Genomic DNA, 119,146 nt, shown 5'->3' with positions numbered 1-119,146 from the left:
AAAATTAAAACTAGAACTACCCTATGATCCAGCAATTGCACTACCAGGTATTTATCCAAAGGATACAAAAATGCTGATTTGAAGGGGCACATGCACCCCAATGTTTATAGCAGCACTATCAACAATAGCCAAATTATGGAAAGAGCCCAAATGTCCATTGACTGATGAATGGATAAAGAAAATGTGGGGTGTGTGTGTGTGTGTGTGTGTGTGTGTGTGTGTGTGTAATGGAATACTACTCGGCAATCAAAAAGTATGAAATCTTGCAGTGCCTGGGTGGCTCAGTTGCTTAAGTGTCCAACTTCAGCTCAGGTCATGATCTCACAGCTCATGAGTTAGAGCCCTGCGTTAGGCTCAGTGCTGACAGCGCAGAGCCTCGAGCCTGCTTCGAATTCTGTGTCCCCCTCTCTCTCTGCCCCTCCCCTCCTCATGCTGTCTCTCAAAAATAAATAAACATTAAAAAATTTTTTTTGAAAAAAGTATGAATTCTTGCCATTTGTAACAACGTGGATGGAACTAGAGTGCATTATGCTAAGCGAAATAAGTCAGGCAGGGAAAAACAAATATGTTATTTCACTCATGTGGAATTTAAGAACCACAACAGATAAACATATGGGAAGGGAAGGAAAAATAAGATAAAATCAAAGAAGGAGGCAAACCGTTGGAGACTCTTAAATACAGAGAATGGACTGGAGTTTGCTGGAAGGGAGAGGGGTGGGGGGATGGGTGAGGTGAGTGGTGGGTATTAGGAAGGGCACTTGTTGGGATGAGCACTGGGTGTTGTGTGTACGTGATGAATCACTGAGTTCTCCTCCTGGAACCAACACTACACTGTATGTTGACCAACTTGAATTTAAATTAAAAACAAACAAGCGAACATGCTAAGTGAAAGAGGCAGTCACAAAGGATCACATTGTATCACTCTGTTATATGAAATATCAGCTTAGGCAAATTCACAGAGAGCAAATTGAATAGTAGTTGTCTTGAACTGGTGAAGGAGAAACCGAAGGATGGTGGCTCAGGGGAGGTGCTTTCTTTGGGGATAATAAAAACGTTATAAAATTGATTGTACTAATAGTTACACAACTCTGTGAATATTCCAAAAGCCACTGAATGATACATTTTAAATGTGTGAATTATATGGTATATGAGTTAGATCTCAATAAAGCTACTTAAAAAATGAACAGTAACACTTAAAAAACAACAACAAAGCAAACTACTTCCTTGGGGGAAATGCTAATACTATTCCCGGTACTGAGGTCAAAGAGATGTTTCTTCTACAGATGTTTATAAAGAGGATCCTGTGAAATGTAGTAAGACAGTCCCGTGGATATCCTTCAATAAATGCAGCAACAACTGAAATGAAGATATTCGTAGAATACTCTTTAACACAGGTTAGGGCACCAAAGTAAATGCAACCCACCTCTGGCTTCAACAAAGAATGCACTCTGGACTCTAGGGAAATGGACAGACTGCACATTTTACAGAACTTCCGTAACTGTTTCTCTCAGCCTATTTCTTTTTCTTTCCTCCTCCTCTTATTTACAAATATAAAGCATGCTTGTTGAGGGAAGGAAATGAAAATCACCCATAATCTCATCACCTAGTAATGATCACTGTTAGCATTCTGATCCTTGAAGTTGGAGATAAGTAGTATTGGAAAAAAGTTGTTGAGGGGTGCCTGGGCAGCTCAGTCAGTTAAGCATCCGACTTCGGCTCAGGCCATGATATTGTGGTTCACGAGTTCAAGCCCCACGTCCAGCTCTGTGCTGACAGCTCAGAGCCTGGAGCCTGCTTCAGATTCTGTATCTCCCTCTCTCTGCCTTCCCCCTGCTCATGCTCTATCTCTGTCTCTTTCAAAAATAAATAAACATTAAAAGAAAAATTACAGAAAAAAGTTGTTGAAAAGAAATCCACTTAAAACAAGAATCAATATTACATAGTGAATAGTGTTTGGGGTAGGGAGGAGAAGGTTTGATTTGGATTCTATCTGGAAAAATAAAACTAAAATTTATGAAAATGTACACAATTTAGGGGCGCCTGGGTGGCTCAGTCGGTTAAGCGTCCGACTTCAGCTCAGGCCACGATCTCGCGGTCCGCGAGTTCGAGCCCCACATCGGTCTCTGGGCTGATGGCTCAGAGCCTGGAGCCTGCTTCCGATTCTGTGTCTCCCTCTCTCTCTGCCCCTCCCCAGTTCATGCTCTGTCTCTCTCTGTCCCAAAAATAAAATAAATAAACGTTAAAAAAAATTAAAAAAAAAAAGAAAATGTACACAATTTATATTGTTTTTGCAAGTGTGAGTGAATCAAACTTTTAAGAAATGTGAGATTTTATGACTATATTTGTTTAATAGCCTGGTTGGATAGCCTTCATTTCATTGTTTGACCTTTGCAGTACAATTCCATAAACAATGTTGTTTTTACAAATATATTTGAGAATTATGTCCATTTTCCAAGGGCCTGGCTTATCTTTGCTAAATACAGAGTGACAGTGAGTTCAAGATTACACTCACTGGTATATCCATACAATGGAATATTATTCAGCCATAAAGAGGAGTAAAGTATTGGGGCACATGGGTGGCTCAGTCAGTTAGGTGCCCGACTCTTGATTTCAGCTCAGGTCTTTTTTTTTTAATGTTTTTTTTTAATGTTTATTTATTTTTGAGAGAGAGAGAGACAGACAGACAGAACATGAGCAGGGGAGGGGCAGAGAGAGAGAGGGAGACACCGAATCTGAAGCAGGTTCCAGGCTCTGAGCTGTTAGCACAGAGCCCGATGCGGGACTCAAACTCACAAACCCGCAAGATCATGACCTAAGCTGAAGTCAGACATTTAACTGATCGAGCCACCCATGCTACCCTAATGTTTTTTCATTTATTTTCAGGGAGACAGAAAGCCGAAGTGGGGGAGGGACAGAGAGAGAGAGAGAAAGAAGTCTAGAGAAAATGCCAAGCAGGCTCTGTGCTGTCAGCACATGAACCATGAGATCATGACCTGAGCCAAAACCAAGAGTCAGACATTTAACTGACTGATCCACCCAAGCAGCCCTCAGCTCAGGTCTTGATCTCACAGTGGTGAGTTCAACCCCCCACGCTGGGTTCTGTGCAGGCTGTGAAACCTACTTGGGGAAAAAAAAAAAAAAAAAAAAAGGAGTAAAGTACTGACACATGCTACAACACGGATGAACCTTGAAAACATTATGCTAAGTGAAAGACCAAACACCAAAGACCACATACTGTATCACTCCACATATGTGAAATTTCCCAAATAAGCAAATCCATAGAGACAGGAGTAGATTAGTCCAAGAAATAGAGAATGAGCAGTGACTGTTGATGAGTACGGGATTTCTTCTTGGGTAATTCAATTGTTCTGGAACCAGATGGTGGTGACAGTTTCAAAACTCTGTGAATATACTAAAACCATCAATTGTATACCTTGAAAGGGTGAATTTTATGGTATATGAATGACATCTCAATAAAGATTATACTCCCTGATAAGTTCATGGAGAACAGCCATTCTCTGCCACTAGTAAATGATCTTTCTGTACAAACTGAGGACCCTGAGGATGACTAGGGCTAGAAAGTAGCCCTTATCACATTCTCTGGAGGTGACAAGGAGCCACAGACCATAGCTTGAGGAGCCCCGCTTGGGGAGTTGTATCTTACTCCTATCCATTATGCACCCCTCCCATCCAGAGAAACTACCAATAAGTTTCTCTGGCAAAAGACTCTAAATATACTGTTCTTCTATATAAGAAGTTGATAATTAATGATCTACCTTATTGAATTAAAATTCCACAAAGTAATATAGTCCTAAAATTATGCCTGCACTCTTTCCTGACGATTCCAGAAGCATATAGGCAAGGACTGAAGGAGATCACGGAAGAATGAAAGCAGCGGTTTCTTGACAGGGCTATTTTCCCCTTTTCCTTCTCTCTCTCTCTCTCCTCTTCCATTTCCTCCTCCTCCGCTCCCTTCTTCTGTTCCTTTATTGTTCTTAAGTTCGCACAATAATAATTATATAACTTTGTCCTCTAATACATTTTCCAATTTTATAATTACATCTTTTGTCTGGGTTAAAACCTCGATAGACATCATTTGAAATCATTATTTTTACTTTTATTTATTTTTTTGAAAGTTTATTTACTTATTTTGAGAATGAGAGAGAGTGAGGGAGGGGCAGAGAGACAGGGAGAGAGAGTCCCAAACAGGCTTCTCAATGTCAACACAGAGCCCCACACAGGGCTCAACTTTGAACTGTGAGATCATGACCTGAGCCAAAATCAAGAGTTGGATGCTCAACCAACTGAACCACCCAGGTGCAACATTTTTTAATGGACAGATATATTATTACTTTTAATGGACAGATATAGGGACACCTGGGTGGCTCAGTTGGTTGAGTGTCTGACTTTGGCTCAGGTCATGAACTTGCGGTTTGCGAGTTCGAGCCCCATGTTGGGCTCTGTGCTGACAGCTCAGAGCCTGGAGCCTGCTTTGGATTCTGTGTTGCCTTCTCTCTCTGCCCCTCCCCAACTTGTGCTCTGTCTCTCTCCATCTCTCAAAAATAAATCAACGTTAAAAAAGTTAAAAATAAGTGGACAGATGTAGTTAAATGCTAAAGAATCCCCCTCATGTTTATTATTAACATGTGCTCACACTTCCTATACACCAACCACAGAAGATGTCATTTGACTGAAGGAAGACAACACATCCTTCCTTTCCCAGGCTTTCAGGGCACACTTGAATGTTTTCTAACGGTCTATTGTTAAACCCAGACTTAGTAAGAAAAAGAAATATTTCTTCTATCAGTGGCCTTACGAAGTAGTGCAAATTACTGCAGTTGGTTTATAAGCTAGATTTCTATTTGCTCTATAATTCACGTTGAGGGACCAAAGTCACAAGTTTAGTTTCAGGTCCTTCTAGTCGTAGTTGTTATTCACATTAGTAGGAAATGTGGTTTTTAAAAAAGAAAAAAACTGAGGCGCCTGGATGGCTTAGTTGGTTAAGTGTCCGACTTCAGCTCAGGTTATGATCTCGTGGTCAGTGAGTTTGAGCCCCACATCGGGCTCTGTGCAGACAGCTCAGAGCCTGGAGCCTGCTTTGAATTCTGTGTCTCCCTCTCTGTCCGCCCCTTCCCCACTTATGCTCCGTCTCTCTCAGTCTCTCAAAAATGAATAAACTTCAAAAAATTTTTTAAAAATAAAACAGAAAAAAGAGAGAAAGCAAAACCTCAATAGCAACAAAAAAGAACTTAGAACTTGGTCATTTTCCTATCCCTGCATGTCCCACTATTAAAAGGTTGGACTAAACCAAAACTTGTCTCCATCTAACTTCCAAACTCGAAGGTCATATTTATGACTCTGACATTTCCCAGAACAAGTGTAATCCCTTTTCTTCCTGATTACTTTTCAGGTACCTGGAGATAACTATTACACCCCTAATTCATCCATCTTTCATTTCACAAACACTTTGCACCAGAAGTTCCCAGTTCCTGGAATGCGCACCCCCAAATCTCCATACACTGCTTCCTTCTCAACTCAGAACTCAGTTCAACTCCTGTGTCACCTTTACAGAGAGATCTTTCCTTGTCATTCTAGTTAAAGTAGACCCTTCTTAGTCATTCTTCACCTATTTTGCATTATTGTCCTTTTATCACTTACCATTTTCTAAACTTATCCTATTTGTTCATGTGTTTTACTGCCTCCTTCCCTCAACTAGAATGTGAGCTTCATGGCATCTGGGAGCTTCTCTGTCATTCACTCAGTTTCTAATGGAACTGTATGTGCAAAATAACCCAACCATCTCACTCCTAGGTATTTAACCAAAAGAAATGAAAACATCTATCAACAGAAACTTGTAACATCTGTGTTCATAGCAGCTTTTTTCATAATAGCCCCAAACTGGAAACCTACATGTTCCCAAACAGATGAATGAGAAGCAAATCAGGTGGTACATCCATACAAGGGAATGCTACTCAACAATGAACTACTGATAGATGCAGCGAGATGTGTGAACCTCAAAATCTTCATGCTGAGTTAAAGAAGCCAGTCACAGGAGATGTCCTTTTCTATTCCATTTACTATATGCAATTCTAGAATATCTTCATTAATCTGTAGTGACAGGAAGTAGATCAGTGATTGCCTGGCCTTGGGATAAAGGGATAATGGACTACAAAGAAGGGTGAAAAATCTTTCTGGGGTAATGAAAATGTTCCTGTCTTTAACATGCCAGTGCTTTCGTGGATATATACAAACATCAAAACTCACCAAATTATATACTTTAAATGGATGCACTTTATTATACAGGGGTGCCTGGGTGGCTCAGTTGGTTGAGTGTCTGACTCCTGGTTTCAGCTCAGGTCATGATCTCATGGTTCATGGGTTCAAGTCCTGCATCAGGCCCTGCACTGACAGCATGGAACCTGCTTGGAATTCTCTCTCTCTCTCCCTCTCTGCCCCTCAAAATAAATTTAAAAAAATAAATGGATGTACCCTTTTATAAATAAATTATATTCCAACTAAGCTTATAAAAACAAATTTTGTTCAGTGAATGCCTTTTTCCCCTGGGAAATTATTTCGGCCTCATCTGGCAAGGTTTGGAGATTCTCATTGCCCTCATCATCATCTTCTGAACACACTCCAGGTAGCTCAAGTTCCTCCAAAGGTGGTCCCCAGAACTGGAACCAATACTGTAGATGTGGTTTGGGCAAATTAGAGACACTGGGTCTCTGTTGCCTCTACCTTTTTACTATATATTCATATCAGCCAGTGCTATTTTCAGACTTGCTTTTCTATCTCATGTATACTATTTCAGTCAGCCTGAATGTTCTACTTCTGTCAATGCAACTTACATTTTTGTGGAACTTTCTGGAAGTCTACTTAACACTGATGACTGACAATGGGTTTGTTTCCTGGGTTGTTTCTCAACTATAGAACCACATCTCCCTTATGTTTTTTCATTTTTTTTTAATTTTTTTTTTTAACGTTTATTTATTTTTGAGACAGAGAGAGACAGAGCATGAACAGGGGAGGGTCAGAGAGAGAGGGAGACACAGAATCTGAAACAGGCTCCAGGCTCTGAGCGGTCAGCACAGAGCCCGACGCGGGGCTCGAACTCACGGGCCGCGAGATCATGACCTGAGCCGAAGTCGGACGCTTAACCGACTGAGCCACCCAGGCGCCCCTCATTTATTTTTTTTTAACTTAAGTAATCTCTATGCCCAACATGGGATTGGAACTCATGACCCCAAGATCAGGAGTTGATGGGGACCCTGGATGGCTCAGTCAGTTAAGTGTCCAACTTCCACTCAGATCATGATCTCTCGCAGTTCATGAGTTCTAGCCCCACATCAGTTGGGCTCTGCACTTCGGATTCTTTCTCTCTTTGCCCCTCCCTTGCTGGCACAGGCCCTCTCTCTCTCAAAAACAAATAAATAAAACATTTTTAAAAGTTAAAAAAAAAGTTGTATGCTCTACCAACCAAGCCAGCCAGGCACCCCTATCCTAACTATATTTATATTTTCCCCCCTTGGTATGGAATTTCTCACTTATCTTACTAAATTTCTCCTTTTGGCTTCAGTCAAAATATATTTTTTAGCCAATATATTTTCTAGCCCAAGATACTTTACAATTATGTCATCTAATATTCTCCTTGCTTTATGTCATCCACAAATTTAGTAAGTGTGTCACTTTGTCATCATTCAAATGGAAAGTAAAACTGTTTAGTAGACAAAGGCCAAGGACAGAGCCTGTGGCTTGCCAATAAAGATTTCCTTTGCAGATGCCACAGATTTATTCATCATTCATCAATATTTTTTGTGTACAGTAGCCCTTCAAATTGCTATGAAGCAGCCTAAATGTGTTAGTTATATCACATTTCACCATTTGATTCACAAGAATACTTGGAGAGATTTAAATGTTTTGTTGAGGATCCACTAGACTAGAAATTAGAAGACAGCTTTCTCTTTGGTAATTAGAAAAATGACTTGGTTTTTCTTTTTTATAATTAGGGAAAAAAATCACACCTGTATTTTAAGAAAAATGCTTTTTAAATTCTAACTATATATAATGAAGGCAGCTGCAAAATAATCATACTTGGTACATGTGGAGTGAATGATTACTCCCCTATCAACCATGCAAGGTCAGTTGACCCTTGAACATCACAGTTCTGAACTGCTCGGGTCCACTTATGCATGGATTTTTAAAAAAAATTTTTTAACGTTTATTCATCTTTGAGAGACAGAGAGAGACAGAGCATGAGCAGGGAAGGGGTAGAGAGAGGGAGACACAGAATCTGAAGCAGGCTCCTGGCTCCCAGCTGTCAGCACAGAGCTTGACGCGGGGCTCAAACTCACAAACTGTGAGATCACGACCTGAGCCAAAGTCGGACGCTCAACCGACTGAGCCATCCAGGCGCCCCACACATGGATTTTTTTTTTTATAAACACAGGACAGTGTTATAAATGTATTTTCTCTTATGATTTTCTTAATAATGTTTTCTTTTTCCTTTACTTTATTATAAGAACATGGCATTTAATACATATAACATACAAAATATGTGTTAATTGTTACCAGTAAGCCTTCTGGTCAACAGTAGCTATCAGTAGCTAAGGTTTGGGGAGCTCAAATATTAGACATGGATTTCTTACTGCACAGGAGGGGGATTCCCCTAACCCCTGTGTTGTTCAAGACTCAACTCTTTTCCAAAAATAAAGGGGATTGGGCCCCAGGGTGGCTCAGTCGGTTGAGTTTCTGACTTCAGCTCAGGTCATAATCTTGCATTTGGTGACTTTGAGCCCCACGTTGGGCTCGTTGCTGTCAGTACAGATCCCGCTTCAAGATCCTCTGTCTCCCTCTCTCTGCCCCTCCCCTGCTTGCACTCTCAAAAATAAATAAACATTTTTAAAAAGGTTGGGGAGAACGGTTGACACTCTTAGTCCCCACGGAACCCAGGCTGGCTCCCAGCATTGACTATCTCCATTTCTGCATAAGAGCTCATAAGCCACCTACATGATTCTTCCCCAAATGTTACCAAGGCCAGTTCTAGAAGATAACTACCTCTACCCAATGCCACAACTCCCCACAATTCCTCTGAGATTAACTGATTGTCCCTGTCTGGGATTGAGATTCCAAATCATTTCAATCAGCCAAGAGCTTTCCATACCCATGCTTAACCCCCCTTGATGTCACAAGGATTACTCTCTGGAACTCTGCCTCTCAACCATGATGGCTTTACTCCTCTCATATTCAAGCATGGAAATAACGTAAGAATTCTGTCAGCTAGTATCATACCACCTGCCTTATTAGGCACTTAAAAATTCTTTCATACTACCACCACAACAAAACAAAACCTCATTTGTTTCCTTTGTATTTCTGGGGAAAATGCTGGGAACTAACCACTCCAACATTACTCTTAGAAAACCATACTACTAAATGGTGCTGCCCATCATTTTATGCTCTCTTTAACTGGATCCTTGTCCTTTTCATTTTTTAAAGTTTATTTATTTTGGGAGCAAGAGAGAGAATGAGCAGGGGAGGGGCAGAGAGAGGAGAGTGAGAATACCAAGCAGGCTCTGCATTGTCAGCACAGAGCCCAACACAGGGCTCAAACTCACAAACCATGAGGTTGCGACCTGAACAGAAATCAAGAGTCAGACGCTTGACTGAGGCACCCAGGCACCCCAGATTCCTGACCTTTTAAATCTCAGCTGAGCTCTCAGCATCAGGAGTCAGTTTCTTTTAATGCCACAACTTTCCCCAAACCCCACACTGCACTGCCTCCCTCCCATGTATTCTAGTCAGAATTCTTTTAAGGAGCTCCCATGCCATTTGGGCTTTATTGATTTTTCAAGATTCCATCTAATCCTTCCCTAAGGTCCCCTTATATGGAGAAAGGTGCTGGGGGTAAAACTCAAAACACATTTGTGACCTGGGCTAGCTTTAAGTGATGAGCTAAATGGATGGAAATGGGGCCTAATGGGGACAATGAATTCTCATGCTCTTTCCTCCAGGGTCATAAACCTGAAAGCTGCCTCTGAGAGGCTGAACCAGACATGCTGTCACAGGTTTCCATCTAAAGTGAGGTCTGTTTAGGTCCCCTTGCCATCTGCTCTGTCAGAGGACTCTGGGGAACTAGCTAAGGGACTGAGGTAGTAATTTCCTCAAGTTGATGAATGTGAATCTTCCAATCTATTTCAAATGCACCTACTAGTTTGCACTTTGCTTCCAAGAACCCCTGCGCTCACTTCCAGCATTCTGAGATGGACAGAGGGGTTACCTGAACAAGGCCTGGCTTCAAGCCCCTTACCCTGATCAGGCATCCAGACGTGGTGCCTCTGCAGCTGAATGGGAGGGTGTGCCTCCCAGAGCCAACACCCGCCACTCTGCTTCTTGCTGAGCCCTCAGAACCCTGGCTTTCAGTTTGAAGAACCAATCCAAACCCAGTAAAGTTCAGGGGCTTTCATCTTTGCTCGGCAAAAATGCTAACTGCTGAGTTCTACAAGCTTTGTCATTTCCCCATGATCTGCCATCTTTCATACAAGCCCCAACCCTGCTCAGCAGGAGCTTGTGGTGCCAGCCATTTCTCCCGTATTTGGAACCCATTTTCTGATGCCCTAGAGTGGGTGTGAAGGTGGAGGTGGGCGGGAAATGGATTTGGGGAGGGAGGAGGGAAAGTTCTTTAAAAGAACAAAAATTGATTTAAAATGCATATGTTATCTAAAAAGAAAGGCTTACCTTATATTTTCCCCTTATTTTAAAACTCTTTCCCAAAGAGCTTTCAAATGGAAAAAGTGCAAATGGCTCCAATTCAACCTAAGCACAGTTAAATCCTAACATGGGCCACTCTGGGTGATACAGGAAACATAGTGACAGTTTTGCTATTTTTAAACTTGAATTCAAGTTGTTGGTTTAAGAGAAAAACAATATACATTTATTTTTTTTTTTATTTTTTAATATATGAAATTTACTGTCAAATTGGTTTCCATACAACACCCAGTGCTCATCCCAAAAGGTGCCCTCCTCAATACCCATCACCCACCCTGCCCTCCCTCCCACCCTGCCCTCCCTCCCACCCCCCATCAACCCTCAGTTTGTTCTCAGTTTTTAACAGTCTCTAATGCTTTGGCTCTCTCCCACTCTAACCTCTTTTTTTTTTTTTTTTTTTTTTTCCTTCCCCTCCCCCATGGGTTTCTGTTATGTTTCTCAGGATCCACATAAGAGTGAAACCATATGGTATCTGTCTTTCTCTGTATGGCTTATTTCACTTAGCATCACACTCTCCAGTTCCATCCATGTTGCTACAAAAGGCCATATTTCATTTTTTCTCATTGCCACGTAGTATTCCATTGTGTATATAAACCACAATTTCTTTATCCATTCATCAGTTGATGGACATTTAGGCTCTTTCCATAATTTGGCTAGTGTTGAGAGTGCCGCTATAAACATTGGGGTACAGGTGCCCCTATGCATCAGTACTCCTGTATCCCTTGGATAAATTCCTAGCAGTGCTATTGCTGGGTCATAGGGTAGGTCTATTTTTAATTTTCTGAGGAACCTCCACACTGCTTTCCAGAGCGGCTGCACCAATTTGCATTCCCACCAACAGTGCAAGAGGGTTCCTGTTTCTCCACATCCTCTCCAGCATCTATAGTCTCCTGATTTCTTCATTTTGGCCACTCTGACTGGCGTGAGGTGGTATCTGAGTGTGGTTTTGATTTGTATTTCCCTGATAAGGAGCGACGTTGAACATCTTTTCATGTGCCTGTTGGCCATCCGGATGTCTTCTTTAGAGAAGTGTCTATTCATGTTTTCTGCCCATTTCTTCACTGGGTTATTTGTTTTTTGGGTGTGGAGTTTGATGAGCTCTTTATAGATTTTGGATACTAGCCCTTTGTCCGATGTGTCATTTGCAAATATCTTTTCCCATTCCGTTGGTTGCCTTTTAGTTTTGTTGGTTGTTTCCTTTGCTGTGCAGAAGCTTTTTATCTTCATAAGGTCCCAGTAATTCACTTTTGCTTTTAATTCCCTTGCCTTTGGGGATGTGCCGAGTAAGAGATTGCTACGGCTGAGGTCAGAGAGGTCTTTTCCTGCTTTCTCCTCTAAGGTTTTGATGGTTTCCTGTCTCACATTCAGGTCCTTTATCCATTTTGAGTTTATTTTTGTGAATGGTGTGAGAAAGTGGTCTAGTTTCAACCTTCTGCATGTTGCTGTCCAGTTCTCCCAGCACCATTTGTTAAAGAGACTGTCTTTTTTCCATTGGATGTTCTTTCCTGCTTTGTCAAAGATGAGTTGGCCATACGTTTGTGGGTCTAGTTCTGGGGTTTCTATTCTATTCCATTGGTCTATGTGTCTGTTTTTATGCCAATACCATGCTGTCTTGATGATGTCAGCTTTGTAGTAGAGGCTAAAGTCTGGGATTGTGATGCCTCCTGCTTTGGTCTTCTTCTTCAAAATTACTTTGGCTATTCGGGGCCTTTTGTGGTTCCATATGAATTTTAGGATTGCTTGTTCTAGTTTCGAGAAGAATGCTGGTGCAATTTTGATTGGGATTGCATTGAATGTGTAGATAGCTTTGGGTAGTATGGACATTTTGACAATATTTATTCTTCCAATCCATGAGCAGGGAATGTCTTTCCATTTCTTTATATCTTCTTCAATTACCTGCATAAGCTTTCGATAGTTTTCAGCATACAGATCTTTTACATCTTTGGTTAGATTTATTCCTAGGTATTTTATGCTTCTTGGTGCAATTGTGAATGGGATCAGTTTCTTCATTTGTCTTTCTGTTGCTTCATTGTTAGTGTATAAGAATGCAACTGATTTCTGCACATTGATTTTGTATCCTGCAACTTTGCTGAATTCATGTATCAGTTCTAGCAGACTTTTGGTGGAGTCTATCGGATTTTCCATGTATAATATCATGTCATCTGCAAAAAGCGAAAGCTTGACTTCATCTTTGCCAATTTTGATGCCTTTGATTTCCTTTTGTTGTCTGATTGCTGATGCTAGAACTTCCAGCACTATATTAAACAACAGCGGTGACAGTGGGCATCCCTGTCGTGTTCCTGATCTCAGGGAAAAAGCTCTCAGTTTTTCCCCGTTGAGGATGATGTTAGCTGTGGGCTTTTCATAAATGGCCTTTATGATCTTTAAGTATGTTCCTTCTATCCCGACTTTCTCAAGGGTTTTTATTAAGAAAGGGTGCTGGATTTTGTCAAAGGCCTTTTCTGCATCAATTGACAGGATCATATGGTTCTTCTCTTTTTTTTTGTTAATGTGATGTATCATGTTGATCGATTTGTGAATGTTGAACCAGCCCTGCATCCCAGGAATGAATCCCACTTGATCATGGTGAATAATTCTTTTTATATGCTGTTGAATTCGATTTGCTAGTATCTTATTAAGAATTTTTGCATCCATATTCATCAGGGATATTGGCCTGTAGTTCTCTTTTTTTACTGGGTCTCTGTCTGGTTTAGGAATCAAAGTAATACTGGCTTCATAGAATGAGTCTGGAAGTTTTCCTTCCCTTTCTATTTCTTGGAATAGCTTGAGAAGGATAGGTATTATCTCTGCTTTAAATGTCTGGTAGAACTCCCCTGGGAAGCCATCTGGTCCTGGACTCTTATTTGTTGGGAGATTTTTGATAACCGATTCAATTTCTTCGCTGGTTATGGGTCTGTTCAAGCTTTCTATTTCCTCCTGATTGAGTTTTGGAAGAGTGTGGGTGTTTAGAAATTTGTCCATTTCTTCCAGGTTGTCCAATTTGCTGGCATATAATTTTTCATAGTATTCCCTGATAATTGTTTGTATCTCTGAGGGATTGGTTGTAATCATTCCATTTTCATTCATGATTTTATCTATTTGGGTCATCTCCCTTTTCTTTTTGAGAAGCCTGGCTAGAGGTCTGTCAATTTTGTTTATTTTTTCAAAAAACCAACTCTTGGTTTCGTTGATCTGCTCTACAGTTTTTTTAGATTCTAAAAACAATATACATTTAAAAGCAAGTTGACTTTGTCACAGCTAGTATAAACCTCAAGCCAGTGAGCCCATTTTACCTCCTGGTCCATAGTAACTTATTTCAATGAATGTGTAGAGTATTATTCATATATATTTCATTATATACATAATGAAATTGTGTAAAACATTATTCAATTGTGTAGAATATATGGTAGGATACATTTGCCTTTAATGCGGCTTGGGGATATTTTGACCATGTTGACGATCTTAAAAATACTGTTGATATAATGAAGACCCTGTATATTTATTTGCAGGCGCTGAATTTTATGATGGACAAAGCACCAATAACTGAAATTCAGTTTATTATTATTTTTAGGAATTTTTAATGTTTATTTTTCAGAGAGACAGAGAGCAAGCAGGGGAGGGGCAGAGGGAGAGACACACACGCAATCCAAAGCAGGCTCCATCCAGGCTCTGAGCCGTCAGCACAGAGCCCGACGCAGAGCTTGATCCATGAACCACATGATCATGACCTGAGCCTAAGTCTGACATTCAACCGAATGAGCCACCCAGGTGCCCCTGAAATTCGGTTTAAAAACAAGCCTTTCCTTGGTCAAATGTTAGCAATAGTTTTAACTTCTTCCATTATAAATAAAGCTTTTCTCCCGGCCCCACATGGGGGTTCAGAAGAAGCTAGGTAATCAGATAACTGAAAACTGACTTGGGGTGAATTATTTTCTTTCTTTCCTGAGTAATAACATCTCTACTTTGGATTATGTTCAATACCAAGAAAACAAATAGAAGCATTTAGGTTATAAAAAGGAACCAAATTTCATGAAATTATATATAGCTTGGTATCAGTATTAACAACCTAGAAAAAAGAATTTGGTATTAAAAAAAAAATTCTTCATCTACCAAAATCCAAAGTGTTAAGTAAAACTTGGTTAAGTAAAAACGAAGTAAGACAGGCAGTTTACCACCTCTCCAATTTATGTATGCTGTGTCCTACGTTCAAGGACAAGTGGAAATTAAAGTGTACTTTCCACAGAAATGGTGATATAAATGGTGGATCAAGGGTTCCAGATGGCTCAACAACTACGACAAAGATTCCTAAAAAAAAAAAGAGAAAGAGAAAAAAAGGCTTCCAACTACATTTCAGTAATACTATATACTTCTCTTACTGAACAGGATGCAAATACTTACTAGACACTCTATAATCTGAGATAAAAATTACATAAGAGAGGCACCTGGATGGCTAAGTCATTAAGCATCCATCTTTTGCTCAGGTCATGATCTTGCAGTCCATGGGTTCAAGCCCCACATTGGGCTCTGTGCTGACAGCTCAGAGCCTGGAGCCTGCTTCATATTCTGTGACTCCCCCTCTCTCTGTCCTTCCCCTGCTCATGCTCTCTCTCAAAAATAAAACATTAAAAAAAAATTACATAGGAAACAAAAGGATGCATTACCAAATCTCGAAAATTTTTTAAACACTCCAAGATAATGACCCACATACCAAAAATGTGGCCATCTGTACATTAAAATCAGTTGAATTGCTGGGATAGAGGTCAACGTATGACAGGATCCTTCCTGTAGGTGGCTAATATGACCCATTGCTTTGCTGCATCACAATTACCCAAAGTGTCAGTAGCTGGAAGTTGGGGGTCAGGCACTGGGGAAGAACTCTGCATTCACTATTTCTGATGCCCCTTTCATGACTCCCCTTCTCCCCACCTATTATCCATTTACTTATAGATGGCTGGATATGAATTATTGTAACTTTTTCTCCCCATTCAGACGTAAAATATAAAATGTAAACATCTGCTTCAGATCTAAAACTCTATGGTCTTTGGTTAAATGTATAATCAAGCAATAAGTGTAAATGAATAATAACAGCTCCTTTCTTATGAGAGGTATCAGCCATCTGGAAAGGGAAGGGGAGAGGGAAGGCCAAGGAATAGGTTTACAAGGGAAAATATATGGAAGGTAAAACTGAGGCTCTAGCTTTGGCTTAGTATCAGCAAACTCCCATAAATGTACACACAGGCCCCTGACATGGAATCAAAAACAAAACATTTCCACTTCCTAGAACAATGATAGTTTATAGAGGTTTGTGTTTTTACAACATGGTAGGTTTGCACTTGCATGAAGGAGCTTCTTTACCAGGAACCTAAATTCGACATTTAAGGAAAACAAGTATGCAACACTAGGAGGAGGAAGTGGACAGTTTCTTCCCATTTCCTAGGCACAAGACCCATCTTGAAGAAAATTTCAAAACAAGCTGTTTGGCTTTGGCTTATTCCCACTTGCTGGGCAAACACCCAGGGCCTTTATGTGACCCTTAGCTACCCAGGGCTACTCAGTACCTAAAGTGCTCTCTGTCTCAAAACTTACCCATTCTCGGGGCGCCTGGGTGGCGCTGTCGGTTAAGCGTCCGACTTCAGCCAGGTCACGATCTCGCGGTCTGTGAGTTCGAGCCCCGCGTCAGGCTCTGGGCTGATGGCTCGGAGCCTGGAGCCTGTTTCCGATTCTGTGTCTCCCTCTTTCTCTGCCCCTCCCCCGTTCATGCTCTGTCTCTCTCTGTCCCAAAAATAAATAAAAAACGTTGAAAAAAAAAAAAAAAAACAAAAAAAAACCTTACCCATTCTCTCCTCTCTCACTTCTAGCCCTACTAACACTGCCTTTCTTTCACAGGAGTGGGGATAGGGCTTAGTGGCAGAATCTCTTCAGATAACCAATAGTACAACCTAAAATTAGTATTATACTGTATGTATGTAAATGAACTGGAATTTAAATAAAAACTTGAAACAAAAAAACCCAATAGTATGGTAATATGTCAATGATCAGGTACCGGACATGCTCTTAGAGAAATGTTTTAAGACGCAAAGTTAAAAATCTCAAATGAATCTCAAACAGGCAAAATAAAATAACAGAAAGGTAAAAAAACAAAAGTCAGACTGTAGGTCTGTGCTGGAAGATGGGGTTAACTTTCCAGGTAGTTCATACTGAGCGTGTATACAGTTCCTTTGGGCCAATTCTACTTTCCATGGCTTCCTCCCTTTATTGAAAGCTTAATCCAGAAATTCTTTAAAATACCAATCCTTGTTCTGGAGATCCCTCCTCACCTACCAATCCAATGAGACAGGAGACTTTGCAGGAGGGGGGGTGGGTAGAGGGCAAAGGGAATACCATAACATTCAAAGAAAATGCCCACTAGGATAAGTCTCAAGTAAGAGGCTTGGGATGCTTGGGTGGCTCAGTTGGTTGCGCATCTGATTCTTATTTCAGTTTGGGTCATGATCTCGCAGTTCATGGGTTTGAGCACCACATGGGGTTCTGTGTTGGCAGTGCAGGGCCTGCTTGGGATTGTTCTTCCCGCCCTTTATGCCCCTCCCCCACGCACATGCTTTCTCTCTCCCTCTCAAAACTAAACGAACATTAAAAAAAATATTTAAAAGGGGGCAGCTGGGTGGCTCAGTTGGTTGAGCATCTGACTCTTGATTTTGGCTCAGGTCATGATCTCACGGTTTGTGGGTTCGAGCCCTGCATCAGGCTCCGCACTGACAGTGCACAGTCTGCTTGGAATTCTCTCTCTCTTCCTCTCTCTCTCTCTGCCCCTTCTCCACTTGTGCTCTTTCAAAATAAATTTTAAAAAATTAAAAAAAAAAAAAAAATATATATATATATATATATATATAAAGAGGCTTACTTTCAACCTAATTCATAATATTTTTAAGTTTAGGTAAATTTATATATAGTTTAGGTAAATTACCATGTTATAAAAATATACAATAAAATCTTGCAAGAAACTCTGAAATGACTGATGCTTGATAACTCTATTAGGTAAACAGACTACAATAACACTGCAGTTATTGGCTAGTTCCATCAATTTTTTTTAATTCTCTTTGATTTTTTCTCCTGGTCTTCTGTTATCCTTTCTGCAGGTCGCTTCTTCAACCCCTTCATTTTCCTGGTTTGTAGTTTGCTTAGGTCTTGCTTCTGCATATGAATCCTTCCATAAGTTGTGCCAAAAGTGTCATGGGAGACATTTTTCTTCTTCTTTGGCTATGAAACAAGAATATACATATATATATACATATATACATATATATATAGGTAATGGTCTCTACTACCATAAACTGGTAAAAATCTAGTGTACAACAAAGGTCTTACTAACAATTTCCATTCGTGAGCTCCTACTCAATAATATAGTCTATAAGCCTACAGACTTTTCTTCCCAAACTTAAGTACATACAAATCACTTAAGGATCTTGTTAAAATGCATATTATAATTCAAAAGGCCTAGGGACCTGAGACTCGGCATTTCTAACAACTCCCAGGTAAACTGTCAGACAACACTTGAAAAGCAATACTATAGACTACACTAACCATTGTCATCCAGTGAGAGAATTTCCTGTGTTTAGCTTAAGGAATTGTGACTATCTAGTCAATCTTTATTGGCATTCCAGAGAAGCCATTTCTACTTGTTTTTCAAAACCATTCAAAAGTCAAAACACATTTTAAACAATATGAGTTACACATCCTGTGCTCTAAATCCTCCATCTCCACAACGCCCCACACAATTCTTTCTTGCTGAAAACTGGCAGTCTTGGCTACCAGAAAGCTCTCAGCCATAGTTGATGCATGGTTTCTACGGCTCTTTTATTATCCTTTATGGTTGGCTTATGTGCTTCTTCCTCCTTTTCTTTGTTCTGAGAGTCTAATTTTATCTATTTTATCGATCTCTTTCTGTATGTTCTTTAATGTACTATGCTGCTAATCTCTTTTGGAAAGAAGAGTGGAATATACAAATAAATATGGCACCAATCTGCAAGTTATAAACCTTGAGGGCTTTTGGCATTTTCATAGATAATTTGTAAAGATCATCTGACGCCAGATGTGTCCTCCTCAGAACCAGATCCAATGAGGGCCCCATCTCTTCCAATTCAATCCTTGGTGTTTTACAACCAGACTTCTTCAACAGCAACCTTTGTGAAATAGAAAAAAAAAAAAAAAAAAAAGAAAGAAAGAAAAATGTTGCTTTGACTTTGATGGAATCCTTATCCCCTCAAATATTTTTGTTCAAGAGAACTACAGTTCCATAAAATGACACCGTCTTTAGGAGGCTAAACTTCTTTTTTTAAATGTTTTTATTTATTTTTAAGACAGAGAGAGACAGAGCATGAGCAGGGGAGGGGCAGAGAGAGAGGGAGACACAGAATCGGAAGCAAGCTCCAGGGTCTGAACTGTCAGCACAGAGCTCGATGCGGGCCTCGAACCCACGGAGTGTGAGACCATGACCTGAGCCAAAGTCAGATGCCCAGCCAACTGAGACACTCAGGTGCCTCTAGGAGCCTAAACTTCTTAAATGCTTTACACATTTAGGCCAAGTATATTCTTTGGCTTGCTGGTTTTTAAAAATCAAACACAAAAGTATACAATACTGTTGAGAAACAGCAAGTGAGACAGACAACTGTTTTAAGAAATGGAATCCTTTGATTTGACTTCTTCATCTTACTTACAGATTTACATAATTACAAAAACATTTTCAGTTGGCCCTTTGAAATGTTATGCTTACATGATTAACAATTCTTATTTCTTTAATGTTTATTTTTGAGACAGAAAGAGAGACAGGGCATGAGCGGGGGAGAGGCTGAGAGAGATGGAGACACAGAATCCAAAGCAGGCTCCAGGCTCTGAGCTGTCAGCACACAGCCTGATGTGGGGCTCGAACCTACAAACTGTGAGATCATGATCTGAGCTAAACTCAGACGCTCAACCAAATGAGCCACCCAGGTGCCCCAACAATTCTTATTTCTTTAAAGATCCATTCAGAATCCACTTTTGTCCATAGTACAGACATTTACTGATCTCCATACACTGGAATGAATTTTAAAAGCTTAAAATAACAAAACCACAACTTTCTAGATAACATATGTCCAAATAGCTATGGATGTGGAAACAGATCAGGAATGTGGAAACCGGAGGAAGGGAGACTAACAAATTCTTTTTGTGAGTCACAGAACAGTCAAGAACAGCTCAAAGACCCGGCAATTATTTGAGCTGACTCAATTTGTTATAGTGGCCAGATCTCCACATGGACTAAAAGAACTGAATGAAAACAATATTTATAAAAGGTCAAACTTTTCACACCAAAGGTGGAATGAGAGAGAGACAACAAATGACATGAGAGAAGAGAAAGAACGTTAAGAGTAGAGTACAGTAAGGAATACCCAAGAGCAAGAAAACACCAGGAAGCAGAAGTGAATGTGCATAATAAGCTCATTAACAGCCCTTTGGGCCCTAAACGCGTCACATGCAGACAGTCCACCCATGGGAGGTACATCCACTAGCTGCAAGAAGAGTCATAATGATAGATATGCTGTATCAGATAGTTATTTATACCCAATTGAACAAGACAAAAAGAAAACAAAACGAACACCAGCCTAGGATATGTCAAAAGCAGAAGTATTAAAAAAAAAAAAAAAAAAAAAAAAAAGCTCCAATAACAGTACAAGGTAACATGAATATTTTATGGGACTTGAAGGGAGCAAGCAGAGAGAAAAAAAGCCAAAACAGGAGCCTTCAGGCCACTCTCTGCATACTGGTTCCAGTAGGAGAGAGTTGAGAGAATGCCTGCCTCAGGCCCACTGTGGGGAAAATACTTTTAGAAACTAAATGGTGATATCAGGGCATCTTCCATAAAAGCTAATTCAAAGCATATGGTGGCAGTGACCATTTGACTCAGTTCTAACACACATACTTCTGCTTTTGCATCCACACTTTCAGTACCTCCAATAAAGGATATTTAAAGCTGAACTCCCATCAAAATATCTTGATTAATGTCTTGTGTTCAGCAGACTATTTAAGACATCAGGGACATTGTATATATAAAAATGTCAAACTAAAAATGTTTCTACCACTTAAAATGCTAATTTTCAGCTCAATGGAAGAGTTGTAGATCTAGAACAGCTCCTGGCATGCCTGACGGATTCACGTTACCCAAGTACCTTTTAATTTATGAAAGTGTCCTCCTAACAGAGTAACCTTTTGAGTGGTGTATATAATTAAGATTTTCTACATAACTACATGTATATATATAACTACATGTGTTGCCATTTACCAAAGAATTAAGTTACAGTGCCATACTGTCTGTATAGATGATCTTATCTGAATTACTTCACTGAGCAGGTTTACTGGCACATCAAACGGACAGAAATAGAAGAAAACTTTCTCCAGATATCAGTTTTCTATATATGGTTGCTGGTGATAGACCTTTAATCCTTTCTCTTTGTTAAACTTTTTATTTTTTAATATTTTTTATAGTTTGTTTTGAGAGAGAGGGCATGAGAGAGAGAGAATCTCAAGCAGGCTCCACGCAGCATGGAGCCCAATGTGGGGCTTGAACTCACAAACCACGAGATCAGGACGTGAGCTGAAGTCAGACACTTATTTGACTGAGCCACCCTGGCGTCCCAACTTGATTAAACTTTTAACAATGAAATCTAGAATCTAAAATGATTGAGGAAATGTATTAATAGAGAATTTATAAATGATTTTTATAATCACACTAAGCAAAAAGAAGAGACTGACACTGACCCGTTAAAAACACAACTGAAACCCTTTTCCTTCACCCCCGTTCTATTATTCATCTCACACTTTTTTTATTTTTTTAAAGATAGACATTTCAATTCTAGGCCATCATGTCTCCAGCCAAATACCTACGCCAAGAAGTGTTATACCAATATGCCTATTAACTCCATCTCAGATCCTAACCTCAAGCTTTGTTTTGTTTTGGCTCCCTGTAATCAAAAGTGATATTCAATTCCGCAAGGTTATATACTATAAGACACAAAGACAACCCAGCTCCTTTGCTTTCAGATGGGCTCAAGCTATAAGATATGTTGATGGGTAATTTCTGTATATTTTAAAATACTGTTTGCCTATTTCTTGAGAAAGACTGCCATTACCACTTTTGTTCAAGTTTAATTTCTTTACTTTTCTCCCTTCCATATCCCTCTCTTCTGCTGATATTGTTTTCTTGCCTATAATGTTGTTTGCTTTTTAAGGTATGCTAATACTTCGTTTTGCATGTTTCTCCCCATAAAACCTTACAAATGCCATCGTAAAGGCAAATGTGGCAGTTACTAAAAATTTTTATATTCAGAACTTTAACTTTCTAAGTGAATAAAATTCTCCAAGGAATACAAATGATCACTCACATATGAGGAATTAATTACTATACAATATACAGGAAGAGGCCAGTAACAATATGATTTATTCCCCCAAAAGGTCAGATCAAAGGTTATATATTTTTTTTTTAATTTATTTATTTATTTTTTTTTTATTTTTTAATATATGAAATTTACTGTCAAATTGGTTTCCATAGACCTACCCTATGACCCAGCAATAGCACTGCTAGGAATTTATCCAAGGGATACAGGAGTACTGATGCATAGGGGCACCTGTACCCCAATGTTTATAGCGGCACTCTCAACAATAGCCAAATTATGGAAAGAGCCTAAATGTCCATCAACTGATGAATGGTCAAAGGTTATATTAACACAATTTCATGTTTACACTTCCTTTCATTCAAGAAACTCTAAGCCATTTTATAAAATTAACCTTATTAATCTTCACAAGTAATGTGTGGTAATGTTAACTATTACCTTGTACCAACTGTTCCAGGTAAAAGCAAAGGCAGGACACAGAAGTGTAGCTTGCAAGAATGCCTAAGGAACCACACGAAGTCAGGCACACTTCTCTGGCATATTCCCACCTCTACCTGCAACTCTTTCCCTCTTATAAAGGAATTACTGTTGATCACAGAGGGGCTGCAGAATTACCGAAATAGCATCGCTACATTTTGCAAAGGAAAGGCCCGGAGAAGTGCTCTGCCTAAGTCATGTGGCTAATGCCTGGCCCTGAGCCAAGTCACTAGGCTCAGAGGTGATGTTCATTCCTCAGACCACTTCTTTCTTCCTCTCCCAAGTGGGGCACAGCCCCTGCAGGCTAAACTAATCTAGTGATTTTTTTTTCTCCACTAGCATCTTGCTCTCAATCACACAATACTTTTTTTTTTTTTTTTTTAAAGATCTTATTTTTAAGCAATCTCTACACCCAACATGGGACTCGAACTCACAACTCTGAGATCAAGAGCTGTATGCTCCACTGACTCAGCCAGGCAAGCACCCACAGTCTATTTTCTATTTTAAATCAACAGCTAACAGGTATTACAGGGCCTATACAAAATACCTGGGGTTAAAAGTTTACTCTAGGGTCTCTGATCTGAAAAATTCAAGCCTTTTTTTTTTTTCCACTAAGGGATGGAAATGGTTATGCCATGCTAACCTAACAGTGATTCCAGTTAATTCTTCTTAAAGTAAGTGGATGGGTAGATATGTGTAGTTACACTGCTAATTTATCCATGTTTCGAAGTCTGATTTACTAATTTTCTGACCATTTTATTATCTCTGAATTTCTTTCTTTACAAATTAATCTTTCTCTTCACTAAATATAAGTTCTGATATAAGTGAATACTTTCTTTGAAACTATTTACAATGAAAGAGTTTTAGATTACTGTTACCCATTTTTCATCCTCAAAGATTTTGATCTTTATATTTTTAGCTCCTTTATGTCCCTAGGGCCTGCTTAACACAAGTTTCCAAAAAGATTCTTTTTATTTAGTGATTTTTCATCTTTCTTGTTCTATAAATTGGAGCCATCTACTTTATAATATATTCTTCATAGCCCCAAAGTAAGTTGGGAAATTCCAACACATTTAAGGGGCTTTCAATCTCAACCAGCTAAAAATGATTATAAAATCCCTAACTACATCTTGCAATCATGTAGATATTTTACTGCATTTTCCCTATTATTATTATCTAAACAAAAGGAAAATAGAAAAACAGAAATGATGACACCAAACGTATAGTGAGAAGAATGGAGTTATCTCTGACTCAATACAATTGAGACAAAGATGTAAATTATTAACAAAAAAGGTGAATATTTACTTTCATTTGGACGTTCATTGATACAAGCTAGTCAACCAGGTATTTCATGATGAAGGAAAAAAACCAAAATGAGGGGTGCCTGGCTGGCTCATCAGTAGAGCATATGACTCTTGCTTTCAGGGTCATGAGTTCAAGCCCCACGTTGTGGGTACAGTTTACTTAAAAAAAAAAAAAAAAAAAAAAATTAAACCATGGATGAAATGCTGAAGTCCCCGAGTGGCTGCACATATAGCACAAATGCACACAAGTCACTGTCAACACTGAACTGTCAGTGGCTCTCAGGCTGCACTTCCATACCATAGCTCAAAAACGGGCATCGGTCTGACTTTCATGTACAAAGGAAGGCAGCTTGTGGAAGTCAATATATTCTCTAGGCAAGTGTGGGCTTGATCAGCCAGGGCCAACACTGTTATAAATAAGAAAAAAAATCATGCTTATCTCAAAAGACACAATTGTAGCATGTCATTAAGCTTTTTAATGAAAACAAAATCAGAGCATTAGGATTCATATTTATATTGTGGTAGGGGTAGAAGGGCTAGGCTGAAGAAGGTAAAACAGCCACTGAATGTGCTCATTCCATTCAGACTCCAGTTTTTAGGCTCAGAAGACTCAGAGTTTTGAGATTTGCTTTGGCTGGTCTAAGACTTGTGACTCGGTGTTCTAAATCCAGTCAAAAAAAAGAAGGAGATATTGCACAATGAATTAGTGTTCTAAGCTCGGAGGACTGTAGCACCAGATGCTCTGGGGCCCTGGAAAAGCAGGGTTTCAGAGGCAGACGTGAGCAGGGGGATGACACATCTGAGGATCAGCACAGAGCTGCTGTGCCTGCCACTGCTTGTCTGCCCACTCTCCAGACAAACTTTGGACCAAACGCCAATTCTAAGTTCGAACTCTATAAAAGTCACACTAAAGTGCTGTAGCCCTGGATTCAAGAGTATACTAACAAATGCACTCACTTGTAGCTTCGAAAGTAAATCTTCCCATTCAGTGCAGTGAAGTGCAGAACATACTCTAAACCAGCCAGGCGGATATTTGATACTGTGGGGCCTCTGAAGAAATCTAAAAACAAATTTTAGGTTGTTAAAAAAACAAAAAACAAAAAACTAACATGTTTTTAAATTCAGTTACAGAGAGCTGGACTGTCGATGCTCCATTTCATACCACTGCTCACAAAAAAAGATAAAAAGGTGGCACAAAAACTGGTCCCCGAACAACGTCTGAGACTCTCATCCCTTTACCATTTAAGCTCATGACTATTGTTCCGTGTTTAGCTCACTAAACCATGTAATTTTTCAGTTGTGAAGTTCTCCTTCTAAGCCAATGCTCAGTATAAGAGTCCATCACATTTATCATGCATGTTCACTTTTTTACAAATATAAATCAAAGCATAAATTTTTTTATCTATGAGACAGGTAGGTTAAGATGGCAAATTCCTATAAAAACAGCTGTTCAAACTTTGACTGTTAAATCAAACTGGCCTCTGTTTTATGGTAGAAGCCAAGACACAAGAAAATTCTAACAGGAAATCTCAATTATAGGAGCAAAGATAACAAACTAAATTGTTAAAGCCAGAAAAGAACCACTGAGATCCATGAATAGGCTGTTTCCCCACGGGTGGCACATGAAGTGATCTTGAATGATACATAAGCAGAATAATTTACTATGTATTACTTATCTTTTTATCAGATACCATTTGCCATTCACGGTAGAGACATAAAGTTTCCTTGTAAAAAGAGGAGTCAGTGTAAAGAAACCTCTTCGGAGAACACCACCATAATACTATGTGGACTTGGCTAAAGGTATGAAGGTAGCACAAGAATGAAAGTCTGAAAAACAAGTTTGGTCCCCTGATTTTACAGCCAAGAAGACTGAACCCCAAGAAGGCTAAACAAATACACAAATAATATTTAGATAAGGAAAAGTTATACATAAAAGTTTATCCAACTTAATTAGGAAGAAATGGCCCAAGGTAAGTGATGTAGTAAACAGAAAAGCTCATTGGGTCCCAATTTGTAGCCACCCAGCATTGTCCTTCTCACTTCCGATTAGCTCAGATGAGAAACATCTCCAGTGCATGGACATACACATCCTTTGTTGTTTGCTTTTTTCTTTCTCATGGTTAACTAAAAGAAAATCACTAACGTGTATAAAAGAGGAACAAGTGTGTATGCACATGTATACACTACCCTTCCCTACTCCCCCAACAAAAATCCCTCAAGGATATTTTTATAAACCAGGTATATACTTTTTCAAAGTAAACTGATCTAAATTTGCATCATAATCAATAAACAGGGCTCCCATTATTTTGTCAAAATCTAACTCTCCTTCAGTGGCCAAGTTAATAAAGTCCCCCTCATTGTGTTGGAAGCACTAGTGAAGTCAATCTTTCTGGGGAACAAGATATGTACATTTCAGTTTCCCTGAAGCAGCTTTTGTAATGCAAATCATACAGCAGGAATATGTGTTTCTTCCATAAGCTTTTAAGAATGCAAAGGAAAAAAATAATGGTAGAAAATTTTTTTTTTTAATGCTTATTTTTGAGAGAGAGAAACAGAGTGTGAGCAAGGGAGGGGCAAAGAAAGAGGGAGACACAGAATCCGAAGCAGGCTCCAGTCTCTGAGAGCTGTCAGCACAGAGTCTGATGTGGGGCTTGAAACCATGAAGCGCAAGATCACCTGAGCTGAAGTTGGATGTTTGACTGAGTCACCCAGGGGCCCTGAAGTGGAAAGTTTTAAAATCACTGGCCCTTTCCTCACACCATACACAAAAATTAACTCATGATCATAACTAAATGCAAAAACTAAAACTCTTAAGATTTCAACAAGAAAATACTAGAAAAAGTCTTTGTGATGCTGCTGAGGTAAGCAAAGGCTTCTTAAAATACAGGAAGAACATACCATTACAGAAAAAAAAATGTAAAACAGACGTCACAAAAAACAAAAACTTCTGCTCAGGACACCTGGGTGGCACAATCACTTTAATGTCTGACTTCAGCTCAGGTCATGATCTCACGGTTTGTGAGTTCGAGTCCCACGTTGGGTTGTCTGCTGTCAGCACAGAGTCTGCTTTGGATCCTCTGTCCCCCCCTCCCCCCGCTCACATATTCTCTCTCTCTCTCAAAATTAAATAAACGTTAAAAATAAAACAGGGAAAGCTTCTTTTAAAACAAAACAAAACAAAACAAAAACCTTCTGTTCTTTGAAAGACGTCACTGAAAAAAAAGGCAAGCCACAGATCGGGAGGAAACATTCAAAGACTATGTATCAGACAAAGAGACAAAGGACTTCCCTCTCCCTCTCTGCTCCCCCCCCCCCGCCACACCTTATTACACAAACAAACACCCCTACCTTATTACTCAAGAAGACAACCTCCAAAAAAAAATAATAAGGCAAAGATTTGAATAGACACTTCACCAAAAATATATGAATGGCCAATAAGCACACAAAAAGATGTTCAACATCATTAATCAGAAAATGCAAATTACAACTTCAACAATAGCACTACTTTATTTTATATAAATTTTTAAGAAATTTTATAGAAATTATTTAGAAACACATACTATCAGCATACAATATTCGTTAGAATAACTAAAATTAAAAAGAATGGTCTACCAAGTATTGGCAAGGCAGTGGAACTGGAGCTTTTCATACACCATTGGTAGGAATGTAAAATGGTACAGCCGTATTGGAGAACAGTTTCTTAAAACGTTAAACATACGCTATTCAAATGACCCTACCATTCCATTCCATTCCATTCCATTCCCAGCTAGGTATTTACCCAAAAGAAATGAAAACATATGCTTTCACAAAAATCTGTATATAAATGCTCACAGCAGCTCTACTGATCAAAAAAAATTTTCTTGAAAGCGAGCACAAGCAAGGGAGGGGGAGAGGGAGAGAGAGAATCTCAAGCAGGCTCCATGCCCAGCCCAGAACCCAACGTTAGGGCTCAATCTCACAACCCTGGGATCATGACTTGAGCTGAAATCAAGAGTTGAATGCTTAATCGATGGAGCCATCCAGGCGCCCCAAGAAATGAAATCATATGCCCTCACAAAAAATTTGTATATAGATGTTTTAATTTTTTAATGTTTATTTATTTTTGAGAGACAGAGAGACACCGCATGCGAGGGAGAGGGGCAGAGAGACAGAGGGAGACACAGAATGGGAAGCAGGCTCCAGGCTCTGAACTGTCAGTACAGAGCCTGACTCAGGGCTCGAATTCACGAACCATGAAATTATAACCTGAGCCAAAGTCACACAGTTAACCTAAGACTGAGCCACTCAGGTGCCCCCTGAATGTAAGTGTTCATAGCAGCTCTACTCACCAAAATTTTGATCTAATCAAAAGCTGGAATCAACCTAAGTGTCCACTGACAGATGACAAAATAAACAAATTGTGAAACAGCTATAAATGGAATACAGTTCGGCAATAAAAAGAAATGAACTACTGATAGATCCAACAAATCTCAAAACAAGCTGAGTGAAAGAAGCCAGACCAAAAAAAGTACATACTGTAGTGTACATACTGTGATTCTTTCAACTTTTTTTTTTTTTTTTTTTTTTTTTATTTTTGGGACAGAGAGAGACAGAGCATGAACGGGGGAGGGGCAGAGAGAGAGGGAGACACAGAATCGGAAACAGGCTCCAGGCTCTGAGCCATCAGCCCAGAGCCTGACGCGGGGCTCGAACTCACGGACCGCGAGATCGTGACCTGGCTGAAGTCGGACGCTTAACCGACTGTGCCACCCAGGCGCCCCTGTGATTCTATTCACCTAACGCTCTATAAAATGCAAACTAATCCATAATCACAGAAAGCAGATTAATGTTTGCTTACAATACAGAAATAGGATAGATTGCACAGGGACACAGGCTAATTTTTGGGTGTAATAGGTTCTATACCTTGACAGAAGTGGTGTTTTCACAGGTGTATTACAGATGTCAAAAACCATCAAATTTTAAATCTTTAAATATGCAGACTTGCTTTTATGTAAAGCAGATCTCAAAAGTTATATAATTTAAAATTTAAAAATTTAAAGTAATCCCTAAAAACTGAAAACAAATGAACCTGCATACTGAGCTGAAGGCATAATCATACAGAAAAGAACTATTTCAAGTGACTTCAAAACAGTGATTTGACCATATATTCTTAGCAGGATGTATTTTATAGACAAAAAGAACTGCAAAAAACCCCAAAAACAACACAACAAAACCTTCAACTGCACTCAATATTCACATCATCAGTAGTAACACTGTATGGTAGGTAGTACAGTATAAAAGAAATGCATACTTGTGTTGGATCATTGAGAACCTGGATTTTTTTCATGGACGAAAGAAGGTACGCATGTGAAGTCAATGAAGTTAAGATCCTTTTGTCCTAAATTTGAGTTAGAAGTTTCAGTATGAACTCAGATACATTTTATCTTAACAAACAAATCTTAATTCACAGTTCCATTCTCTAAAAAAGCCTACAGTGACCAACCACAAAACAATCCCTGGCACCCAAACTGTGGTTTCTAAAATAATTTCTCATTTTAAAAATGTTCATTCAGGGTTGGGGCACCTGGGCGGCACAGTCAGTTAAGCGTCTGACTCTTTGACTTTGGCTCAGGTCATGATCTCACAGTTTCTGAGTTTGAGCCCCGCATCGGGCTCTGCACTGACAGCCCAGAGCCTGCTTGGGATTCCCTTTTCCCTCTCTTTCTGCTCCTCTGCACATGTGTACACTGTCTCTCTAAATAAATAAATAAACATTAAAAAATAAAAGTTCAGGGCTGCTTAGAGAAAACAGCTAGTTGCAGGACTGGAGCAATGAATGTGTAAGAGGAGTCTGAAACATGGAAACCTCACCTCAAAGGGGCAATGAATTAAAATGTGTGGAAACTCAGAACACTGCCAAAAAAGCTGACCCGAAACTGGGCAGGAATGATGGCTAAGGTAACAAGAGAGATACTAATGAGTAATGATAAACATAAAAACCTGGTTAAATACAAGTAAGGGGGTGGAGAAGAGGAAGATAAATTGGCTACTGTCAGAAGGAAAGCCCCAACTTGGATCTTTTTTTCAGCGGATCAATTCCAAGTAAAAATAAGATCTCACATGTGGCTATGTCCACGAGTAAACACATTGAGAAAGGGGACAGAAGGTTACCATGTGTTGACAGGAAAGACCAGGGGATCCACAGTTAGAGAACACAGCAGATCCTGATTCTGCCACTTACTAGCTCTTCAATTGGCCTCAACTTCTTCATCCACAATATGGGACTAATATTATAATATACTGAATGTTTGCCCCTACCCCCTTGCCACTCTAAATTCATATGTTAAAAGTCCTAACCCTTAATGTGTTTGAATTTGGAGATGGGCCTCTGAGGAAGAAATTAAGATTAAATGAGGCATGCCATAAGGGTGGGGCCCTGGTCCCATAGAATTAGTGTCCTTATAAGAAGAGACCCTAGAAAGCTGACCGCCCCCCACCACCTCCACCTCTCTTCCCTTCCCTTCCTTCCTCCCTGAAGGAAAAGCCAGGAGCACAAAGCAAGAGCTGGCAAGAATCCTCATCAAAAATTGTGATTTTGCACTTTCAGCCACCAGAACTGTTTGTTTTTTAAGCCACCCAGCACATGGTATTTTTTACAGCAGCCCAAGCAGACTAACATGATTGCCTTTGTAAAGCTATAGAAAGAGTCAAACTAATAAATTACCTGACCTACATGATCCCACAGTTTTGGGATCGAGCCCCATGTCGGGCTCTGCTCTGACATCAAGGAGCCTGCTTGGGATTCTCTTTCCCCCTCTCCCTACTCCTCTCTCTCAAAATTAAAAAAAAAAAAAAAGATGCACTAAATCTAAAAATAGATATACTGATTTTCTATAAGGAAAAACAATACCACTAAGATTAAATAGAAATCTAGATAGTATTTAAGAAAGCAAAACAGAAGCAAAAAAAATTTAGTTCAGCATGAACTAAATGCGCACCTGGCATAAAAACACTGAAGTTAAGGGCGCCTGGGTGGCTCAGTCGGTTAAGCGTCCGACTTTGGCTCAGGTCACGATCTCGCGGTCCGTGAGTTCGAGCCCCGCGTCAGGCTCTGGGCTGATGGCTCAGAGCCTGGAACCTGCTTCCGATTCTGTGTCTCCCTCTCTCTCTGCCCCTCCCCCATTCATGCTCTGTCTCTCTCTGTCTCAAAAATAAATAAACGTTAAAAAAAAAACAAAACACTGAAGTTAATAACTTCACTTTTCTTTCTGGCCAATTACCAAAAAAAGAGAACTTCCTAAAAGGATGGAAGCCCTTGATAACATTCTCTTTCCCCACTGCTCTACCTTACTTCATATGAACACAAAACATACACCAAGGAGTCTGCAGCTGGCTTACTTCATATTTATATTAAAAACACAACTGCCCTTGGGACCTGACAATCTCACTTCACTCCTCTACCTTCCTTCTTTCCCCAGATTCCTTTTTTGGTTTTCAGTCCCTCTCCGTCACCACTGCATTATGTGGTTATTCTTGCCCTCTAGTGGAAGCAGAAAATAATAAAGTTTTTATAAAAACCAATTATACAAAAGCAAATGAAAGCCTTCTGTTATAACAAATATATACTGACAATTAACAATTATTACGGAACAACTGGAGGGAAAAAGGCAGAAAATCTGGGCCAATGGAGTACAAGTAATCTTAGCTAAAAACCATCCTTGATATTTTGGGGTATGTAATTTTGAAAAAAGGAAATGTTGGTCATTGTCTTTCATGTATGATTTTCTTTTTTTAACTCATCAAAAATTCAGGTAAGAACCTATAGCAAAGATTCCAATAAGCCAATTGAACAGACACTTCTCCAAGGAAGACATCCAGATGGCCAACCGACACATGAAAAAATGCTCAACATCACTCATCATCAGGGAAATACAAATCAAAACCACAATGAGATACCACCTCACACCTGTCAGAATGGCTAACATTAACAACTCAGGCAACAACAGATGTTGGAAAGAAGGCAAAGAAAGAGGATCTCTTTTGCACTGCTGGTGGGTATGCAAGCTGGTGCAGCCACTCTGGAAAACAGTATGAAGGTTCCTCAAAAAATTAAAAATAGAACTACCCTACGACCCAGCAATGGCACTACTAGGTATTTATGCAAGGGATACAGGTATGCTGCTTCGAAGAGGCACATGCACCCCAATGTTTATAGCAGCACTATGGACAATAGCCAAAGTATGGAAAGAGCCCAAATGTCCATGGACTGATGAATGGATAAAAAAGATGTGGTATGTGTATATATACATATATATATATATATATATATATATATATATATATATATATAATGGAGTATTACTCGGCAATCAAAAAGAATGAAATCTTGCCATTTGCAACTATGGGGATGGAACTAGAGGGTATTATGCGAAGCGAAATTAGAGAAAGACAAACACGATATGACTTCACTTATATGAGGACTTTAAGACACAAAACAGATGAACATAAGGGAAGCAAAAATAATATAAAAACATGGAGAGGAACAAAAGATAAGAGACTCCTAAATATGGACAACAAACAGGGTTACTGGAGGGGCTGGGAGAGGGGGGATGGGCTAAATGGATAAGAGGCATTAAGGAATCTACTCCTGAAATCATTGTTGCATTCATATGCTAACTAACTTGGATGATAAACAGATAGATAGATAATTAATTAATTAATTAATAGGGGCACCTGGGTGGCTTGCTTAAACATCCAACTTCGGCTCAAGTCGTGATATTGTGGTTCATGAGTTTGGGCCCCGCGTCAGGCTCTGTTATGACAGCTCAGAGCCTGGAGCCTGCCTCCGAATTCTGTGTCTCCCTCTCTCCCTGCCCCTTGTGCCCCCCTTAAAATTAAACATTAAAAAAAAAATGAAAAAAAATGAAGGAGTCTTGTGAACACATAGGAAAGGATGTAGTCATTACATAAGTCCTTAGGAACTAGTGTAGTTCACCAAGAATAACTCATCTATAAGACAACCTTACAAGGTTGCGAGAATAAAACAATACATATAAAGATCGATCATTAAGGATAATAAAAAAAAGGAGTTGGGAAGTCACTGAAAGTTTTCTGGGAAAGAAACTTGATCTGAAACTTGCAAGAATGGAAGAAACTAGGTAAACGAGAACAAAAATCAGAAAAGACAATAGGAATGTGTACAATGTATTTTTAATAAGCCACTTTAAATGGAAAAAAGAGGAAGGAAATTGGGAGAGATAAAAAAAAAAAAAAAGTTATAAGGGGTTAGAGTCTAAAAAACCTTCCCTATCAAGACTAAGAAAAATAGAGGTTTTTGAGTTGGAAATGGATGATGTACAACAATCTTGAAAATTTAAGTTCTCAATTTTCTAAATTTAATGATGCCAATAATGACATAAAATGGGTGGAAGCATTTTATAAAGCATAAAATGTTTCATATATAGGTTGACAATGAAGTTACTAGAGCATCAAAAAATAAAAATGATCAATGCATTATAACATCCATTAACTCTCCCTTACTGCTAGTGGGGAATAAAGAAAATAATGAAAGGGTGCCTGGGTGACTCAGTTGGTTAAACGTCCAACTTCGGCTCAGGTCATGATCTCGTGGTCCGTGAGTTCAAGACATACGTTGGGCTCTATGCTGACAGCTCAGAGCCTGGAGCCTGCTTCAGATTCTGTCTCCCTCTCTCTCTGTCCCCACCCCCACCTCAAAAAAAAATTTAAAAAAAATTTTTTTTAAAAAAGAAAATAATAGGGGCGCCTGGGTGGCGCAGTCGGTTAAGCGTCCGACTTCAGCCAGGTCACGATCTCGCGGTCCGTGAGTTCGAGCCCCGCGTCAGGCTCTGGGCTGATGGCTCGGAGCCTGGAGCCTGTTTCCGATTCTGTGTCTCCCTCTCTCTCTGCCCCTCCCCCGTTCATGCTCTGTCTCTCTCTGTCCCAAAAATAAATAAAAAACGTTGGAAAAAAAAAAAAAATTTAAAAAAGAAAATAATGAAAAGGGGGGAAGAAAGGAAAGAGATCAAAAAGAAAAAGATGTATATATACAGTGAAGTGGCAAAGTGCCACCAATGACAGTCTTAGATTGCCTACTTGAGCAAACGTGTGGAGAAGTATTAAAATACTTACCAATAAGAAGATTTTTTAGCCTTCTGTAGTCTTCTGTTACATCAAAATCATCACCAGCAAATATTAACATGGGTTTTGTTCCCTCAGGACATTTACTATTCTATGAAACAGAAAAAAAATTATAATTATAAAATTATCAATTCTAAACTATTTATAAGTTGATTTTAAAGTAGTCAATTCTTACACAGTGATTAGTTTTCATATTTTAACTGTCCTAAAACTATATTTATGAATACTGATTAAAATCTAAAGATTTAAAACTACAGTTGCAACTTTTAAGCTAAAAAATTATTTTTTGTTCCACTCCCTTCATATCACCAAATTAATAAGTGGTCAAAGAATGATGTAAGCTATTTTTTAAAGTTATTCTGTACAAAGAATAAAAAGCTAAAATTGCTGCAAAACATACACAGCCTTTTAACAACCGACATCCCAGAGTCTAAACAAATTTAATTTCTTTAAATCATTTACTACCACTATGCCTTTCCTACTGTGTCACATAAACATTATTTAAATGAAAGCTAGATTAAACTACCAACTCCACAGTAACACGGGAAACAAGAGAATTTTATACAAGCTATAGAAAGTATGGGCAATCCTTACTCAGCATGGTTGAGGCTCTCACTAAAAAAAGTATTTTGTCCAGTTCTGGATTTTCCATACAAAGAAGAATGTGATGTGAATAATAATAACCTTTAAAAGCCACCAAAATAAAAGGAAAAAATCTAATACACTCTTTAACTGAATGATTAATTTATGACAGTGAACAAGTGTTAGTCTGAGCTTCCCATTGATTCTAGCACCTCTATTTTGGTATCAATCAAGGACTGTACACATCTAGAAACAAACAAACAAACAAACAAAAAACAGGACAAGAAAACAAATATCCTCTGCCCTAGGACCAGAGGTCACCTGTTGCCTCTTCCTGTTCACTCTTATTGACAGTCTCTGCTTCCTAACTCTGAACCTTAACTGTCTCTACTTAGGAGGTGTACCTAAGATCTGTGTCCTCTAGGGCCTGAATGGACCTTCCAGACCCAATGACTCTTCCATGTTCCACCTGTGCCTCCCTGACCCTGCTGCTGCTACCCCTAGGTCTATGGAGGCTATTTAAGTATACAGAAGGTAAAGGGGCACTGGGTGGCTCAGTTGGTTAAGCGCCAGACTTCAGTTCAGGTCATGATCTAATGGTTTGTGGATTTGAGCCCCACATCAGGCTCTGTGCGGACAGCTCAGAAGCTGGAGCCTGGTTCAGATTCTGTGTCTCCTTTTCTCTCTCTCTCTCTGCCCCTCCCCTGCTAACGCTGTCTCTCCCTCTCTCAAAAAAAATAAATATTTTAAAAAAAGAAAGTACACAGAAGGTAAGAGAAAGTGAAGCAACATCCTGACCACAATGCATAATAAAAAATATCATGTTACGTCATGACCCAGTCCACACATCATAAAAATATAAATGAACAATGGGGCTCAGTCGGTTGAGCATCTGACTTCGGCTCAGGTCATGATCTCGCGGTCTGTGAGTTCGAGCGCCGCATCAGGCTCTGTGCTGACAGCTCAGAGTCTGGAGCCTGCTTCCGATTCTGTGTCTCCCTCTCTCTCTGCCCCTCCCCTGCTCATGCTCTGTCTCTCTCTCTCTGTCAAAAATAAATAAACATTAAAAAAAAAAATTTTTTTTAATATATATATATGTAACTGAACAAGTTATATGAAACAGTACTTAACACGTAGGTCACTGATATTTTTCACAATGTGTAAAGCCAGAACTAGAAGAAACTACAACAGATGAGCTTTATTTGAATTATCTAAAAGGCACTAAAAATTCAAAATATTACATAAGTACTGTTATACACTATACTAAAAACATTATAATTATGTAATGTCCTTGAACTAAATTTCTGAATTAAGTTTTTTTTAAAACAAAGGGAAAGAAAGGAAATAATTCTTTTCTTTAAGTGTATTTATTTCTGAGAGAGAGAGAAAGAGGGAGTGGGGGGAGGGGCAAAGAAAGTGAGGGACAGAGGATGTGAAGCAGGCTCTGTGCTGACCACAGAGAGCCCAATGTGGGGCTCAAACTCATGAACCGTGAGGTCATGACCTGAGCCAAAGGCAGACGCTTAACCAACTGAGCCACCCAGACACCCCAGAAATGTCTTATAAATTATAAACAAACTTTCCAAATAAAATACTCCAAGGCACCTGCAATGTATCTTTTCCTATCTAAAATAAAACCATTGGAAAAAGTAAATAAAAATTTAAAAAACAACATTGGCCTTAAATTTTAATCATTTCATCCATTAAGGCTTATTTTATGTAAAACAACCATCCCTAAAAGTCTGGCCACATCTTAGAAAATAAGCTCCCAGAATAATCATTCAATTTCCTGGTAGAACTGAATCACTTCTCACTTAAGAGTAAACAGGAGGATGAGGCTTGGCTTGGCAATAAAAGTAGGCAAGTGAGAAAAGAAACATCTGGCGAAGAGGTCTTAAAAATAAGGAGGTAGACGCAGAAAAGAAATAAATATGAAGAGAAAATATAACAGACATGCAATTCCAAAACAAACTAAAAACAAGTTGTAATGGAATAACGAGGTAAAAGTGAAGCTCTGGCTAACAGTGTAGGTAGGGACTGCCAATGTAAGCATATGGTCATCAATTAGTGATTATTATAGTTATGGATATGCTCCATGAGTGAAAATTTAGTATTCAATTTAAATGGTGCTTGTTAAGCGTGAGACCTGACAAACGATAATGGTCTTGTGACCTGGTGGTTATAGAAGCTACACAATAACGCAAGTACTTCTTTGCTTTGGAAGTAAAATGGAAAGCACCGAGGGCTAGCATGCATGCATCAACCAGTGCTCACACCCACTACCTGGTGACCAAGCCAGATATGCTGCTCCTCTCCAAGGATTCATACACTGCCCTAAAGACAAACTGTAATAAAATGATAGCCTCCACCATAACAAGGCATCACAGTTTACATACTTTACCAAACACCTTCCAAAACATTATATTCACTGATAAACATTTTCACATATATTATCTCATTTGATATTATTATACCTATTTAATACTTGATTGCAATCTGAAGGTCAGGCAAGTAATTTATCAGGTCATAAAAGTCATCTAGGGGCGCCTGGGTGGCTCAGTCGGTTAAGCATCCGACTTCAGCTCAGGTCACGATCTCGCGGTCCGTGAGTTCGAGCCCCGCGTCGGGCTCTGGGCTGATGGTTCAGAGCCTGGAGCCTGCTTCCGATTCTGTGTCTCCCTCTCTCTCTACCCCTCCCCCATTCGTGCTCTGTCTCTCTCTGTCTCAAAAATAAATAAAAAACGTTTAAAAAAAAAAAAAAAGTCATCTAAATGGCCAACACAGGCCTTCAATCCAATTGTTCTGTCTCGAAATCCAATCTCAGGCCACTGTTCTACCCTGTACCTGAAGAAGCTGGTGTAGCTAAGTAACATCTGGGAAGAGCCTGTTTGCAAACACACAACAAACTTGGAAAGCATATCCTCTTTTTAAGGGAGACTAGGAAAAGGAGTCATGACACATTTTACAATTCTTTCAACTATACCATGACCTTCAAAGACCCATAAACATGAACAATTATGTAACTTTCCACTGCAAACTTCAATATCCTTTCTTTCTAAGTTCTATATGTATGACTCCAGATCACCAATGGAATTCCCCTGGGCCTCAATCTCTAACTTTATCCAATAGGAAAAGTAATTTTAGCCTTACACAGGGTAGCAATGAAATCTAAATAAAATAATTACTTGATGGAACATTTGATGGAACAGATTCTGCTAGAGTTCTGAGGGAACAGAAGCCCAGTTTGGACCCAGGAGCTAAATTAGGATAGTTTTCTTGCCTATTTACTACTTTCTATTTAATAATCCATGCAAACAACAGAGACACAAAGATGTAAGTCCTGAAGAGAAAGACTGAACTAGCATTTTGGTGGCCAGCAGCCAAAATACTGTAGGACCAGCCAAAGTATCGTAGGTTTAGAACAAGGCTCGCTTTCAAACTCTGGTATTTAAAAAAATTTTTGCAATGTTTATTATTTTTGAGAAAGAGACAGAGTACCAGTGGGGGAGGAGCAGAGAGAGAGGAAGACAGAACCTGAAGCCAGCTCCAGGTTCCGAGCTGTCAGCACAGAGCCCGAGGCGGGGCTCAAACCCATGGACTGCGAGACCATGACCTCAGCCAAAGTCAGAAACTTAACTGACTAAGCCACCCAGATGCCCCAGAAAACTCCAGTATTTCTGAGGTTCCATAAAATAGGTGCTGTGACAATTGAGGGAGAGGATAGCATTTAAACTATGAGCCTAGACAAGAGTTAAAAACCACTCTGAATCTAACTGCTAGAAGATCCAAATATGTGTTATATGTTTATATCTCTTTTTAAAGTAAAAATAAAATGAGGGAGTTTCCACAGCATGAAAAGGAACAAAAAATTTTAAATATAGTGTATTTTCCAGCTTCCTGTCTTTACACCAAAATAGTGACACTCAGAAACATAAATAAAATGAAATTTACTTTTATCTCAGAGCACACTAGAATAAAAACAAAGTTAAGCTACAAACTGTGATAGTACTCTTCACCACAAGATGTCACTATTGCCCAAGAACAACATTACAAAATGCTTTTATTTTTATGATTAGTATCGTACCTTGATGTCTTTTAGAGAGACAAACTTCTCAATACCTAATTCGATCATATCGAGCACGTGGTAGTCATACATACGACCTAGAAGGAAAATACATTTTCTTTTAAACATTTATCTTTCCCAAAGAGACACCTTATATGTACCCACTAATTTGCATGTCCAAAATGTTATTATCTCCCTTTTTTTTTTCTCCTTATACCCCACCAAACATGTCCCCTTCTTTCTTAAACTTTCAACTCTACCTAGAATACAGTGTTGCAATCTTGGCCCTGAAAGGATCTTGGAAATCGTTTAACCAAACTCCCTTATTTTATAGAAGAGTAAATAAAGGCCCACAAGAAGTAAAAGGGGTTGCCTAAGCCAATGACGATACCAAGTTAAACGTCAATTCTTACTGGTGAAGGGTTAATTTATGTGGGTAGGTATGCTACTGTTTTTTTTCTCTAACACTGATTTAAGATACATATATTTTAGAAAAATATCGGCAACTTTTGGTAAAGTAGTATTTTTACATGCCTATTCTCTACCTGCAGTCTGACAGATTAAAAATTTCATTCAAAGGCACAAGAAAAATTTTTAAAAACTAGCTTAGAGCTTACTTGTTATTCCTGAAATCTCAACACCATCAATTAATCTGAGTCACAAAACAGACTGTAAACACAAACATTAGAAAGTAAATTATATTTACCTATTACTAGATTATTTGGCCTCTTCTTATTATGGGAGCCAAACATGAATAAAGAGCAATCTGACTTCTTTGAAAAGAATTCCTATAAAACCAAAGAAATCCCAATTAATGCATAAATATAAGAACTTTACGAACTGTATTCTGGGGGCACCTGGGTGGCTCAGTTGGTTAAATGTCCAACTCTTGCTTTTGGCTCAGGTCATGATCTCAGTTCATAGGACTGAGCCCCACATCCAGCTCAGCGCTGACGGTGAAGGAGCCTGCTTGGCATTTTCTCTCTCCCTCTCTCTCTGCCCCTCCCCTGCTCGTGCACACATGCACATGCTCTCTCCTCTCTCTCAAAATAAACTTTAAACTTTAGTCATAGTTTTAAAAGTATGAAAGTCTTACTTCAAAAAGAAACAAACAGGGGTGCCTGGATGACTCAGTTGGTTAAGCATCTGACTTTGGCTCAAGTCATGACCTCCTGATTCAGGAGTTCCAGCCCTGCATCGGGCTCTGTGCTGACAGTGGGGAGCCTGCTTGGGACTCTCTCGCTCTCCTGCTCACTCTGCCTTTCCACCCTGCCCCCCAAAATAAATAAACTTTAAAAATTAATAAATCTTACTTCACTTTCACTTTACAACAAAATTCCCTCATATAGGATGATTTCGAATTCAAAAAATCACAAATTACTAAAGGAACAGTAATTAGTCCAATCATGTATATGCTGTCTTAAATCAGAGTTTCTTGTACTCACCAATGATGTCTGATCCTCAAATGGTCTTGTAATGTTTTTCCTAAAAATATTTTTAAAAGATTACCTTAATTTTAATAATCTTAATTAGCAATTCACCCATAACAATTAAGTAATATATTAAAAAAAGATAATTTTGTAGTAGATGATCAAAAATAAAGTTAGAGGGATATTCATTCATTCAAATATGTATTTAGTGCCTATTATGTGTCACTCACTGTTGTATGAGCTAAGGATACTAGAAAACAAACAAGATCTTTGCTTTCATACAGCCTACATTCTAGTGGAAAAATAAAAATTTCAAAAAGTAATTAATTGTAGTGACAAAAATAAAATAGGGTATTGTGTTAGTTATGAACAGTGGAAAATGACTATTTGAGCTGAGATGTGATAGATAAGGAATGAGCCATTGAAAAGTTTTGAGGCTGAGGTGCCTGGGTGGCTCAGTCAGTTAAGCGTCTGACTCTTGATTTTGGCTCGGGTCATAATCTCATGGTTTGTGGGTTTGAGCCCCACTCAGCATAGAGCCTGCTTGGGATTCTCTCTCTTTCTCTTTCTGCCCCTCCCCTACTCACACTCACACTCTCTCTCTCAAAATAAATAAACATTTTTTTAAAAAAAAGTTTTGAGGCTAAGGGTATATTCTAGGAAGAAGGAACACAATAAGCAAAGATTCTGAGATGGAAACAAGCTTAGACTATTCAAGAAATGGAAAGAAGGCAAGTATCACCGAAGCTTAGCATGCAAAGGGAAAATGGTGGGGCATGAGGTCAAAGATGTAGGCATGGCCCAGATTATGTTGGTCAAGGTAAGGCCTTGTTGGTCAAGGTAAGGAATGTAGATATTAATATAGTAACAGGAAGCACTAAAGAGTTTCAGGCAGGAGAGTGACATGACTGAACACAAATTTTCTTTTTACTACTTTTTTAAAATCATAATCATTTTTAAATTTTTTTTATTTTAGAGAATCTCTACCAGGCTCCCCGCTCAGCACAGGGCCTGATGCAGGGCTCAATCCCACGACCCTGGGATCATGACCTGAGCCAAAATCAAGAGTTGGATGCTCAACTGACTGAGCCACTCAGGCACCCCTCAAATTTTCTTTTTAAAGGACTATTCTGTCCACTATGTGGAAAGGGAATGTAGTTATGGCAAGAGAGAAAAGAATTAGCAAGAAGCTATCACAGTAATCCAGGAGAGAAAGAAATAAATGGTGTATTGGACCAGGAACACTAGTAGGGGAGCTGGAGTAGAACATGCTATCTTTCATGCAAAAGGGAGAGAAATACATATATTTTTCTTTGCTTAAATATGCATAAAATCTGGTAAAACATGTAAGAAACTATATATTTTCACTTATAATCTCTGATTTCTCATCATGTAAATGAAGTTTCCATAAAATAGTTCATAATTTTTATGAAGCAAAATCAATGTACATGATCTTAATTTTGTTCAAAGAATAAAATAAACATACAGACATGAAAATATCTGTACACATGTGAAAATGGGTGAAGGGAGTGGGAGATACAGGCTTCCAGTAATGGAATCAATAAGTCATGGGAATAAAAGACACAGAATAAAGAATATAGCCAATAACATAATAATGACAGATGGTAGCTACACCTATGATGAGCACAGCATAATGGAGACACTTGTCAAATCAGTGTTTTACACCTGAAACTAATGTAACATTGTGTGTCAACCATACTCAAATAAAACCAATTAAAATATGTATATACACAGGGAAAACATGTCAGAATGTACATAGTGCTATGGGTGATTATTCTATTATCCCAATTATCTAAGAGTAGCATGTATTACTTTTATAATCAGTAAAAAGAGTATTTTTTTTTAATGTTTATTTATTTTTGAAGGAGAGAGAGACAGAGCATGAGTGGCAGAGGGGCAGAGAGAGAGGGAGACACAGAATTGGAAGCAGGCTCCAGGCTCTGAGCTGTCAGCACAGAGCCCGATGCAGGCTCGAACTCACAAACTGCGAGATCATGACCTGAGCCGAAGTTGGACACTCAACTGACTGAGCCACCCAGGCACCCCAAAAAGAGTATTATTTTTAAAGATGCAAGGCAAACAAACTAAGAAAAACTACAGCATTTACGATTAACAACCATCAGCTAACTATAAATCACAAATAAGCAAATATGACCTGTTGAAAACATGGAAAATGCAAGTTAAACAAAGTATGATTTTGACTTCTTAGCTTAAAAACATAAACAAAAAGTGGGTAATGGTCTATGAAACTTGTATATTGCACTCTGCTAAAAGGACAACCTTTCCAAAAAGCGGTAATTAATATGCTCTATTGGGCATGAAGTAATCTCATGTCTAGAAATCTCACATAGGAATTAATTCAAAAGGATAATTCACTTGTGTAAAAATGGCCATTTTAGCATAATTTATAAGAATAGCAAAAAAGAAAAACCTACATTTTTAGCAATAAAATTGCTAAAATTTATAAGAATAGCAAAAAATAAAAACCATAAAATTAAGGTAAGTTATAAATTTTAGTATAACCATTTAATAGATATTATATTGGCAATGAAAATAATACCTAGGGCACCTGAGTGGCTCAGTCCGTTAAGTGTCCAACTTTGGCTCAGGTTATGATCTTAGGGTTCATGAGTTCAAGCCCTAACATCAGGCTCTGAGCTGCCAGCACAGAACCTGCTATGAATCCTCTGTCTCCCTCTCTCTCTCTCTGTCCCTCCCCCATTTTTGCGCACGCTCTCTATCTCTCTCAAATATAAATATTAAAAAAAAAAAAGAAAAGAATACCTAAAGGATCACTTACTAACAGAAAAATTTTAGGGGCACCTGGGTGGCTCAGTGAGTTAAGCATCCGACTTCTGCTCAGGACATGATCTCACGGTTTGTGAGTTCGAGACCCATGTTGGGCTCTGTGTTGACAGCTCAGAGCCTGGAGCCTGTCGTCATAGTCTGTGTCTCCATCTCTCTCTGCCCCTCCCCTGCTCACACTCTCTCTCCATCTCTCTCAAAATCACATAAACATTAAAAAAAAATTTTTTTTTAAAGAAAAATGTTTATAATATAAATGAAAAAGGCTTGATATAAAATTTAATGTATGTTGGGGCACCTGGGTGGCTAGTCGGTTAAGCGTCTGACTTTGGCTCAGGTCATGATCTCGCGGTTTGTGGGTTCAAGCCCCACGCTGGGCTCTGTGCTGACAGCTCAGAGCCTGGAGCCTGCTTCAGATTCTGTGTCTCTCCATCTCTCAGCCCCTCCCCTGCTCATGCTCTGTGTCTGTCTCTCAATACTACATAAACGTTTTAAAAAAAAATTTTTTTTTAAATGTAACGTATGGCAAAAACACAAATAATATTTTATTATTTTGCTAAAGAAAGAAGATAGACTCTAAGGCTGTATGTTGTATGATTCCATTTATGTAACATTCTAAAAAAGGAAAAACTATAAGGATAAGAAACAGTTCACTGGTTACAGGGGGGAGGGGAAAGGGTGGCCCTCAAGAGCACTGCACAAAGAAATTTTTAGGATGATGATATGGTTTCTGTATCATGACTGTTTCCATATCATGTGGCAGACACAGCCTAATGCATTTTTAAAAACTCATAAAACTGTACACCACAAAGAGTAAATTTTACATACTTAAATTCAAACAACAACCGGGAGAAAAGTGGAGAAAAACTCAAAATAGAATACAATCTAATAAACGACCCTAACTGTAGTTTAAAGTAATAACACAATCGGGGCGCCTGGGTGGCTCAGTTGGTTAAGCGGCCGACTTCGGCTCAGGTCATGATCTTGCGGTCCGTGAGTTTGAGCCCCGCATCGGGCTCTGTGCTGACAGCTCAGAGCCTGGAGCCTGTTTCAGATTCTGTGTCTCTCTCTGACCCTCCCCTGTTCATGCTCTGTCTCTCCCTGTCTCAAAAATAAATAAAACATTAAAAAAAAATTTTTTAATAAATAAATAAAGTAATAACACAATCACATTAAATAGGCAGAAAAAAAACCCAACCTAAGTTACATTTGAAAACAGTATTTGAACTGGACACCCTAAGGCTAAAGACAAAGAACTGTACACACATTCTATACTTTAGTTAGTAATTTTGTTTCTTACAGGGTTAGACATTCTGAAAGTATGCACGTACTAGAAACCTACAAATCAATAAACATATTATCAATCATGAAAGCCAGGTTTCTTACTGTCAGAAGAAGCACAGTTACAAATAAGAAAAGAAGAAAGGCTGGAATGAAGTCTGTGGCAGTGGACTGGAATTGGGAGTAGTATTAAGACTCATGATTTTTTTAGGAAGTATCAGTATGAACTCAGAGTTTTTTTTAAATACATAAAATTAAATTAGATGTGCATGTATGCATGGGTTAACATGCATAATACTTATTTTCAAGCTCTGTCTGCTAAGAGGATCTAGAGACAATGACACTTCCGTAGCAACTAAGCATACTTTGTGCCCAGATCTCTGTTTTCTAAATTACCAGCCCCTAATATATGGAAACAGGGCTCCACAGAGAAGGGATTGATTCCAGAGCTTTTGCAAGGAAAAATACAAGATGAGCTTGGAGCATCGTGTGGCACCAAAAAGGAGGACTTAAACACAAGGGGCATGTTGAAAGAACATAGGAGCCACCCTGAAAGAGATCTTAATGGCAAAAGGTATAATAATTTGAGCAACAAAATAGTGACAGCATTGGATTATAACTCAAAGAATGTAAGTATCTGTAAGTCCACACTAATATAAATGAGTAATTCAACAGAGAAGAGAGAGATTTTCCTTACAAAATTCCAATTAATAAATGTAGAAGGAATGAGACAGAAAACCACCATTAGAACACCAAGAGTAATCCCTATGTAGACAACAGTCACTGATGGATGCTAAAATTAATAAGCAAAAGTGTGATGAGAAAGAGGATTATTTGCACAGTGTTTGCACAGTCTCCAAATATTTCCTCCAAACATTCACTAGTTACAAAGGGAAAAATAATAAATTTATAGTGGAGAAACCAAGCAGACATCACTTTAACCGAGGTTAATGCTACCAACATAAGACATCCTGTACTCCCTGGTATCATTTATTGAGAAAAGCACATCACTTTTGTGATACCCTTGCCAAAAACACATAAGGCTCAATCTATTCATGAGAAATGTAAAACAAATACAAACTGAGGTATATTTTACAAAATAATTAACAAGTACTCATCAAAAACGTCAAAGTCATCAAAAAGAGAAGGACTGAGGAACTGTCACAAATGGGAGAGTAAGGAGACATGACAACTAAATGCAATATAGGATCCTGGAAGAGAAAAAAGATATTATTGGAAAAACTGGTGAAACAAGTCAAGTCTATAGTGCAGTTAAAACATTATTGTACCAATGTTCATTTCTTACTGTTGATAATTGTACTATGGTTACATAAAACATAACACTAAGAGAAGCTGGATGAAGGGTATATGAGAACTCTACTATTTCTGCAACTTTTCTTCAAATCTATAATCACTCAAAATAATATACATATGATAAGATTACAACCATGTAAGAATATTCAATACAAATGAAAACACAAACTAGAAAGAAATAAGTTTTAAAAATACTAATGATAAAAAATAAAAAAATAGGGGCTCCAGGGTGGCTCAATTAGGTATCCAATTCTTGATTTTGGCTCAGGTCATGATCTCACAATTCGTTAGTTCAAGCCCCAAGTCAGGCCATGCTGATACTGAGGAGCCTGCTTGGGATGCACGCTCTCTCTCTCTTCCTCTCTCTGCCCGTCCCCTGCTCACATGCATGCGTGCACATGCATGCGCTCTCTCTCAAATAATAAATGTTCAAAAATTTAAATAAAAACATAAATAGATAAAATAAATAAATAATGTTAATAGCTGTATTTAAGGAACTGTCATTTTCTCTTTTTTTTTTTTTTAATGTTTATTCGTTTTGAGACAGAGAGGGAGACAGTGCCCATGAGCAGGGAGGGGCAAAGAGAGATAGAGAGAGAGAAGAAGCGGGGGAGAGAGAGAGGAGGAAGGAGGGGGGGAGAGGTGAGGGGGAGAGAGAGGGGGGAGGGGGGGAAGAGAGAGAGAGAGAGAGAGATAGAGAGAGAGAGAGAATATCCCAAGCAAGCTCAAACCGTGAGATCATGGCCTGAGCTGAAACCAAGAGTTGGTTGCTTAAACAAATGAGCCACCCAGGCGCCCCTGTCATATTTCTTAAACAAAGTACTTTTCTAAATCTCCCATAAAGTAATTATTACCTTTATAACAGAATAATAGGAGTTAAAATAAATCATTACTTACTTTTTATACAGAACGCCATATGGTTTTTTCAATGCATACTGTAAAACATAATTTAGTTTTCAAAATAAATTACATTCTGAAAAGCAGAGATAAAAATTAAATTGTATTATATCAGTCATTATACAAGATTACCTGGTCCCTGAATCCTATTCTGAGGTCTTCTGCTTGGCTCTCTTTTGATCACTTATCTAAACCTGTAACATAAGCTTAATATTCTGACTTAGACTACACTTTCCCAATTAAAAGTTTCTATGCCCTGAGCACCTGGGTGGCTCAGTCGATTAAGCATCTGACTTTGACTCAGGTCATGATCTCACAGTTCAGGAGTTCCAGTCCCACATCAGGTGAGCTCAAGCCCCCACTTGATGTGAACACAAGCCCCACTTCAGGTAAAAACATGAGCCCCACTTCTCTCTCTCTCTTTCCGTCTCTCTGCCCACCCCCCCAGATTCTCTCTCTCTCTCTACCCCCCTGCCCTTCATTCACTTGTGCCCTGTCTCTCAAAAAAAAAAAAAAAGTTTCTATGCCCTTTCAAAAATCCATCCAACTTAAATGATTTCTTTCATTTCTTTAAATTCTACCTATTCTATTCTTTCCAGGAAAACAATTTGAGAGTAGAAAGAAAAGCAAAAGAAAGCAGATAAAAACAAATCCTATTGGGGCACCTAGATGGCTCAGTCAGTTAAGCGTCTGACTTTGGCTCAGGTCATGATCTCATGGTTCGTGGGTTTGAGCCAGCCCCATGTCAGGCTTTGTGCTGACAGCTCAGAGCCTGGAGCCTGCTTCAGATTCTGTGCCTCCCTCTCTCTCTGCCCCTCCCCTGCTCGAGTTCTGTCTCTCTCTCTCTCAAAAATAAATAAACATTAAAAACATTTTTTTAATAAATAAATAAACCTATCAAGAAAAGCTGACAAAATTGAAATAATGTTATCTGGAGATGAGAGAGCTGAGAAACAGTTACAATGAGGGCAATAAGAACTAGAGTTTTTAAATTCAGCCCTTGAAAAAATTCCTGTCGAGGCACTTGGTGGCTCAGTTGGTTGAGTGTCCAACTTCAGCTCAGGTTATGATCTCACAGTTGGCGAGTTCGAGCCCCGTGTCGGGCTCTGTGCTGACAGCTCGAAGCCTGAAGCCTGTGTCAGATTCTGTGCCTCCCTCGCTGCCCCTCCCTCGCTCACGCTGTACCTCTCTCTCAAACATAAACATTAAGAAAAAATTTTTTTAAGTTCCTGTCGTTCAGCCCTCTTTTCATTTTTTTCTTATTTCTTTCCATTCATCCACTAATAATCAGTTGTTACCAGTATGATCAGTTCTGCTCTACTATAAGGAATAACAAAGATCTAAGGCATTACCTTACATTAGGGAAAGGAGTAAATGAGGGAAACAATGAAAAGGAAAATGACTGACTATCAGAGCTGATAGATAAAGGAAATCCAACAGTAAAACCTATCTTTTAAGTACTAAAACTTTTTTTTTCTTTTTTTAAGTTTATTTATTTGCTTTAGTAATCTCTACACCCACACTGGGGCTTGAATTCATGACCCTAAGATCAAGAGTCACATGTTCTTCTGACCGAGCCTGCCAGGCACCCCTTCAGTAGGAAAACTTTTTGGTAATTCTTGACCAAATATTTCCCTGCCTTGGTGTGATGCACACTAGCACAGTGACAACTCAAGAATCATCAATATGAATGTTAACTACTGTAATAACCTGTAACATTGTGCTATTCTTGGAACTTACTTAAATACAGGGCCAGAATCCTATCAACACAATGACACTGAGAAGGATGAGCATGTATTAGATTATTCAGTTATCTGAACTATTGTGTTTAACAAACGTCAACAGTTTAGTCAAGTTTAAAAATCAATTATTTAGTTGATTTAACTCAAAGAATCTATCTGCTGTATCCAAGGCCTAAATAATCAGCCACTTACTAGGTATCTCCATGGACTATGCCTTTCATTCACTGATTAAATATTTACTGAGCACCTACTGTGTGTCACACAAAGGGCTAGACATGAGGCTACAGAGGTAGGAAAACCATAAAGCTTTTAACTTCATCACTTATATTATAGGCCCTGAACTGAACATATTACTTTTCTCTTCAAACCTGCTCCACATGATATATTCTCTACTTGCCATTATCACTTATCAAGAACCCAACCCAGAAACCTGGGAAGTTCATACTTCTTACTCATGCCCAAACTCTTCTACCCTCATCATCTACTCTCTCTGATGATCTCTCATTTTCACTGGCACCACCACATTCCAGGTACTCATTACCCGGCTGAAAACAATGGTTGAATCAGTTGCTACATTTGCTCTCAGTTTTCCCTGGTCAAACTGATTAAAAGGACTGATCATACCTGCCACCTCCAATCTTTCAGCGGTTCCTCAGATCTTTTACAACAAAGCTCAATCAAACTCCGTGTTGCTACCTGATCCCTGCATGTTCTTCTAGCTCCATCAAGCCCACTTTCCTTTAGCCATCCCCAATTATTTGCAGTTCCCCAAACACATCATATGCTCCTTCACGTTCCCTTTTGCACAAGTTTTTTCCTCAACCTTGGAAGACTTTCTGCTTCTCCTCCTCTCCTCCTCCTTGTTCTGACTCCTCCTTCAAAATGAAGTGTCTCCTCTGGGAAGCCCATTCTGTGTATGGCTACCCCTATGGGATTTTAACTGCCTCCTATCCTAGCCTCTACATGCCTCCAGCACAGCAGTTAATTCAGTGTTATAATTTCTTATTTGCCTGTCTCCCTCATTAAGCTCACTGAAGGGACAGACGTGTCTTATGTAACTCTTAATCCTCAGCACCTAGCGCAGTGCTTGGCGTTGCTGACGGAATAAACAGATAGTGATATGCAGTTATTTCACTTTACAAACTAGAGATGTTCCTTAAATGTGGGTAAACCAAAGTCCAGTCATTGAAGTCAGTTCAAATTTACAAAAGGAACAACAGTAGTTGCTTGAAGGAAAACCAGTGGATAGTGTCTTGCCATGGCAAATTATCTCCAACTTGAGCTTTTTTCTAAGGCAAGGCAAACTTATCCACGTATCCAGCAGCCCAAACTTGTATGCTGAAAATTTCCTAAAATGATTCCAATACCATTTAAAAAATAAGTGTATAGGGACATCTGACTAGCTCAGTCAGTAAAGTGTGCTACTCCTGATCTCAGGGTCGTAAGTTCGAGCCCCACAATGGGTGTAGAGATTAGTTAAAAAATAAAATCTTTCAAAAATAAAAATAAAAAAATTATTATATACATACCACATCTCTAAGTACTTGTGTCACCAGTAAATTTGCATTTCCACCTTTAATCAGCATAGCATTTTTAACATTTTCACTAAGTTTCGGTTCTCTCTTCTCAAGGAATCTCTTGGCTCGTTTTGTTTTTGGCTTTCTGTTTGGAAAATCACAATTTGTAACAACTTAAAACATTTTCCTCATAGTACAAAATCATGACTTTACTAACATGCAAATTCTTAAAAATCAACAATTACATAACATTTATCAGTTAGGATTCCACCACTAAACAAAAATCTCACTTTTTAGGGAGATATTAACAAAAGGTATTCGGCTATTACTATTAAGTAAGTGTTAACTTTATTAGCTTTTGATTTTTTTTAAAGGCTTTCATTTTTTTAATATCACCAACATTCCTTTATTACTGTTTTTTCTCTAAACCTTTCATAAAAAAAAAAAAAAAGACTCAATGAAGACTGTTGCTATTTTTATTCCATCATTTTTCCTTCAGCCTTAGAGCAAACAGCACTCTTACCCTAACACAAAGCATTGCACACCAAATAGTGATCAATCTGTGGGCAGTTACCAAACACAGGGAGGCTACTCATTGTTTATCTTTCCTATAGGTCGTAGACCTACCGGGAAGTATACACTATCCCACTCCAACATCACAGCTGAAAAAGTCCAACATTATTGCCGCCAACTGGGAATAATAATGACTGACACTTTTATAGAGTTACCTTACTAAGGCTTATCTTCACCAAGACCCTACCACACAGGTAAAATTATTATCTTCATTTTACAGATGAGGCAACTGAAGCCAGAGAGGTAAATTTGGCCAAGGTCACACAACTTGCAAGTAAGCCAATCTTCAAAATGAGCAAAATTTAAAAACTCATCTCGACCACTGTGCAAAATATGAAGGGAAAACAAATTCATTATTCTGACTTTATGATGTGACAGCAGGAGTAGAATGGTTTTATACAATTCTGTTCAGAGAAATTCTGTTCTGCTTCCACTATATCTTGCTTTTCCAACAGTTCTTGGCCATCTACTGAAAGAATTCCTCCTCTCTTAAATAACTACGACCCACCATCCTCCTTTCAGTCCTGTGGACACTTTGAGCAGGAAAAGAAAAACGCAATATACACACACTTCATTTATCAAGCAGAGTTTAAAAATTCTCCTGCAGACAAAGTGTTAAGCAATATAAATAAAGCTTCCAATCACTTACTGTTTGATAAAGATACACATTATTTATTAAATCAAAAAATATTTAGTATGTCTTATGGCAAAAAACAGTGCTCTATATTTCATGTGGTTTATTACTTCTCACTAACCAACTAATGCAAATAACATCCTCTATGTTGTATCAGCTGTTTGTTCCCCCATCAGATCATAGTCTTACTCATCTTTGCAGTCCCCATACCTAGAGGAATACATAGCAGATGCACAAAATTCTCTGAATGACTAAAAGACGAATTTGTTTTGATTAGATGTTAATCCAGGCAAATCCCAAGAAATAACAGCAGGACTATTCAGAAGACCAATAAATATTTTCTGAACGCATTTAAAACAAACATCAACTCAAGGGAACAAAAAACTAATGAACATTTCTACGTGCTGTAGCAAAGGCTTTACGTACATACGTTCTCGCCAGTAATCTTCACAGTTCAATGAAGTAACGATTATTACGAACGCTATTATACAAAGTAAACTGAGGTTTAGGGGGATTAAATGGCCTAAAGTCACAAAGTTTTGTGAACGCGCCCGGACTGTCACCTACATCTGTCAGATTCCGAGGCCTTGTGCTCATAACCATTCATTCGACCACCTTCCTCACGCTTCTCGGGAAACCAGGACTTTTCTAACTGGCTAGAATAAAAGCGGCGAACACCTCCGTGCTACCGCCTGGCAGCTCCCACCAGCGGGCTTCCCGGCACTTCATCGCCCAGCGAGCTGCACTACTAGAGACCTAGGCTAGCGGATGGATCGACCCACCACAAGCCAAACAGCGGAAGGAACGAGAGGAGTAGCCCAGGTGGAGAGGAGGTTTTTTCACTCGTCCCCACCACACGAGTCCCACTCCCCAACGTCCCCCAGAGAAGGGACCCAGCGCACTTACACAACTCGATCCAAAGCGTCCATGGCTACCGCAACACGAACCCGGAGAACACACGTGCACAGCGCGGTTACGCGAGATACGCCAGTGGCCCGGAACAGGCGGAACCGGAACTTGAGCGTGGCGTCACTTCCTGGGACCGCCCCATCATGGATGCGTAGGCTTTTTTTTTCCCCCTTCTCCCTTTAATGAAATTGCGCCCCTTTCCCTTGGTAACAGATTTTTGCCTTGGCTTTTAGCCGGAAATTAACGCTTTAGGTAACATCGTCTATAGCAGCTTGATGGACGCGCCTGTGTGTATACCTGGAATAAGGTATTCAGGGACCAGATGTTATTCTTCTGGGAATCTCCCAGAATGTCAGAAAGGTTCACATGGTAGGTACTCACACAGTGAGTGAAATCAATGTGAAATATGCACTATTGACCGAACTGTAAGCTCAGTGAGGCAGAATTTATAAATACTGCAGTGCCCGACACATAAAAGGTGTGCACTGAAAGTTAACACTATGGATCTTCATTTATAGCCCCAGTTTTTAAATTGCTATATAATTCATATGCCATAAATTTTACCCCTGTAAAGTGTACATTTCACTGGTTTTTAGTATATTCACAAAGGTGCAACTATCACCACATCTAATATCAGAACATCTTTATCACCCCAAAAGGAAACACCCACCCTATCAACCCAATAGTAGTCACAACCCATTTTCCTGTGTGGTAACACACAGGCTGTCAGCTACCTAAGCTTGAGGTCAAGCATGCCATGCCCTCTTTTGCCTCCTACAGAATTGACACAAACTTGGTGGTAAGAAATCCCAAGCTCTTCAAGAGCTGGCTTGGGGTGCCTAGGGACATCAACGTCTGTGGCCTGGCCTCTGCCATCACACTGATTTGCTGACTTCCTCTGGCCAAGCCAGACCATTACCCTACACCTTCTTTTCTTCAAAGAGTTTTATAATTTCAGCTCCAACATTTAGGCCTTTGGCCCATTTTGAATTAATCTTTGTATATCGTATAAGATAGGAGATCCAACTTCATTCTTTTGTATATGGATATCCAGTTGTCCCAGCATCATTTGTTGAATAGATTATCTTTGGGGTGCCTGGGTAGCTCAGTGGGTTAAGCAATGGGACTCAACTTCAGCTCAGATGGTGGTCTCATGGTTTGTGGGTTGGAGCCCCACATCAGCATGGATCCTGCTTAGGATTCTCTCTCCCTCTATCTCTGCCCTTCCCTGCATGTGCACGCACAAACTCTCTCTCTCTCTCTCTCAAAATTAATTAATTTTTTTTTTAAAGATTATCTTTGCTCCATTTTATTGCCTTTGCTCCTTGGTCTTAAATCAGTTGACTATATTTATGTGGATTTATTTCTGGGCTCTGTATTCTGTCTATTAGGTATTATCTATTCTTTTGCCAATTCTCACTATCTCCATTATAGTAGCTTTATAACAAGTCTTGAAGTTGGGTAGTGTCAGTCTTCCTACTTTGTTTTTCAATATTGTGTTAGCCATTCTAGGCCTTCTGCCACTGCATATAAACTTTATTTTTGTTATGATTCTTTTTTACAAAAGTTTATTCTTAAATGTACAAACGGATCTAAGACAACACTTGATTCTAGCTATAGGTGGCAACAGATACTATGACAAGGAATCCAAATGTTTGAACAGGAATGGAATTTAGGATCACATTGTCTCGGGGCGCCTGGGTGGCTCAGTCGGTTAAGCAGCCGACTTCGGCTCAGGTCATGATCTCGCGGTCCATGAGTTTGAGCCCCACGTCGGCTCTGTGCTGACAGCTCGGAGCCTGGAGCCTGCTTCGGATTCTGTGTCTCCCTCTCTCTGACCCTCCCCCGTTCATGCTCTGTCTCTGTCTCAAAAATAAATAAACGTTAAAAAAAAAAAAAAAAAAAAAGGATCACATTGTCTCAGGCATAAAAAAACAGCTTACTTTTTGTCAGTTTTCTTAATTCCACCTGTGGCCAGGAGGCCCATCCCCATAGCCTTTGCTTTTAGCTCCTTGAGTTTCTTCTGCTCCCCTTTCTGTTTCTGCTTGAGTGCCTTATCTTCCTCATCTGTGTCCTTGGCCTGCTTCATGGGCTGCTTCAGGGGCTCCTTCTTGCCACATTCATGGTCAGACATGGCACCTGACACCCCTTCCCCAGACCCTGCCACCAAAAGCTCCTCCATATAAACTTTAGAATCAGTTTGCCAATATCCACACAATAACTAGCTAGGATTTTGATTGATATTGCATTGAATCTATAGAGCAAGCTGGAAAGAACTGATATCTAGACAATGTTGAGTCTTCCTTTCCATGAATATGGAACATCTTTCCATTTAGTTCTTCTTTGATTTCTTTCATCAGAGTTTTTATAGTTTTCCTCATATAGATCTTGTATGTGTTTTGTTACATTAATACCTAAACTTTTCATTTTGGGAATGCTAATATAAATAGTATTATGCTTTGTTATAATGAGCACTGGGTGTTGTATATAAGTGATGAATCACTGAATTCTACTCCTGAAACCAATATTGCACTGTATGTTAACTAACTAGAATTTGAATAAAAATTTAAAAAGAAAAAATAAAGCTTGAATTATTTAAAATAGTAATGGTATAAAAAACAAATAAAAAATAAAATATTAATAGTATTGTGTTTTAAATTTCAAATCCTATTTGTTCATTGCTGGTATATAGGAAAGCAATTGCTTTTTTGTGCATTAACTTTTACCCTGCATCCCTGCTATAATTGCTAATTAGTTCCAGGAGTTTTTGTTTGTTTGTACATGCTATTTTCCACATAGATGATCATGTTATCTGAGAACAAACAGTTTTATTTCCCTTTCTTCTTTATTTGCATTAGCTAGGACTTCCAGTGTAATGTTAAAAAGCTGTGGTGAAGGGGGACATTCTTGCCTTTTTTCTGATCTTAGCGAGAAAGCTTCAAGTTTCTTACCATAAACAAGATGTTAACAGTAGAATTTTTGTAGATAGTCTTTATCAAGTTAAGGAGGTTCCCCTCTTTCATTCCTGATATTAATAATCTGTCTCCTCTCTTTTTAATTAGTTAGCCAGGCTTGAGGCTTATCAATTTCATTGATCTTTTCAAAGAACCAGCTTTTGGTTTCATTAATTTTCTCAATTGATTTCCTATTCTCAATTTCATTAGCTTTTTTGTTCTAATTTGTATTATTTCTTTTTTTCTGCCTACTTTGAATTTAATTAGCTCTTTTTTTCTAGTTTCCTAGCATGGAAACTTAGATGATTGATTTTAAATCTTTCTTATTTTCTAACATATGCATCCCATGCTATAAATTTCCCTCTAAGCACTGCTTTCACTGTATCCCACAACTTTTGACAAATTGTTTTTTCATTTAGTTCAAAATATTTTTAAATTTCTTTTTGAGAGTTTTACTTGCCCTGTGTGATATTTAGAAGGGTGTTTTTTAGGGGCACCTGGGTGGCTCAGTTGGTTCAGTGTCTGACTTCGGCTCAGGTCATGATCTCATGGTTCAGGGGTTTGAGACCTGTGTCGGGTTCTGTGCTGACAGCTTAGAGCCTGGAGCCTGTTTTGGATTCTGTGTTCCCTCTCTCTCTGTCTCTCCCCCACTTGTGCACTCTCTCTCTCTCTCTCTCTCTCTCAGAAATAAACACCAAAAATTAAAAAAAAAAAAAAAAGAAGGGTATTCTTTAATCTCTGAGTATTTTGGAATTTTCTGTCTGTTTAATGGTTTCTAGTTTCATTGTGGTCTGAGAGCAGACATTGTATGATTTCTATTCTTTTAAATTTGATAAAGTGTTTTTTGTCCCCAAATGTGGTCTCTCTTGATGAATGTTCCATGTGAGCTTGAGAAGAATGTATGTTCTGTTGTTATATGAAGTAGTTTATAGATGTCCCTTATGTCCAGTTGACTGATAGGATTGTTGAGTTCAACCATGTCCTTACTGATTTTCTACCTGCTTGATCGCTCCATTTCTGATAGAGAGATGTTGAAGTCTTCAACTATGTTAGTGGATTCATCTATTTCTCCTTGAGGTTCTATCAGTTTTTGCCTCATGTATTTTGGTGCTCTGTTGTTAGACACATACATGTTAATGATTAGTATGTCTTCTAGGAGAATTGACCACCTTATCAATATGTAATGCTCCTCTTTATCCCTGATAAATTTCCTTGGTCTGAAGTTGGCTCTGTATGAATTAATATAGCTACTCTTATGTTGTTTTGATTAATGTTAGAATGATATATTTCTCCATCCATTTACTTTTAATCTTTATGTGTCTTTATATATAAAGTAGGTTCCAGGTAGACAGCATTTAGTTGGGTCTTGTTTCTTGATCCAGTCTGACAGTCTCTGTTTGAATTGGTGCATGTAGAGCATTGACATTCAAAATTATTGTTTATATAGTTGGATTCATATCTACCATATATATTACTGTTTTCTATTTGTTGCCCTTGTTCTTTGTTCCTATTTTTGTCTTCTATTATTTTTCTGTCTTTTGTGGGTCTGTTTTTTAAAGATTTTATTTTAATGTTTATTTTTGAGAGACAGACAGACAGAGCACAAGCAGGGGAGGGGCAGAGAGAGAGGAAGACACAGAATCCGAAGCAGGCTCTAGGCTCTGGGCTGTCAGCACAAGACCTGAGGCGGGGCTCAAACTCATGAACGTGAGATCATGACCTGAGCTGAAATTGGATGCTTAACCAACTGAGCCACCCAGGCACGCCTTAAGATTTTATTTCTAAGTATCTCTACACCCAAGGTGGGACTTGAATTTACAATCCCAAGATCAAGAGTTGCATGCTTGTCGTAGTCTCTGGGTCTGGAGTTCTCTCTTGTCCAGCAAGGGAGCGGATGCAAGATTGAAATGCAAGAGACAATAATGTCCAAGAGGAGACAAGAGTCCCAAGTAAGAGTCCTTGCTCTGTTTTTATTAGGATCAGAAGGCTTACAAGCATGATGGACGTGCACAAAGAGACAATGAAACCATGAACATTAACTTGTGGGTGTGAGGGAAAGGGGGTTTTGAAGATATGCAGTGTTAGGGGTTTGGGTCAATACAAAACTAAATCCTGGGCAGAAGGTTGTTTACAGCAGACATGAGGCACCACCTCTGTTTACCTAAACTGGTCTAGGGGACAAGAAAGACAGAGTATGCTACCTCAGGGTCAACAAGACACCTTTCTTCTGCTAATTAGCTCCTCTCCAGGCAACTTCCTCCTGCTGCAGTCTATAGCCCTGTTTACCTGTTTTTGTCCTTGCTTCCAGTGAAAGAAGCTTTCTGCTATTGTACTAAATTGGGGGGTGTTTCTGCCCTGAATACCTAATCTTGTTTACTAATCTTGGATGTTTTCATCCTGAGATTTCCTATTCCTATACCTTTGTCCTATACTGGGGGCCTTTGCCCTGTTTACCTAATCTTGTTTTACCTAATCTTGGATGTTTTCATCCTGAGATTTCCTATTCCTATACCTTTGTCCTATACTGGGGGCCTTTGCCCTGTTTACCTAATCTTGTTTGCCTAGTCTTGGATGTGTTCATCCCGTGGCTTTCTATTTCTTTATGTCTTGTTAACCCATCGGTGCAAATTCAGGGAATTCCTAACCTTATTCCCCACACACGCTCTACTGACTGAGCCACCCAGGTGCCCCTGTATTTTGTGATTTTAATTAACCATTTTCTATGATTCCATTTTCTCTCTTTTCTTAGTTTAGTTGGTTAAAATCTTTAAGATTTTAAAGTAACCTCTGCACCCAACCTATGCTCAAACTTACAACCCTGAGATTAAGAGTCACATGCTCTACCAACTGAGCCAGCCAGGAGCCCATGCACTTTTTTCCTTTAAGTTTATTTATTTTGACAGAGAGAGAGGGAGAGAGAGAATCCCAAGCAGGCTCCTTGCTGTCAACGTGGAGTATAATGCAGGGCTTGATCCCACAAACCATGAGATCATGACCTGAGCCAAGACCAAGAGTCAGAAACAACCAACTGAGCCACTCAGGCACCCCTGCACACTTCTTTACAAACACTTTTTAGTGGTTTCCCTAGAGTTTGCAATATACATTTACAATTAATCCACATCCATTTTCAAATAACAATATACTACTTCATGGGGTGTACAAGTACAAAAAAAAACTCCTAATTTCTTCTGCCAGTCCCTTATATCATTTCTGTCATTAATTTCACTTATACATAAGCACATATGTCTTAGTCCATTCAAGGGGCTATATACCAGAATACCATATACTGGGTGGCTTATAAACAACAGAAATGTATTTCCCACAGTTCCAGAAGCTTTAAAGTCTAAGATCAAGGCATCAGCAGATATGCTGTATGATGAAGACAGCATCTTTTCACTGTGTCATCACGTGGAACAAGGAACAAAGGAACACTCTAGGGTCTCTTTTATAAGGGTACTAATACCATTCAGGAGGCCTCTACCCTCATGACCTAATCACCTCCCAAAGGCCCTACCTTGTAATACCATCACATTGAGGGGTTAGGATTTCCACACATGAATTTGAGAAGGACACATTCTGTCTATAGCAATCCATATATACAAAGGCATACATAATCAAATATATTGTCATTATTTGAACAAATTTTTCTGGTATATCAATTAAAAATAAAAATAGGGCGCCTGGATGTCTCAGTTGGTTAAGTGTCCAACTCTTGACTTCAGCTCGGGTCATGATCTAACAGTTCATGAGTTTGAGCCCCATGTTGGGCTCTGTGCCTGCAGTGCAGAGCCTGCTTGGGATTTTCTCTCTCTGTCTGTCTCTCTCTCTCTCACTCCCCCACTTTATGCTCTCTCTCTCTCTCTCAAAATAAAGTTAAAAAAGTAAAAGTAGAAGTTTTTATTTTACCTTCACGTATTCCTTTTCTGATGATCATCCTCTCTTTATGCAGATTTGAGTTTCTGACTCATATCATTTTACTTCTCTCTGAAGAACTTCTAACATTTCTTGCAAGGCAGGTCTACTGGCAACAAATTCCCTCAATTTGTGTTTGTCTTTATCTTTTTGAAAGTCTTTCTTTCTCACTTTTAAGGGATAATTTTGCAAGATACTGAACTCTACTTTAGTGTGTTTTTTCTTTCCACATTTTAAATATTACATTCTAGGGCACCTGGCTGGCTCAGTCAGTTAAGCATCCAACTCTTGATTTCCGCTCAGGTACTGATCTCAGAGTTTGTGAGTTCAAGACCCTCCTTGGGCTCTGGGCTGACAGTGTGGAACCTGCTTGGGATTGTCTCTTCTCCCTCTCTCTCTCTTCCCCTCCCCCACTCATGCACTTGCTCTCTCTCCCTCAAAATAAACTTAAAAATAATAATAATTCATTCCATCTGTCTTCTTGCCTGCACAGTTATTGAAGAGAAATTAGATGTAATTTTTATCTTTGCTCCTCTATAGGTATGGTGATTTTCCCTGCTCTGGTTCCTTTCAGGATTTTAAATTAATTGTTGATTTTATGTAGTATGAAAATGATATCCTGGAGTGCCAGGGTGGCTCAGCTGGTTAATCCAGCAATAGATTCTTGATTTCGGCTCAGGTCATGGTCTCACAGTTCTTGAGTTTGAGCCCCGTGTCAGGCTCTGCACTGAGCCTACTTGGCATTCTCTCTCTCCCTGTGCCCCTCCCCAACTTGCATGTTCTCTGTCTCTCTAAATAAATAAATAAAATGATATCCCTAGATTTAGGGGGTTTTTTGGCATTTATCCACTTGGTGTTCTCTGTGGTTTAATGCCTGATATTAATTTGGGGAAATTCTCAGTCATTATTGTTTCAAATATTACTTGTTTCTTTCTCCCTTTTTTCACTTCTTGAATTTCCACTACATGTATGTTACATCTTTTGTAGTTGTGCCATATTTCCTGATATTTTTTTTTCTTTCAGCCTTTTTTCTCCTTTTCCATTTCCATTTTGGCAGTTCCTATTGAAATATCCTGAAGTTCAGAGATTCTTTGCTCAGCCATGTCCAGTCTACTAATAAACCTATCAAAGACATTCTCCATTCCTGTTATGTTTTTGGTTTCTAGCATTAGTTCTTGGTTCTTTCTTAGACTCTGCTTACATTGCCCATCTAGACTTGCATGCTGTCTACTTTATCCATGAAAGCCCTTAGCACCTTAATCATAGCTTTAAATTCCCATTCTGACAATTCCAACATCCCTGCCATACCTGAGTCTGGTTCTGATGCTTACTCTGCCTCTTCAAACTGTGCTTTTTGCCTTTTAGTATGTCTTGCAATATTTTTGGTAGCTGGACATAATGTGCTGGGCAAAAGGTACTGCTGTAAATAGGCCTTTAGTAATGTGGTGGTAAGGTGTGGGGAAGGGAAAATGTTCTATAATCCCATGAGTTGGTCTCAGTCTTCTATGTGACTCTCAGTTTTTCTTCTTCTGTTTGGTGGGACAGAATGACTAGAGTGGACTGGAGTTGGGTATCTCTTTTCCTCAGGTCAGTTACCCTCTGATAAAACCCCAGCAGGTTAGGCTCTGGTTACATAATTTCTCTTGAGGGTAGACCTTGTTAAGAAGACAGAATGCTCTGAGGTATTTCAAAACCATTCCTTTTGTCTTCTCCTTTGTGGAAGCACGAGGAGATTTTTCTCCAACACTCACTGTGAGAACCTAGTTGAGCTCTTGGAGGCAAAACTGAAAAGTGAATGAGGACTTCTGATAACTGGGTCTTCCTGGAGTTTTTAACATTCAAAGTTATCCACATTGAACCTCTAGCAATTTATCGATTACAGTTCAATTTTTCTTATCCCATAACTGGTTCTCATAGAGGTTTGTGCTCATAGGCTTCTGCTCCATTAAGTTCTGATCCTCTGTATTCATCTGTCTGTGGTTTGTCCTGTGACTTCACTTGTCTAAAGTGAAGAGTTATTGATATGTCTTTTCAGTTCAGCTTTTTATTGTTACAATGGAGTGGCAATTTCCACCTTCTCAGCATCAGACCAGAAACCAGAAGTGTCTTTGATAGTATTTTGAGTGCCAGACATTGTGAATTTTACTTTGCTGGGTGCTGGATATGTTATTCTACAGTGTTGTTCTGAGATGCAGCTACTTGGAAACCATCTGATCCTTTCAGGTCTTCCTTTTCAGTTTTGCTAGGTGTGGCAAGAGCCTTATTTAGGCTAATTATGCTCTAAGGCAAAACCCTTCGGAGTACTCTATCCATGCTCCATGAAATATGAGATTTTCTACTCTGGCTGAGAACTGCACGCTGCAGGGATTGTTCAGACAGCTCTTTTCCCTGCCTCCACTATTTTTCTGGCACATATGTGATCAGTATTCCACTGAAGACTCCGGGAGGATTCTATATAGATCATTGAAGTTTTCTCTCTCTGTACTCTCCCCTTTCTGATATTCTGCTGTGCAAACTCCAGCTCTCTTGATCTTCTTGGGCTTCCAGTCCCATCTCCTCAACTCAGAAAGCTGACTGAATTCCACCTGGACTCCTCCTCCTTACACTGTAACCTGGTAATTCTCTCTAGGCAGTATTCTAGGGAAATCATGAGGCTACCTCACTTGTTTCCTGACAAGTTATGCACCAAAGTGTAGAATGACAGTGTGGAAGACAGAACAAGTTCTCTCTAAAATGCTCAGGTCCTACTCCCCAGAACCTGGGAATGTTCTATGTAAAGGGGCTTTTGCAGACATGATTCAGTTCAGGATTTTTTTTTTTTTTTTTGTAATATCTTTTAATGTTTATTTTAGAGAGAGACAGAGACAGAGAGTGAGCAGGGAAGGGGCAGAGAGAGGGAGACGCAGAATCCAAAGTAGGCTCCAGGCTCTGAGCTGTCAGCACAGAGCCCGACATGAGGCTTGAACTAACGAACCATGAGATTGTGACTTGAGCCGAAGTCTGATGCTTAATAGACTGAGCCACCCAGCCACCCCTCAGGATCTTTAGATAGGAAGGTTATCCTGGATTTTCTGTATGAGACGAATCTAATTACAAGGGACCTTTTAAGGGGGACACAGGAGTGTAAGAATCAGAGAAAATGTGATGACAGAAGCAGGAGAGAGAGATTTAAAGATGTTACATTACTTATTTTGAATATGGAGGAAGGGGCCTCAGGCCAAGGAATGCAGGCAGCCTCTAGCAGCTGAAAAAGACAAGAAAATGGATTCTCCCGTGGTATGTCCAGAAGGAATGCAGCCCTATCAACATCTTGATTTTATCCCTGTAAGACTTATTCTTGGAATTTGACCTCCAGAACTATAAGATAATAAATTTAATCGTGTTTTAAGCCACTAAAATTGTGGTATTTTGTTACAGCAGCAGTAGCAACCTAATACAATCACCAAATGAAAGCATGGGATATGAAGAGAATACAAGAGTTTGTGAAGACACGATAGTGAAGGAAATCTTACTTGGGATCTGAAAAAAAAGTAGGACCTTTGCTATCTTGACATCCTTATTCATACGTTAAGTATGGCAACGTTAAACCCAAAACAAAGTACCAGTTGTCCCCCCCACACACACACCCAAAGAAAAAAATTTTTAAAGAAAAAAAATATATACCAGTATCTAGAAACTACATAGTCATTAACAAAGGCATATATTTACTCTGTATTGAATCAATAAAATGTACCTCTAGACAATTTTATAAACAGGATTCTCTTATTCCATAAGGAAAGAACGGTGGGGTCACCTGAGTGGCTCAGTCAACTGAGCCTCCAACTCTTGGTTTCAGCTCAGGTCATGATCTTGCAGTTTATGAGTTCGAGCCCCAGCATCGGGCTCCGTGCTGACAGTGTGGATCCTGCTTGGGATTCTTTCTTTCTCTCTCTCTCTCTCTCTCTCTCTCTCTCTCTCTCCCCCTCCCTCTCTCTCTGCCCCTCCCCTGCTTGTGCATGCACTCTCTCTCAAAATAAAAACTTAAAAAAAAAAAAAAAGTGGTGGAAGTCATAAAAGAGAGACAGCAAGTCCATTTCTAGCATCAATGACATTTCTGGAGAGAACTGTATGCAAGCCTAACACATTAGGAAGTTTTTTCAGTTTCACATAGGAACAACAAAAAAATGAAAACAGTAGATTCTGGAAAATTATTAGCTGCTGCTAAATAGCTAACCACATAATATCAGTAATTTCAGCTGACTCTGTCAACAAATTTGTTATGATCAACTATATAGTACATAATGAACAAATGTGTGGATTTCCTAACATTTCTATAATGGCCTTAACGAGTAATTCCCCATGATGAACCTTAGCCATATAAAATCCTATTAAATAGAATATCCTTGGGGCACCTGGGTGGCTCAGTCAGTTAGACGCCTGACTCTTGGTTTCAGCTCAGGCCATGATCTCATGATTTCATGGGTTCGAGCCCCACATCAGGTTCTGTCCTGACAGTTGGAGCCTGCTTGGGATTCTCTCTCCCTCTCTCTGCCTGTCCCCACTAGCACTGTCTCTCTCAAAAACAAATCAAAACAAACAAACAAACAAACAAAGCCATTTTAAATAGAATATCATTATTTGTTAAGCAAAAGCCACCTATCGCATTCAGTGTCAGAAGCAGTATTGTGACAGCTACAAAGAGACTGTAGTTCCAAGATTCGTTTGTAAGTGATAGCAGTTAAATCAGTAAGACAGACCAATGGTGGAGAAATTAATTTGTGAAGTTCTAGTCTGACAAAACATTTCGTAATTGAAAAATAAGATTCATTTTACTAAATTCCCAACATTTATCCTCATATCCTCATTTACAGGCAAGGAACTAAAAACACGTTATGTTCTTTTCAGAATATAAGACTTTATTATCCTCTTCAACTTAAGGTAGAACTACATCACACATTAGATGAGTTTCTTTGCAAGATTACAGGTCTCAAGAATTTTCCATTCTACTTCCTTACCCTTTTCTCCAGTTTTCTAAACGCATAATGTATTAAATAGGATTACATGTGGCTATTACAGCATGACTTAAACAAGAGGAAAGGTATTTCTCCCTCACACAAAAGGCCGGAGGTAGGTAGTTGCAGTGCCTTCCCTGCCTGAACAGCAGCAGTCACAGGTTAGGAATGACGTTCACACTCAGGACCCAACAGGTCTTCTGGGACTGAACCCGGCACCAGGCTCACTTCACTTCATTGGAAACAGCACAACAGCATGAGGTTTGTTTCAACAGGAGGCTTTACTCTGGCACCCAAGTGTCAGATCAGGTGTAAGGGAACAAGATCATCTGGGTGGGTGCAGAAGCCATGCTGGCTTAGAAACTTCAGGCTCCCCAAGAACCAGTATCTCTTGAAACAGCCATGAATGTAGCTTCCAGGGATCTTTGTAATAGGAACCACAGTGCTTGAAGCACCTGGCTGGCTCAGTCAGTAAAGGGCATGACTCTTGATCTCAGGGTTGTGAATTCAAGCCCCACATTGGGCATGGAGCCTATTTTTGAAAGAAAGAAAGAAAAGAAAGAAAAGAAAGAAAAGAAAGAAAGAAAGATTTAAGAAAGAAAGAAAAGAAAAGAAAAAAAGAAAAAAAAAAGAAAAAGAAACAGTGCTTCAGGAGGCCCAGTCCATATTTTCCGATGGGTATTTACAGTTGTCATATAGTCTTCCTGGTCTAGATACCATTTACCAATAAGGGGTCATTTTTAATCATAAGCAATATTGCCTGACATCACAGTTGACATTCTATTATTTCATCTTGTAGATTTCCAGGGAAAACAGTGCCAAAAGTTAAACTTGAAGTCATTCTACCATGGAGAAAAAGAAAGGGTTCTATTATTAACCTTCTTTATTCTTGGCAGTCCAGGGCAGCATATCAAGATCCAATCTTCTATCTTGTTGCTTTGCCACTCGTGGCTTCTATTTCCAAGGTTACTTTCTAGTCCCAAAAGCCTGCTGAAGCTCTGGCCACCACATCCATGTTCCAGCAGGAAGAAAGAGAAGATGAACTGGCCCACTTCCCTTTATGTCTTAAAATTTAAGGAAACTTTCCAGAAGCATCTATCACTCAACACTTATAATTCCATGTCACTGGCCAGAACTTAGTCATATGGCCACATATATGCATACACATGGGCAAATTGATAACCTGAATAATTCTGGGATTGTTACAAAATGAAAAAAGAGGGGCGCCTGGGTGGCGCAGTTGGTTAAGCGTCCGACTTCAGCCAGGTCACGATCTCACGATCCCACGATCCGTGAGTTCGAGCCCCGCATCAGGCTCTGGGCTGATGGCTCAGAGCCTGGAGCCTGTTTCCGATTCTGTGTCTCCCTCTCTCTCTGTCCCTCCCCCGTTTATGCTCTGTCTTTCTCTGTCCCAAAAATAAATAAACGTTGAAAAAAAAAATTTAAAAAATAAAAAAAAATAAAAAAAATAAAAAAAAAATGAAAAAAGAAAAAACAGATACTGGGTCAGGTAATTAGCAAGATGAGTCAGAAATAGTATGATGAAGAAGCAGGAGAGACTCAAAGAGTGAGAGGGACTTGACCATTACTGGCTTTAAAGAGAAGAGGACCATAGCCAAGCAATGTATGCACCCTCTAGAAGGTGGAAATGGCTCTCAGAGGATAGTAAGAAAATGGGACATTGATCCTTCAATTGTAAAGAACTGAAATCTGCCAATAACTGAATGAACAAGGAAATAAGAGTCCCCAACCCCAACCTCCAGTAGAGAATGAGGTCCTGCCAACACTCTGATTTTAGCCTAGCCCATGTCAGCTAGCTGACCTACACTTGTGTCATTTTAAGCCACTACATTTGGAGTCATTTGTGACAGCTGCAATAAAAAATGATACACTTACCTTAATGAAACTTCCAATTTAAAAGACTTACCAGAGAAGGGTCCCTATAGTCATTTATATCATATTTTAAAAAATTCAATTCATATCTGGTCCTTAATTACTCTGGTATATTAAACTGTACTACAATTGGAAATGTGTGTAGAGTCAACAAAACTAGTAAAATAGTGAACTGAAAAGCTACACAGTCAATTATTTTATATAAAAGCTCCAAAAAGTTTGTTACTAGTTACTATGAGAAACATTTCATCTAGGAGTGATTTCTAAGGCAGTATCTTGAGTTTCCATAAATACAGAACCTTCTGACTCAGAAGGGATATCAGTAAGAGAACCAGAATTCTCCATCTCCAAGTTCAGTGGTTTCCCCTGTTCATAACTCAGGTTTGAACTATCTTTCATTTGAATCTCTTGCTCTTCCAGCTCCAAAGGTTTCTCTGAGGCTGGAGCTACCACATCGTCATCTTCACTTTCATGCAGAAAGCTACAAATCATGTTGGGTCTATAGGAGAAATCATTGTCCTTGATCTGCAGCCATTCCACACCACCTGGTAAGGGAGGGTGAGGGATGGGAGGACAAACCAAGAAAGAAACATGAAAAAGGAATTTCAGTCACTGAAGTAGATTTCTCTTTAATTTAAATTTTCATCCTATGGATACACGTCAAAGTAAAATCCCAAGGTAAAGCAATGAACAGGGTGCCCATAACTACTGATAAATAATCATGGAATTTCCATCTTATCTGGAGATCTTAGAATGCCTATAGTGTATGCAACATCAAAATCACTAAAAACGGAATATAGTCAATAATATTTTAGTAACTTTATATGGTGACCAGTGGGAACTACACTATATGGTGAGCACTTTGTAATGTATATAATTATCAAGTCACTATGTTGTATGCCTGAAACTAATATAATATTGTATATCAACTATACTGCAATTAAAATTTTTTCTTAATTCAGACTAAAAATAAATCTCTAAAAAAAAAATCACTAAAAGTAATTAACTTTAGTTACCATTCCAACCTCCTTTTCCAGAGTCCAATTCCCAAATCATCCTGAGAGATCACTGAGCTCTCACTGCCACCTCACACCTTATAGAAAATTCTGTCACTTCCATACGATTTTCTCCTCAGTTTTCGTAATGGATGATACCACCCTATCGTCTTTCAAGTCAACAGTAACATGTCATTTTGAGTTGGAACATCCAATGATGAAGTAAGACACCTCTCCAAAAAAAAAACAAACAATAAAAAACAAAAACTTGAAAAAAATTGTTTTCCTTCTCGTACTTACAAAGCCCTAACCCATCAATGAACCCCCCATAATCAAGAACTGCTTCTGGCACAAAAACAGACACATAGACCAATGGAATAGAATAGAAACCCCAGAACTAAACCCACAAACTTATGGCCAACTAATCTTTGACAAAGCAGGAAAGAACATCCAATGGAAAAAAGACAGTCTCTTTAACAAATGGTGCTGGGAGAACTGGACAGCAACATGCAGAAGGTTGAAACTAGACCACTTTCTCACACCATTCACAAAAATAAACTCAAAATGGATAAAGGACCTGAATGTGAGGCAGGAAACCATCAAAACCCTAGAGGAGAAAGCAGGAAAAAACCTCTCTGACCTCAGCCGTAGCACTCTCTTACTCGACACATCCCCAAAGGCAAGGGAATTAAAAGCAAAAATGAACTACTGGGACCTTATGAAGATAAAAAGCTTCTGCACAGCAAAGGAAACAACCAACAAAACTAAAAGGCAACCAACAGAATGGGAAAAGATATTTGCAAATGACATATCGGACAAAGGGCTAGTATCCAAAATCTATAAAGAGCTCACCAAACTCCACACCCGAGAAACAAATAACCCAGTGAGGAAATGGGCAGAAAACATGAATAGACACTTCTCTAAAGAAGACATCCGGATGGCCAACAGGCACATGAAAAGATGCTCAACGTCACTCCTTATCAGGGAAATACAAATCAAAACCACACTCAGATATCACCTCACGCCAGTCAGAGTCGCCAAAATGAACAAATCAGGAGACTATAGATGCTGGAGAGGATGTGGAGAAACGGGAACCCTCTTGCACTGTTGGTGGGAATGCAAATTGGTGCAGCCGCTCTGGAAAGCAGTGCGGAGGTTCCTCAGAAAATTAAAAATAGACCTACCCTATGACCCAGCAATAGCACTGCTAGGAATTTACCCAAGGGATACAGGAATACTGATGCATAGGGGCACTTGTACCCCAATGTTTATAGCAGCACTCTCAACAACAGCCAAATTATGGAAAGAGCCTAAATGTCCATCAACTGATGAATGGATAAAGAAATTGTGGTTTATATACACAATGGAGTACTACAGGGCAATGAGAAAGAATGAAATATGGCATTTTGTAGCAACGTGGATGGAACTGGAGAGTGTGATGCTAAGTGAAATAAGCCATACAGAGAAAGACAGATACCATATGTTTTCACTCTTATGTGGATCCTGAGAAACTTAACAGAAACCCATGGGGGAGGGGAAGAAAAAAAAAAAAGAGAGGTTAGAGTGGGAGAGAGCCAAAGCATGAGAGACTCTTAAAATCTGAGAACAAAAAAAAAAAAAAAAAAAAAATCTGAGAACAAACTGAGGGGTGATGGGGAGTGGGAGGGAGGGGAGAGTGGGTGATGGGCATTGAGGAGGGCACCTTTTGGGATGAGCACTGGGTGTTGTATGGAAACCATTTTGACAACAAATTTCATATATTGAAAAAAAAAAAAGAACTGCTTCAATGATGCTAATCATTTCTTCTTTTATCCTTCTGACCCTTTCAGTCAAATATTTTCAGTGGTTCCTCATTAATTTCCATAGCAAGCCTTAGTTATACCTTTAAAATGCCATTAGATATCTCTAAGATACCACAACCTATCTTGCCACCCTGTTCACACTTCCATCTGCTCCTATTCACCACCAGAAGCTAAGTCTTCTGTGACTGTTTGTTGAACCATCCTTATGGCTGATGCCATGTCTTCTCATATGTTACTACTATAAAATCTCCTTCTATCAAAAGTTGATTAGTCCTTTTCCCTCCAGCCAGCTTCAACCATTCTTTCATTATTTTTTTCCTGCAATACCATCATTCGCATAGTCACCAGGTTCAAAATCTTGAAGCCATCCATCCTATTGCCTATTCTGTTATTTAGCTTAAATATTTGGCACATAACAGAAACTTAAAATAAGTTGAATGAAACGGGTATTGAGTCCCATTCACACATGTCCGTTTCAGTGTGACTGACTTTAGAGTGCAAACTCCCAGAAGGCAGGGCCCACATCTCCTTTTCTTTTGTTCTGCCTGCAGCATATTGCCATGTTTGGTAGCCTCCAAGATGGTCCCCAAAGATCTTCACCTTCCTGGTATTCATGCCCCTGTGTCGTCCCTTCCCATAATAAATAAGATATGGCAGAAATGACAGAATGTGACTTCTAAGGCTAGTTCATAAAAGATATTGTGGCTTCTATGTTGTTCTCACAGATCACTTGATCTGGAAGAAGCCATCTGCCATGTCAGGAGCGCACTTGAACAGTACTATGGGTAGGCAAGGTCCTGAGGCATCCTGCTAACAGCCAGCATAAACCAGCCAGGCATGTGAGTGAGCCAACTTATATTCAGATGTTCCACATTACTCAAGCCTTCAGATCCCTTCTTCAGTCCAGCCAACATATTGACGGTAACCTCAAGAGAGACATTGAACCAGAACCACCTGGCTAAGCTGAACCACCTGGCCAAATGCCTGATTCACAGAAACTGTGTAAAATATTTTTGTTGTTGTTTTAAAACCATTAAGTTTAGAGGGAATTTTTTATGCAGCAATGCATAACCAATATAGCCTTGAGCTAACTAACGTATTGGATTAAACAAAACACGCAAATCTTCCCACCGTCGACCTGGTGGTTTATTAAAGACTCTAGGAAAGGAAATTCTACAACTTCCTGCTTTAAAAAAATATATCAAAATAATAGCTAAGCTATCTGATATGTATCTGCCTTTCAAGTCCATTCTAGAACTTCAAGTACCTCTTTCTTCCTGTTAGTTTATTTTATTTTATTTTATTTTAATTTATATTTTGTTTTATTTTAGAGAGAGAGAGACAGAGTGTGAGTGGGGAAGGGGCAGAGAGAGAGGGAGACACAGAATGCAAAGCAGGCTCTAGGCTCCAAGCCGTCAGCACAGAACCTGACACGGGGATTGAACCCATGAACCATGAGATAATGACCCGAGCCGAAGATGGACACTTAACCGACTGAGCCACCCAGGCACCCCTCTTCCTGTTACTTTCACGAAATGCTAAAAATGGGGATAGTTTTGGGATATACATGTTAAGAACAAAGATTTTTTATGTACTTATATGTAACTGGTATAATTAATTTCTACATGATTAATGTGCCTTCATATGTTTATTCCTCAAATATAATAAATCAAGCCACAAATATTCATCACTAGGGTCATGTTTATCAGAGTTTGAAATATGTCTTTGAGCAATGAGCTTTTTTTTCATTAGCAAATTTTTTAAAATGGAAGAATAGATGACACACAATGTGACATTAGTTTCAGGTGTACAATACAGTGATTTGAAAAGTCTATATATTATGCCATGCTCACAACTGCAGCTACCATCTGTCACCATACACCATACGACACTATTACCGTACCATTGACTATATTCCCCATGCTGTGTCTTTTATTCGAGTGACTTACTCATTCCATAACTGGAAGCCTGTATCTCCCACTCCCCTTCACCCATTCTGCCCATCCCACCACCCCCACCCCTCTGGCAACCACCAGTTTGTTCTCTGTATTTATGGGCCTGTTTCTGCTTTTTGTTTATTAGTTTGTTTTATTTTTTTATATTCCATGTATAAATGAACTTACTTCACTTATGAGCAATGAACTTTTAAGCTTCCAAGTAATTGCTCATCTCCACAAATATGTGCCTACTATGGATGGGTTCAAGAAGCACTAGTTCAAAGTCTCTACTCTGGGATGACCAGCAATTGGAGAAGGCTCAGCGGATGCAAATTAAGAATGAGATTTAGGGGCACCTGGGTGGCTCTGTCATTAAGCGCCTGACTTCAGCTCAGGGCATGATCTCACCATTCCTGAGTTCAAGTTCCACATCGGGTGAGCTTGAGCCCTGATTCAGGAGAACATGAGCGCTGCATCGGGTAAAACATGAGCCCTGGATGAGCCCTGCTTCTCTCTCTCTCTGCCCCTCGCTCATTTGTGCTCCCCTCCAACTCAAAAAAAAAAAAGAGTCTTCGGTCTAAAACCTGTGAGTCCTTCCCTCACATATAGAGCCAGCTTCTTCCAGTTGCAAGCTTCTTGGGAAAGGTTGCCACCGCTGCCACAAGTTTCCAGGAGATCCTCTGGGGTTACACCTTGACGACACAGATCCTGTCGTCTCCATTTACAAAGAAGTTTTAATTAAGGGGATGGGGTGGGTAGCAGCTGCTGAATTCCCTAGGGGCTGAAAATCTATCAAGTTTCTTGACAAACTCCTCACAATTGTTTCCACGCAAAGCAGATAAAAGATTTCTCATACGTCTCTAGTGTCCTCTGCCACACCATAATTCAAATAAATTTTAAATCTATGTTTGATACTTTTCATGGAACACCCTCAATTTTCATATTACATAGCTATTACTACAAAGTACAGGAATGTCCTGGCAGCAATGTGTCATTATCAAAGCCGATACTAAATCACCTACTTTCAGAGAACTAAGTGAACTAACCTATGTTTTCTTCTCCTTCCTTCTTTTCTGTCAGAAGAGTTCTTGTCATGCTGAGCTTCTTCATTGTATGACACTTATATTTTAACACCGTTCTATTACTGCCTTCTGCATCACCTAGAACATAAAATGAACTCAATTATTTTATTGTTGATGCCATCAAATAGTCATGTTAAGCCCCAACAATTCCGGTTCAGAGTCGCCTGGGTGGCTCAGGTGGTTGAGCGTCCAACTTCAGCTCAGGTCATGATCCTGTGGTTCGCGGGTTTGAGCCCTACATCCGGCTCTGCACTGGTGGTGCTGAGCCTGGTTGGGATTCTCTCTCTCCCTCTCTGCCCCTTCCCCACTTGTGCTCTCTTCTCTCTCAAAATAATTAGTAAACTTAAAAAAAAATTTTTTAAGTAATAATTCCAGTTAAAGAATTACACTAAACTACTTCCTGTAGAAATAGTGTAGTAAGTTCAAAATTTAACTCATCCCTCCTGCTCCCAGCACAGAGAAGTAACAGATAAAATACATAACAACTGAAGGCAAAACGGGACTCAAAAACAGCAAACATCTCCAGAGGACTAAAACACAAAACTGCGAGTGAAATTAAAGCTATAGGCCTGTTAGGCTCCAGCCCTGAAGTACAGAAGTGGGGCCAGGAAGCTGGCCTTACAGGGTAATGAGGTCTCAAATTCTACCACTCAAAATGAAGCACCGAAGTCAGACCTACTACCTGCAGCCAGAGACTGGAGTGAGGACATTCCCAATCACGAAAGAAGGCTCAGAAAAAAACTTGCTGCCTGAGGGTACAGCTTTATAGGAAACTGTGGGCACGGGCAAGAGGGAGGATGAGGCTCTGAGCTACAGGTGTGAAGCACAATGAAAATTTGCACATGCTGTTACATGAGTGTAACCGATACTACCCTTTAGAAAGGATCACAGTCATATCTGTTTGGTTGAACCACATGAAACGGTCCATATTCAGTCCAAGCTGATCACTTCATATGGTTAAACCTAACACACACTCAGCAACCTAGTAATTCCATTTCTAAGCATATATGTTAGAGACATGTTTACATACATGCACAAGGAGACACACAAATACTCATGGCCGCATTTCTGCAATGAGTTAATATGTATAATTAAGATCAGAGGCTCTGGACCAGACAACCTGGGTTCAAATCCTGGCTGTCGCACTTCGTGTATGACCTTTGGAATGTTACCTACCTCTCTGTGCTTCAGTGTTTTCAAATATAAAATGAAGACAGCAATGGTACCTACCTCACAGATGTGATGAGGATTAAATGAGTTAATACATGTGGCATTTAGAACAGTGTGTAACAAATAGAAGGCATTCAATAAATGTTCAGAGGTATCAATATTTAATGGTAAAAATAAAAGTGATCAACCTGTCCAGTAACTGGAGAATAAATTGCGGTATGGTCACAAATAGAATACTAAGCAACAGGGAAAATAGAATTATACATACCGATATGTATAAATCTCAAAACCTATCTATAACTGAAAAGGGTTATAGAATGATACATGTAATTTATATCAAGTTTGAAAATATACTAAAAGAAAAGCTATTTATTGTTTGTGGATGGATGGATGTGTATATACATATACATATATATATATACATATATATACATGTATATATATATAACAAAATCAAATACAGGAAAGAAATACATCAAATTCAGAATAGTGATTATCAAGACAGAGGAAGGGACATATGTTTAGAGAGAGGTATACAAGAGGCTTCAAATGTATCTGGAATGTTTTTTAGCTATCTGGCAAAATGGTAGGATTTGATACAGCTAGACAATGGATACATGAGATGTTTAACATTCACTGTACATAAGTGTGTAATATTTCACAGTAAAAAGATCTGAGTCAGCACTGCAAGCACTTACCATGTTCAACATTTTCTTCAAAAATAACACAGGTCCCAAGAGTGTCTGCAGAAAAGTTGAAAGCAACTTGTTGAGAAATAACAATGACTTTCTGTGAGAAGCATATAAAAAACGAAGTTTCATCTATCTGACATCCTCCTACCTTCATACTCTCCAGCAAAAACATAACTGTCCACTTGCAGAATGGGCCTCTCAGTGTCAATTCCCTACAACAGAACACAGGATCATAAAAAAATCATCACTACAAAAAGCCTTGCAGGGTTGGGTGAAATAAGTGAAGGCAGTCAAAAGATATAGACTTTCAGTTATAAAATAAATAAGTCCTGGGAATGTAACTTACAGCATGGTGATTCTACTTAATAATACCATATTGTACACTTGAATGTTGCTGAGAGTAAATCTTAAAAGTTCTTGTTATGATGGGATGCCTGGCCAGCTCAGTCTGTAGAGCATGCAACTCTTCATCTCAGGGTCCTGACTTCAAGCCCCACAATGGGTACAGAACTTACTTCGACAAACAAAAACTCTATAAGAAAAAATATTGTAACTGTGTGTAGTGACGGATGTTAACTAGACTTCTTGTGGTGATTATTTCCCACCACACATGCAACTATTAAATCATTATTGTTGTACTCCTGAAATAGAATGTTATATGTCAATTTTATCTCAATTAAAGCCACAAAAGAAAGAGCACTCAATACATAACCTTGCTACCAAGGAGAGTGATCTCCACAACTGGGGAACCTCTGGAGCTTGAACTAGCAAGTACAAGATAAGCTAAAAATGCTCTGAATACAGCAGTTAAGGGCCTGAAGAACACTTAATTCATATCCAAGGAGTAACGTGTATTTCAATCAACATCCTCCTCAAGTTAAAGTAAGAGCAGTGTTGCCCACAATAGCTGAAAGATTTTAAAGTGATAAAACAGATGGTAACTTATGACACCATAGCTCAAGTCAACAGCAGAGCTTGAGGTCTTACAAGTTTAGTACGAATCTTTTCTCCCTTCTCCAAGTGGCGTCTGCGTGCACATCTGAGCTCTCTACGCTGCGTTTTTTCTCCCGCACTCACTATCTAAAACAATGTGGGTTTTTTTCAAAATGTATTGTTCCATATCAAAATGCTACGCCCTCTAAATCTTTTTTTTTTTTTTTTTTTTTTTTTATTTATTTTTGGGACAGAGAGAGACAGAGCATGAACGGGGGAGGGGCAGAGAGAGAGGGAGACACAGAATTGGAAACAGGCTCCAGGCTCCAAGCCATCAGCCCAGAGCCTGATGCGGGGCTCGAACTCACAGACCGCGAGATCGTGACCTGGCTGAAGTCGGACGCTTAACCGACTACGCCACCCAGGCGCCCCTACGCCCTCTAAATCTTAAACTCTCGCCAGCCACACATTCAGACCCTCAGGCCGAGTGTGGCATTTTCTCCCACAATCCCTTTGTACTTCTACCTAATTGTCCTTAGAATTCAATGCTTTGTAACGAGGAATAGATCTTCGGGGATACGTATTTCTTTCATTCTTGTTTAAATGTAAGAAAACCTACAAATATCCTCTAACTCTAGAAGACTCACCAAAATCTTGCATTTATTTTCACATTTTGATAGAAAGTCTGAGTCAATAATTCCGGACAATTCCACCAGAACCAACTGCTCCTGGTGGAAGAAAGAGGAGTTAACATGCTAGCACCGCAGTGTGCAGAAAGAGGCAGTTAACAAGAGAAGCCAAAACTCCCCAATGCAACGACCCCAACCTTTGTGAACACTAAGTCCTGCTTTCAACGAGAGGAAGCAAGCGACATTACCGAAAGCGACTGCCTCTACTTCCCCATTCTAACGACCGTGTGGCAGTCAGGGCAGGGGCCCGCCCTCCTGGCCTTACGCGCTGGGGACTCTGCCTCCCGCCAGCCGCATCCCGACTCCCTGCCCCACACGCCGCCTCCGCCGCACAGGCCGCCGCAATACCACTCACTGCCTCCTCTTCTTCCTCTTCTTCTTCCTCTCGGCTCCGCTCCTCCGTCGCCGCCATGATACCGCACCTTTTCGGAACCTCCGAGTCACAGGCCACGCCCTCCACGGCCGCCATCTTGAGTACGGGCGGCAGCTCCCGGTCCGGCTGCCGCTCTGACCCCGCGGACTGCTCCTGCCAGGACGCGAGATGGCCGCCTCCGTGCCCACGTGGAAGTCCGGTCCGAGCCTCCTCCTTGTTCCTTTCTGGAGAGCAGGCGCTGGGCTCTAGTGGCTGCTGGCCCGGGACGGCCTACGACCGAAGACGCCTTCGGACTCTGGGCCCCGGGTTAGGGGAGAGAACTGGGGAGGGAGAGATGATAAAGCAGGTGCTTGCAAAGAAACCACTTTGTGGGAGGGAAACGGAGAGGCCTCGCTTTGCCCCGAGCCTACATTTCTTGGAAAGAAATTCTTTAAAGCGTGTGAGCACTGCCCTTCAATTCAAGTTCTCCGTGAAACGAGTTAAGGGCACATTTCTTTTTTTTTTTCAATTTATGAAATTTATTGTCAAATTGGTTTCCATACAACAGCCAGTGCTCATCCCAAAAGAAGGGCACATTTCAATGTAATAGGTAAGGAGCACGCGCTGCGCTGCTCAAAAAAAAAAAAAAAAAAAAAAAAAACCCGCTAGAAGATGGGCTTGGGTTTCAGGCAGGCCAGATCGCCATAGGTGCTGTAAGACAAACATTGTCCTGGGAATACAGAGACCTGGGGAGGTGGAGTTTTGAACAGGATTTTCTCAAACTCATGGTTTCTCTGATTGTAAAATAAATGATCTTTGTACGTGAGACAGGATGATCTAGCGCTGAAGAGCATGAGCTTTAGGGCCTAATACTTGTCCAGTTCAGCAGCATTTTTAGCAGCAAAATCTTAGGCAAGTTGGTTATTGTGAGGATTAAATGAGACAATACATGTAAAATTTAGTCCAGTATTGGGCATATATTAAGCACTGAACTATATTTTATCTGTTAGTAGTGACATACAAAATTTTAGAGTATTGACTTTTTTTTTTTCCAAAAAATTTTTAATGTTTATTTACGTTTGATGGTGGAGAGAGGGAGACAGAATCTGAAGCAGGCTCCAGGCTCTGAGCTGTCAGCGCAGAGCCCCACATGGGGCTGGAATCCAGGAACCGGCAGATCATGACCTGAGCAGAAGTTGGATGTTTAACCGAGCCACCCAGTTGCCCCTAGAGTATTATCTTTTAAAAAACACTTTGGGGTGGGGAGTGGGGGGAGGGCTGGTAGCTCAGTGGGTTGAGCGGCTGACTCTGGACTTTGGCTCAGGTCATGATCTCAAGGTTTGTGGGTTGGAGCCCTGCATTGGGCTCTTTGCTGTAAGCATGGAGCCTGCTTAAGCTCCTCTGTTTCTCTATCTGCCCCTTCCTCATTCGCGCTCTGTCTCAAAAATTTATATTAAAATTATATATATGTACATATATATATACACACACACATATCCTTCTTTTTTTTTTTTAATTATAAACACCTTTTTTGAGGTAGTCAGTTTGTATGTTTTAAACTTGTTTTCTCACCATATGTAGTATCATGGATGTTTATTCCAAGTTTTCCATGGTAAATACTGATCTACATCATAATTTTTAGTAATGCGTAATGTTTATTGTGTAATATTGATATTACACAACGCTTGGGGCACCTGGCTGGCTCAGTGGGTGGAGCATGCTACTCTTGATCTCCTAGTGGTAAATTTGAGCCCCGTGTTGGGTTAGAGATTAACATCTTTAAAAAATATATTACATAACACTTTAGTAAACATCTTTGTACTTTTTTACCCAGTTGCCCCATTAAAGAAATAGGATATCATAGCTTTAAAAAAAAAAAGAGCACTTGGCCTGTTAGAAGTTGTAGATTTGGGGGCGCCTGGGTGGCACAGTTGGTTAAGCATCCAACTTCAGCTCAGGTCATGATCTCACGGTTTGGGGGTTTGTGGGTTCCAGCCCCATGTTGGGCTCTGTGCTGACACCTCAGCCTGGTGCCTCCTTGGGATTCTGTGTCTCCCTCTTTCTCTGCCCCTCCCCCGCTCATGCTCTGTCTCTCAAACACAAATAAACTTAAAGCAAAATCGTTTTAAATTGTAGATTTGAATTCTAGCTCTGAAATGTAATAATTGTGATCTAGGACAAACTGCTACACTTTCTAAACCTCAGTGTTCTTATTTATTAAATGAAGATTAAAATATTTTATACGTATTGTATATTTTATATTTGAAGATTAGATCATGTTGTAACTAAAAGTGCTTTGTTGGGGTGCTTGGGTGTCTCATTCAGTTAAGTGGTTAAGCGTCTGACTTTGGGTTGTGGCCCAGGTCATGATCTCACGGTTCACGGGTTCAAGCCCCGCACTGGGCTCTGTGCTGATATTCTCTGTCTCCCTCTCTTTGCCCCTCGCCAGCTAGGGCTCTCCCTCTCTCTCTTTCAAAATGCATAAATAAACTAAAAAATAAAAAAATAAAAGTGCCTTGTAAATTGAAAAAATACAGAAAGTGTCAGATTTTATTGGAGTAAAAGGGAAGATAATGAGAAGGACAATCCAAGCTGAGGGAACAGCAGCCACAAAGACTTGAGGAATGAGAAATGTGTGTTTTGCAAGGTCAGTGTAACAATTCAAGATGTCCCTTTCAAATAAATAGCTTCATATTTCTAATCAAGGTTATTCCTGTTTACTATTTATGAAGTAATTATTATTTTTATTTATTTTGAACAACTTACAAGAGGATATGGAGTGAGAAGTTACCTTTCCATCCCTGTTCCCCAACATCCTCTTTCTGTAGGCAACCATTTTTACCCATTTCTTATATGTCATTTCAGAGATATTCTATGTATTTACAAAATCATGGATACAAAATCTATATAAAGTAATTTTAATATTATAACCTAGCACACAGACTAGAAATCCATTCCCTTGGGAGGACTGGAGTCATTATAGTATTGGCTTCATAGCCTAGAGCTCAAGCTCTTTGAAAATTAGCTTAAAGTTTGAAACATCTTGGACAGTAAAACAGATATTTATTGGGCATAATAACCTGTCAGCATCAGCCTTGAAAGAGGAAGAAAAGAGAAGGCTTTTGGTGATTGGGAGGAATTTCAATGGTTTGTAATTGGAGTCCATTCTTTTTTTTTTTAAGATTTTTTTTTTTTTTTCAGTAATCTCTACATCTAACGGGGGCTTCAAATTCACAATCCCGAGATCAAGAGTCTCATGTTCTACTGATTAAGCCAGGCAGATGCCCCTGGAATCCATTCTTTTTTTCTTTTTTTTAAGCTTATTTATATATTTTGAGAGAGAAATTGTGAGAGTGGGGGTGGGGCACAGAGAGAGAGAGAGATTGAATCCCAAGTAGGCTCCGTGATGCCTTCGAGGAGCTGGACTCAGGGACTTGAACCCATGAACCATGAAATCATGACCTGAGCCGAAATCAAGAGTCGGATGCTCAACAGACTGAGCCACCCAGGTGTGTGCTCCTTACCCACCCCCCCCACCCCCCCCCGCCCCGAGTTCATTCTTAATTCATTCTATTCTCAGGGTGCCTACCTGGCTCAGTCAGTAAAGCATGCGACTCTTGATCTCTAGGTTTTGTAGTTCAATCCCTATGTTGGCCATAGAGCTTACTACAAACAAACAAACAAAAAACCATTCTATTCTCAATCCTAAAAAAGATAAACAGTCTCAGATCCCAGCTTAAAAAGACTAAATTATCTTTACTTCAATATAGAAGAGGGGCGGGGCGCCTGGGTGGCGCAGTCGGTTAGGCGTGCGACTTCAGCCAGGTCACGATCTCGCGGTCCGTGAGTTTGAGCCCCGAGTGGGGCTCTGGGCTGGAGCCTGGAGCCTGTTTCCGATTCTGTGTCTCCCTCTCTCTCTGCCTCTCCCCCGTTCATGCTATGTCTCTCTCTGTCCCAAAAATAAATAAAAAACGTTGAAAAAAAATTAAAAAAATATATATATAGAAGAGGGGCATCTGGGTGGCTCAGTGGGTTGAGCGTCCGACTTCAGCTCATGTCATGATCTCGCAGTTTGTGAGTTCAAGCCCCGCATCGGGCTCTGTGCTGACAGCTGGGAGCATGGAGCCTGCTTCAGATTCTGTGTCTCCTCTCTCTGCCCCTCCCATGCTCATGCTCTGTCTCTCTCAAAAATAAATAAACATGAAAAAAAAGAGAAAAAGAAGCCAATATCTGGCTGGCTCAGTCGATAGAGCTAGAGCATCCCTTCTGGCTCTTGATCTAGGGTGGGGAGCTCGAGTCCCACCCTGGGTGTAAAGGTTGCTTTAAAAAAAGGGAAGTGGGGTGCCTGGATGGCTCTTATCAGTTGAGTGTCTGACTCTTGGTTCCAGCTCAGGTCATGATCTCACAGTTTGTGGGATTGAGCCCCATGTCAGGCTCTACACTGTCAACCTGAAGCCTGCTTGGGATTCTTTCTCTCTCTCTCTTCCACTCACGTGGCTCTCTCTCTGTCAAAAATAAGTAAACATTTAAAAAAATGGAAGTAATAAACCAAAGGTGGCAGATCTATATATGGAATCTTATTTGCCAACAAAAAGGAATGCAGTACAGACACATGCTACAACATGGATGAACTTGAAAGCGTTACACCAAGAAGGCAGACACAAAAAGCCACATACTGAATACTTCCATTTAGTTATTTTATTTTAAGTAATCTCTACACTCAGTGTGGGGTCTGAAACTCACAACCCTGAGATAAAGAGTTGCATGCTCCTCTGAGCCAGCCGGGCGCCCCTTTAATGCTTCCATTTATAGAGATGTCCGCTAGGCAAGCCTATAGAGAGAAGTAGATTAGTGGTTGCCAAGGCCTCGGGGGAAGGGGAATGACTGCGGCTGGGTGTGTGGTTTGTTTGGTGGGTGATGAAAGATTAGTGGTGATGGGTGCACAACTCTGTGAATATACTAAAACCCACTGAGTTGTATACTTTAAAATAGTGGATTTTATGGTATGTGAATTATAACTTCATATAGCCGTTTTTAAAAACAACAACGATAATAGAAGCTGCTCATTTTAAATGGAACAGGGAAAAGAAATTGCTTAGATGATTAAGCAAAAAGCCACCTCTTTGAAAGCCACCTCAGGGCCAAATACTATGGCAGCTGCAGAGCAGAAATATAATTTGGCCCCGGATCCAAGAAGATGGCCTAAGAACCCATGCTGGAGGAGGTTGGGGGGAGTTGGTAAGGGTCAGTTGTCATTAGCTTGTTTTAACACTTTAAGCCTCATGGCAGTCTCAAGAGGTCATTATTATCAAGAATGATGTTCAAAACATGTAACTTACTTAACAGGATGACAGGAAAATTTAGTCTCTGTCCATTTGCTTTCTTTTATACTCCCAGATATTACACACTATTTGGAGAGAACTTTCCAGTCTTCAGCCCACATTGGTTACCGCTGAAATTCCCATGGTGGAAGTCACACGGGTCCTTGAAATGCAGGGACTCTGTTTCCCAGAGCCCCAGAATCCCTGCTGTGTTTGGAAACCGTGATGTTTAGAGGGCTAGCCTTTCTAAGCAGAGTACAGATCTTGGCACCTGTTCAGGGTGCTGTGAGGGGAATGAAGACACACAGGTTTACACTCCTTCCCAGACTCCAGTTTTGAATAAAGGCACCCTCTCCCCCTTCCTTTCCTTGTCAGACATCTAGCGTGATTTCTTTTTTTTTTTTTTTTTTTTTTAATTTTTAATGTTTATTTACTTTTGAAAGACAGAGAGAGACAGAGAGAGTGCGAGCAGGGGAGGGGCCGAGAGAGAGGGAGACAGAATCAGAAGCAGGCTCCGGGCTCCGAGCTGTCAGCACAGAGCTCCACGCGGGGCTTGAACCCACAAGCCGTGAGATCATGACCTGAGCTGAAGTCGGACGCTCAACCGACTGAGCCACCCAGGCGCCCTCTAGCGTGATTTCTTTAGGGAGCTCAGACTCTAACAATGGACAGGAAAAGGCATGGTCTTCAAGTAGCTTCAGCCTTACATTCATTAGATATCAAGACGATGGAATACAAAAGGCCTAGGTACCTGCTTGGAAGGGATAAAGGGGAATATGTAGGGTATTAGTATCTCCATAAACTATCCTGTCGTACCAATAAAATCTTTTTGAAAAAATCAAATCTTGTCTTGTTGGTTTTAAGAGTCAAAGAAATTTGCTCACATAATTATAACTTGTGAGCTTCACAGCTCAAAGTGCTAACTGGAAAGAGATTTGGTGGCAGTGTCTGTCCCAGTACAGTAGTTACTGGGACATTGCGAGAAAGGGGATGGTATGGGGGAGGAATAAAGGGTAATGGTCTGGTTTCCGGGGCGCCTGGGTGGCTCAGTCGGTTGAGCGTCCACTTCAACTCAGGTCACGATCTCGCGGTCTGTGAGTTCGAGCCCCGCGTCGGGCTCTGGGCTGTTGGCTCAGAGCCTGGAGCCTGCTTCCGATTCTGTGTTTCCCTCTCTCTCTGCCCCTCCCCCATTCATGCTCTGTCTCTCTCTGTCTCAAAAATAAATAAACGTTAAAAAAAAAAAATTAAAAAGGGTAATGGTCTGGTTTCCTTCAGTCCCATAAAGGAAGAAAACGCCTTTCTAAGTGTTCTAAATAATGAGGCTCTACTGCTAAGAAGTAACAAAATGAAGGAAAATTTGTAAGTTGGTTTAAAAAGAGCCATGATGGAGACAATTTACCTGATTTTCTATAGCCACAGAGCAAAGAGAGAAAAAAATCTATGGAATTTGGTGGGGAGGGCCAATTGATTTTAATTGCAGTTAATAAGAGGAATCTTATGAGAAAATCAGAAATATAATTTTTAAAAAATATAAACAGGGCGTTGTGTTCAATATTTAAAAGCCTGCCACTAGGAGGAGACAAATGAATTAAAAATTGTTTAATTGGCTCTTTTTCCTCTAGAACACATGTTCTTAATTGAGAAGAGCCTGTACAAAAAAATATATTTAGTAGCAGAATTCTAGTAAGAAAGACTTTAGCGGAGGGGTGGCTCAGTCGGTTGAGTGTCCAGCTCTTGGTCTGGGCTCGGGTGGTAATCTCACGGTTCATGAGTTTGAGCCCCACATTATGTATGCTCTACACTGATAGTGCAGAGTCTACTTGGGATTCTTTCTCTCCCCTCTCTCTCTTTGCCCCTATCCCAGTCACGCTCTCTCTCTCTCAAAATAAATTTAAAAAAAATGTTTTTTAAAAATAAAATAAAATATGGGGCGCCTGGGTGGCTCAGTCGGTTAAGCGTCCGGCTTCGGCTCAGGTCACGATCTCACGGTCTGTGAGTTCGAGCCCCGCGTCGGGCTCTGTGCTGACAGCTCAGAGCCTGGAGCCTGCTTCAGATTCTGTGTTTCCCTCTCTCTCTCCTCCTCCCCTGTTCATGCTCTGTCTCTCTCTGTCTCAAAAATAAATAAACGTTAAAAAAAAATTTTTTTTAAATAAAATAAAATTTACATCCAAATTAATTAGTATATAGTGAAGCAATGATTTCAGTAGATTCCTTAATGCCCCTTACCCATTGAGCCCATCCCGCTCCCACAACCCCTCCAGTAACCCTCAGTTTGTTCTCCATATTTATGAGTCTCTTATGTTTTGTCCCCCTCCCTGTTTTTACATTATTTTTGTTTCCCTTCCCTTATGTTCCTCTGTTTTGTCTCTTAAAGTCCTCATATGAGTGAAGTCATAGGATTTTTGTCTTTCTCTGACTAATTTCACTTAGCAGAATACTGAGGGCTTTGAATTCTAAAGAAAGCAGTTTGCACTTAATTTGGTAGCCAGGCGGCCCTTTTGGAAACTACTGAAGTGGGTTGTAGGCAGTAGTGAAATGAAACAGCCACATAGACTGAGGGCAGAGAGACTAGGTAGAGTCTGCCGAGTCCTTCTCAAACCAGGACCCAGGTCCCCTGAATGAAGCTCCTGCTAAACCGAAAATGTTCTCTAAATATCCATTTGGCTCACTGGCAAATAACTAAAAGCTTCTTTTATTTTTATTTTTATTTTTTGAGAGAGAGAGAGAGAGAGAGAGAGAGAATGAGAGAGAGAGAATCTTAAGCAGGCTCTATGCCCAGCACAGAGCCCAGTGCAGAGCCTGACATGGGGCTTGATCTCACAACCATGAAATCATGACCTGAGCCCAAATCAAGAGTCGGATGCTTAACCAACTGAGCCACAAAGATGCCCTAACCTGCCTAACTGTTTTGAAGATAACAGGAGTCTACCGAGATATGTCTCCAAAGTGAGCAGAGGAAGAGTTAAAAGCTGCTAAGGGCTATAATCCTGAAGGACACCCTCCTCCTCACCCTTTATAGTTTCTCTGCTGTCAGAGGTACTTTTTGGAAAAGTTTGAGAATACTTTCAAACTGTCAAAAATAAATGACAGTTTGGAACACCGTGATGAATTCTATGGTTGAAGAGCCAGCTTCAGCCACCCCTGTGATGGGTGGCAGAATCTGTAGAATATGGCTTCAACTTAGATGGATAGGATGAGGGGAAGGGAGAGAAGAACCAATAGAAACATCTAAATTAGTATGAGTAAGAGAAGAGCCTGGGTGACTGGGTTAAGTAGGAGTTGTTTTTTGTTTTGTTTTTGTTGTCGTTAAGACCCAAGAAAAATGTGAGGAGGAGCTTGTAGGAGGGACCTTATGTTGAGGTTGGCATTAGGCACTGAGCTCCTTGGACCAGTGAGGTGCAGCTACTGCTAATAGTTGAAATGTAGTCATGGAACTCAAGAGGGCTTGGGTTCTAGAGGTCTTTTGGGGGGGGGGGGGAGGAGGGGGTAAATTCTACAGGTATTTTTATTTGTTTATTCATTCATTCATTTTTAAAGATTTTCTTTTTTAAGTATTCTCGTCACCCAACGAGGCTCTAACTCACAACCTTGAGATCAAGAGTCACGTGCTCCACAAACTGAGCCAGCCAGGCACCCCCAGAGGTGTTTTCATTAAACAAACAATCAAAAAACCAAAAAAAAAAACCCAACGTTACAGCTTTTCCCTAAAATCTGTTCCCAAGAAATTTCAGATAGGTGGGTTCCTCAAGAGAAAGGGTAAGAGGTCATGATAGAAAGGAAATATCAGTGTGGGGAAAACAAGCATTTAAATATTATTGACTTGGGGCACCTGGGTGGCTCAGTCGGTTGAGCTTCCGACTTTGGCTCAGGTCATGATCTCACGGTCTGTGAGTTTGAGCCCCACGTCGGGCTCTGTGCTGACGGCTCAGAGCCTGGAGCCTGCTTCGGATTCTGTGTCTCCCTCTCTCTCTGCCCCTTCCCAGCTCATGCTCTGTCTCTCTGTCTCACTCTCAAAAAAAAATAAACATTAAAAATTTTTTTAAAAAAGAGACCTGAGCAGAAATCAAGAGTCAGACACTCAACCGACGGAGCCATCCGGGTTCCCCAAGAAGAAAGTTTTTTAAAATCTCCATTTATGAGTCAGAAAGTCTGTTCAGAAGACTGCTATTGTTGACACAAGGCAGAGCCCCAGCTGCTCTATCCAAACAGAGAAAAGGGTCCGTAGTAACCAGGCCAGTGGTTTTCGAGAGTGGCCCCCAGATGTAGACAGCATCACCTGGGATTCTGCTACAAATGCACATTCTCAGGCCCTACTCCAGATACTAAATCAGAAATTCGAGGAATGAAGCTCAGTACTTTGTGGTTTCACAAGCTCTCTGGGTGATCCTGATGCCCACTTAAGTTGAACACTGAGCTAATAGGCCAGGTGGATTTTTTTTTTCCTTTCAAGAATTTGAAGTGAGCTATGCAGAGAGAATCAGTCGGTTGATTGTGGGGAGAGAAGCTGAAAGTCGGTTCTAGAAAGACTATGAGTCAGCTGAAATTATGAGTAAGCAGCAGCTATAACTAAACGGGGTAGTCAGCAGGTAGTCATAGAGACAGGAGGAATGGTGTCACGCCTGTGGTTGGAGAAGACTTCATTCCTGCTGCAGCCAAGAGTGACAAGCGAGCCCAGCCGCTGCAAGTGTGTGCAGTTTGTCCAATTCCCTGTTTGTTTTCCTTCCCAGTTGAAGCCCGATCATATTGCTATTCTTAGGCTCCTTTGATATTCTTATCTCCTTCATAGTCATGTGCATCCTTAAAATAGCCAAGCTGCCCATTACTTTAGGTGACCCAAGTGAATCTGCATTCCTGAACCATCAAAAGCTGATCTAGCTTCAAAGTAGATGGAACAAAAGTTTAAATTAAAAACAAAAAAAACCCCCCAAAAAAACAAAAAACAAAAAAACTCATGAGAAAGAAAAATTATGGGGGCACTTATTTTTTTATTCTTTTTTAAAAATAAAATGATCAATCATCTTAACTATCTTCTAAGTAGACACTGCCATAGTTAAGTATATTCACATATTTGTGCTACCAATGTCCATAACTTTTCATCTTGCAAAGAAATACTTTTTATTTATTTATTTTATTTTTTAATTTTTATTTTTTAATGTTTATTTATTTTTGAGAGAGAGAGAGACAGAATGTGAGTGGGTTAGGGGCAGAGAGAGAGGAAGACACAGAATCCGAAGCAGGCTCCAGGCTCTGAGCTGTCCGCACAGAGCCCGACACGGGGCTCAAACTCACAAACCGTGAGATCGTGACCTGAGCCGAAGTCGGACGCTCAACCGACTGAGCCACCCAGGTGCCCCTCAAAGAAATACCTTTTTAAAAAAAGTTTATTTATTTTGAGAGAGAGAGGGAGAGAAGGAGAGCACAAGTGGGGAGGGGCAGAGAGAGAGGGAGAGGGAGAGAGAGAATCCCAAGCAGGCTCCACACTGTCAGTGCAGAGCCTGACACGGGGCCCAAACTCATGAAATGTGAGAACATGACCTGAGCCGAAACCAAGAGTCAAATGCTTAACCACCTGAGCCACCCAGGTGCCCCAAACTGAATAACTTCTAAACTTCACCATCAGGTCTAATGCTCAGGTTCATACTTGGAGGTGTTTGTTTCGTCTTACCTTGTTCTTCCTTTTTTTTTTTTTTTTTAAGTTTTATTTACTTAATAAATAAAGTCCCCTGACAGGGGCTCAAAAACACGACCTGCAAATTAAGAGTTGCATCGTGTCCTGACTGAGCTGGCCAGGTGCTGCTACTATTCTTATTTTTAATCTCCTTATTCAGACAGTCCCTCTGAGAAATTACTGTCAGTTTTTTAGCTGGAATGTCTTTTTTTTTTTTTTTAATTTAAAAAAAAATTTTTTTTTTCAACTTTTTTTTATTCATTTTTGGGACAGAGAGAGACAGAGCATGAACGGGGGAGGGGCAGAGAGAGAGAGAGACACAGAATCGGAAGCAGGCTCCAAGCCATCAGCCCAGAGCCTGACGCGGGGCTCGAACTCACAGACCGCAAGATCGTGACCTGGCTGAAGTCAGACGCTTAACCAACTGCGCCACCCAGGCGCCCCTAGCTGGAATGTCTTTTGACCTCTCCTCTCATTTCCCTCAGCTGTTGCCCTAATCCACATCTAAACGTCCCACCCTTAGATTTCAACATTTTCTGCGTGTGGTGTCTTTTTTCTTTGCTGTAATTAAAAAAAATTTTTTTTCATGTTTATTTATTTTTATGTTTATTTATTTTTGAGACAGAGAGAGACAGAGCATGAGTGGGGGAGGGGCAGAGAGAGGGGGAGACACAGAATCGGAAGCAGGCTCCAGGCTCTGAGCCGTCAGCCCAGAGCCTGACACAGGACTTGAATCCACAAACCACAAGATCATGACCTGAGCCGAAGTTGGATGCTTAACCCACTGAGTGACCAAGCACCCCTACATGTATTTATTTTTGAAGGAGAGAGAGAGAGAGAGATGGGGGGGGGGGGGGGGGGACAGAGCATGAGCGGGGGGAGGGGTAGAGAGAGAGGGAGACACAGAATCCCAAGCAGGCTCCAGGCTCTGAGCTGTCAGCACAGAGCCTGACGCAGGAGAGAACACGGGAGCGAACTGTAAATTAATGACCTGAGCCGAAGTCGGACAGTTAACCGACTGAGCCACCCAGGTGCCCCTCTGTAATTTTTATGTTTCATATTTTTCATATTGATCTTCTAATTGCATCATCATGCAACACAGGTAGATCTGTGAACAGTAAGGATTCCAGCAACCGTTGGTTAGTGAGGCAGCAACCTAGCCTGGCATTGTCAGTGCCTTAGGACCCCGCTCTGCCTGGATCTTTGATCTCTCTCATCTGGCAAAACAGGGGCTGAACTGCAATAGATAATCTCTAAATTTTTTCCATCCATGACATTGCCTGTACCATTATATTTTGCTTTATCATCTCGATGGCATTTCCCTTTAGCCTATTTACAACATAATACTTAAATAGCTTGGTCTTAATAGAATTAATGTTTTACTATCAATACATTTCAAGGAAGGCAGTCAAAGTTCTAAGAACAAAACTGTCATACTTAGGGTGTTACAAGTGTTTTAATTTGTTATGACAGCTGGTTTGGTATCAGAACGTACCATACCTTATCAAACCTCACACTCTTCCTTTCCACCCACCAACTAACCCTTTCGTTCCAACCAAACCAATCTGTTGAAACTCTTACATCCTGCCCTTTTTTTTTTTCTTTTTGCCACAGGGCCTTTGCTAATGCCATTTGCTCTGCCAGGCTACCCACTGCCCCTCAGTCCATGCCCATTACTCCTCTCACTCCGAGAAACTGGTCCTGACTAGCTTACTGTAATCTTACATTTATTCCTTAAACATACATTTACTGAGCACTTAATGTTTGCCAGGTCCTCCTTCCACTTTTCCTATGAGTTTCTGTATGCAACTGTTAAATTTAATTAAACAAGGAGCCCATTAGATTCAGGTGGTTGTAATGAACCCACAACAAGCAAACCAAAATCTGAGCCTGTAAATGCTTCAAGTCTACAAAGTTGAAACCTAAGGACAAGGAAGCACAAAAGCCAAATAGGCTTTAAGCTACAGTCAATCATGGGGCGCCTGGGTGGCTCAGTTAAGCATCCGACTTCGGCTCAAGTCATGATCTAGGGGTTTAGGGGTTTGAGCCCCATGTTGGGCTCTGTGCAGACAGCTCAGAGCCTGGGGCCTGTTCCGGATTTGTGTTTCCCTCTCTCTCTCTCTTCCCCTCCCCCACTCACACTCTGTCTCTCTCAGTCTCTCAATAATAAATGAATGTTACAAAAAAAAAAAAAAAATCTTAAGCTGCAGCCAACCAGTGAGTTCCTTGCGGTTCTTCCACCTTTTCTCTCTCTCTCCCCAGTCCTTGTGGAGCACTCCTAACCACTTGTGGCTTGGTGTTGTTTGATTCAAATCAATTTTTGCTCAAATAAACACCTACAAACCTTTAAATGCCTCGGTTTAATATCTTTAAGTTTATTTATTTTTGAGAGAGAGACAGAGAGAACAAGTGGGGGAGGGGTAGAGAGAGAGACAGAGAGAGAGGATCCCAAGCAGACTCTGCAGTGTCAGCAAGGAGCCCGATGTGGGGCTCGATCATGACCTGAGCCGAAACCAAGAGTCTGACGCTTAACGGACTGAGCCCCCCAGGCGCCCCCTCAGTTTAATCTTTTAACACAACTTTAAATCATGTTGTTCACATTCTGCTTTGCATTTGTTTGTGTGGGTGGATTTTTTTTCTCCCTCAACTTGATTTTAATTTTGGGGGCTTTTTTTGTACAGTATTGTGGGTTCATTAAGATTACTAAATAAATGGATAGATGAATTAAATAATGTAAGACAGCTTTAACTGAGAGGAATTTGAAAGAAATACTTAATTAGAATTTAAAAAACATTCTAAGTCCAAACAGCTTTGAGGGTTACATTGTAGATGATTCAGTTGAGTGACCTATCTTTAGACTGTGTCCTCCACCTTAAGCATTTTTTACTGGAATCACTCATTTTTGACTCTTCATCATTCACCATTTACATTATTTCTTCTCTGTCAAAGTAAGTTGAACCAGTGACTAACAAATGTTAAACATTCAGAAGATATTTTTAAAATTTCTTTTTTAATGTTTGTTTTTGAGAGAAAGAGAGAGCATGAGAGAGGGAGACACGGAATCTAAGCAGGCTCTAGGCTCTGAGCTCTCAGCACAGAGCCCAACGTGGGGCAAAATCCAGGAGCCATGAGCTCATGACCTGAGCTGAAGTTGGATGCTTAACCAACTGAGCCACCCAGGGGCCCCTGCTGTAAGGATTAAATGAGTCAATACATGTAAGGTGCTTGGGACAGAGCCTGACAGTAGGAATACTGTGTATATGTTGGCCATTATCAGAATTATAAGTATCCACTTTCCAACAAATAGTACATTTCTGTATAAAGCCTGTCTTATTTAAGAAAATCTAACCCAAAGAGTTTTTCCTTCTTTTTCCTGTTCTGTTTTAGGAAAGTAAACATTTCAGGGGCACCTTGGTGGCTCAGTCGGTTAAGCATCTGACTTCAGCTCAGGTCATGATCTCATGGTTCCTAGGTCTGAGCCCCGAGTCAGTCTGTGTGCTGACTGCTGACTGTGCGGACCCTGCCTGGGATTCTCTCTCTCTCTCTCTCTCTCTCTCTCTCTCTCTCTCTCTCTCTCCCCCTCGCCCACTCACACACACTCTTTCTCGCTCTCAAAATAAATAAACTTAAAAAAGAAAAAGAAAAGTAGATACTTCAAGCCAGAATATTGCCTTATTGCAGGGTAAACCTGGACAAAGAAAGCTTAGATCTTTTACCACAGGCTGATGAGCCAGAGATCAGTACTCAGTCTTCTGTCCAGCTTCCCCATAATTAAAATCACGTAAAAAGGGCAGGGATTCAAATGAGTCTAACATGTTTTCTCACTCACCAGAAAGCGTTTGGGTAGCTACAAAGGGCAGCAAAACACAAAGCCTGTTGTGGCAACAATCCCATGGCCAAATCACCTCCTGTCTCAGGTCTGTTTGGAGAGCACGTTGACTCCAAGGCTTCTTCTTCCTCTTGTCTCCAGGAGGTTTGCTAGCCTCTGGTAGACGGAAAACATTCCCAAGACCGAACCGGAGATTTTATAATTCCCCATTCCCCTCCTTTTACAGAGTGAGATGAGCTTTGGCAACTGATCCCTTGAGGATGGATCCTTGACAGCAGGTGTATCTGGGAAATTTAGGACTGCTTTCCACAATGGGCTCCTTGTTGGTGTATATCCAGACTGGATATGATTAATTGACTCGTTTCAAATTAGGCTTTCTTTTTCTCATGTGACTTCTGGAAAGTGAGTTAAGATTAAAATTTCTATTTTCCCATTTGTAAAAAGGAACTTTTTTTTTTTTGAGGGAACTTATATCAGAATCTTTGTGCTACAAGGAAATATTTTTAAGACAACTAGATATAATTTTTAACTGTTTCTAAAAAAGCTTGATTCAGAGGGGTTGAGGGACTTAAGGTCAAAGAGCTGATAAGTGGTTGGGTCAGGAATAAAGCCTGTAGAAGGTAGATAATTTTGCTACTAACAAAGGGCTAAAATTGAGGAACCACTGAAATCTTTGCTTGAAGTCCAAAAATTTAAATGCCATTGGTATTTTATGTCTTGGTACTAATTATTTCTGACCATTTAGCTCATGAATAAAAAAATAAAGAATTATTTTCTAATGTACCTAATGAGAATACAACAGAGGCTTTGCTGTTAAACATAAGATATAGAATTTTCAAAGTTTCTGTAGATACATATTTTTCATAATAATTTGGGATCATAATTTTAATTGATGTTTTAATGAATCAATTAAAAACATTATTTCATTATGGGGCACCTGGCTGGCTCAGTCAGTAGAGCATGCTACTCTTGCTTTCTGGTTATGAATTCAAGCCCCACGTTGTGTGTAGAGCTCACTTAAAAAAAAAGAAGAAGAAGAAGTGGGGTGTCTGGGTGGCTCAGTCGGTTGAGCGTCCAACTTAGGCTCAGGTCATGATCTCACGGTTTGTGAGTTCGAGACCTGCGTCGGGCTCTGTGCTGACAGCTCAAGCCTGGAGCCTGCTTCAGGTTCTGTGTCCCCTTCTCTCTCCGCCCCACCCCTGCTTGTGCTCTGTCTCTGTTTTTCAAAAATGAATAAACATAAAAAAAAATGTTTTTAAAGAATAAATTGCAGACATGATGCCCTTCTAACCTTAATTCTTTAGTGGAAAAAAATATACCACACCCAGTAAGTGTAGAGTCATCTCCAGTATCGGTCTTTTCAGCAACACCCACTCAGACAGATCATAATCATTGGTCATATAGCATCATTTTCAATTTGTAGCATCTTCTGACTTGAACAATGGTAGATAAAAATCTAGCTGTAAGAACAATTAATATAGTCTTCGCTCAATAGAAATTTACCAAAGAGTACATTAGCACCCTCGTGGATGAAAGAATAAAACATGTCATATTATGTTCATTTTAGAGATACTGAGCTCAACAAAGATTTCTCTTCCTTTTTGTCTCTCTGCTTTATTTTCCCCTTATACACTGAAGCATTTTCTTTCAGGGTGAGAAGACGATGTAAACTATAAAATTGCATTTGCTTATAGATGAAGGATCAAAACATCAAATCAGAAATCTAAAATGAGCAGTTCTGAACCCTCTAAGAATTAGGTGTTGTTTTCAGCAGTTTCATTATTGTATTGGCTGTTTCTATTTTTGTTGAAGTTGAAATGAAATTGAAGGGTGTCAAACAGGTCTTTAAGAAGTTTCTGTTCTTGCTTCTATTGCACTGTTTTCCAAATTACGTTAACATTCAGTGGATGCTTGTAGTGCTAAGGAAACCTTTTCACCAGTCACCTTGAACACACATTCTAGCCACTTTCCACGTGAATCCCAATTCCCCTGGCATCAACAGCCATAGGGTTTGTGAGATCATATTAAGGATACAATGGACAATACAGGTGCCCTTATGTTTAAAACTGCCATAGGAGCTCTGAGTAGCAAAAAGGGGCAGAGGGTCAATAATCATACTTGGCATTTATTTAAGCCCACTGGATTCCAGGGCTATCCTTTGTGAACAAAGCACCCTTGTATTGGGAATTAGTTATCATCACTGTATAGATCAGCATAAATAATCAGAAAGCAAACTGGTCTGCTGTAAGGCAAGCTCACCTCTACGAGCGGGAGAATTTTGTAACACTTTTATTTATGTATTTATTTTTAGCAACAACTAGGCCCTTCTTCTTGGTTTTAAGCACAAACCTTTGGAACACACTCGTTTCTCTTATGTAAGAGGACAAATCTGTGAAAGATGTCTAAGCCTTTATTATAACCTCATCATTCTGTGTACTTGATGAGAAACTAGCAGGGCACCTGGGTGGCTCAGTTGGTCAAGCATCTGTGCTGACATCTCAGAGCCTGGAGCCTGCTTCAGCTTCTATGTCTCCCTCTCTCTCTACCCCTCTCCTGCTCATTCTCTCTCTCTCTCTCTCAAAAATAAATAAACATAAAAAAAATTAAAAAATAAAATAAATAAAAAAATAAAAATAAAATAAATAAACATTAAAAAAAATTGATGTGAAACTAGCTTCTTACCACATTGTGAAGACACGATCATCTTTCTAGTGCCAATGTAGATTTTGGTGCCAATGTGGATTTTATTAATTAAGGTGTGAAGAGAAATACTTTATAACGTGAACACAAATAAAATGCACTTTGGTCTTGTTGTACTGATAGTCAAGACTACTAGTAAAAATCCCAACTAATCTCATTGCCTGCTGTGGAAATGTAGTGTCAGTAAATATTTATCAAGCACCCTTAGTATATGATACTTCTCTATGTATTCATGTGTGTGGAAATAAAAGGTTGATGATGCAATTTTGATTAGATTGCACTATGATTTATGAGGCTGTGCTTTTTCCACCAAGACAACGTATTTTTTTCCTACTTTGAGTGACACAGGATAGCAACTAGTTAAGGATAAGAGCATCCAACATCAAACAAAAATCTTTCAGGTTACTTTAAAAAAAGAACGTGATTAAGTAGTTGGCATTGGATCTTCCTCTTACTTTGTTTCACTCCATTCTTTGTTTTTGTTTTTGTTTTTTCCTTTTCATTCTTTGTTTAAATGATGTTTTTAGAAGTGCCCAGGTGGCTCAGCTGGTTAGGCATCCAACTTTGGCTTGGGTCATGATCTCATGGCTCATGATTTCAAACCCCGTGTTGGGCTCTGTGCTGACAGCTCGGATTCTGTGTCTCCCTCTCTCTCTGCCCCGCCCCTGCTCACGCTCTGTATCTCTCTGTCTTTCAAAAATAAATAAATATAAAAAAATTTTTTTAAATAAATAAATAAATGACATTTTTAGGGGCACCTGGCTGGCTCAGTTGGTAGAGCATGTGACCCTTGATCTCAGGGTCATGAGTTCAAGCCCCACATTGGGCATAGAGCTTTCTTTAAGAAAAAAAATAAATGGGGGACCTGGGTGGCTCCGTCGGTTAAGTGTCCGACTTCGGTTCAGGTCATGATCTCATGGTTTGTGAGTTTGAGCACAACGTCAGACTCTGTACTGACATCTCAGAGCCTGGAGCCTGCTTCGAATACTGTGTCTCCCTCTTTCTCTTTTCCCTCCCCCGCTAGCACTCTGTCTCTGTCTTTCTCAAAAATGAATAAACATTAAAAAAAAGTAATAAAAAATTAAAAAAATAAATAATAAACATATTTTAAAAAATAATAAAATAGGGGCACCTGGGTGGCTCAGTCGGTTAAGTGTCCGACTTTGGCTCAGGTCACGATCTCACAGTTCGTGGATTCGAGCCCCATGTCGGGCTCTGTGCTGACCGCTCGGAGCCTGGAGCCTGCTTCAGATTCTGTGTCTCCTTCTCTCTGCCCTTTCCCCTGCTAATGCTCTATCTCCCTCTGTCTCTCAAAAATAAATAAAAGTTAAAAAAAAATATGGCCATTTTATCTTCGAAACATGGGTCATGTCCTCTCTTTTGGAGTAAAAATGGTTCTCAGGATTTAAATGAAGATGCTTTATATTTTAAAATAAGGAGCAAGTAGACTTAAGTAAAAAGAACTGAATTTTAATGTTATTTAAGATTAAGTATACAGAAAGCATCCTGCTCTGAAATTGCTGTTCTTTTCTACAATGACAATTTCACAGAATTAAAAGGGGGTCATTAGCAGCCTAAGAATAGTTGTTTGAAGTTCATGGAGTAATTTTTGTGCTGATGATCATAGGTCATAACAGATCAGCTGTTTTCTCAATCCTGTCCCAAGTATCAACTTCCTGAGCTTTCCTTATATGAGTTGCAAAGGTTCATTAGAAGATAAGAGATCTGTGTTTATTGAGTTCACCACCAAATCCCTACTCTGTGACATACACAGGTACTAATAAATACCTGTTAAATACAAAAACTAAACAAAGAATTTTAAGACCATCCATAATCTTATCTAACTTCTCACTTTTCCAAAGCAATATTGACCAAGGGTTTATATGCCCTGGAAATCTGAGGGGAGTTAAAACATTTAGGAGTGACCTCATATACAATTTTACGATGTTCATGGGCTATAAACAGAAATACTTGAGCATAAGGATATGTTGCTGTCAGCAGCAAGCCCCAAACTAAAGTAGGTGCAAAACATAATCCAAGATGAATATCCAGTATCCATCTTAAAAAAATGTTAAGGAAAAATGTTCTAAGCATTTAATATGTGTATTAAATCCTCAGGAAGAACATGTCTCATGTTGAAACAGTTCAATGATTTTTTTCCCTCAAATTCCTAGTTTTTCCTCTCCCACTTAGAACTATCTAGTATCTTTGAACACTATTAAGGACTTTTAAAAACAGTCTTAGCTTTAAAGAAGGATTATGTCAAATAAAACACATGTGTAGAAAAGGCCTAGAAGGTAGACCCCACTCAGATAAAGAGGGAGGATGTGGCAAGCATTCTACAACCTCTTTCAGGTGCCCGGACACAAGCCCCTCTCTTCTAAGAAGCCACCATTATCATGGTATTTAAAGTAATCATCTCCTGCCAAAGCATAAGAGACTGTTAAAAACTGAGAACAAACTGAGGGTTGATGGGGGGTGGGAGGGAGGGCAGGGTGGGAGGGAGGGGAGGGTGGGTGATGGGTATTGAGGAGGGCACCTGTTGGGATGAGCACTGGGTGTTGTATGGAAACCAATTTGACAATAAATTTCATATATTAAAAAAATAAATAAATAAATAAAGTAATCATCTCCTTCCATTATAAAAAATAGTTTTATCACCCAAATATGCATTCCCTAGACACTTCAGTTCAGTCTTATGCATTTTAAAAACAGGAGGTCTTGTAAGTCTCGTTTTAAACTATGGGCTCTCCTCTTTTAGCCCTTCACTTCCTTATAATTTATTTGTGGAAGAATCCAGGCCATCTGACCTGTAGAGTTTCCCACAGTCTGGAACTTCTTATTGCACACTCACGGGGCAATTCCACATGCTGCTTTGTCTCTGTGTTCTCTTTCAATCTCCTTACAAGACTATGGATAGAGGCTAGCAAAATCGTAAGAGGCACATAATGTCTGGTTATTGCTCTTCTGAAGATCTTAGCAGTTATTTAATGGTGGTTGTAAAATAGTGATATTCTTTTTTCATTTAGTAGTTGGAATACTATCATAAAGAAACATTTCCCCTCATATATACATTTTGCTTATTCAGGTATACAGTTTATATAGGAAAGGTAAGACAAATAATTGTTTCTCCTTTACTAGTTTATAAAATAAATTGCTTCCCTATCAGTTTCCAAAAGTGACCATTTAAAAAATATATATTAACTCAAGTATCTGAAGAATTTTAATCCACTGTATAACTATTGTTGAAGCTAAAATTGTCACATCTTAGTGTCTTCAAGTTGGCTCCTAGATCTTTTTTTTTTAATGTTTATTTTCGAGAAAGAGCACACACACAAGCGGGGGAGGGGCAAAGTGAGAGGGGGACAGATGATCCAAAGCGGGCTCCCCACTGACAGCAGAGAACCTGATGCGGAACTTGAATGCGTGAACCGCATGATCATGACCTGAGCCGAAGTTGGATGCTTAACCAACTGAGCCCCCCAGGCACCTCAGCTCCCAAGTCTTTTTTGACACGACTCAAGTAGTTTTTGATAGTTTTTCTGCTATTTCATATATTCTAGACTCATTCTTGTACATTTCGTGTCCTAGATCTAGAATCTGCGTTTCTCCTAGAAGTCCTGCATTATTTTCATGAGCAATGATCTATCAAGAGATAGCTTTACATACACAAAGTATCTCTTGAGTTCCTATTGAGATCTCCAATTCAAATTCAGGACTACAAAGCTCCTACTTAACTGCTTTCCTGTTTTACCTGTATCTCCTTTCTTCCACACTTAAAATCCTGGCTGTCAAAGACACAGGCGCGACAATTAAAATATACCATAAATACCTGGTTTGGTTTTTTTTTACTGTACATTATACTCATAACAGTCTTTGAGTACTAACATTATTTATTATTACTAACACTAATGACCTGACTCATGAAAGCATTACAATTTTAATATATGCTCTTCCAGTTTTCCCCCTCTTTTAAAAAAGGGTTGTGCTGTATTTGCCTCATCAGAGCATATGGCTTTTACACAATGCACTCTAAGCCCTTAGTTTTAGTTCTACAGATACATTTACATTTAACATTTCCCACCAGTCCTTAAGTTGACGTCTCACCAGTCATTTCAGTTGTCAGAAGTTCATTCTCTAGGTTTCTTCAAAAGGGGTAAGAACATATTCTCCAAGTTCTTACAAGTTATTAATAGTTCCTATGTGATCTTTTTATATGAAGGCCAGTTTGGCCGTATATAAAGTTAGTATAGTCTGGGGCGCCCAGGTGGCTCAGCCAGTCAAGTGTCCAATTTCGGCTCAGGTCATGATCTCACGCTTCATGAGTTTGAGCCCCACATCGGGCTCTGTGCTGACAGCTCAGAGCCTGGAGCCTGCTTCCGATTCTGTCTCCCTCTCTCTCTGCCCCTCCCCCACTCATGTTCATTTTCTCTCTCTGTCTTAAAAATAAACATTAAAAAAAAATAAAGTTAGTATAGTCTGAAGACACGCAAGCAAGGGTATACTAAACACGTTACTCCATCCTTCCCCCTGGCACTACAACATTGCTGCCAAAAAGTCTGATGCTAATCTAATTTTTACTTCTCAGAAGCAAAAATTTCACAGAAGTGACTTTTTTTTTTTTAAAGGTGTCCCTGTCCCAAGGTTTTTTGTTGTTTTTTTTCTTTAGAAGTCAGTAATTCTACTAGGATTTTCCTTGATATTGCTCATTCTAGGACCCCGTCCTTAGAGAAGTGCTGTGGTCATGTAATATATAGTTTCAAATAATTTAATTTCAGGAAAATAAAGAAGTTTCTTGAATTACAGCTTTTAGTATTTGTTCGATTCCCTTGTTTTGGTTTTCCTCTTCACAGATTCCTACTGTCGATATATCAGTCGCCTTTCCTCTCTTCAATATTTGACACAATCTCTTGATTTTGTTTTACTTGTTTTCTTTTGGGTTTTAAACTTTTTCCTATTTGCACATTCTATTTCTATTTATGGCAGCATTATGGATTGTGTTTGATGCTACTGAATTCCTTCTAGTTTAGTCTTCATTGTTAAATAATTTTTTGGTTTATTTTTACATTTTTTCCCCAAGTTTTTCCAAGTCTGTTTTGTTTGTTTGTTTTTTCATGTCTTGTATATTTTTAATTTTTTAAACCTGTTTTGAAATTGTAGGCTATATTTGGGGGCACTTGGCTGGCACAGTTTGGTAGAGCATAGGACTCTTAATCTCAGGGTTGTGAGTTCAAGTCCCACATTAGATGTGGAGTCTACTTAAAAAAAAAAAAAATAGAAATCATAGGTTACATTTGATCTGTCCTGTGGGCATATTTTCTGATGTGCTGTTATTGTCTGCAGATATGTTCTTCTGTTCCTTATTCTCATAATAACTTTGTATGAGATCAAACCTTGATACTTTCCTGTTACTATTTTTATTTAATTAAAATATTTTTGTTATGAGGCGCCTAGGTGGCTCAGTCGGTTAAGCATGCTATTTCAGCTCAGGTCATGACTTCGTGGTTTGTGGGTTCAAGCCCCGTGTCAGATTCTGTGCTGACAGCTCAGAACCTGGAGCCTGCTTCGGATTCTGTGTCACCCTCTCTCTCTCTGCCCCGCCCCTGCTCAAGCTCTGTATCTGTCTCTCAAAGATAAAAAAATATTAAAAAAAATTTTTTTAATAAATAAACAAATGACATTTTTAGGGGCACCTGGCTGGCTCAGTTGGTAGAGCATGTGACCCTTGATCTCAGGGTCATGAGTTCAAGCCCCACATTGGGCATAGAGCTTTCTTTAAGAAAAAAATAAATGGGGGACCTGGGTGGCTCCGTCGGTTAAGTGTCCGACTTCGGTTCAGGTCATGATCTCATGGTTTGTGAGTTCGAGCCCAACGTCAGGCTCTGTACTGACATCTCAGAGCCTGGAGCCTGCTTCGAATTCTGTGTCTCCCTCTTTCTCTTTTCCCTCCCCCGCTAGCACTCTGTCTCTGTCTCTCTCAAAAATGAATAAACATTAAAAAAAGTAATAAAAAATTAAAAAAATAAATAGTAAACATATTTTAAAAGATAATAAAATAGGGGCACCTGGGTGGCTCAGTCAGTTAAGTGTCAGACTTTGGCTCAGGTCATGATCTCACGGTTTGTGGGTTCAAGCCCTGCATCAGGCTCTGTGCTGACAGCTCAGAGCCTGGAGATTGCTTTGAATTCTGCATCTCCCTCTCTCTCTGTCCCTCCTTGGCTCGTGCTCTGTCTCTCTTTCTCAAAAATAAATAAACATTGAAAAAATAAAAGATTAAAAAAAATAAAACGATAAAATAAATTAAATAAAATGACATCTTGCGGAGCCTAGGTGACTCAGTTGGTTAAACGTCTGACTCTTGATTTTGGCTCAGGTCATGATCTCAGGGTTCATGAGATTGACTCCCATGTTGGGCTCTGTGCTGACAGCACAGAGCCTGCTTGGGATTCTCTTTCTCTCTCTGCCCCTCTTCTCTGCTCTCTCTCTCAAAATAAATAAGTAAACTTAAAAAAATAAAATGACATGTTTACTATAAGCAAGGAATACCACTAAATACTGTCTTAACCTTTTTTTTTTTTTTAGTTTGCTTGTTTGTTTTAGAGAGAGAGCATGAGCAGGGGAGAGGGGCAGAAGGAGAGAGAGAGATTCTTTAGCAGGCACTATGCTCAGCATTGAGCCTGACTCAGGGCTCAATCCCATGACTCTGAGATCATGACCTGAGCCAAAATTAAGAGTCAGCGGATGCTCAACCGACTTAGCCACCTAGGTGCCCCGTACTGTCTTACCCTCTTAAGTGAATTCTCTCATGCTCTGTTTTTCAGTTTATATTTATTTTCTCAGATGTTATACACCTGGGTTTTTTCTTTTTTTTAAATCATTTGTTATTTTTAAGGAGGGAGGTGCTTGCTTCAATACTATAGAACTCCTACAATGATCCCTCACATAATTTTCTATGTAGAGGTCACTCTGGTAGGTTGGGATTGAGCATCACCAGTGGCTTTTCAGATGTCCTTGATAACTTTAGACAGAGCTTTAGGAAGAAGAAAGAATACTGCACTCATATTACACCAAGTTAACAGCATCTATTTATCCTTCATGAACTTGTGTTCCATGAAACACTGTCCAGAAGCTGGTAAACGATTTGAGAGTAAGAGGGCATGTGTCACTTACTATCATGTCCTTCCGTGTCAAGCTTAAAACAGCATACAGTGTAGGATATTGATATACACTTGATGAAATGAAGCAATTCATCATAAAATGCTGGTGTGTACATAAAAATTCAGTACATGAGGGCAAAAGAGGATTAACTTGGGGAAACAAAGTGACCTTAGTTATTCTAATGTTCCTAACATAAAAACCGCATAGATTTCTGTTCAGAAATATGTTACCAAATCCAACCGGGTGTCATCTAAAGTTGAAGTTTGGGAAAAAATATAAAAATAGAATAAAAACTGAGCCTGGGTGGCTTGGTCAGGTAAACATCAGACTCTTGATCTTGGCTCAGGTCATGATCTCTCGGCTCCTGGAATCAAGCCCCTTGTAAGGCTCTGTGTGTTGACAGAGAGGAGCCTGCTTAGGATTCTCTCTCTCTTTCTCTCTCTCTCTCTCTCTCTCTCAAAATAAATAAATAAACTTAAAAACATACATATATATATATGGGTGCCTGGGTGGTTCAGTTGGTTAAGCATCCAACTTTGGCGCAGGTCATGATCTCATGGTCCGTGGGGTCGAGCCCTGCGTTGAGCTCTGTGCTGACAGCTCAGAGCCTGGAGCCTGTTTCTCCCTCTCTCTCTGGCCCTCCCCTGTTCATGCTCTGTCTCTCTCTGTCTCAAAAATAAATAAACGTTAAAAAAAATAATAAAATAAACATTAAAAAAATTTAAAAAATATATAACAAAAACTAATTTCAAATTTCTTGTGTATTGTTGTGTTTGATATTGTTGATGTTCTCTTGGAGAGATAACAAAGGTTCTTTTCTGACTGGCAGGGAAAGAAAGTATTGCAATGCTTGTAGGGACCCAAGGATGGGCAGCAGAAGTTGCTTAGAGCACTTAATCATGTTGGTGCTAACTTCCTTTTTGCCTTTTTTTTTAGTGCTAACTTTCTGTCACAGATGACACATCCTGCAGATAGGAAGTTTAAGATATGTCCAAAAACGACAAATTATAGTATAAAACTTAAATATAAGTGTCTTTATCATTAAGGAAATGAATGAAAGAAAAAGCCTCGGGGCGCTTAAGCAGTTCTTTGGCAGATGTCAGCTCCCTCCTTTATAAAATGAGAAAACTGGGAGGCGCAGTTGGTTAAGCGTCCGACTCTTGATCTCAGCTCAGGTCGTATCTCACAGTTTGTGGGCTCGAGCCCCACATCCGGCTCTGCGCTGACAATGTGGAGCCTTCTTGGGATTGTCTCTCCTTCTCTCTGCCCCCTCCCCTCCTTGTGTGCGCGCTTTCTCTCTCTCAAAATAAATAAATGTTTTAAAAAATAAAATAAAATGAGAAAATAGGGAGGTGTCTGGCTGGCTCACTTGGAAGACCATGTGACTCTTGATCTCGGGGTCGGGAGTTCGCGTCCCACCTTGGGTGTAGAGATTACTAAAAAAATAAAGCAACTTAAAAAAAAAAAGTTAGATAATACTAAGATCCCTTCTACACAGCTTGCTTAATGCTTTTTCAGGAACCAAAGTTCTAGTGGCTGAGACAAGGAACTGACAAAAAACAGTTAACAATAAGAATGATGATAAGGATGATCGAGTAATACATAGTATCACGCTTGAGTAGTGCAAATCAGTGGACTTGTGTAACACTGGACCAGACACTCTGTTATTCACCTGATCTTATCCATGATTATAACATTTTGCCAACATTTAGCATTAAAGGGGTTTGCTGTGCTCTAGAGATAGACTGCCCAACAAGTGTGGTCAAGAAATCTTTGTTCCAGTCTTGTGGTTCCAGTTTTCTTCCTTTCTTTTCTTTTTTTTCCCTAAAGGATTGGAACCCTTCATGGTTCCAGTTTTCTGATCCTCCTTCATTCTGCAAGTTGTTGGGCATTTACAAGCTGGTATTCTCCATTGTATTGTAATCTCTTGTGGGACGGGGATCACACCCTATTCATGTCTAAATCCCATTTTACTTTGCCTGTCCTTTGCAGATAGAAGATACTCAATAAATGTCGTTTGAATGATCTGTTTACAAAATAATTTTGAAACTGAGTTTTTAAATGGCATTTCATATTAAAGAATAGAATATTCATATAGTGCCTACCACCTCAAATATTTGCTTTGCCTTATGCTTATTAAATGTTTGACCTTTCTTCAAGGGTTAGATCAGGTTCAATTTTTTCTATGAAGCACTCATTGGTTGCTTACAGCCCTTGAGGATGACTCCTTATTTTTTGTACCACTCAGGTGGCTTAGCATATTGGGTCTAAATCACATTAGATTTTTAGTTTATGACAGGAAAGAATCATTCAGTGTCTCCTTGTATCTTGTAAGCATGGTACTTTCACAACAAAAGTGCAAAATAAATATTTGGTAATGATCACAGTGATCATAATGACCAAGAATAAGTGACTTACTGTTAAGGGTTCAGATCAGTTGCTTATAGCAAATTCAAAAAAAACTTCGACGACATGTTTTGTAGGAGGAGAGTGCTTTGGGAGTAGTGGCTTTGCCATGGTGTTCTTTAGTATAGGCCTTCTTCCCAGACCCCTGCAGCCTGCCTCAACTCATACCCAGGCATAACCTTCTCCATATTTTATTGCTTTAGTTTTTCTGGAATCCAAGGACTATGGAGGAAGATCAAATGTTTAAAAAAAGAAAGAAAAAGAAAATAAAAATGTTTGTCCATGAGTTAATTGTGAACATATTATACAAAGGGTAACAAAGAACAGACATTGTAGACATTTGAATTCACTGTAATCTAATGGGATAATCTGGATACACACTGACAATATGTAACAATGGGGGTGCCTGAGTGGCTCAGTTGGTTAAGCATCTGACTCTTGGTTTCAGCTCAGGTCATTGATCTCACGGTTTGTGGGTTTGAGCCCTGCATCAAGCTCAGTGCTGATGGCGTGGAGCCTCCTTAGGATTCTCTCTCTCCCTCTCTCTCTGCCCCTCCCCTGCTCATGCCCTCTCTCTCAAAATAAATAAATAAGCTTAAAAAAAGAGAAATATGTAAGAATGCAGAGTATATCATACATATATAATTGTCTCTCTATACGTAGAGGCAGAACTAGTCAAAGACCAGATAGAAGCAGGGAGACAGGAGGAGAGGAAGGAAAACAGGAAGAAGAGGCAAGATGAAAATGGCTACTAGGAGGGAGGCATGGTGCTAAGCGAGGCTTTGGGGGGAGTGTGCATGACTTTTGTGTGGTATACGTTTCTGGAATGGAGCTCACACTCAGCAGGTTAAAAAGCTGGTTGAGTAAGGAGGAAAAGTAAATTGAAAGGGTGCCTTAAGACTCAGTGTAAATAACAGACAGTTTCTGAGATGCTTATGATCATCAAAAGCATCATAATATAAACATTATACAAAATTTGCATGCATTCAAAACAGTGTTTGAGAAAGATGGATTGTGCTATACTAATATTAGCAAACATTTATCGGACACTTACTGTTGGTCAGATGTATATATGCAAGTGCTTCATGTATTAGCCCATTTTATCTTACAACCACCTTATGTAGGAGGCACTGTTACTTCCATTGTACAGGCAAGGGAAGTGAGACAATGATCTGTTAAAGTGACATTTCCCAAGGTCACATTGCTACTGAGTCGCATTGCAGACCTGGAATATTATGAACATGGGCAGTCCTACTCAGAAACTGGTGTTCCCACAGTGAACCAATTAGGCAAAGTCCCTGCACTTATGGAATATGCAAGGTTGTGTTATTAGTAAACACACACACGCGCGCGCACACGCACACACGCACAAAATAAAACAAAAAAGTTGCATATGCATAGACCATGTCTAGAAGGAAATAGAACAAACTGGTAACACTAGTTGTTCAGGAGGAGCATGGAAGCAGAGGCACGGATAGCAGGAAAACTTCAGGAGTATGCCTATTGAATTTTAACATGTTATCTATTTGAAAGTCGTTATTTTTTTAAAACTGAGATAAGACGACTATGTGCTGTGTACCAAGACATATGGGTAAATGTGTATATAGGCAAATATATTGACAAATGTATATTTGCCTATATGTGCATAGACTTTCTGACAGTTCATAGAAGAAAGTGGCAAAACTGGATGTTTCTGGCGAGGCAATTGGGTAGGTAGGTAGGAGAAGGAGAGTGACTTCACTCTATACCCTTTTGTACCATTTACATTAAAAAAAAATTTTTTTTTAAGGTTTATTTATTTTTGAGAGAGAGAGACAGAGCACAAGTGGGGGAGGGACAGAGAAAGACAGAGACACAGAATCCAAAGTAGGCTGTCAGCACAGAGCCCGACACAGGGCTCGAACCCGGGAACCTTAAGATCATGACCTTAGCCGAAGTCAGACGCTCATCTACTGAGCCACCCAGGAGCCCCTGTACCATTTGCATTTTTTATAAATTGTTATTGATTACATACAAGTCTTAATTAAAATTTGAGTTTTGAAACTAGCAGAACCCTAGGAATAGAGGTTTTATATAGAAAGTAAATCGCACAAGTTTTTTTTTTTTTTTTTTTTTTTTTAGTATAGTTGACACACAAAATGTCACATTATTTCAGGGGCACAGCATAGGGATTCAACATCTCTGTACATTATGCTGTGCTCACAAGTGTGGCTGTCATCTGTCACCATACAACCCTATTACAGTATCACAGACTATATTCCCCATGCTGTGCCTTTTATTCCCATGACTTACTCATTCCGTTAATGGAAGCCTGTATCTCCCACTCCCCTTCACCCATTTTGCCCATCCCCCCACCCCTAACAATTGTACAAATTTTTAATGTTTTATACACTGGTGTGCTTTCTCTAAGTTGTAGCTTTCACCTAATTTCACAAAAATACTTTGTGTGTGTGTGTGCCCACATGCAGTCTAGGGGGACCCCCCTCCCCCCAAAAGTTGGTGTTTGTGAAAATAAGAGGATTGAAATATTTTGGCCTTTGGCTAATGTGGGAAAAACTCCTCAGCTATCAAAACTCTCTAGATAAGCTTTCAAAAAATGCCCAAGGCAGTTTCACTTCATACAATAGACACACTGTTGAAACAGGTTCGGCGGGTGGCCAACCTCCACCCATAGGCTTCAGGGTTTTGTGCTTTCTTCTAGAACTAACTAAGCCTGACAAGATAGCTTATACCTGACTTTAAATCTGAATCGATTCACTCAGTCTTGACCAAACTTTGGACCGTGAAACCCCTTAATCTTTCACAGATGTAGGATGGTGAATTTTGGTGAAATCATGAATAGAAGATGTAGTTTTGTTGCTGATATTATAACTGTCAGGGTTTTTAACAGCTTTATTGTGGTGTAGTTGACATACAATAAATGGCACATACTGAATGTGTTCAACTTGATCAATTTTGACATGGGTATAGCTATATCACCACAATCGAGATAATGAACATAGGCGTCACCTCTAAGAATTTCCTCCTGCCCTTTTATAATCCTTCTCTTCTGCCCTACCCTTCCAGACACTCTCCCCTCCCTGGGCAACCATGGGTCTGCTTTCTATCAACAGTAGTTTGCATTCTATAGAGAATTTTATATAAATGGAATAATATAGTCTGTACTGTTTTTTTCTGCTTCTTACACTCAGCATAATTATTTAGAGATTCATCTGTATATGTACCAAGAATTCTTTAAGATTGATTGATTGATTGATTGATTGATTTTAGAGAGAGAAAGAGAGAGAGAGCAAGCAGGGGAGAGAGGCAGAAGGAGAGAGAGCAAGAGAGAATCTCAAGCAGATTCCACACTCAGTGTGGAGACTGACGCAGGGCTCCATCCCACGACTTTGGCCTGAGCCAAAACAAGAGTACGATGCTCAACTGACTGAGTCACCCAGGTGCCCCTTTTTATTTATTTTAAGTCATTTCTACACACAACGTGGGGCTCAAACTTACGACCCCTAGATCTAAAGTTACATGCTCTTCTGAATGAGCCAGCTAGGCGTCCCTATGTACCAAGAAATTTTTTTAAGTTTCATTATTTATTTTTGAGAGAAAGAGAGACCACACTTGCATGCAAATGAGGGAGGTACAGAGAGAAAGAGAGAGAGAGGGAGGGAGAGAGAGGGAGAGTATCCCAAGCAGATTCCCAGCTATCAGCACATGGAGTCCGGGGCTCCATCTCAGGAACCATGAGATTGTGACCAGAAATCGAGAGTTGGTTGCTTAACCAACTGAGCCACCCAGGCGCCCCTATACCAAGAATATTTTAATTAAAATTTGAGATTATAGGTCCACATGTGGTTGTAAGAAATAATACAGAGAGATCTTGTGTAGCCTTTACAAATTTCCCCCAGTGGTAACTTCTTGTAAAACTATAGTGTAATTGGAGAGCCGGGCTGACTCTGTCAGTAAAGCAGGCGACTCTTGATCTTAGGGTCAAACAGTGAGTTCAAGCTCCGCATTAGACCTAGAGCTTACTTTAAAAACAAAACAAAACAAAACAAAACAAAAGAACAACAAAAAACATGGTACACCTGGGGTGGCTCAGTTGGTTAAGAAGAATCCGACTTCGGCTCAGGTCACGATCTCACAGTTTGTGGGTTCAAGCCCTGTGTCAGGCTCTTTGCTGACAGGTCGGAGCCTGGAGCCTGCTTTGCATTCTGTGTCTCCCTCTTCTGGCTCCTCCCCCACTGACACTCTGTCTCTATATCTCAAAAATAAAGAAACATTAAAAAAAAAAAATAAAGGAAAAAAAACCCCAAATACAAAAGGACAGACAAAACGATAGTGTAGTATCACAGCCAGGGGGCGCCTGGGTGGTTCAGCCTCTGACTTTGGCTCAGGTCATGACCTCACGGTTTGTGAGTTTGAGCCCCCCATTCGGGCTTGCGGCTATCAGCGCAGAGCCTGTTTCTTTCTTACTTTTCTTTCTTTTTCTTTTTTTTTCTTTTTTCTTTCTTTCTTTCTTTCTTTCTTTCTTTCTTTCTTTCTTTCTTTCCTCCTTTTCTCTTTCTTTCTTTTTCTTTTTCTTTTTTCTTTTAATGTTTACTTATTTTTGAGAGAGACAGAGACAGATGTGAACGGAGCAAGGGCAGAGAGAAAGAGAGATAGAATCCGGAGCAGGCTCCAGGCTCTGAGCAAGCTGTCAGCAAAGAGCCTGACACAGGGCTTGAACCCACAAACTGCGAGATCATGACCTGAGCTGAAGTTGGACGCTTAACCAACCGAGCCACCCAGGCGCCCCAGAGAGCCTGTTTCTGATCTTCTGTTCCCCTCTCTTTCTCTGCTCCTTCCCACCTTGTGCTTTCTCTCAAGAAGTAAATGAGTCTTAAAAAAATATATATCACAGCCAGGATATAGACATTGATACAATGTACTAATCTTACTGTCTTTGGAGTGCATTTAATTCTGTATAATTTTATCACATGTAGGTTCACGTTTCCAGCACCACCTTCAAGATACAAAAGAGTTGTATCACTGCAAGTTTCTCATGTTACCCTCACTAACCTCCCAACCACACTTCTCACATCAGTGTATTCTATTTTATTGCTGAGTAGTATTCTGTTGTATGAATATGCCACAATTTATTTATTCATTTACCTATTGATGGACATTTGGGTTGTCTCCAGACTTTGACTATTACAAATAAGGCTATGATAGGGGCTCTGGGGTGGCTCAGTCGGTTGGGCAGCCAACTACCACTCAGGTCATGATCTTGCGGTCTGTGAGTTTGAGCCCCGCATCCAGCTCTGTGCTGACAGCTCAGAGCCTGGAGCCTGCTTCGGATTCTGTGCCTCCCTCTCTCTCTGTCCCTTCCCTGTTTGGTCTCTGTCTCTGTCTCTCTCTCTCAAAAATAATAAACATGAAAAAAAAAATTTTTTAAACAAATAAGGCTATTATAAACATTCATGTACAAGACTTTTTTTTTTTTAATTTTATTTTTCAGTAAGCTCTATGTGGGACTTGAACTCATGGCTCCCCAGATCAACAGTCGTGTGCTCTGGGGACTGAGTCAGCCAGATGCCCCCATGTACCAGTCTTTATACGAACATAAGCTTTCACTTTCTTGTTGAAATATTTAAGAATGAAGAGCTGATTCTTTTGGTAGGTGTATTCTTAACTTTATTTTTTTAATGTTTGTTTATTTTAGGGGGGGGGGAGGGGCAGAGGGAGGGAGACACAGTATCCAAAGTGAGCTCAGGGAAGAACCGGATGCAGAGCTCGAACTCATGAATGTGAGATCATGACCTGAGCTGAAGTCAGATGCTCAGCCGACTGAGCCATCTAGGCACCCCTGACAGACTTTTACAAAGTATTTGTTTGTACCCATCAGCAGGGTATGGGAGTACCGGTTGCCACACATTCTCTCCAACACGCCAACCTTTTTTAAAAATATAGCTCTGAGATATAATTCGTATGCCATACAATTCACCCATTTATTTTTTTTTTTTTTTTTTTTTTTTATTTTTAACGTTTTTTATTTATTTTTGGGACAGAGAGAGACAGAGCATGAACGGGGGAGGGGCAGAGAGAGAGGGAGACACAGAATCGGAAACAGGCTCCAGGCTCTGAGCCATCAGCCCAGAGCCTGACGCGGGGCTCGAACTCACAGACCGCGAGATCGTGAGATCGTGACCTGGCTGAAGTCGGTCGCTTAACCGACTGCGCCACCCAGGCGCCCCAACAATTCACCCATTTAAAGTGTACAATTACAGGGGCACCTGGCCGGCTTAGTTGGTGGAGCGTGTGGCTCTTGATCTCAGAGTTGTGGGTTCAAGCCTCACGTTGGGTGTAGGAATTACTTAAAAGCAAAATCACTAAAAAAATAAAAAATAGTGGGGCGCCTGGGTGGCCCAGTGGTTGAGCGGCCGACTTTGGCTCAGGTCACGATCTGGCGGTCCGTGAGTTCGAGCCCCGCGTCGGGCTCCGTGCTGACAGCTCGGAGCCTGGAGCCTGTTTCAGATTCTGTGTCTCCCTCTCTCTGACCCTCCCCCGTTCATGCTCTGTCTCTCTCTGTCTCAAAAATAAATACAAGTTAAAAAAAATTAAAAAAAAAATAAAAAATAAAAAATAAAAAAAAAAAGTGTACAATTACACTTTCTGCTAAGTGACAATAATCCTAATATTGATGAAAGTCAGGTTACTTGTGGCAGTTTTGTTCTTTCCTCTAATATTTATTAAGTGGTTACTATGTGCTGGGCATATAGTTCCAGACACTTGGTATATTAGCTATCACTTACAATGTAACTAATTACACCAGAATTTAGTAGCTTAAAACAATAAACTTTATCTCTCACAATCTCAATAAATTTGAAATTTGGGAGCACCTTAACTGGTTCTGGGTTAGAACGTCATAAGGTTGCAGAAAAGATGTTGGCCAGGACCGTGGTCATCTAAAGGCTCTACTGGGTTTAGGGCATTTCTTTCTAAGATGCCATTTAAAACCCTTCTTTTGAAGTCGCACTTGATAATTTCCATAGCATCCTGTTGGCTACTTAAGTCAGCTCTATCAATGTGAGAACCTCTTGGAACCTGGCCTCCACCATTTGGGAAATAAAGAAATGAAACAGACATATTATCTCTGCCCTCAAATCTTACATTCTAGTGGAGGTAGCTGGATAATAAATAATAAACATGACAAATTACTTAGCATCTAATGGAAAAAATGAATAAAGATTAAGGAACAAGGGCACCTGAGTGGCTCAGCTGGCAGTGCATGTGACTCTTGATCTTGGGGCTGTAAGTTTGAGCCCCATGTTGGGTGTAGAGATTACTTAAAAATAAAAGCTTAAAGAGCAAGGAATGTTAAGATTGCTTTGGGATCAAGCTACGATTTAAAACAGGTTATCTATAAACTTAAAAAAGAAAAAAACATTAAAGGGGTGCCTGGGTGACTCAGTCAGTTGAGTGTCTGACAATTGATTTCGGCTCAGGTCATGATCTGACAGTTTGTGGGTTCAAGCCCCATATGGAGTTCTGTACTGACAGCACTGAGCCTGCTTGGGATTCTCTCTCCCTCTCTCTCTGCCCCTCCCTGGCTCATGCGTGCATGCGCGCTCTCTCTCTCTCTCAAAAATAAACTTAAAAATTTTTTTTTTAAATAGGATGTTTGAAAAAAGAATAAAATAGGCTGTTTTGGGGCACCTGGCTGGCTTATTCAATATAACATGCAACTCTTGATCTTGAGATAGTGAGTTTGAGCCTCACATTGTAGGTAGAGAGATTACTTAAAAATAAAATAAAATAAGAAAATAGAATGTTCCTGGTAGGTCTTATTGAGATGCTATTTAAACAAAATATTTGGTTGGTGAGGGAGTGACCTATGTTGATATCCAAAGGAAGAGCATTCCAGGGCATAGTTGGTGTAAAGGTTCTGGGATAGAATCATGCCTGGAGCGTTCTAAAAAAGCAAGGAACCAGTGTTTCTGGACAGGGGTGAGCAAGGAGAAAGTAGATGAGGTCAGAGAGGAGGAAGGGGACAGATAAATCTATAAGGTAAGAAGTTTGGTTTGAAATTGAGTGAAATAGGGAAGTACTGGAAGGTTTTGAGCAGAGGGTTTTATACTTTTCATTCCCTCTCACTGCGTCATGCACTTCTGTTCAGTAAATATTTGTGGATGGATTTCAGTGGGAGTTGTATGTGAAAATGCTGACTTTAGTAGTTACTAATAGTGACAAGTGTTGGGTGGCCTCAGGGCAGCCAGAGGGGGAGAGGTTTTGAGGCACACAAGACATAGCGGAACCTTCGGACTGTATAACACATAGCTAAAAACAATTTAGAAATACGAAGATAATTCACAGACTTTCCAAAAAAACATTTCGTAGCGATTCCCTTAATCTTGACAGCAAGCTTTTGGCATCAAGATTGTCTTCACCAGTTGCCACCCATACTTAAAACTTCAGTCCTGCTGTCTCACTCATTCTTTTGAATGGAGATAAAGGATTCATTTTGATTACTGATAAAACTTGATGGCCTTTTACATTATGACCAATGAATAGCACATCATACAGTGCCATTCAGTGACAATGTAGTTTTTAAAAGGAGAATCAACAACGTAACACATGATAATTTGATAAGAACTGAATGAGATTTCCTTTCAGAGTGTAGAACAATTAGCTACTAGATTAGGGATGTACTGATCATAACTGTCCGGTGCAAGAAAGGTTAGGTTGTGAAGCAATAGTTTTCATTAGGTTCTATAATGTCCTTGAGCAAGTCTTGCCTCCCGGCATAGTAACAACAGGAATGATTATTTGCAATGGGATGATCTACTTTTCAGCTGTAAGAACTGTTTGTTTTTCTAGGAAATGAGGGGTGTATTTTATATGTATTTTAGTACCATGTTTTAAAAGTGTCTAACAAAAATTCTAAAAATTAAGCAGAATTATTCTGCCTTTAGTGTAGAGCTCATTTCCTCAGGACACGTAGCACCAGCAGTCAAATATGTTTTGAATGAACCTAATGAGTGGGGTGGCTGGCCTATGTCCTCAAATGCTAGCTGAATGCTTGCTTTATCTGGGCGGCATTGTGGTAGCGTCCCCTCCCTAAGGAAAAGAAAAAGAAAAAGAAAAAGAAAAAGAAGAAAAAGAAAAAGAAAAAGAAAAAGAAAAAGAAAAAGAAAAAGAAAAAGAAAACCAAAAAACCTCAAGGCAGAAAAAGAAAACCAAAAAACCTCAAGGCAACCTGGCTAGGCACAATCCCTCAAGACCTTGTAAGATGAGGCCACTTAATCAGACTGCACGTTTGTTACCATATATGGGAGACAAAGAAGTAGAAAATATATAAAAAAAAAAACTATGCCACGTGGGGTTTGGAGCTCAGTTCTTCCTGTAGGAACCCAAGTGAGCTGTGCTAGCACGAAAAAAGTTGCTTCCTGGAAAGAGAAGCCTCGGTGTCAGGACTTTGTGTGTGAGAATCCTGCTACAGCATGATTTCCACAAAGACAGGAAAAATGACCCTCAGCTTTCCCCTTTCTCATTCCTCAGTTTCCACATTCAGAAGTACATAAAGCTCTAGATCAGTGCTACAAAGTGTGTGGTCCTATCAGCCCCAGACGGCTGCCAGTTTGCAAACGGATAAATACAGAAACTGAGGACAAGTATTCGGAGTTTTTATAACTATTTGGCAGAGTGATCTTGTCTGCTGAATAATTATTGAAAAAACAAAACAACACACTGTACCTTTTAGGGGCGCCTGGGTGGCTCAGTCGGTTAAACGGTTAAGCGTCGTCTTCGACTCAGGTCATGATCTCGCGGGTTCATGAGTTGGAGCCCTGCATCGGGCTCTGTGCTGACAGTTCAGAGCCTGGAGCCTGCTTGGGATTCTGTGTCTCCCTCTCTCTCTGCCCCTCCCTAACTCACGCTGTCTCTGTCAAAAATAAAAAAACATTAAAAAAACAAAACAAAACCACACTGTTATCTTTTAAAACAATCCATGTTCATAGTATTTGGCTTTTTGCAGTGTAGTCTTTTAGGCTGTGAGAATTTGGAAATAAAAACTGTTCCAGATGACCCTTTACCTCTGAGGTCAATCAGAAAAATGCCATTGATTCCTGCATGAACCCAGCCTTGTTTTCGTGAATGTGTGAATGCCAGTGGCCTCAATCTCTCAACCTAGTCTGTGACCTTGGCCTCCATTCCATTTCTGCATTAGGACTGAAAACCAGCGTACGAAGGCCTCCGTGGTGGTGTGCCTGCCCAGCGGGAGCTTCTAACTCACAGCACTATCCCTGCAGAGTGCAGGTTATGGTAGGAGGCTCGAGGGAATTGGCAGCCAACAGCAGGAACAGTTTTTGTTGTTAGATATTGTTTACTACTCAAATGGTAAGCCAGTATACCCCTATGGGTTTTGATAGCTACACCGAATTTCATTGTGGGATTGTTTGACCAGGGCCCTACAGGTGTGTAGGTTTGTTTTGCTTATGTGAATCAATCCTTTTAAGTCATCAATGAATTTAATAATTTGAGAATAGGTTAGGCATTCTTTTTTTTTTTTTTTTTTTTTTATTTTATTTATTTTTGGGACAGAGAGAGACAGAGCATGAACGGGGGAGACAGAGCATGAACGGGGGAGGGGCAGAGAGAGAGGGAGACACAGAATCGGAAACAGGCTCCAGGCTCCGAGCCATCAGCCCAGAGCCTGACGCGGGGCTCGAACTCACGGACCGCGAGATCGTGACCTGGCTGAAGTCGGACGCTTAACCGACTGCGCCACCCAGGCGCCCCGGTTAGGCATTCTTTATGAAAGTACGCATAGTCTCACAGCCCCAGCGTAGCAAATTTGGGTTTATCCACCTTTTGGCTCATTAAACATATCCAAAAGCAAACCTATTCTCTTCTAGCCCAATCCTCCTCACCCTCCTTGTCAAGTAGGACCAAACCAGAAAACTCCAGGTTTCCTACTTGTTCTTTGGTGTCTCCTATTTATCATTTTGTTGCTGGGACTTCACCAAGTTAGCAGTCACATTTACCTCTCCTCTTGCAGAGGCTAACTGGTCTCTGGAAATCTAGCCTAACTTCCCCCCAATCCATTTGGAAGTTCCTCACAGGATTATCTTTTTGGCCTCTTTAAATTCCCCCCCAACCCCGTTAAGTTTCTTCAAGTATTTCCCTCATTATACAAAAGTCTTGTATAAACCATTTCTTGAGGGGCTCAGATGTGAGCCGTCCTGGTAAGGAAATCGATGCGTTGGTCCTGGGAGCAGGGGTCAAGGGAAAATGAAATCTAAGTTTACTACCAGAGCACCCACCATCTTAACCACTTCCCCTCCTATTCATTCAGCTCCTCCTCATAAATGGAGATGCTTGCAATTCACCTCAATCTCTTTGAAACAAGGTCTTAGAATGCTACATCCTTGCTTTTTAGTGGATTCTCACAGCTGTTTGGTCCAACCTCCCCAGGGAAGAGGCAGACTCTCTTCCATACTCTTGTAACACATGCCTTGATCACAATCATGAGTTTATGCATCTATTTCCTCTACAAGATCCTTGAAGGGGGAATGATTATGGCTCATTTATATACGCTCAGCATCTAGCACTATGGCTAGCTCTTAGTTCATACTCTGAATTTTTGGCTGAACGCATGTTAATTTTACCTGTACAGTAACCTAGTTCTCCTAAAAAGGTTGGGTGAGCTTTGTTCAGTATGAACTTTCATTTATTAGCTCCATGCCTTTTCCTTTTTAACGTTTATTTATTGAGAGAGCATGCGCACGAGCAGCAAAGGGGCAGAGAGGGGGAGAGAATCCGAAGCAAGTTTTGCAGTCAGTCCGCAGCCTAACGTGGGACTCAAACCCATGAACCGTGAGATCATGACCCTCTGACTGAACCCCTGAGTCGGACCCTCAACTGACTGAGCCATCAGGCGCCCCTCTTTCAAGAATTTAACGTAGGGAGGGGCACCTGGGTGACTCAGTTCTTTGACCATCCGACTTCGACTCAGGTCATGATCTCATGGTTCTTGAGTTTGAGCCCTGCATCGGGCTCTGTGCTGACAGCTCAGAGCCTGGAGCCTGCTTTGGATTCTGTGTCTTCCTCTCTCTCTGCCCCTCCCCACTCATGCTCAGTCTCTCTCAAAAAAAAAAAAAAAAAAAAAAAAAAAAAAAGCAAAAACAAAACAAAACAAAAAAAAGTAACACAGGGGGTGTGCCTGGGTGGCTCAGTCGGTTAAGCGACTCACTTTGGCTCGGGTCATGATCTCGTATTCGTGGGTTTGAGCCCCACGTCAGGCTCTCTGCTGTCAGCGCAGTCTGCTTCAGATCCTGTCTCCCTCTCTGCCCTCCCCAGCTCATCCTCTCAAAAATACTAAAACTTTTTTCAAAAATTAAAATTTAATGTAGCTGCATAGAAATGGCCACATGAACTAACCAGCACCTTAACTTTTGACATCTTGGTTTTTTCCACACACAATTTTGTTTAGGACTATATACACATTTTGAAAAATTTCTTCAAAACAAAAAATGGATTACCAGATTATCCTCCCTAGGAAATATTTTCCATCATTGGGTTAGTGTTTATTTCCAGAAAGCCTCATCGGTGTTAAGATTTCATTATTTCACCTCATTTTACAGGCTTTCAGTCCCTGCAAAATGATCAGTGCTGGTTGGGAAAATGGTTGAGGGGCAGATCCAAGGAATCTGCTTGGAGAGCCAGGGTCCAGGACATCAGGGGATTAATGGAGGCCTTTCTAACTTCCAGGGTTCACCTCAACCTCTTACTACTAAAATGCTAAAGATGAAGGCAAAACAGGAAAATGTGCTATCAAGAGTGGGGAATTAATTCTTGAATTGTAAAGTAGGTGAAATAATTCAATTCCCACGTTTTAGGGTAGGCGTGAAAAGGATTATTTTTACAAGTAGGCTGAAATACTGCAGTGACTAAGAAAACAAGTTGGGGGTGGGGTGCCTAGCTGGTTCAGTTGGTCAAGTTGTACTCTTGGTTTGGGTTCAGGTCATGATCTGTCATGAGATCCAGCCCCACATTTAGGTGCTGACAGTGGATTCTCTCTGCCCCTCCTCTGCTCGTCCTCTCTCAAAATAAACTTAAAAGAGTTGAACACTTATTTCTACTTGTGAAACCTGGAGCAAAGTTACTTTATTTTCTTTTAATGTTTATTTTGAAAGAGAAATGAGAGAATTGGGCAAAGTTATTCAAACAAGACATTTCTGCCCCCAGTATTTGGGAGCCTGTTTTAGACCTAAAGTTCCATCACTAAACTCCCCCAAGGACAGGATTATCTTAACAGATAGAGACAAGCCATATGATCATTCCATGGGTACCAAAAGGGGGAGGGGAGGTCTGATAAAATTCAACACCCATTCCTGAGAAAATCAGAGAATATGTAAAAGGCATCTAACTAGACATCTATACGTAGAAACCAACAGCAAACATTTCTGATGGACTATGCAATGAATGTTTCCTTTCTAAAACTTAAAGGAGAGGACTTTATTTAATGGAGGACCAGGACAAGACTCAGGCAAGCAAAGCCCCCAGGGAGCAAAATGAAAGGATGTACTTATTCTCTCAGAAGACTGCTTGCAACAGTCTGGGAGCCCCTCCTGAATTTTGCCCCCTAGTAGTCTACCCTTACCGCTTAAATTCAAGATGTACTAGAGGTCCTAACCAGTGCATTAATGAAGAGCTTAGCAAGGTCCTATAATAAAAGATTTAAAAAATTAAAAATTACAAATCAGAAAATTCAAATGACACTAGCACCAAGGGCTCATGAAAATCATACAAAACATCACACAGAACACTTCTGAGAAAAACTTAAATGACAACGGATCCTACCCAGGATACTACCCAATTCTAATTACTCCATCTCATCAGTCTCTTTTAAAAGCAGAAATTGAAGGTGCCTGACTGGCTCAGTCAGAACATGCGACTCATCATCTTGGGGTTGTGAGTTCAAGCCCAACCTTGGGTGTAGAGCTTACTTAAAAAAATAAATTGATGAGTTTTAGTATTTACATAGAAATACAGGTAACCCATGGAACAGTCAAAGCATGTAAAAAACTGGTCCAATAATTTAAAGGTAATTTAAATTCCACCAAAGTAGTTCAACTTAAATTATGCCAAAACAAATTATTTTGTTTTAAAATGGTGAAAGAAAGCACAAATGGTGCCAGAGTTAACTGCACAATCACATGGGTTAAAAAGAAACTTCAATCCCTACCTCATACCACACATAGAAATCTGAGGTGGATCATAGATGTAAAAGCCAAAATTATGAAGGTTTCACAAGAAAACAATACCACCACCACCACAATGTGAGGCTATGTAGATTTATTGAGACAGAAAAAGACCCATTCAGAAAGTTGATAAATCAAGACTTAAGACTTAAGAGATTAAGAACTTCAAGTCACTATTAGGAAAACGAAGAAACACCAGACTAGAAAACACTTGCAAAACACTTTCTATTCAAAATAAAAAGCCAACCTGATTCAAATGTACAAAACATTTTCAGAGAATATACTAATGGCAAATAAAGATGAAAACATGTTCAGTACTCGGATACAAGGCAGCCCGAAGCCACAAAAACACTTGTATGCAAATGTTCATAGCAGCTTTATTTGTTTTCCAAAAACTGGAAACCAATGTGTAACAGAATGAATAACAAATCATAGTACATTCATACAATGGATACTACTTGGCAGAAAGGAATACATGGTTCAACCCGTCAAAAACTTTATACCAAATGAAAGCACTGTAGGGAGTATATACCTTATTTTTAATATAAAGTTCCAGAGTGGGGCAGGTGGGACCCTATGTTATGGTGGGAAAAAAAAAAAAAAATTTGGAAAAGTGATTAACTTGGGGTGGGGTAGAGTTGCCTAAATAGGAATTAAGTGAACCTTCTGTCCCTACATGGATGGGAGCTAAATAAAGTGTCCATTTTCCTGAATTGTAGTTAAGATCTGCAGATTTCAACTTCTAAATCTTACCTACAAAAATGTGTAGATAGATGTATCAAAGTTGAATTGAGTACTGTTTAAGGTAGGATATGAACATTCAATATACTATTTTTGTTTACTTTATATATTTGAAAATTCTCCAATTAAAATGTTGAATTACAAATCTCATCTATTTTCTGGTGTTCTAGCTAAACCCTGCAGAGAGCTCAGTTACAAAGTCTCTCAAGGTAGAAGGGACAGATTCCAAAGGAACAGTTTCCATTTTAACACGAATAAAAGGGGGGATGGAAATACCAAGTTTGAAGGTGGGAAGTGAGGAATTGGTGCAAGTTATCTGGCCAGGACAATGAAAATAAGGTTCTTTACCTTTCATAGTGTAATATCATATTTGCAACTTAAGGTGTCTGAGTATCATTGCTCACTTACCTGTTCTTGTGAAAGAACCTGGTATTGGAGGTATTACACACATCACATATGTAACAACTAGGATCAACCCCCTTTCTACTCACATTTTAGAAAATATTCTCTAATATACTTTTCTCTGAAAAAGATCTGAATACACATTTTTATAAGATTCCAATTTTCAGATTATAGACAGGGACTGAAGAACTGAAATTTTGCCAAATAAGTGATCATGAGACATGTACCTACATGGCAAAAATGATCAAGCTTATAACTTTGTTCCAGTTAAGTTTATAGCTTGTTCTCCCTCACCTATTAAGAGCCTATTCTATAAAACCTGGAACATTTCACCTTCAAACTTCTGACTTAACTCCAAACTCACAAACACACTTTTTTATTCTTACCACTTACCTCTTCTACTCTGATATCCTGGTATATATATAGCCCAGCTATTTCTCTTAAGCTTTAGTTATGAAGCCACTAATAAGAAATGTTTAAATCTGAGTATAAATTACTTATTCTCCCAGGAGCTTAAAGATCTTCTGTCTTCATGATTACTCAAACATTGGACAATAACCACCAAATACCAATTCCCTCAAATTATAAAAATTGCAGATGGCTAGTATTTGGTCTGTACTATTTAAAAAATACATCAACAAAAAACTTTTTGAATGTCACTAGACAATGAATTAAGCAAACTTTTATTGAAGCTTAAATTGTGGTACAGAAATACATTTCAACTGATTTAAGTCCAACACCATGAAGAGAGAAATTATGGCACCAAAATTTTCCCTCCTCCATCATACACACTAGGATTAATTTTGATTACTATTCAATCTACAGTTTTAATTTTTCTAGGCTTTATTCCATACAAATTTGTGCAGTTTTCAACATTAGATAGAAATCTTAAATCTATTAGAAAAAAAAAAAAAATCAGACCTCAAGCCAACAAATGTCATCAAATCTACTGGGACACTGTTCAAGAACAAAATCCACTTTGAGCATTGGTCCTCAAAACAGTACAAAACATTAATTAGGTACTGTGTGCTAATTACAGAATCAAACTGATCCATTGACTGAAAGTTTCTTCAATGAAACTTTGAATCAACATGCTTAAAATAAAAGTCAAAATTTGTGTTCCAACCACTTGATTTCAAACCAAGTAGATTTTATGTTTAGAAACACTAAAAAAAGTGTTTCATTTATAAATACGGAAGGAACAAAAAAACATCACTGCAACAATCCAGAAAGAATCAAAAAAATTTGAGGACAAGAATACAAAATTTAGTCAACTTTGCTGTTTTCTCAGCTGCTTATATCCCAGTATTTGCAAATATACCTAAAAGATGCCAACTCCTCAAAGCCTGTATTTTTAGTCATTTCCCATAGACGTCTGGAATTTTATGTCTTATGGATAGCATTCTGCTTCACTG

The 119,146-nt window shown here is 39.8% G+C and overlaps 3 protein-coding genes, 1 long non-coding RNA gene and 1 pseudogene across 5 annotated transcripts in view; all 5 read right to left on the bottom strand.

Moving 5' to 3' along the window:
* Window positions 1-16,035: 16,035 nt before the first annotated feature.
* On the bottom strand, window positions 16,036-17,610 carry LOC145715503 (uncharacterized). The gene is made up of 2 exons (XR_014137716.1): window positions 16,590-17,610; window positions 16,036-16,342 (listed from the first exon to the last, which is right to left on the bottom strand). It is a non-coding gene; the product is annotated as an uncharacterized LOC145715503 (long non-coding RNA).
* Window positions 17,611-17,822: 212 nt separating this feature from the next.
* On the bottom strand, window positions 17,823-51,984 carry RPF2 (ribosome production factor 2 homolog). 2 transcript variants are annotated; one of them, XM_060616404.3, is made up of 10 exons: window positions 51,868-51,984; window positions 49,767-49,899; window positions 46,496-46,533; window positions 40,193-40,232; window positions 39,454-39,535; window positions 38,769-38,845; window positions 34,094-34,193; window positions 24,923-25,025; window positions 18,797-18,941; window positions 17,823-18,018 (listed from the first exon to the last, which is right to left on the bottom strand). In XM_060616404.3, exons 1-10 carry the CDS (start codon window positions 51,888-51,890, stop codon window positions 17,839-17,841), a joined length of 921 nt encoding a protein of 306 aa, XP_060472387.1. In that variant the 5' UTR covers window positions 51,891-51,984; the 3' UTR covers window positions 17,823-17,838. The 2 variants fall into 2 exon arrangements, with proteins under 2 accessions (XP_060472387.1, XP_078303347.1); XM_078447221.2 differs by lacking the exon at window positions 51,868-51,984 and adding an exon at window positions 51,529-51,634.
* A 1,825-nt stretch (window positions 51,985-53,809) lies between these two features.
* On the bottom strand, window positions 53,810-54,019 carry LOC132666472 (translation machinery-associated protein 7 pseudogene; annotated as a pseudogene).
* Window positions 54,020-65,519: 11,500 nt separating this feature from the next.
* On the bottom strand, window positions 65,520-75,498 carry GTF3C6 (general transcription factor IIIC subunit 6). The gene is made up of 6 exons (XM_078447220.2): window positions 75,276-75,498; window positions 74,879-74,959; window positions 73,447-73,510; window positions 73,305-73,349; window positions 71,401-71,514; window positions 65,520-66,165 (listed from the first exon to the last, which is right to left on the bottom strand). Exons 1-6 carry the CDS (start codon window positions 75,387-75,389, stop codon window positions 65,867-65,869), a joined length of 717 nt encoding a protein of 238 aa, XP_078303346.1. The 5' UTR covers window positions 75,390-75,498; the 3' UTR covers window positions 65,520-65,866.
* A 42,900-nt stretch (window positions 75,499-118,398) lies between these two features.
* Window positions 118,399-119,146, bottom strand: part of AMD1 (adenosylmethionine decarboxylase 1) — a 23,279-nt gene continuing 22,531 nt past the window's right edge. Inside the window, exon 9 of the mRNA XM_060616396.2 lies at window positions 118,399-119,146. This exon is cut by the window's right edge and continues 1,456 nt beyond it. The gene's annotated coding sequence lies outside the window, so the exon portion shown is untranslated.

Source organism: Panthera onca, chromosome B2, assembly GCF_046562875.1.
Source record: "Panthera onca isolate mPanOnc1 chromosome B2, mPanOnc1 haplotype 2, whole genome shotgun sequence".
NCBI lineage: Eukaryota > Metazoa > Chordata > Mammalia > Carnivora > Felidae > Panthera > Panthera onca.
Note: the sequence above shows the minus strand (reverse complement) of the source record. Positions and strands in the feature narration are given on the sequence as shown.

Excerpts from the sequence above, each read along its gene's own strand:
- GTF3C6 (XM_078447220.2), bottom strand. The coding sequence starts at position 75,389 with ATGGCGGCCGTGGAGGGCGTGGCCTGTGACTCGGAGGTTCCGAAAAGG. Across the intron at positions 71,515-73,304 it reads TGAAGAAAATGTTGAACATG|GTGATGCAGAAGGCAGTAAT; the intron begins GTAAGTGCTTGC and ends TTTATGTTCTAG. Across the intron at positions 66,166-71,400 it reads GGAAGGAGAAGAAAACATAG|GTGGTGTGGAATGGCTGCAG; the intron begins GTTAGTTCACTT and ends CTCCCTTACCAG.
- RPF2 (XM_060616404.3), bottom strand. The coding sequence starts at position 51,890 with ATGGACGCTTTGGATCGAGTTGT. Across the intron at positions 40,233-46,495 it reads TATGGCGTTCTGTATAAAAA|GAAAAACATTACAAGACCAT; the intron begins GTAAGTAATGAT and ends AAATATTTTTAG. Across the intron at positions 38,846-39,453 it reads GCCAAATAATCTAGTAATAG|GTCGTATGTATGACTACCAC; the intron begins GTAAATATAATT and ends TTTTCCTTCTAG.